At 40.7% G+C, this 122,887-nt stretch overlaps 1 protein-coding gene across 1 annotated transcript; it reads right to left on the bottom strand.

Moving 5' to 3' along the window:
* Positions 1–58,974: 58,974 nt before the first annotated feature.
* On the bottom strand, positions 58,975–121,084 carry HUNK (hormonally up-regulated Neu-associated kinase). The gene is made up of 10 exons (XM_083361822.1): positions 120,426–121,084; positions 96,178–96,470; positions 86,560–86,615; positions 84,190–84,325; positions 82,467–82,594; positions 76,174–76,303; positions 68,528–68,696; positions 63,969–64,049; positions 61,006–61,183; positions 58,975–60,631 (listed from the first exon to the last, which is right to left on the bottom strand). The coding sequence occupies exons 1-10, from the start codon at positions 120,696–120,698 to the stop codon at positions 59,976–59,978; spliced, it is 2,100 nt and encodes a 699-aa protein (XP_083217948.1). The 5' UTR covers positions 120,699–121,084; the 3' UTR covers positions 58,975–59,975.
* Between the last annotated feature and the right edge of the window lie 1,803 nt (positions 121,085–122,887).

Raw genomic sequence — 122,887 nt, 5'->3', positions numbered from 1 at the left:
AGGAGGTTTCATTCTGTTTCTCTTTTTTGAGAAGTCTGCTTAATGAGAATGTTTAAATCAGTTGTGTATAGTTTGAAGCACAGTTCTCTAAAAATGAGTTTTGGGTGAAGCTTGTCTAATGTACATGATTTTTGCAATTAGTTCTCTTAAATAGTGCTTCTTTTGTGTGATGTCATTTTTTGACCAGGATAATCACTTTGCAAACTGAGGTTATTTTTAATGTGTATGATTGTATATCGAAAAACATATTTTTATTTTAGGCAAATAGGAAAATGTGAATATATATTTTCATTCTTATCCTAATTAACAATGTGTAAATGTCTCTAGAGTCGGAAACGACTAGCACGCGTGTGCGGGGGAACCTTTACCTTTACTTTTTTTTAAATGTCTCCATAAATTGGAATGAAAGCATACAGATCAGAATGAAAGCTACATACAATTCCAATATATTTTATAGAAGTATGGATGTCTGTGTCTTGGCAAGTTGGGAGACCTTAACAAATTTTGTCTTAGTTCTTAAACTACCAAGGTCTTAAAGCTCTTAAACTACCAAGACCTGGTTAGAACTTGGTGGGAATCTTCAGAGAATGTCAATGCTGTAGGATAAGCTGGGATTTTTTAAAAGAAAAGAAAGCAATGGCAATCATTTCTATACAAGAGAGCTACATCAGTCTTTCCATGAAGTTTTCATGAGTTGAAATAGAACAGAACTGAATAGAAAGAAATTCTATCTTATGAGTATCTGTAAATAGAAGTGGTATAAGTAGCCTTGCTACAAAGAAAACAAAATTCCAGTTTTCATCTTTGTATCTGCCACTGTGAATGGACAACTGTATAGATTTCAGTGAAAATTTTTGTAAGAGATGGAAAATCAGATGCTTGGAATTCACAAGTATCTCAAAGTTCCAATTGATTAAATGTGGCTTGGTGATTGATAATATGACTTGTATGCTATTATATGAGCAATATAATGCTGTATAATGTTTTGGTATAAGATTATTTAAGGACATTCCCATGCTATTTTCTGTATCTCATTCATGCCATGTATTGTGCAAAACTGAGCAACTGACCTGAGCTAAGATAAAAATTTGACAGGTGGTAAATTCCTCATAATGAAAGGCTTGCAAACCATTCCATGTATTTTAGTGATCCCATTTCCCCCATTCTAAGTCATTGCTGGTGGTTGGTATGAATATTATGCATAACTAAGAATATGCTTCCTCTTATTAATAGTATGGCATTAAATTGTTCCATGCAGCTGTTATTAGACAAAATTAAAATCTCATTCTAAATAAATGATGCATTACAAGAAACATTGCAATGCTATGCAGTAACGTTATGCATTTTTTCCCCACATTTTCTGTTCTGTAGCTTAGTTAAAACGATACAATTCTAAGAATAAAAAAGCATCAGGAAACACATATGAAAGACAGCACATGGTAAAGCAGGGAGCTATGAAGAAACCTAAGATGTCACATGTGTAATGAGAGCCAAGCGAGCAGAACATATTATGAGCAAAAAATAAATAAATAAATGAATGAATCCAAAATGTTATAAAAGCGGTTACTTGAAAGGAAATGTTACCTAAAGGAAATGTTCCCTATATTTGCCCTCGGACATCCTGGGTATTAGCCTACTCGCATCTATTAATACAATTTCAGACGGTCATATCATGTATTGGCTGAGTATCATCTGCTCTTGACTATCCTATGGCAGACAAGGCACACAAAAGTAATTGGCCTTTGGCAGTCAGAAAATGTAATGGTTTTATTCCAAAATCACAGTTGCCATTTATGAGAATGAATGTTCCCCATCCCTTGTTTTTTTTTCTTCAAATGCATGACTGATATTTCAGGTTTTTTTTTTGTTTTTGAATAAAACGCAGCTCTGCTTTATGTCCGGTTTGTGGTCACAGTGGGAATCACTCACTGCAAGAGCAAACATGTTATCCTTGGGGGGGGGGCGGGGAGAGAGAGAGAGAGAGAGAGAGAGAGAGAGAGAGAGAGCAATGTGGCTTCCTCTGTCTTCTTTCATTTGTGAGGAAAATGAAAAGAGGATTGAAATGGCAGATTTTGAGAGTCATTTTTGTAATGGGGAAAATGCACCACTGTTTACTGTGCACCCTGGGCTGCAGTTTAACTAAGCTGTTTTGCTACTAGACAAAAGTTCAATAAGTGTTAAGATTGCCATTTTCAGTCACTTAAATTTTCCATGCTTTTTTTTTATAAATGAATAGTTGGACCGCTCCCACAAGTAACATTTCAAGCCAAATAGATGAAGTTTTAAAGAAGAACATTGAAATCCAGCTTAGTAACGAAAGCCTTGTCAAAAACCTACAGAATAGTAATTGATGGCGAACAAACCGTCAGCTTATTTAATCCTACTTTTTTTGAAAACATTTTAAAATTGCATTTAATTCACTGCACTCATTACAAATAAAAGGCAATGTTCTTTCAAGCTTAAAATATTGCTTGCATAATCATGATGCATTACTGGAAGAGGTGGAAAAAAATGGAAGAAGAAAAAGGGTTTTCACAAAAATTTCCCTTTAAGATCTGAAATCTCATATGCTACAATGGAAAGATGGTGCAGAGTTAGAAGATTCTGTATTTTGATCCATAGCAGGTTGTCCATATACCGAAGGCTTGATAGAGTGGATATTTTTCCATTAAAATGATGAATAAATGTTTAAAGATCCTTAAGGATTTTGATAAATTAATATATTGTTTACATCTGTAAATGTATTAAACTGATTTCTCCAAAGAGTTCCATATATTTTTCTGACTTAATTTTGCATAAGAATTGCTTATAGAAAGACCCATAAAATATTCCTTAAAATAATAAGCCATTATTAGTAAAAAACAAAAAAAACATCTACTGTTACGGTTAGAAGAATATTTTAGTGCCTTTACTTTTTTTCTAAAAGACATTAAGGGTAGAGTCTCCTTTGGCCTCGGGGATCAGCTGCGCCAGAGAGAGGCTAATCTCCAGCTCCTAACCCTGAATGTCTCTCTGGATGGGCACCTGGCGCTTTCTTGTAGAATAGATGTTACTCTGATGAGCTACAGTACCTTATGCTGGACAGCAAGTAGGGTCCCATATTCTGTGTCAGCTTCCAAGTCAACTTGAAAGGCAGCACCATGTAAAGTGAATTACGGTGATATAGCTGATAAATTGGAGGGTCCACCATTTATGCCCTGGACCAAAAAAAGGCGTAATGAAGCTCTTCTGGCTGTGCTCCTACCTGCTATTCCAGCAGTGGATGAAAGTCAAGGAGAGTCCCCTGATTGAGCAACAGTGCCTCCAGAAGAAATGCTACTTCATCAAGAGCTCTTGATATAACTCCAGCTTGCTGGGATTCAGCAACATAGGCAGTTCTCAACTTGTGATCACAACTGAACCCAAAATTTATGTGGCTAAGTGAGACAACTGTAAAGTGAATTTTGCTGCATTTTACAACCTTCCTTGCCATAGTTTTTAAGTGAATCACTGCAGTTCTTAAATTAGCAACACAGTTGTTAAGTGAATCTGGCTTCTCCATTGACTTTGCTTGTCAGAAGGTCACATGACCCCAGGACACTGCAAATGTCATAAATATGAGTCAATTGTCAAGTGTCTGAATTTTGATCATGCCACCATGGGGATGCTGCAATGGTTGTAAGTATGAAAAATGGTCATAAGTCATTTTTTTTCAATGCCGTTGTTACTTCATTTACTGTCACTAAATGAACTATTGTAAATTGAGGACTACTTGTATACTGTTTCACTCCATCCTAGTCCCTCACAGTCTCCAGCCTGTGTGACTAGACTGGAGTTATTTATTTTTATTGCTTTATTTACAAGGGTTATAAGTCATTCCAGTTCAAACTGACTCTAAGTGGATTGTGATTTAAAGCTGGATACCATTAGCATATTGTTTGAACTGTACATATAGAAAAGAATGAAACCATTGTAGGAACCTGCATCATCCAATTCTCTCTCAAAAGGATACCATAATCAATGGATGCAGCTAAAAGTTCTATTGAGATAAGAAGTGTGCTAGCTCTATCATGTCCCATTATGTCATCCACCTGAGTGACCAGCATATCCCCCATCCCAGGCCCAGGCTGAAAAGGAACCAGATAATCTGCCTCATGCAGTATCTTCTCTAGTTGACGTTTACACATTACAACGTGAGGTACCTATACTAATGCCTCCAATGACTCTTTGCCCTTAATGTGTACCAGCAAGTCATGGAATCTTAAGGTAATCCAGTCTAAAATGAATGCCGGAACCCAAAGAATAAGAAAACTTTAAATTTTATTTTTCTCTACAAAAGTAGAAGTTACAATGTATTATGATGTTATACTTCTATTAAGGCAATGTCTTTTCCTGAGAAATTACTTCCTATAAGTAATTTCCCCAGGGGGAGAGCCTTCTCTGTGGGCGCGCCGACCCTCTGGAATGAACTGCCTCCGGAGCTGCGGATGGCCCCTGACCTTTGATCCTTCCGCCATGACCTGAAGACATGGTTGTTCCAACAAGCGGGCCTGGACTGATCATGGTTTTTTAAATTTGGTTTTTATCGGCTTAAATTATCCTTTATTTCTTTATTTATTGTTTAATTCTTTTTTAATCTTTGTATTCTATGTTTTTTTAATTTTTTATTGTTGTGAGCCACCCTGAGTTCTTAGGGAGAAGGGCGGCATATAAATTTAATAAATAATAATAATATCATAAAAATGCATTATGACTCACAGGTAGAATCCGTCCAAAATAGAATCTTTTAAAGCATTCTAGAAAAGAAAGTCGCAAACTTATTTACAAAATTATTTGGCAACAAAGCGGTTTTCAGAGTTATTTCCTAAAGCCAAAATAAAGAATATATATTGGTTATGAATGTTTCATACATTTATTTATTAAAATTCTGCTTCCAATTTAATGTTCTTGAACTGAACCTTCTACTGTTTAGCAAACAAAGTGATGTAAAATATTAAAATCATGAACAAATAACATGTGAAATGTTTTATTTTAGTAGACAGTGTGATTTTCTTAAGAATTCCAGTTTCAAAAATCAAGAGGAGCTTTCTGGTATTTAACTGGGAACAGAGGAGCAGTGGAAAAGGAATTTCCTGAACTAATATTCACCTTTGGGAAGGTGTGAGTCATTGGACAATTGTTAGGAAAAGTCTTTTCTTCCATTATCCGGTATGGAATTATTTGGAATGAGAAATATTATCAGTGACATGAAATACAGCAATAACAGCATCTGCTAATAAAACCAGGCCAAATAATACAATGGCTATTAAAATATTTATTATATGCTGCAATAGGTGGGGAATTTTTTTTAAATAAAAAGTTCTCATACTAAAAAGACTTGGTGTGCATGTCTGACATGCTGAATTGCAAGATCCACAACCAAAGGAATAAAGCTTCTCTTTGGGTCTCCTGCCCACCAGCGGATATTGGTGGGAACTTGTAGTAGTAAAACTGTGTCCATACGAAATAAAGCTAGTCCCTGAATAAAGACAAGTATGATCAAAGAGAACTGAGACTTTTTTCATAGTTTTATTTCTCTTTAGCTAATGATCAATCCGATCTTCCCAAATCTGGCAATCTGGATATACTTAGGAGATAGTTTTGTATGACCTTGTCATCTCCTGATTGGATTACAATACAGCAATTTGCTCTATATGGAATCACCCTTGAAGACCACCTGACAGCTTCAGCTGATTCAGAATGCTGCAACCTGCATACTCACTGGCCAGTCTCAGTCCTGTCATATTACTTCACTCCTGCTGGAACTTCACAGGTTGGAACTGTATTTCTGGGTGTAATTCAAGTTGATGGCCTCTACTTTTAAAGTCCTATATGATGCAGAACTTGGAGATCTAAGAGACTTCTTGCCCAGTTGGCCAGACACCTACATCTACTAAGGGTCCCTAACTACCAGGAGCTGTGGCAAGAGGAGGCTCATCCTCAAATGTTCTTGATGGCAGGTCCCCTCCTATGGAACAGCTTGTCTCTGAGGTGAGGATGGCCCTTACCTCTGTGGCCATTCCAGAAGCAATATATATATTTTTTGGAAGACTTATTGTAGAGCCATAAAAATCCATATGCATGTTTTTCTTGTTTATTAACATTAGTTATTATAATTTTATTACTGGAATTTTTTAAATGTAATTTTGTTTTATCATTATTTTAATATCTGTAAACTTTCTCTTTCAATTTGTGGGTGGTTTCTTTCAATTCATTTTATTAGTATGAGGAACCATAAAGTGCTGTGGCATTTTTTTGACTGCACCTTCGCTCATAGCTTCTGCATCTCAGTCCAAAAAAGCTCTATGACAAAAATACATTCACGATTTTTCCTTGCATTTGAATGGAAGGGTGGGAAGCAGTGAGGCTGGAAAGGTGACTGCACAATGAAGGATAAGATGTATGTTCCTCAGCTACTGCGTAACCACGAGGAAAGAAGCAGCCTCACACACCATTTATAAGAATGTCACTGAAAAATAAGCACAGACATTAATGACTGAAAAGAAAAAGTTTATGGCTTCTTATTTTTTCTGCCATCTCCTCTCTCCCCACCCCCCCAAAAATTTGGATTTTTCTTCCAACACACACTGGACTACAGTGTCTAACTTGTTTATATGTCCTTAGCATTTGTCAGGGAAGAAATACAATGATTATGTATTTGGTTTAGAAACCTTTTTGAGAAGACATTTCCATCTTAAAAGGTGAAACATAGTAATTGCAGTACATGCAAGCATACATAAATGCTAATAAAAGAGAATATTTGTAAGGGTTGACATGAAGGGTCCTTCGTGCTCTCTGAGCTTGCTTGTTTTCTTGCAGACGTTTCATTACCCAAACTAGGTAACATCATCAGTGTTAGTAAGGAGTGCAGTTTGCTGTCAGTTTATATTCTAGTGCAGGGGTGTCAAACTCAATTTCATTGAGGGCCACATCAGCATTGCGGTTGCCCTCAAGGGGCCGGGTGGGTGTGGCCTGGGTAGGCGTGGCTAGAGAGCGTATGGCCTACTGGGTGGGCATGGCCAGCTCTACATCGTTTGCATCAAGGGTGCCTATGGGGGCCTGGGCAGGAGTGGGAGAGATCTGAGGGTCTATGGCAGAAGGAGGGTCTCTGGGCCAGGGCCAAGGCAGTGGGGGCCGTTCCCTCACTGTTTCCAGGATGGCTTTGCGGGCTACATGAAACCACTTCACGGGCCGTATCTGGCCCCCGGGCCTTGTGTTTGACATGTCTGTTCTAGTGGCTTGCCTGTCAGTGGTGGGGGGGGCTGTCTTATAGATTCTTTGGTTGGGCTGTTTGCTTTTGGCTTCTTTGGCAGAACGTATCCACAAATACCAACTAACAGTCAGAAGACATGCTGAAAATTCTTGAATTTCACAACATATAGGCAGATTTAACCATAGTTTCAATTGGGAAAATGTGACTATCCTAGAGCAACCCAAGTCCAAAAACGCCAGGGAATTTCTAGAAGCCTGGCACTCTGACAAATCAGCCATCAATAGATACATAGGCATTAACAACATCTGTAGACTAGGCAAAAGGAACACTCACCCAGCCCAAAAAGGAACAAAAAGACCCATGCACCTCTCCACCATCAATCTGCACCCAGATCAGCACAGATTAGGTTACCATCAGGTTACCATCAGACCAACAATCAAGTAAACAATACCCCAATCAAGAAACTGCTAAAGAAGCCAACAGCAAATCCAATCAAACAATCTCTAAGATATTAATTGAAGTATGAGAAATGGTTATAAGTCACTTTACACATGACCTTTGCACTTTGGAACGGTCACAAAACTGAATGGTTCTAGGGTGAGGATTATCTGTATTGATTAGTAACTCAAGGTTAAAAGGACCAAGGACTCTGAGCCAGTCTGAAAACAATTCAGATCTTCATTCTGGTAGTATCACTCTATTTGCCACCATAATAAATAAGATTCTTTTAAAATGGTGTGGATTTCCTCTCCCACCAGCCTTCCTCATTCCTGAGGCTTGACGAAAAGGTAGCATATTATCTTTCCCCTAGGAAGAGTTCTGTTTTTGTTTTTTCTTTTTGCATACAACCAGACACACAAAACATGAAGCAAAAGGCTAGATGATAAAGATTTCTTTTATTTCCCTTTTTGTAGGGAACAGAGGTGAACTGGTTTCTATTACTGTATAATCTGTAGCAGTTTGGGGTGGGGCCTTGCTTTCAGCACTGTAAGGTCAGCAGATTTGAAAGCAGTCATAAATCAAACTGCTTTTGAGGGTTTGGGGAGTAGAACTAGTGTCAGTGTCAGCTTCCTATACAGAGCAGAAAAACAGTTTGGCCGTAACTGGTACAATGGGATTATGGTTAGTGTCTACTTAGGACTGTGATTAGAACAGATTAACAGGAAATGGCACAAACTGGCGGATTTAAGGAGACCTAGGTATTAAGGGAAACTTTTTTGTCCTCCAGTTGGTCTGAGCTGAATGTAATCAAGCTGTGATAGCTCTGGAAATTTTCACAACCTGATTGGAAAACATCTGGTAGATGATCTGGCCGTTTCCTAATTTAATGGATCTCAGAAGAAAAGATAATGTTTTTCTATCATCTTAAATTCCTTTGAAGCTTTTTTAAAAAATGATTGATATTCTTGTCTGATGTAAAATTCCTCACAAAGATTGGTACATAACAGGTTTGGAATTTCATGTTATTAAATAGAAGACAGCAATATTTTATAAGTTTTATAGGTTAGGTATATTTCTTGATTATATTCAGTGTCTTCATTTTTTAAAAATTTTTTAGTACCACACAGATAATTTGTGTGTTTTTTCCTTTGTGTGTAATTTAATCATTATCAATTCTGATTAACTAAAGCTCACCAGGCAGTTATGGTTATTTAACATGCCCATTTGCCATAATATGTAGCCTAAACATTTGCCTTTTTTCATTACTCCTTTGACATAATAGTTTGAACTCTAACTAACACAGTTAACGATGCATTTCTGTTTTGCGTAGAATTAATGGCCTAGTCTTTGGGTTAGCAGGTTGTTCGAAATTGCATGCTATCAATATAATCCTACTCATTTACTCAGAAATACTGTTTATTGTTACATAAAGGAATCAAGCAGAGAAGATGGTCAATTGGAATCAGTAAGACTTGTTATGTTGCGGGTTCTTCGCACAGGAAAGAAGCCGAGGCAAGTGAGTTCACAAAGCTCATGGTTTATTGCTTGCAGGATATGAACTGAGAATTGGGCTGCAGCTTGTAGCAATTTATAGCCAGGTCTTTAGATGGCAGCCAATGGGTTTAAAGCAACCCCTGCTGCCTAGGGGCAGCCAATAGCAGCACTGGAGATCTGGAGTCTGGGTTGCTGGAGAGCCGTTAGCTGCTCCAGCTTACCACGTGATGCTACAATTGAGCCCAATACAACACCCCTCCCCTCTTAGATCAGACAAACTTCATAGCAATAATTGGCAACCAATACAAATACAAGACTTAACTTCATAGCAACTGAATGAATAGGCTTTCATTGGTAATACACTTGACAGTTAACATCATAGTTCTAGTATTGTTCAGTACAGTGACAAGTTACAGTACAGACAACATTATAGTTCCTTTATTTTACAACATAATCAACGAGATAAGAAGGAGGCTTGCGTGCCCTTGTGGAACGCCTCGGGGTTCCAGTCACTTTGTGGTCTACCAGCTTACCCAGTGGGCTAGGTAGACCATTGTCCTTTGATGCACCTGAGTCAAAGGAATTAGATGGTCTCTAGCTGGCCTCTCCAGGTTGGCCCACCTCAGAGTCAGACTGGTCAGCAAAGTAGGCACAGCGGTTGTTGAAGTCTGGTTGGCTTGCTCCTTCAGGGGATCCATGTTGCACTTCTGGACTCCCTTCCTCTATGCCCAGTTCCTCATTGCTTATGAAAGAAGCATCTTGAGAGCCCCTGTAAGGGCTGGCTTGGCTGCAAGTTTGGGGACTTTGGGAGGGACTTATGATGCAGTCCTCACTTAGTGGCCATTCTGGAAACCGTTTTCTGAGTTGATCAATGTGGCGTCTGACAACTCGCCCTCCCTCCAGCCCCCTTTGTAAGACAGGGGACCAGATGATTTGGTAATTTTACCAGGAACCCACAGATTCCCATGTCCATAGTTTCTGGCCCATACCCAATCGCCCATTTGCAGCCCTCTAGGTGGTTTTGGTCGAGAGGCTTATGCTGTCATTCTATCTGGATGCAACCTGTCCAGTTTAGTGATCAGTCGCCTCCCCCAACGCAGTTCTGCAGGACTTTTGCCTGTAGCAGTGCAGGGTGTAGAATGCTGGCAGAGTAGAAAATCTGCCAATCTGTGATGCCAGTCACCTGTTACAATGCGCTTGAGTGATTCCTTCATTGTCCTCACCATACGTTCAGCTTGACCATTAGTGGACAGGTGAAAGGGGGCAGACATTGCATATCTGATAAGAATTGCTCTTAAGAAGGCCTGAAATTCAGCAGCAGTGAATTGGGCCCTATTGACTGAAACTAATGGGTAGCAAAAAGTTTTCTCAGCACCTAGATGGTCCTAGCAGTAGTCATGTTAGCCACTGGAAATACTTCCAGCCATTTGGAGTGGCTGTCCACCACTATGAGGAAGAGCTGTCCCTGAAAGGGCCCAGCGTAGTCTATGTGAATTCTAGACCAGGGAGTGTGCGTCTCCTCCCACCTGTGAACTGGAGGCTGTGGCATTTCAGGCCTAGTTTGCTGGCATGTATAACAACCATGGACTTGTGCCTCAATGTCCTTGTCAAGGCCAGGCCACCAAAGGTAGCTTCTTGCTAAAGCTTTCATTCTGACAATGCCTGGATGGCCTTTATATAATGACTGTAAGACCCTGTCTCTCAGGGAAGAGGGAATTATGACTCTGTTTCACCATAAAATGCACCCCTTGTAAGCTGATAACTCATGCCTTCTGACAAAGTAACTCTGAAACTCAGAGCCTGGGCTTTTATCTAACCACCCTGTATATACCCATGAGATTACTCTACTGAGTGTTCTATCTGTAGCTGTTTCTGCAGCTATGTCCCCAGCATGAAGGGGAAATTCAGGCAGGTCCTGTATTGACAGAATTCTGGCCACAGTGGGCGGGTCTGGTTCCATTAGTGGCAGTGGGAGTCTGCTGAGGCCATCAGCATGGCCCATTTCTTTACCAGGTTTGTGAACCAATTTAAAAGTGTATGCAGATAAGAAAATAGACCATCTCAGCATTCTTGGGGAAAGTATGTGGGGGGTTTGCTTGTGTGTTGTGAAAAGTCCCAGCAGAGGTTTGTGGTCTGTAAAGACCGTGAAGTCCCTGCCATATAAATAGTCATGGAATTTTTTTTATTCCAGCAACAATGGCTAGGGCCTCTTTGTCAATTTGAGCATAGTTACACTCAGCAGAGGACAGTGTCCTTGAATAAAATGCTATAGGGACCTGTGTTCCATTCTTTTCTAAATGACTCAACACTGCCCCCACTCCGTATGGAGATGCATCACATGCTAAACAGACTGGTTTAGACTCTCTAAAATGGGTTACAGTGGATTTAACTGACAACAGTGCCTTTAAGTCCTGGAAGCTTTTTTCATGAATGCTGGTCCATTTCCAGGGAGCTTTCTTATCTAACAGCTTATGAAGAGGCTCTGCTAATGTAGCCTTGTTAGGCAGAAAGGCATGGTAGAAGTTGAGGAGACCCAAGAATGCTTGTAGCTCTCCTTTGGATTTAAGACTGGGAGCCATTTTAATGACCTTCACTTTGGATTCAGCAGGATGAATACCGTTAGCATCAATTTGAAATCCCAGAAACTCTGTTGAAGGGACCCCAATATTATATTTGCTCTTTTTTAATTTGTGGCCTGCTTCATGAAGCCTCTGTAGGACAGCCCTGAGCCTGCTGGCTAATACTTCTGTAGATTCCCCAGCAATAAGAACATCATCAAAATAGGGGCAGACGCCCTGAATACCTTTAAGTGTGCGTTCCATGATCCCCTGGAAAATGCCTGGGGCCACGCTGACTCTGAATTGTAAATGCTTAACTTTGAAAGCCCCCCTGTGAGTCATGATTGTCTGAGCCACGGCTGTGGCCTCATCAACCAGCAATTGCTGATAGGCCTGTGCTAAATCTAATTTAGCAAAAATAGTACCCCCTTGCAAGGAAGCTAAAATATGGTTGACCACTGGGACAGGGTAAGCGTGTTGCTTAAGGACTTTATTAATTGTACATTTATAGTCTGCACATATCCTAATTTCCCCGTTGGCCTTAAGTGGGGTGACTATAGGAGTTTCCCACTCCCCACCATCAACTGGTTGTAAAACACCCTGTTCTACAAGCTTGTCTATTTCTGAGTCAATTTTATGTTTGAGGGCAAAAGGGACTCTTCATGGCTTAACCCTAATGGGGACTACGTTGGGGTCTAGGTTGAATGAGATATGTGTATGTGTATGTTCCAAGGGCAGAATCAAAAACGTCTGCAAAGTCCTCGCAAACTGTTGAAAGGTTTGCAGCTTGTGTCCGATTGATGCCAGTTATCTGAATGCCTAAGGCATCAAACCAATCGAGTCCCACATGACTCATTCTCTGCCCCCCTACTACTATGACATCCAGGTGCCCATAAAACCCCTTAAATTTTACAGCCAAAGTGGCTTCTCCCTTAATTTTGACTTGGGAATTTTGAAAGTCAGTTAAGATTATGTCTGAGGGCCTCTAGCTTGGCCCATTTGTTACTGCACCTGCACACAAAATTGAAGGTGTCCTGGGAAATAATGGAGACAGCAGAGCCAGAGTCCAATGCCATTTTACAAGGGACTCCTTGTAGCTCTACCTGCAGTTTGAGTTTAGGTTTGAGGGGGCATTGAGCCCCTGTGCGGCATACACTTCTACGGCTTCTATGGAACCCCACACTTAATGGACCCTGGGCCCTAGTACCTCTCCTGGTCAGATCTTCCGACTGGTGTTTGGGTAGCCAGTCCCTCTGGCGAGCTCTGCAAACCATTGCAATGTGGCCTGTTTTACCACAGGCCCTGCACGTGGCTGACTGGAATATGCAATCGGTGTGAAAATGGTTGCCGCCGCACCCTTTACATCTAGGTAAGAGAACTTCCTTGTAAGTGTTCTCTTGCTGTTTGCTGCTGCGATGCTGCGTGTTGGTTTGCTTGTGAAGCTTGTTGACTTCGGGATCTTCCTCCTCTGAAGATTCCTCTGAGCATTTGGCGTCCTCATGGTGGACCGTTTTTTCATGTTTCGTCGATTTGGTGGGCTGGACTGTTTGGACTGCACCCCCAGGGGCCTTGTCTGCCATAACTTCATCTTGAGCTTCTGAGAATGTTAAGTTCGGTCTGGCAAAAAGTCTTCGTTGGAACGTTTGGTTCTGCAGGCTGCAGACGAGCTGGTCTCGCAGTCGCTCCTCAAGGTTTGAAAATTTACAGAAGCATGTGGCCTGCCTCAAGGCTGTGATAAATTCTGATGCTGTTTCGCCAGGTTGCTGCACTCACTGATCAAACGTGAAGCGCCAGGCAATTTCTGACATCTTTGGCTGAAAATGTTCTCCCAGCTTCTTCTTGAGGTTCGCGTAGGAAATCGACTCTAGTGGTGTCAGAGCGAAGAGGTTTTAGGCCAGGTTGAAGGTGGCTGGGTTGCACATGCAGAGCAGCGTGGCGGCCTTCAGTCCATCTTCTGATATTTGGTTTTCCCGGAGGTAGTTTTCTACCTGGGACAAGTAGGAAGGCCATCCCTCTGGGTGCTTGACGTTGAATTCATGAAGTCTTCTGACCTTCGGCATTCGGTCTTCGGCTGGTTCCTGTGGTTTTCGATCCTGCTTCCCAAGGCCCAGGGAATTGAGCACGTGGTTGCTAGCGTGGCCTGCTAGCTGACCGTAGGGGGGGATGCCTTTTCCCTCCAGGCATGGACTGCCTCTCCCCTAGTGGACTTCAGCTGTTTTTGGGAAGCAGGATCCCATCCTCATCACCAGTGTTATGTCGCGGGTTCTTCACACAGGAAAGAAGACGAGGCAAGTGAGTTCAGCAAAGCTCATGGTTTATTGCTTGCAGGATCTGAACTGAGAATTGGGCTGCAGCTTGCAGCAATTTATAGCCAGGCCCTTAGACGGCAGCCAATGGGTTTAAAGCAACCATTGCCGCCTAGGGGCAGCCAATAGCAGCACCGGAGACCTGGAGTCTGGGTTGCTGGAGAGCCGTTAGCTGCTCCAGCTTACCACGTGATGCTACAATTGAGCCCAATACATAACACGACTGGTATAGAGTATACCACAATTTAACTCCTCAGTTTGGTAGTTATTTTCAATAACTTTATTTCATTAATAAATGAATATGACATGTCTAAAAATAATTTCTAGCCTCATTCTTTGAGGATGCCAATAAATGTGTCTAGGTCCTCTTGGTGTCATTGAATAGTAGACCACTAATATAAAAATTCCCAGTTAACTTAGAGGAATCATTTTAAAATATTGGTGTTAGAAATGGTCCTCAGAAATGTTGCATCCATACGCTTATGAAACTGAGAAGGTACACATAAACATAAGACTTGAGAAAGAAAATAAATTGCAGGACAGATGGTTTTGAAAATTTTGATGAGTTTATGGATTAACCAGGCCATAAGAAATTATATCACTGCAATTTGTTAGTGTTAGGTTGTTATTTATTATCACTGAACAGTGTTCTCTTTTAGCTATGAAATGCCAAATGCTTAAATATGTAGAAACCAAGTTGTCCTCCTCCAGCTGGTCCCATTTCAAGTGCCAGATGCGTTATCTCATTTATTTCAGACCTGCCAAAGGATATTAATGTGCCACATTATACTTCTCATGTTGTCAGTGAATTTTGATTAAGTCTTATTATGGGGTTATTAATCTGCTTGTCTGAAACTAATCTCTGTGTTCCACATTAGCATTGTGATCTTGGCAGCCTAGCACATGGAAGCAAGAGCACATCACTCTCAAACCTTTCTCTCTGTAAGGCTTTGTAGTTGTGGTTTTTCTCCTAACACAACTGCTGAAGATTAGATGCATGCTACTGGATGCAGCTTAATATCCACTCTGCTCAAAACAGTAGCGTGGACCAGAGATGCATCATTGTCAACCAAGAGCTACTTAGGGTCCTACAGTTGTCATCTCTCTCTATCTACGTTTGTTTATTGCATGGAACATTTTGCATCATTGAAAAAACCCAACAGACAACCTGTTTTATTACTAATATTCTTGATGGTACTTAGAATGAAAACATACAAAACAAATAAGAACCGATATTGGCTGCCTACAAAACTCTTCTATCTCTAGATGAATTTTGAGCAGGAATGTCTGAATGCGTCTCAGAGCCACATCCCACAATGATGGATTTCCACCAGAAGTATTTGACATTGTCCAAATGACTAAGCAGTGTTGCACTGCCACAAGCTCTGTTCCCTTTGTATCTCCGTGCGATAGCGCGACACACAAAAGACTGGTGTTTGTGTTATGATGGTGTACAGGCACTCCTCTACTTACAACCATTGGTTTAATGACCATTCAAAGTTGCATTTGTTGAGCCTCTGTCATTTTTCTGTGGTTCCCCTCACTTGTGGGTTGCAATGCATTTTTCATCTCTTAAATAGCTTTGCAATTTATGAACATACTGACTGCTTCCTGTTGTCATTAGACACACAAGATTTTCTTCTTTAGTGTGGAAGGCAGGAAATTGCTGCTTTTCTATGAATCCAACATTTTATTTTTTATTTATTTATTTATTTTTATTTTAATCCCATTTATATCCCACCCTTCTCCGAAGACTCAGGGCAGCTTACAATCTAAAGCACAAATCAAATGTGCTTAGCAATAGCCTTCATTCTATGTATATGCCTGCTTATTAGGGCTTTCGGGGGGCCCCAAGTGGCATTATTACAAAGTCAGCTTAATTGCCCCCAACAATCTGGGTCCTCGTTTTACCTACCTCGGAAGGATGGAAGGCTGAGTCAACCTTGAGCCTGGTGGGACTCGAACCTGCACTAATTGCAGGCAGCTGGTGTTACTTAAGGAGGCATTAGCCCACTGCTCCACCAAGGCTCCATCTCACAGGGTTGCTGTCATGAGAAAAATAAGAGAAAGTATCCTTGCTGTCCTTGTGGAATCCTGCTCTTCCAAAGTTTGGTTGGTATCCACTCTATTTTAATTATTGGATTATAAGTTAAAGCACTCCCATTTTTTAGGCTTTGAGGTTCTTGGCTTTCCCTCTGCTGCTTTTATCTCTGCTTCTTTGGATCTGATTTCTATTATTGTAATTTTGTTGCATATGTTTATAGTCTGTACCATAGCCCACCCTGGAAGTTCTTACAAGCAAATGGAGGAATATAAAACTTTTAAATATATGATATTTATACTTCAGTTTTCTGAAAGAAGCAACCATATAAAGGAAAGAATTTCAGAGAGAGGGTGACCACAGTGACAAATGACACAGAAATTCCACTGAAATGTGCTTTTTTGCTCACTGAGAAGAATGGCTGAGAGAAGGAAAAGAAGTTGGTGATCATAATTGTGCAATCAGATTTTCTCACTGGTAAGGTATGTCTGGACTACCCAGAAGCAACATGTGGCTTTAAAGGTACAGTTAAAAAAAACGCTTGGTAAACTCTTCCAAATCTTAATAATATCAAACTCTGACAGACTGTGACAATTTTGCATGTCAGAGAGCAACCCTGAAGAATATTTTAAATGCTTATTTTCAATGTTGAAACATTTAATTATAACCCAAAGAATTAGATCATTTTTAGCCAGAGTTAGAAATTCTGATGTATTTTGGTTTTTCTGCCCTAAAATATAACCTTGGGGTAATACCTCATATTTATACTGGGATTGATGACTTCAGTTTATGCATATCTGTTTTGGAAGTAAAACCATTATTTTGTTTTTATAGCTAGGCAATTTCTAGGCATGTTAGCAAATGAATTAACAATGCTTAAGATTTAAGGTATTAAAGTTTGAATGGTTAAGCAGCTCTTTTGTTCCATCATGCTGTTAATCTATACATATAAGGCATAAACCAGTCTCTTGTGGTTGATTAGATCCTGTTTGGTGTCCAAATGGTGTTTATAGAGCTTATGCAGAACCCCTCCTTCTTCAGGCTAGCATTTTTCTCTCTCCCATCCTCTGGATTTACACTCAAGTGAGCACTGCAGCTGTAAGAACAGTTGCCCTGATTGCCTTCATAAACAATCCTATTTTTTTTCTTACTAAGCTCTGCAAAATGTCAGAATAACAGTGACAGAGTTGGAAGGGACTTTGAGGTCTTCTAGTCTAACCCTCTCCTCAAGCAGGAACACTACAGTATATCATTTTGGACAAATGGCTGTCCAATCTCTTCTTAAAAACCACCAGTGATATTTGATTTCATGATCTCAGAATATATACATAAGTATTGAAGAGCAGTAAGTGGGAGTTTTATATTTACAATTAGTTCCACCATTTTTACTTAAAAACTGGGGGGTTTTTTAGTGTTACTGTAGCGGGGCTGGCTGAAAGGCTTTGCGGGAGCCTGCCCAGGGAGAGGGATGCTTGGACAGCTGTTGCCGGTTTGGGGCGTGGATCGGGCGAAAGGAAAGAAAAAGGAGGAAAGAAAGGGGTGGTGGTGGTTATTGTAGCTGTTGTTGGAGAGAGACCAGGTGAAGTCGAAGAGGGATTTGAGGTTTTAGCTGATCCCTTTCTGTGAAGGAGAGAGAAGGAGAGAGTGGGAGAGAGTGAGAAGGTGGAATTTTACTGTTTTCTTTGCAGGGGGGATATCCCGAGCAGAGGCAAGAGAGAGAGTGAGGAGAAAGAAAGTTGCTGGGGTTGCTAAATTCAGATTTTAACAATAAAGGAAATGGGGGAGGGGTTTTGACACCGTCAAGACCTGAGACTGTGAGCGATGACAGAAGAGAAGGAAAGGCTGGTTGTTACTGCTTTGGAGACTAGCGGCCATCTGAACTTTGATTATTGTTACTTGTGCAAGTTATAGACATTGTGGGGAGTTGCAGGGCGAGCTGTTAACACAGAATGCTGGCTACCTTTGTTTGTGTTCCTATCGCTGCCTGGAGCCGAGGTTTTCCCCACCCCACTTGTTTCCAAGTGATCGCTGTAAAATCATTGACTATTGCTGCTATCACTGCCTAGGGTTGTTAAACACTGTCACACATTGACTATTGGGACTAGGAGCTGGTCATCTTTGTTCCTGAAAGCCCCCCTTTTATGATGAGAGTCTGCCACCTCCTCACTTCACGTGAGCTTCTGCTACAAAAGACACTTTACTAACATTTTGAGAGCGCAGCTGCAGAGTGCGATGAAGGGGAGTGGGGCTGGGAGGGCCTAGGCTTTGGCGGCCTCTGAGGGGGTAATGCTACATAACTAATATATTTTACATTCTAGAAAAATATACATATTGCTAACTGCCCGTGTAATTCTTTCTTCACAGTCAAAAAGCATTAGAACATCCAAGCAAGAAATTGTCTAAATTTTATATAGCTGTTACAACAGTCCTGAGCTGCTGTAAGTTCAGGTGAAGTAAATACCTCCATTTACCAAATACATTGTGCCTCTAGTACAGAGGTGTCAAATTGCCAGCCCACGGGCCAGACGCATCACGTAGAAGCTGCGCCCAAACAGTCCCGATACATTGCACGACATGAGTTTGACATGTCTGCTCTAGTACATTTGCTCACTATCTTGATGCTCTGCTGGGCTATGTTACTGTTACATTAATATAACATCTCCAAGTTTAAGTGAGCCATCAATGACCTCTCTATTCATGCTATTCCAATATTTCAAGCATCTAGCCAATCTTATACTGAAAAGTTGAGAGGTTTAACCTAGTTAGTATGTGGATTTGAGAGCACTCTAAATCTCAGGATTTATCTATTCATTAGAAAATTTATATGGCTGCCCACTCACTCTCAGTGACTCTGGATAGGTTTACAAAAAATAAGAATTGCTAAAGCAACATCTACATATAAACCATTTCTGTACTGTTGTCAAGAAAATAATAATAATAATAATAATAATAATAATAATAATAATAATAATAATAATAATAAGAAGAAGAAGAAGAAGAAGAAGAAGAAGAAGAAGAAGTTGGAAGGGACCTTGGAGGTCATCTAGTCCAACCTCCCTCTAAGTCAGGAAACCCTATACCATTTCAGACAAATGGCTGTCCAGTCTCTTCTTAAAAACTTCCAGTGTTGGAGCATTCACCACTTCTGGAGGCAGGTTGTTTCACTGGTTAATTGTTCTAACTGTCAGGAAGTTTCTCCTTAGTTCTAGGTTGCTTCTCTCCTTGACTAGTTTCCATCCATTGCCTCTTGTCCTGCTTTCAGGTGCTTTGGAGAATAGCTTGGCTCCCTCTTCTTTGTGGCAGCCCCTGAGATATTGGAACACTGCTATCATGTCACCCCTCACCCTTCTCTTCGTTAAACTACACATACCCAATTCCAGCAACCGTTCCCTATATGTTTTAGCCTCCAGTCCTCCGATCATCTTTGTTGCTCTTCTCTGTACCCTTTCTAGAGTCTCGACATCTTTTTTACATCGTGGTGACCAAAACTGGATGCAGTATTCCAGGTGTGGCCTTACCAAGGCATTGTAAAGTGGTATTAGTACTTCACGTGATCTTGATTCTATTCCTCTGTTAATGCAGCCTAGCACAGTGTTGGCTTTTTTTCTGTTAAGTGAGACATTTGTTAAGTGAATTTTGTCCCATTTTACAACCTTTCTTGCCACAGTTGTTAAATGAATCACTGCAGTTGATAAGTTAGTAACACGATTAAGTGAATCTGTCTTCCCCATTGACCTTGCTTGTCAGAAGGTCTCAAAAGGGGATTATGTGACCTTAAGACATAGTAGCAGTCATAGATAGGAACCATTTGCCAAGTGTCTGAATTTTAATCACATGATCGTGGGGATACTGCAAAGGTCATAAGTGTTTTTCACACTTATGACCTTTGCAGTATCCCCACGATCATGTGATTAAAGTAAGTCACATTTTTCAGTGCTGTTGTAACTTTGAACAGTCACTAAATGAACTGTTTTAAGGCAAGGACTACCTGTATGAATCAGTAAACATGGCACTGCAACCCTGCATGCTCTAACTTGGTAGTATGGGTAGTCCTTAACTTACAATTATTCATTTAGTGACTAATAACCATTGCAGCATCCACACGGTCCCATGATCAAAATCTGGGCACTTAGCAACTAGCATGTATTTACAATGGTTGCCATGGCTCTGGAACATATATGCTCACCATTTTCCTTCCCAGCTGGCTCTGGACAATCCAAGTCAGCAGAAGCAGGATTCGCCTAAGATTGGATTGATTCACTTAACAACCATGGCAAAAAAAGGTCATAAAATCAGGTGCAACTCCCATAACAACAGCTTTGCTTACCAATGGAAATTCTGGTTCCCAGCGGTGATGGTAAGTCAAGGGCTACCTGTAATTTACTTTTACATAATAATGTAAAGAACTGGGCTGTGTTTTTCTCCCCAGATGAGATCCATTCCTGTGTCCTCATACACTGTCATGGGATGCAGTAGGATGTTCTGATTTAATCACGAGCATTTATAGAGCATGGCTATGTTAAAAAGTTATGATTACCTATTTTCATGTCCTCAGCCTACTTTCCCATGGTCTGGCCTTCAAGAACTTTAAGCCAACAGACAGACCACACTGAAATTGTGAGATAATGTGTTCCTTTCCAATTAGAAGCATATCTGTCAAGAAGATATTTCCAAGGCGCTTCCTGCATCTTTTCCCCATGGGCCCTAATCACAGCCATTAGGTATTTATGTTAGTCTCTCGGGGAAGCTAGAAATGAAACAGTTAGCTTGTCTTTGGTTTAATTGAATTTGTATCTCTTTATTTTTTCAAGCCTGCCCATTTTCATTTCCTGAACCATAAGCACATAAAGCTCATTTGATTTCTACATGCAGAAAATCTCTTTAAAAGGTAAAGGTAAAGGTTCCCCCGCACATGCGTGCTAGTCGTTTCTGACTCTAGGGGCCGGTGCTCATCTCCGTTTCAAAGCCGAAGAGCCAGCGCTTGTCCGAGGACGTCTCCGTGGTCATGTGGCCGGCATGACTAGACGCCAAAGGCGCACGGAACGCTGTTACCTTCCCACCGTAGTGGTCCCTATTTTTCTACTTGCATTTTTACGTGTTTTCGAACTGCTAGGTTGGCAGAAGGTGGGACGAGCAACAGGCGCTCACTCTGTTACGCGGCCCTCGGGATTCGACCTGCCAAACTGCCGACCTTCTGATCGACAAGCTCAGCGTCCTAACCCACTGAGCCACCGCCTCCCTTGAAAATCTCTTAGGGAGCATTAAAACCATTTCAGCCCCTCCTTGGAAACCCAAAGGCTGGATGTAACAGCTGAACTGAAACTGGAGCTGGACATATACCCTATGTTTGGAGTGCCAGAGGAATCTTCATATTTCTATAAGTTTGGCTTGTTATTGCGCCTAACCGCCAAAATTGTGTTTTAATTGTTTTATTTTTTTTAATCCCATTTATATCCCGCCCTTCTCCGAAGACTCAGGCGGCTTACACTCTAAGCACAAATCAATGTGAGACGCCCAAAGTTTGCATGGAGTCAGACTGCACCTAAAGAGAACTGGATAAAAACAAATAAACAAATAATTTCCACTAGAGAACATTTATAGGTGGTCCTTGACTTACAACAGTTCATTTCATGACCGTTCAGTTATACTGCACCACTGAAAAAAGTGACTTAGGATCGTTTTTCACACTTCCGACTGTTGCAGCATCGCCATGGTCACGTGATTTACATTCAGATGCTTGGGAACTGACTCTCATTTATGACTGTTGCAGTCTCTCAGGGTCACGTCATCGCCTTTTGAGACCTTCTGACAAGCAAAGTCGATGAAGAAACCAGATTCAGTTTACAATTCTGTTACTAAATTAACAACTGCAGAGATTCACTTAAGAACTGCTGCAAGAAAGGTCGTAAAATGGAGCAAAATTCACTTAACAAATGTCTCACTTAGCAACAAAAAATTGTGGTCGTACATCGAGGACTACCCGCACACTTTTTCAGTAGTTTCCCAAGTACATTGGACTTGTCTATATAAATAAGATGGAAACAAACAAATGGTCAGAGGAGAGGCAGCTAAAATGTGAAAATTCCCTTCTAAAGAGATTGACTTCTAGTTTTCTAGGAACAGTACAAAAGTGGATTGCCATCGTTTCTGTGAGATTCCCACCCCACCCGCAGCTGCCTGGTCAAATAGATACAATTTCCTGTCCAAGAAATAACCAAGTCCAACCTTGCTTAACTTTTTGGCATTTATTGAAGTCAGCTGGGTGATGCCACCTCCATTAAGAAGTAAATTTTGCTTAGCTGTCTACAGCTCAAACTTTTTCCTAGGAGAGATAAATGCTTTTCTATTGCTGTAACTTTTTGAAAGCCAGTTAATCCACTTTAATTTGGAAACATTTATAATAGTAGCTATGTGGAAAACTCTAAGGATTAGTGTGCACATGTCTATTGAGGTAAAATCTCTCCAGTTAATCTGCTATGGCCTATTTGGCAAACGTTAGCCTTTGTGAGGTCTGGTAGATTGTGAACATTTCTGCGCTGGAAATTTCCAGAATTATCAGGCTACAAGTACTATATTATATCAATAATTAATAGTGAGTTTCTATCATCACAGAGATAGTTGGATGAAACTATAACCCATTGAGTTGAAGCAAAGTGAAAAAAGGGGGTAGGTGGAAAGAAGAATTCGCAATAGGAAGAGAACAACAGATTAATATAATCTAAAAAAATAGTAATTTAAACTTGTTCTAGGGACCATTAAGAAGAATTAAAGATTCAGCTTGAAAGACCCAGATTTTGGTTAATCATATTCTTAATTGTATTCTGCTATGAGACATAAAGGAACAACAACATCAGCAACTAAATAGAAATAAGATTTATAAATTGTATAAATCTGAATAAGAATTTTCAAAGCAATATTAGATTAGTGCTTCATATAAAAGCGATCCTAATAGCAATTTAGCACTTTAAAAGCATTATAAAAATAAAATTAATACTCAATCAATCATTAGCAAAAACAGCCAATATAATAAGAATTCTGCTCCCACACAGAAGTGGTCCAGAAGAATACAATGGCTGATGATATCAGGACAGAGCATACCACCACTTCCTCTAGTGTAGGTGGCACAACATCTTCATTCAAGGATGAATTAATCACCTTGATGATTGAGCTTAATTACATGGCACCTTCCAGGTGTTCTGAACTATTCAGGATGATCCTATATATTGTTGGCAATCTAACATTCCTGAATATCCTGACCATTTCCTTGGCATTCATAGGTTCAAATTCTTCCTAGATAATAAGAGTAAGTCCCTCCTTTGTTAGAGTAAGTCCCTCCCATAAGATTTGCCCAGCCAGAGTCCAACTCTGAAAGAATGCAAAGGACTTCATCCATGAAATGCCTGGAATTTAATTTATAACTTTAATATATTCCTTAAAGAATGGAAAAATAAATATATATTTGTTGCCCTTATCACTACTGCAATTTCCCTAACATGGACATATATGAGTGTACAGTTGGACTTTTTCCAATTGTGCTTCTGGCATCTCTATTGCCATTTCATTTCTCCATACTCTTCAGAGATCTACAGAAACCACCAGGATCACAGGATCCAACCTCCAATCTGGCAACAGCATCAAGCTTGTCACCAGTTCACAAAGAGGGTGTTACTTCTGATAGCAGTGGGGTGTTTAAGATGCTATAAATGTCTCCGGAACAACAGTAATTATTCTACACTGTGTGCCATGAAGTGATAGTTAGTGCCAAACCCAAAATTTGGTCATGATCTTAGAGTGATAAACCTTTCCCATTTCTTCCTATTAACTGAAGATGCCAGAGAGTGAATTTGAGATGATAAAGAGACATGGTTAGAATGCAGTATTGCAGGCTAATTCTGCCCACTGCCAGGAGTTCGATCCTGACTGGCTCAAAGTTGACTCAGTTATCCATCCTTCCAAGGTCGGTAAAATGAGGTCCCAGATTGTTGGGGGCAATATGCTGAGTCTAAGAGAGGGCTGTAAAGTACTCTGAATTTGTATATAAGTCTAAGTGCTAGTGCTATTGCTATGATTTGCATGAAATGATATGAACCATCCCTGAGCTACAGTCCCCGGACCAATAGATCCTTTAAAAAAAATGTTTTTGGACATAAGGAGTTGGAGGCAATCTATGTGGTCTGTGGCTTTATGGTAAGCTATCTTGAGGCAACCAAAATGAAATGGGAAACAAAAGTATATTCCCATGCTCATTTATTCCAATTTTTTTTATTTTAATTCCATTTATATCCCACCCTTCTCCGAAGACTCAGGGCGGCTTACAAGCTTAGCAGTAGCCTTCATTCTATGTATATGCCTGCTTATTAGGGCTTTCATACACCCCCCAAGCAGCATTATTACAAAGTCAGCTTAATTGCCCCCAACAAACTGGGTCCTCATTTTACCTACCTCGGAAGGATGGAAGGCTGAGTCAACCTTGAGCCTGGTGGGATGCGAACCTGCACTAATTGCAGGCAGCTGGTGTTACTTAAGGAGGCATTAGCCCACTGCTCCACCCAGCTGCTTTTCAGATGATGAGGTACAAAGTGTTCTCAACAGGGAGGGATTGCTGTGGGTGCTAGGTTTAAATCTTTGTTCATATTGAGAAAGAGCGAATGTACACATAGTCCTCATTTAGTGACTATTTGAAGTTACAATGGCTCTGAAAAGTGACTTATGACCATTTTTCACAGTCCATTTTATGACTTATTGCAGCATCCCCATGGTCACATGATTTACATTCAGATGCTTGACAACTGGTTCACATTTATGCCAGTTCCAGTGTCCCAGGGTCATGTGAATGACCTTTTGCGAACTTCTGATCAGCAAAGTCAATGGGGAAACCAATTCACTTAACAGCCATGTTACTAATTTAAGAACTGCAGTGATTCACTTGACAAATGTGGCAAGACAAGTTGTAAAATGGGGCAAAACTCCATTGTGATCATAAGTCAAGGGCTACCTGTACAGTCTATGAAATACACTTACAAGCAAGCATGCAGAGAAAATTCTGATTCTGCCACTTTGTGCTCCCTTCCTCCGCTGGTATTTAAAATTTAAATTCTGATTGTGGAAATAAAAGCAGATTTCAGAACATTACTCATCAAGAAGGAATAACTTACTTTTTGCCTTTTTCAATATGGTAAATGGGGCAGCAAAGTGCATGTTGATATTACTACATCAAAATCACAATCAGATTTCTTGCTAATAGCAACAGGTATTCTACACAGGGTTCTTTGCACAGTAAGGTAAAAAAAAAGTTGAGATAGTGTCTGTATGGTATGACTGAAGCTTTGTCTGTTTTTTATGTGCAGTGCAAAGGGAGGCGACGATGCATTCTTGGGTATAGAATCTCCCTCCTAGTTTCAGGATTTCATTTAATCAGTTTTACTGATGGAAGTATATTATTTAAACATATTTCTTGCCAAGGCAAACTATAGAGATCTTAGTAATATTTTATTCCAATTCTATATTAAGCCATAAACATTTTGGGGCTGTTGGATGTCCTTTCCCCTTTATATGTTTTTTGTTCTCTCAGAACTATTTTTATACAGTAGTGAATACACACACATAACGCACGCACACACAGAGAGTGATACAGAGGCATGCCTAGCACAGTCAAAGAAAGAAGTATCAAGCTCCTTCCTGTAAATTCATAAGCAGATCTCCAGCAGCTTTTTTTTTGTAACTATAGCACGCTCAACCAGAGTGTCACGTCTCAATCGTAAGATGCAATCCCCATTGGCTTAATGCCAGCTAAATAAAGAACAAATCCTTTCTGCAAATAACAGTCTAAGACCAGCACTTAAATGAGAGCGAGCTAAATGCCAGCTTAAAATGTGAGAAAATAAATACGTATGCTATCACGTATCTGGTTTGGTGTCCCCTCCCCCTCCCGCCTGGTCTCCCATGGGATCTGTGAGCAGAAGAAAGCAAATCATTGCAATTCAGCCTTCATGGAAGGATACAGAGCCTCTTGTCTGGTCTGCTGGACACTTGAGGGGGGTCAGAATGTGGAAAATAGCAATCCAAAGACAGCATATTTAATGGCCCAAAACGGCTGCACAAATGGTTCGCCAACAAATTAAATGCAATCCATCAGCAACAATTCTGGCTAGCTAGATTTGGACAGGTTTCTGTTTTGTAGTGCAATAGGAATAAAAAGCTTACTGGGCTGTGGATCACCAGTGCAGTGCAAACTTAGTTTATGGACAAGAGCTTTCTGCCAGTACAATTTTTAATAGCAGCCATTCTGATTCTTCCACATGTGTCTTCAAATGAAGCTGGTGTTTTTCCTGATGTGCCAGAAGAATGTTAACTCTTAGTGAGCCAGTTGGAAGTAATGAACAGCATTACAGCTCACTTTGTCCTCAGCTGATGGAATTGGTGTACGTCAGTATCTGCCTAGGGGAAACTGCAAAACTCCAGTGATGTTTTGGAATTTATCCATTATGACTCATTCAGGGCAAGAAGAGGGAAACAGATATTTTCATGAATGAAATAAATATGAAGACTGTTCTTAGTCTCATTCCATCTCAGATATTCTCTCTCTGTGTGTGTATGTGATTGGATGTGTGTGACACATACGGTTAGCAAATCTGCAGTGATTTTTCTGTTTTTCAGTTATTTTCAGCTATAAATCTCCAAGCTAAAGAGTTTTAGGGCCATTGCTTTTTTTCCCCTCCCAGAATTCAAGGTTTCTAAAATAAAATAATAATAAAAAAATGATTCCCACACCAGGGGCATCAAGATGGCTAGCAGTTTATCTTAGAGTTGGATTAGATCAGGGGTGTCAAACTCAATTTCATTGAGGGCCGCATCAGCATTGCAGTTGCCCTCAAGGGGCTGGGTGGGCGTGGCCTGGGTGGGCGTGGCTAGAGTGCGTATGGCCTACTGGGTGGGCATGGCCAGCTCTACATCGTTCGCATCAAGGGTGCCTATGGGGGCCTGGGCAGGAGTGGGACAGATCTGAGGGTCTCTGGCAGAAGGAGGGTCTCTGGGCCACGGCCAAGGCAGTGGGGGCCGTTCCCTCACTGTTTCCAGGATGGCTTTGTGGGCCACATGAAACCACTTCGCGGGCCGTATCTGGCCCCCGGGCCTTGTGTTTGACATGTCTGGATTAGATTGTGCCAGTAGCAAAACATGGTATATTTTGCTTTATTAATTCAATTATTTATTTCAATAGGATTCTAGACAGTGGGTTGCAGTAAGTATTTAATGTAGCATTTTATGAATTTATAAAACAAAAAAAAATAAAGAAAAAAGCAAAACACAGTTAAATAGCAGAACATGCAAGGAAAAAGCAAAGAATCAATCAACAGAAACCTTTAAATGGCATGGGAGAATTCTAAAAAGAGCCTCACCTGGTGCTGAAAGATATTGAATTCTATAACAAATAGGAAGAGAATGCCTAAGTATGAATGTCACCATTAAGAAGGTCTTTTCCCTGATCGCCACATTAATGGGACCCCAGAGAATATCCTCTGGAGAAGAACTTAACAAGCAGACAGACAGGATGGTGTTTAAAGTAAGTTAAGAGAGATCAGAGACTGGTACATGTTTTTAAAGCTGCTCAGCATTCAATTAGCAGTTAGTGTAATTAAGGCCATTGTGATTAGGGTTTCCAGACATCCCCACAAGAGGGAATGTCTTCCATCCAACAGACATAGACTTAAAATCAAATAAGGTAAAAAGGTAAAGGTAAAGGTTCCCCCGCACATGCGTGCTAGTCATTTCCAACTCTAGGGGCCGGTGCTCATCTCCGTTTCAAAGCCGAAGAGCCAGTGTTTGTCCGAGGACGTCTCCGTGGTCATGTGGCCAGCATGACTAGACACCAAAGGCGCACAGAACGCTGTTACCTTCCCACCGTAGTGGTCCCTATTTTTCTACTTGCATTTTTATGTGCTTTCGAACTGCTAGGTTGGCAGAAGCTGGGACGAGTAACAGGCGCTCACACTGTTACGCGGCACTTGGGATTCAACCTTCCAAACTGCCGACCTTCTGATTGACAAGCTCAGCGTCCTAACCCACTGAGCCACTGCGTCCCTTAAAATCAAATAGCGTCTAGCTTTTTGAATGTTTTAGTTTAAAAAACAACTTTGAACTGTATTCACAATAGTACTTATTGAAACTTTCATGTATTATGAACTTGTAAAGTTTATGCTTATTTCTTTCCCTCATCTCTGAAACCCTCACAGCCTAGATCTACCTCATTTGACTTATTTCCTGATTGCAGCAATTGGCTTCAATCCAGCCCTCTCGAATCTATGAACACTGTAAATCATGGGTTTCTATAGTGCAGGGGTCTTCAAACTTGGCTCTTTTATGACTTGTGGACTTCAACCCCCAGAATTCTTCAGCCAGACGCGCTGGCTGAGGAATTCTGGGAGTTGAAATCTGCAAGTCATAAAAGGGCCAAGTTTGAAGACCCCTGCTATAGTGCAATGAGAAAAGTGCACTGTTAATTATATATTATCACTAGAATATGTTTTTTTTTAAAAATAAAGATTTGTTGGGATATTTTTGTGATCAAAAAATAAGTTTTTTTGATGCTGGAAAAAGTAATCTTGCTAACGTGGGATTTTTGTTTGTTTTTTGTTTTGCATTTTTTGATGTAATTTTTGGGACAGATACCAAGAAAGTTAAGCATTTGTCCTCCTTTCCAATTGTCCATGTCCTCCTTTACTTGTTCAGATATTTAGTATCCCTAACTGTGATACACTCCTTATGTCCTAACTAGCTGAATTTGCCAGATGCTTTTAAACATCTTAAAGCAATTCCACACAGTCCCTTGATATTCGAAATATGAAGAGCGCATGAAGTATAACTAAATTGTAAAAGCAGTAAAGAGATTCCTAGAATGGATGTCCCATGAGTTTTCACTGATGAGGCATTAGTCGATCATCATAAATTATTAACAAGCCATCAAAGTAATATACTTTAATATTAATAAATATAATATACTCGGAGGAGCAATGAAAGCAGATAGGAGGCCATCTTGACCTAAAAATACGTTGTGCTTGAATGAAGGATGCAGATGCATAACCAATCACCCGAAGAGACAACGGTAAATGTACAAATATCCATATATATATATATATATATGGATATTTGTACATTTACCTCAGAAACATATATATATATATATATGTTTTCTGAGGTTTTCGCGGGTGTTTGTATGTGGATCTTTGGTCATTCGGGTTTTTTCCCGCGTAGAATTGAAGGTGTAGGAGCAACGTTTCGACGGAATCCCATCCATCATCCTCAGGCTGGTGGCTTCAGCTTCCTTCTTGTGGAAGAAGGAAGCTGAAGCCACCAGCCTGAGGATGACGGATGGGATTCCGGATGGGATTCCGTCGAAACGTCACACCTACACACATATATATATATATATATATATATATATATATATATATATATATATATATATATATATATATATTCTCTTCTTTTGACTCTGTTTATAATGTGTTTTTGATTATGGAAGTAGATTTATTTTGTAAGTGGTAAGTAGATTGACAGTATGCACATATTTAATCTTCAAGGAATTATTCCCTATGTTTCTATTTATATGGGAAAGATCTTCCATGGGGCAGACTCAGAGAGTGAAGAAATAGAAACAGAAAGCAGAATGCATGGCCTAGAAGCTGTAGGCCAGAAGAGTCACCAAAACATCACCTATGAAATATAGTGCACAATAGGACTACTAGTTTGTAACAATTGAGCAAGGGAAGGCCATTGGATCTCCTGTCATTCTTAAGCTAAAAATGGAAACGCTGCTCTTATCTGATCTGACTTTAGACTCTGAAGAACTGTTTCGTGCACTGATGAGGAAGGAAAGATTTTGGCTGCCCGCTCTAGAAAAATGAAATGCTAGTGCCAAATTTATAGGGGTGTGTGTGTGTTGGGAATAATTGCTACAGCCCACTCTCTCCCTTTGATCCTGCGGTGGACTTGTGGGTTCTTAAGAGGTACAGAAAACATTGATTTGACTTGACTCTTTACAAACAAGTTGAGCCCCAAGCAAACTCTAGTAGTCTGATGTATTAGCTCAGGATTATCCTTTTTTATTTTTACATTCTTTTCAAAGCTTTTATCTTTCAGGCTTTTCTTGCTCCCCATGGCTGATGAATAAGCTGGAGAAGATTTTTTTTCCTGCTGCTGTTGCTTGCAGTTGTACTCTTCTTGCAAGTTGGGATTTTAATAACTCTCTCATCATAGTTTCGTACTGAACAGCCACAGATATCTTCATCTACAGCTATGCTGTCTACAGGAAGTGAGAAGAAGGCCCCATAAAATAGAAAAACAAATGAGCCGTGGTGGTGCAGTGGTTAGAATGCAGTACTGCAGACTACTTCTGCTGACTGCCAGCTTTTGGCAGTTCGATTCTCACTGACTCAAGGTTGACTCAGCCTTCCATCCTTCCCAGGATGGTAAAATGAGGGTCCAGATTGTTGGGGGGCAATAGGCTGACTCTGTAAACTGCTTAGAGAAGGCTGTAAAGCACTGTGGAGCTGCATATAAGTCTAAGTGCTATTGCTATTGCTATAAGAGTCAGAAGTGAAAAGCTCAAGGTTGTCCCACGGTCTGAACATTGAGCACATTTTGATGCTGTTTCACTCCTATTGCCACCCTTAGTTCCTGGCCTGAACCAAGCTCACAGAGACAATTTCTTGTAGTAATAGCGAAGGATCAATATTTCTAAAACCTTTTATTCAGATTGCCCTTTTTGCAGAAAGCATCTTACATCAAATATGTTATGTCGTTGGAAAAGTATAATTAAGTTCTCAGTGAAATGTAACCGAGCATACGTCATCAATGCCATCAACATTTTTAATATTATTTTAAACTATATTTTTAATGGTTTTATTATAAACTGCCTAGTCACTAAGGTGAGATGAGCGATGTAGACATTTTAAATAAATAGTCTTAAATTTGCTTTTAGGCAACACATTTTCTTGGATCAGTCCGATGCCTACTTCCTTTAAAAGCCCTAAAACTAGTGGCCAGTGCATTTGCTATGATTTTCATCCTGCTGCTAAGTGAATGCTTTCCACTCATAGTAGCAAGCAGAATGGATAATGAGGGACAGTAAGTCAGGAAAAAGGGCAATATAATGACTGACTCCAAGTTTTCAAAGGGAGGTGCACCAATTTTGGTGAAGATTTAGCAATCCAAATTGAGCAGAAATGCACAGCACAGTCTAAAATACAATGAAACATTTTTCAGCTGTTAAACCAGATGCTGCCAACGTAAAAAGGATTAGATTTGTTTCCTCTGTACACCCATTATCTCAAATTGGCTTCTTTTTGATGAAAAGAATGGCAGCTCCTAGGCTTTTAAAAAGCATTGTACTAATGGTTTGTCACTATGTCATTCCAAATCTCATTTCATGATAAAAGTCTAACCCCCCAAAAATCAGTATGACAGTTCTCTTTTTTGCATTGTTTTTAATTTTGTATATTATTTTTTGGCAAGTAAACAATTCTCAGAGGGCTTGTACTTAATATTAAACATCTCTATCGCTATCTCTATCTAATGTTCTATCTCTCTATCTCTATCTTTATCTCTAAGATCTCAGCTAAGAACTAATTCCTAGCTCCATATCCAGTCTGTGTTTTTGTCAAAAAGTTTGCAGTCTTTTAAAGCAGTGTATTCTGGAGGCTCTCCAGATCCTAAACATTTCTGTGATGTTAATTACTTTCAAAAGCTATTAGTTTTGCAGACATTTTGGTTCAATGCCAAGTGGTGTCTCTAGTTAAGTTGTTGTGTGTTCTGTTTTATATCAATTAATTGGTATTGTCCTTGTCTCAAGTCATGAAACTCCAGGCGTGTATTTGCCTTGACTGCATTCTGTTCAGGGTACACCAACTTTTGAAAGGTTCAGGTCAGGACCTTCTATACAAGGATCATGGGACCTGGCTATATTTCTCTTGTGCATCTTGATCCAGAGGAAGACATGTCAAAGTTTTTAATAGTAAAAGGTTTAGTAGTAAAAGGTTTTAGGTTTAAGGCAATATGTAGCATAAAGTAGACTGTTCAACAGTACCTGAAAAAATATATGTGGCAATCTGGCATTTCATAACATTTCCCCTAGATATCAGTAAAAGTCTCACACAGGACTAGTGGTTTGCTATAGCATTTGCCTGTTTATATTTTAACATTTTAACCCAGCATCCAGTACCAAAATAAAGGTAAAGGTAAAGGTTCCCCTGCACATGCGTGCTAGTCGTTTCCGACTCTAGGGGCCGGTGCTCATCTCCGTTTCAAAGCCGAAGAGCCAGCGCTTGTCCGAGGACGTCTCCGTGGTTATGTGGCCGGCATGACTAGATGCCAAAGGTGCACGGAACGCTGCTACCTTCCCACCGTAGTGGTCCCTATTTTTCTACTTGCATTTTTATGTGTTTTCGAACTGCTAGGTTGGCAGAAGCTGGGACGAGTAACAGGCGCTCACTCTGTTATGCGGCACTCGGGATTTGACCCGCCAAACTGCCGACCTTCTGATCGACAAGCTTATATTGATTTTTCAATTTCACATTGGGTCTGCAACATGGAACAAGGTTTTCAACCCCAAAGAGCCCCAAATCTCTCAGAGTTTACGATATAAAACTTAGACTTTGTAACAAATACTGGCTCAAAATGTACATAAATTTTGGCATAAGTTTAGTGGAGATACAACATGTTAGATCTTGTAGTTGGAAACTGAGCTATGCTCAGCCTCAGAATCCTATTTATTTATGTAAGTGTTTGCTTGTTTATTTGATTTGTATAGTCATCCATCTTACACAGCATATCCCTGGGTGGCTCATAAGCAATAGAAAAACAATAAAGGCAGTCAAAAACATAAAAGCCACTAAAGAACCTCCCACTGCCCTGAAACATAACATATCTCTGGACATTCAGAAAAAAATAGAGCTTTAGGGTCTCAGCCTCATACTACCCCAAGGCTTTTAGGGAAAACCAGTTCTTCTCAAATTTTTGGAAGGCTAAGAGAATAAAGTCCTGCTGAATCTCAAGAAGAAGGATGTTGCAAAAGGCAGGGACCATTACTGTACTGAGAAATTGCTGTCCAATAAGTAGTAAGCATGCTTTTCTGCTCTTATTGCCAAACATTTAGTCCTAATAAAGACTCTTACCTATACTCAGTCAGTTTTACTCTTTATTTTTCACCAGTGGTACTCGAGTCATTTCTTGTATCCTTTCATCTCCTTCAGCATCTTGGTAAACTATGGCATCCACCATCACCAATTCAAATTTTCTAACATGCATTTTAGCCCTTTTTTGTTCATAGTTAAACTTACAATTCCCAACATGTCTTTTATCAATCCCATTCCATAACATCAGGCCACTTTAGCTACTACAGTAAATTTTCTCCCTTTCTCTAACTTCCTAAACACACAACATAACTACTTTTCTTTTATTTCATTAATTTAATGAAACTAATATACATTCCACTTATAATATAACCCAGTTCTTAGTCTTGCATATATTATGGCAGATAACAAACAAGGGTATTCAACAAATGTGAAAATGCGTTAAGATCTTTAAATATGTGTTGTGAAATATTTCATAGATTATAGCACAATACCTGGTACTCTGAGACAAATTCCCATGTATTGAGACTCAATCCAAAGAAATTGTGCATCGGATTGAAGCCTCATTGGGACAGAGTTTCAGAATTAACACTTTCAGAGTGAGCCTCTCCAGACATTCTTCATCCTACCTTCTATTTCATTTCTGTCTAGGAATTTTTTTCCAGTCAGATATTGGGAAGTAGAACCATAAAACAATGGGATGAGGTAACTGTTTCCAGGGGGAAGGATCTGTAATGAGCTAGTGCCACATCTGGCAGAGGAAACCTTCTTCAACTTTTTATTTTGACAACTATGGCAGCAAAATAAATTGCTTTTCCAGATGGAGGAATATTATATCCATAGCTCTATAGAACGTTTGATGATGTCTCCGTTCATAGGAAGTGGAATTAATCCACAGGAGTCTTTTCCTTTACCCCATTCATTGGTTCTCTCTCTCTCTCTCTCTCTCTCTCTCTCTCTCTCTCTCTCTCTCTCTCTCTCTCTTTTTCTGGAACCTTCACTCCATTCACTTACATGGGGTGAGGGAAAAGAGGCTGCAATATGAAAAGAAAAGCAGAGGTACATGTGGTGTTATGTTTGTGACAAATACTGTAAACGTGAGGCCTCTTCAAGCTTGGATGTGTCTATCTATCTTCAACAAAGTCTAAATAGTAATACTGTACGATAAAAGAGAGAATGACTACATATCATGGAGAACAATATTCTATTTAATCTAATTTAGATTAAAATCATTTTTTCCTGACCCCACTTCCCTCTTGTTCTTAACCCATCCTACAGTCTGAAAAAAATGGTGCAGCCCTTTTTAGACACAGAGAGCCAGTCTACCTTTTGTGGCCCTTACTCTCCCTCCCACAAAGCTTAAGGCCTTTTGGATCTTCTGGGGTGACTGGGAACTAAAATTCAGAAAAACGTAAAGAAAAACAAAGGGGTGGGTGGGCATCATTTGTTCCCTTTTAGGAGAGCTAGGTGTTAGAAGCTAGATGTTTCTAAAAGTTCTACAATCTTTGGGGCTTTCGTTTTGCCTCTTAACTCCTTCAAAAGCAGAAAGAAAGGGGGAAATTGGAAAAGATCAAGCCGCTCTAATGATGTTCTAAAGCTTCTTGGCCAGGGCCGCTGAGCCCCTCCTAGGAAGGGCACAAGAAAAAGAGAGAGGAAGGGCTGCCCCCTTCAAAATACAGGGTTTTTATTGGCTGAGGCAGCCTCCCAATTGTAATAAGTGACTCAGTTATTTAGCATCTCAGAGACACAAGCGACATAGGAAATATTATTGCTATGTGCACTGCATATGTCTTTATTAGCCAGCCATGGAAAATAAGATGATCCCTGAAGTCTGTTCCACAGCCAGAGGCATTCATAGTAATTCTTCCAACTATATGGAATATATTAATATTCTCCAAATGGATGTATAGGGACTGCACTTTCCTTTTGGCTAACTAAAATTCTGGAAATTATAGGTTAACACATCTAGAAGCCTTCCAAAAATTAGGAATTGTTGCAAGATTCTTCATTATTACATGCAAACTTAGTTAACCATGTACAGTTAAATTAAATCTTTTTGGATCTTAATATTCTGGATATTTTACTTGAAGCTGTGAAGCTGGTTCTAGCCCTTTTTCCTTAATTAGGTGTTTTTGTCTCAGAAGATCATCTTTATTTTCTTTGGCTTTCTTTGATTCAGTGGACCTAATAGTTTTCATTATAGAAAGCACTGTGTTTTAGTTGCTGTGAAACAAGTACTCAAGACATGAGCCTCACTAAGATGCCTTTCAAGAATGAACAGCCTAATACAGCCATGGACAGAACTGGTTGTAGAACCCAACCAGATAAATGACAAATTTCTGCTTGCTTGTCTCCTAACAAGATGGTGAGAGGATTTTGACTTTTCTCTTGTTGTCTGACTGTTTACAGTGAGACAAATTATAGCGCTAGTAAACCTCAAGTAAGAGCCAGCAGCATTATGTAATCCATCTGTCAACTTCAATTTGGGTCATCAAATAGAGCAAAGAAATTCATTGAAGACAACTGTAAAAATGCTTGAAATATTATTATGCTTTTATGCACATACGAATCACCATTTTGTGGTGTGTGAGACATGACTGAAGGATGATTTTATTCCAGGCCTGTACCCGTATTTCCCATCTAATGATTTAGTTTTGGAAGAAAAAATTCTCTTTACTAGACTTTATGTAATGTCTGTGGAGATCTTATTAGAAGCTTCATCAGTTCTGATGGTGGGGGGATAGGTACTGACAATTGAGACTGGATGGTGGGGGTATGGAAGATTATATTTCTTTGCAGTCATCTGCATTAAACCCCCCCCCATCCTATCAGAATATATCCTTCCATTCCCCCATCCTCAGAACTGATGAAGCTTCTTGGATGAGGAGCAAAATATTTTCTTCTTCTTCTTCCTCAAGGAAAAAAAACAGTCCAGTTGCCTTTTGAAAAAGTACCTTTGAGAATTGATGCAATGTTGATTGTATGAAACCATAGTTTGGCAAAATATGTTTGATAAAAAAGGAAAACTATCTGTAAAATGCCTTTAATGTCTTATGCTCTTTTGGAGATGCATTTCCAACTGCATACAAAAGGCTAGTGTGTGTTGTGACATTTAGAATATCAAGAGATATACATTATGTACTTATTTTATCTTGCCATTAATATATTTTATATCCAGAGGTAATTTCTGGGTGCTTCTCTTACTTTGGTAGCTTTAAGAAAGAACCTACCAAGACAATGCTCAAACAATTTTGATGTTAAAGCATGCATTTTAGTACTATTGTGATAAGGGCACGTTTCCATATTTGAAAGTATATGAACGCAGCTTCCTGGCCCTCTGTCGCAAAGAAAATATATTGAAGCACAGTTATATACCAAACTACACTTACAAAAGCCTTATTTAGAAGTTATTTTTCTTTATTTATTCCTGTTCTATTAAGATGGAGGCATTATTTCTTAACTGGGATTTATATAACAATACTTTTAAAATATGTGCAATGTCAACTCTACAAATGAGCATAGCTGTAGTCATTTTCATTCTTATTCTAGGTCGCCACATAGAACGGAGGGAGGTGGGTTGCCCAGGTGCTTTGTTAGTCAAAATAATCTTTTGCCCCGTGGGAACCAAGGTCAGTGGCTGCTCCTGAGACTAGGGACTGGATGTTGCATAAAAAGCCCATATTGGGGAATGTAGTTGCTTGCATACTTTTATGGGTGGGACATTTAACTTTATGTTGGGGAATTGTTACTTGTGTATCCAGACTTGGTTTCACTCTGGACTGTGTAGATATTTTGTAACTAATGAACATGTTCCTTGAGGAATTTGCAAGCCTCGGAGTTCTGCTTTCTTCATCTCTGTCTATCGGAACCATAACATTAAACCAATTCACGTAAAACTTCATTTTCTCAGGGTGCTGGGCCACGACCGCCTACCCATTTACTTTTGGGAGAGTGGTAAAGACTTGGCGAAGATTTGAAATGGAGGAGAAGTATTGTGTAGTGGGTTCTCAACCGCATGGCAATATGACAGACAAAGGGTTCAGCATGGCAGCTCTTTATTAGTGGAAGTACTGAACAGAACAATAGGGTTACCTGTGCCCCTTATATACCTGGCCAGGTCTGCTTGTGGTCAATCCCTTTATCTGGTTTTCCCACCGCGCACTAGACAGCCAATCCCATCACAGTACAGCACCACCTGATGGTATCAGTGAGCCGCTGCTTATGTTCATTCATCCCCGTACATAACACCCCTTTCCCCATAATAACAAACAATAAACAATATTTCCTGAACACATATTTCACTGGTGATGATTAGACACGTCGAGTCCTTCCTTATGTCCTTACATAGTCCTCCAAATAGGCAGGTGGCCTATGAGCCCTGGGTTGCTCCCCATCCTGGACAGCCGTGTCATGAGTTGAGTCCTGGCTCTGGGGCTTAATGACCACATTGTCATGGTGAGCCAGGGCCTGTTGTTCCTGTTGTTGTTCAGCCCTGCCCACTCTCTCTGGTATCAGTTCAGTGTCCGTGAGATCCTCCTCCATTCCAGAACCCATTGTTTTTGGTTGAGTGGGCCAGTCGACCTGTGACTTTTCAGGAGCCTGCTTCCTGATTTGGTCTATATGTTGTCTGACCTGACGGCCCCCCTCAACCTCTACAATGCAAGACAAGGGCCTCGTTCTGTCAATCACCACCCCCTGAATCCACACATTTCCCGGCCCATAGTTTCTGACCCAAACCAGATTGCCAGTGTGTAGTTTCCTGGTGGGTATGGGTTGTTCCGTCTCTGCAGCCACTTTGTCAGGGTGGAGTCTGTCCAACTTAGTCATGAGCTGTCTGCCCCAATGCAGTTCTGTAGGACTCTTACCAGTGGTTGTACACGGTGTGGTGTGTTGTGCAAGAAGGAATTGGGCCAACCTTTGGTGCCAGTCTCCACTGATGATGCATCTTAATGAGACCTTGGTTGTCCTCACCATACGTTCTGCTTGCCCATTGGACGATGGGTGGTAGGGTGCGGAGGTGACGTGTCTAATCAAGTTGGCCCTCGTGAAACCCTGGAAATCAGCAGATGTGAATTGCAGGCCATTATCTGAAACTATCACATCAGGCAGGCCATGCATAGCAAAGAGTCCCCTGAGCACCTGGACCATCTTGGCTGTGGTCATGCTAGTAACTGGTACTACCTCCAGCCATTTGGAGTAGCTGTCAACTACCACTAGGAAAATTTGACCTTGAAAAGGGCCAGCATAATCAATGTGGACTCTAGACCACGGTTTGTGTGTCTCCTCCCACTTGGTCACTCTTATTTGGTATTGATAGGAAGTGAGAGGTCGGGCCCTCATACCCTGCTTTGCAGGATTCCACAGATCTTGGTACTTTCTCTTCTTATGTTTAACATCTACATGAAGCCTCTGGATAAGATCATCTGCCACTATGGACTGCGATACCAACAATATGCTGATGATGCCCAGCTATATGTCTCAGCCCAGTTAAGTGATGCTGTGACCTACCTCTCACAGTGTTTGTGGAGTCTATTAAGGGCTGAATGGGGAGCAACAGGCTGAAACTGAACCATGGCATGATAGAATGGCTCTGCGTTTGGGGATCTTTGGTTCATAAAGAATTGCCATCTTTGGTCTTGGATGGGTTTGGCACTGCCCCAGACAGACAAAATGTGTAATGTGGGGTTCCTCCTGGACTCCCAACTCCTGCTCAAGGAGCAGGTGGAAGTCTTGCCCAGGAGGGCCTTTGAATAACTGTGGCTGGTGCACCAGTCATGCCCTTTTCTGGACCAAAAATCCCTGTTCACAGTCACTCACGCACTAGTCCAGGGGTAGGCAACCTCGGCTCTTTTATGACTCATGGACTTCAACTCCCAGAATTCCTGAGTCAGCATAGCTGACTCAGGAATTCTGGGAGTTGAAATCCATGAGTCATAAAAGAGCCGAGGTTGCCTACCCCTGCCCTAGTCACTTCCCATCTTAACTATTACAATGTAGTCTACATAGACTTGCCCTTGAAAAGTATCTGGAGGCTCCAATTGGTTCAAAATGCAGCACCACACATGGTTTTGTGCGGATCCTGATGTGCACAAGTGTCATGTCTCCTGTGGGAGCTGCATTGGTTGCCAATTTGCTTCTGGGTACAATTCAAGATGATAGTTGTCACATTTAAAGCCCTGCATGATTTGGGGGGGGGGCGTTATTTGGAGGACTGTTTTCTCCCAGGTGCATCTACTTGACCTACCAGAGCAGGGAGGCAAGGAATGCTGCAGATCCCTTCTTCTAAGAGGTACATCTGGCAGAACCCAGAAGGGCCTTCACCGTGTGGAACATCATCCCCACAGAAATACGTAAGATTGGCCCCCACCTTTGCAAGGCCCTGAAGGTTTTGCCAATAGACCTGAGGAACCCAGAGTGGGATGGAGTCCATCAAGTGGCTTATTAGTTGTCACCAGGGGATGGGGTTGTTGCTTTTTATTGTTTATATTGTGTATTTATTTTTGTAAACTGGCCAGAGTCACTGAGATAGAGTTGGGCAGCCGTACAAATGTTCATAGACAGACAGACAGACAGACAGTATTGAATGAGCTGGGCCCTCATTGTTTACTGTGGGAAGAAGTGTGCCAAATGTTGCTGTTTCCTTTAGATGCCTGTCAAACAGACCCATAAGAGGCATTCCAGAAGGTATGTGTTTGACCTCAAAGAGGCCTGCCAAACAAGATTTTTTGGGCTTCATTAGTTTGTATATTTCTGATGCAGCTCAGGAAACATTGTTCTCTTTAGAATGAGTTTTTCTCTTTATATTAATAGAGATATTTTAACAGCTTACATGTATCTTTTTTATTGTACGCCAAAGCTTGAGTGCATTTTAATGGAAGTAATGGGGAAATTGCCCAGCATGAAAACATTCTATTCTGGATCAGTTAATGTGGCAAGAAAAGCCCTAGAGAAATAGAGAAAATTTGTTAAATTAAAGAGAGAAAATATTTTGTGTATGTGCATTTGTGTGTAAATTCTGTGGCTTGAAAGAAGTCACCAGTGAAAAGAAAAATTGGCTCTAAGACCTGTTTCAAACAGATTTTCTTTTAATGATTTGGGAAAGGAAGCAGGAATGGGTTGATGAAATTTGCAGATGATACAACATTTGGAGAGATTGCTAATTCAGAAATGGATTAGAATTTATGCAGAAGGAATGAAACGGAACCTTTTCAACTGGAGTAAAAAAAGAAGAAGATAGTACTACTAACCATATGCTATGCATCTGGAGACAAAGAATGATGTATGTGTATAGGAGGGAGGGTTAATTTAAAAATCTTACTGTTCTTTCCAATAGTGTTGAATCAAACATAGTAAAGAATACTCCCGTGTGCTTGGGAGTAAACGAAATAAAACCCTTGTTTCCAGGTTTTGAAGGACTACTTGTGAGAAAAGAGGCGTTCAGTGAGCCCTTTTCCTTGAACAGATTATTTCTTCCTCAGCACTCTCCTCACTGTTGTTCATTTGATTCTCCCTCGGAGCCCAATCGATGCTGCATTCCAAACAGCTGCTCTTTCTCCTTGTTCACCTACTCCAAGGAATTCACTGAACAGACATCATCATTTACTTTACTTTACTTTTACTTTTATTAAATTTGTATACCACCCTTCTCCCAAAGGACTCAGGGCGGTGAACAGGGCATATATAAATAACAAATACAAAAATTAAAAAGGAATTAAACCAGTGCCCAGTTAAAAAATACAATAACAATAAAAGACCCATTAAAAACCCTAACGTTCCCCATCAGGCCAGACCAGCTAGTTCAAATAAGTGGGTCTTCAGACCGCACCGGAAGGAGCGAAGGTCCGATGCCATCCGGAGCTCAACCGGCAGTTGGTTCCGTAACGCCGGAGTGCCCACAGAGAAGGCCCTCCCCCTGGGGGCCACCAGTCGACATTCCCTGACCGGAGGCACCCTGAGGAGGCCCTCTCTGTGGGAACGCACAGGGCGGAGGGGAGTTGATGCCGGCAGCAGGTGGTCCTCGAGGTACCCCGGACCCATGCCATGTAAGCTGAAGTCCTTCATTTATAGGGAGAAGAAGAGCAAATCCAGGGGACTCCAGAGATTGGCCACTGGGCTTGCAATGGAGATACGTTTTGACCCCTCGTTGCTAACTTCTGATAACTTTTCCATTTCTGAATGAAGTGAATTCAAATTCTGCATCAGGAAACCCTGCAGGACAGAAACAAGAGGAATATAAACTGGAGCATAATTACTAAGACCAGGACTGGTTTCATGTAGTTCTGGAATCTCTAGGTGACGGGGAAAAAAACCCCTGATCTTTGTGTCATAAGGAGAGGGAGAAAGGATGTGTAATGAAGTTTGTTTGCATAACAAACTATGTGGGTGTATGTGTGTGAAGGTGTACTGTATATGGCCTTTTAGTTGTTTATGTATGATGGCATTCTAAATGCTGAGCATCAAAGCTGGAGGGTTCCCCATGTTTCATATCACATCATAATTGCAAAGTTTTGCAAAGTTTTTCCCTTGCACCTTCTACTGGATACACTTCTCTCAATCATATAGTGCTGGCTGCAAACCAACCCTGGTACTTTACACATACCAAACGGTCCAGGTTGCTTTGCAACCTTGGGAAACAGCTTTCCTTTCTAGTCACTCCTTTTTGAATGAAGCAGGTTTTAATTGTGTTTTTAAACCCATGTTTAACTCTCAGTTCGCTAAAACAAATTGCCCTCTGGACTGTTATGCCTTAGGCTACACAGGTAACAGTGCATTTCTAAATGATAAAATACAAGATTGCACCATCAACGACCAGTCATGGAGGATAAAAAGTTTGCAGACAGGCACAGATCATTCAAGAGCCATTGGGTAACGTGAAGGGAAACACACTCCTTTTTACATTACCAGAGATAACTAATCTCGTATTATCTATGTGATCCCTACCCAGGACTTCAGCTTGTTAGAGGTATTTCTTTGTTTCATTTCAGCATTTACCTCTTGAAGACGTAAACAATAGAAGAATGGGGCAATGTAGGCAGTTAAGTCTCAAAATGATGAATGTTGTTGATGCATCATGTTGATACATAGGTGATACTTACAGTATCTACTGAAATTCTAACTAGCTTCCAATATGGGAGGTATATGTGGCATGGGAAACTTTCTTTCAGCAATGAGTTTTGCTAGCAATGAGACAGTGGTTGCATTAGTACAGCCGTTCCCAACCTTTTCTATACCCCGTACCACTAGAACGTTTCTGATATATTCTTGCACCCCTTGCAAAAGTAATACTGGTTTATGCATATACACTATAATTCTGAAACTTCTAAACCTACGTTTTCGCACCCCCTGGAATACCGTCTTGCACCCCTGGTTGGGAACCCCTGCATTAGTAGGATTAACAGAGTGCCAGGAATCATTCTATGTATTAATTCCTGGATTTGTAACAGAGAAATAGCAAAGACCTCTTCTTCTGCAATTGTTTGTTACAGCATATTCTCTGGTCTGGGCAGGCTTGTGATCACAGTTTCAGTGTCATTGGATTACATTAGCCTGCATTTTGCCATTTTAATGTCAATTCTTCCAGTATGGATGCATCATTTTACAGTCTTCAGTGCTAGGTTTTATTTTTAATCACCCCAAGTAATTTATGAGAGCCAGTTTGGTTTAGTGGTTAAGCACCAAGCTAGAAACTGGGGGACCATAAGTTCTAGTCCTGTCTTAGGCATGAAGCCAACTGGGTGATCTTGGACCACTCATACACACTCAATCCTAGGAAGAAAGCAATGGCAAACCACTTCTGAAAAACGTTACCAAGAACAATGTAGGAACTTGTCCAGGCAGGAAAAATACAAAAAACCTGATTTAAAGGCATGCACACGTGTGTGCGCATGCACGTGCGCGCGCACACACACGCACACACAAAATTTATGGTTGTCAGAAAATATTGTCACCTTGCTCTATATTTTCATGGAATATTCTCCCATTCTCATCAACAACTATAACTTTGGAAGAACTTCATTATTTCAATCCCTTATAGTGAGAACCCAACTATATGTACATGTGGAAGACCAGTGAGAACCAATTTGGATTAGTAAAGAGGGACAATACAAAGAAGGCAATCATATCTAACCAATAGCTTACTGTGTTTGCAAGAGGAAAAGTGAGGTGATTATGAGGTGTTTCATATTATGGGCTTTATTTTTAACTCCATTTCCTTTTACTGTAGGCCCATCGCATAGTCCTTTCTATTCCCATCAAAATCAGCTTTTATTTTCCACACACCTTTTAATCTAACTGATCCATGTTTTCTTTTACTACATTCTTTGCAACTGAATTTTTCTCTATATATGTAATATGCATTTGTTACATAAATAAATGGAAAAAAATTCTTTCACCCTAAGTTTTTGCAGCAATCACCTTTTTATATTCCATTCCATTGTAATGTAAGGAAAATGAAGGTGAAGAAGCTTTGCTGTTGTGGAATAGCCTCCCCATATAATTAATATTTTCATTGTTCCTTTTAATATTTCAGAAGCTGTTTAAGATGAAATTCTTCTGAAGCATGATTACTAAATTGCTTATTATCACTTTGTTTACTTTGTTTTGAATTTACTCAAATTGAGGTTACTTGTGTTATTAAATTTTGGAAATTTAAAAATATAGTTTTATGACTTTATTTACTTTTCATTATTATTATTATTATTATTATTATTATTATTATTATTATTATTATTATTATTATTATTATTATTATTAAAATCATGTGAAAAAGAAAGTACACCCTCTTTGAGCTCCGTGGTTTTATGCATCATGACACAGTAAAAATAATCAGGTCCTTAGCGGTTAGCTTTATTTTTGTAAAATAAATAACATGGTGTAATATGTCACATGTTGTTGTTCCTCTGAGGTTGCATTTACCATATCTACTATTAAGAACTGCTGACGACCAGCTGATTTTTGCCATGTTCTGATAGGTAAAACCATAGAACTCAAAGAGGGTGTACTTTCTTTTTCACAACTGTACCTTAATATTTTTGCAATTTTGACTAGTAATTATTTGTTTTCAATGTTATTTGTATTTACTATTGACATTTTTACCAGTAATGGATGTTTCCTGTTAACTATTTTGTAAATCATCGTAAGCCTATATTGATTTGGGAATAAATCAGTATAATAAATAAATATTTTTTCTCATCCAGAGATGCTTTCACTTCATCATTTCACCATTCATTTTCATATTTCCTATTAGCATTTTCCATTTACTTCTGGGGCACTTGGTAATATATTTCTTTTCTCTCCATCCCAAGCAGTTTCTATATCTTCTTTCTTTAAATCTATTTTCCATTCAGTCTATTGGAAGCTTCAGTTAACTTCTAATACTTTTTCACACAGATTCATATTTTCTCCTGATGCAATCGTTCTATTTTCACTCTAGTTTCTTTTACATCTTTTTTTTTAAAAAAATATTTTCTCTTCAACACTCCTGACACTATTTAATAATGGTTCTGTCCTGCATTCAGAATCTCTTATCATCTATATATCCTTCACTAATTCTCTGTCTTCATCATAGATAATATAATCAAACATGTTTAGACTTACTTTCCTTTCCTTGCCAGGTGTATCCAGAAGAGCCGTGGTGGTGCAATGGTTAGAACACAGTATTGCAGGCTAACTCATTGCAGCTCGTTCCAGGAGTTTGATTCTGACAGATTCAAGATTGATTCAGCCTTCCATCCTTCCGAGATCACCAAAATGAGGACCCAGATTGTTGGGGGCAATATGCTGACTCTGTAAAACACTTAGAGAGGGCTGTAAAACACTATGAAGTGGTATATAAGTCTAAGTGCTATTGTTATCCATGGATAGTCTTATGTTCAGACCATCTATTTAAAAAATATACAATTTCCTAATCAGATGTTCACCATTCTTTCATCACCTTCATTAATTTTTGTTATGTTCTTCTTTTACCTAGTTTCAAACACATAATCTATCTTCTTTTCTTTAATTTCTCTACCTAATCGATGTATCTTACATTTACTCTTTTTTAAATCTCAAGCTTGTTATCTTATGCTGTTTATCATCTACTCTTTTTACATTTCAAGTTTCAATATTCCACATGCCATGATGGATTTACAGATATTGACTATCATCCAACATGGCTTTGGCCAATAAAGACTTTTGCGTAATATTTTCAGGAGGCATAAAAATGGTAAAACATGGTATTAGTCTCAGTTGTACCCGTGCTATATGCAACATTCCTTGCCCAAAGTAAGTACTGTGCAATGCTGCTGGCTGGTTTTGTCACATTTTAATCAATATGCTGCAATTTGCAAACGATTCTCATGCTATTCTATTCAAGACAGGATCTCTGAACACTAATTTGCAAATCACCCTGCTATAGCACATATCCAATCAAAATGGAGGTACATGTTATTTACTGATATGTAAAATATTAAATAGTCCTGTTGCTAAGTTATGGATTATTTTCTCATCACAGCAGTGAATATGAATGCTGATTCTGTGTATAATATAGCAGTTTGTGTCATGCTGAGTGACAGCAACAGTAGCATTATCTGCCTCTGATTCATAAAAAGCTCATTTAATTTCTGTAGTTTTGTTCAGCAGGGGGTCCAGCATTATGCAATGCTATGCAATGCCATTTATATACTGTATATATATAAAATCCCATGTGCTATTTTTATCTATGCATAAAATGTAAAAATACATAAAATAAACATGCATGAAATCCCATTTAAAAGACAACACTTCCCACATTAGTCCGCTAAACTGATGCTTTACTGTGTTCACATTCAGGCAGGGTCTGTCTGACAGGACTGAGTTCATTCAAAAGATTTTCTAGAGCAGGGGTGTCAAACTCAATTTCATGGAGGGCCGCATCAGCATTGCGGTTGCCCTCAGGGGGCTGGGTGGGTGTGGCCTGGGTGGGTGTGGCCTACCAGGTGGGTGTGGCTAGAGTGCGCATGGCCTACTGGGTGGGCGTGGCCAGCTCTACATCGTTCGCATCAAGGGTGCCTATGGGGGCCTGGGCAGGAGTGGGACAGATCTGGGGGTCTCTGGCAGAAGGAGGGTCTCTGGGCCAGGGCCAAGGCAGTGGGGGCCGTTCCCTCACTGTTTCCAGGATGGCTTCGCGGGCCGCATGAAACCACTTCACGGGCCGGATCTGGCCCCCGGGCCTTGTGTTTGACATGTCTGTTCTAGAGGCTTATAATTTGTCAGACCACCTACTCAGTGAGATCCAGGAAGCCATGCCTGCATATCTCTATTAACCAGAATCCACTGTAGCAGCCTGTCTCTACTAAATGTTTAAGCTGTTGGGTTCAGAGGGCATTGCTTAGATAGATACTTAGAAGGGAGGCAACTGATCTGAAAAGGAAAAAATAATGCTTCTTTTCCCAACTAAATTTAGCCTTACAAGAAGAAGGTGGCTTTGCAATAAGGTGGGTGGATTCGCCCACTGTTTTATTATGACTGCAAAAGGTGAGATAAGAAAAGGTCAGTGGCAGGAGATTATTTCAGAGTTGGAAGAAATCTTAAGTCTTTCTATTAGTGCATTGTTTAGTATAGTACCAATGGCAAAAACAAAAGTATCAATGGCTAAGAGATGTAATTGTGATTATTAAGAATGGTTTTGGTTGCCACATCTTAAAAAAGGATGTTACACTAACAAAATGTACAGAAACAAGAAATAGTCATAAAGAGACCGCAGCAATATTTGAAGAGTTGAGATTACATTATTTTCGCTTTTAAGTTTAGAAAAGCCACAATAAAGGTATTGTGTAAAATTATGTAAAATGCATATCTATTTTTCTTTCAAAATGCTAACGTGGAAGATTCAGAATAAATAAAGACAGCCTTGTGATGTCACCACATAATCAAAGTGGGGTATTTGTTACTAGAAGACATTACTGGAAAGGATTTGCACAACCCTGAAAAGGGGATTAAAAACCGTCACAAGGAGTAAGGCTAACAACAGTTGTTAGTCAGAAATCCCCCCCCCGCCCACCACCTCTGAATTTCATTAAGGAACATCTGCAGTTACTATTTTCTTTGTACTTTTCTTGTGAGACTATCTTTGTGGAAAACTAACTACAAAGTTCTAGAGCCTTTATGAGTCTAAACCACGGACAAACTGATACAGTCTGGAGACCAGGGTTTTCTCTAACCCATGAAAATATCAGCAAGTTTGTAAAGCAGCCTCACTTTGATGCCTTTGAGATTATAAATCCCATAAGGCTTTTGGAAGGAACCATTTTGCAGAAAGTTATATTAACCAAGAACAACCAATTAGTTCAAAATACAAAAAATTACCTGAGTGTCAGGGCTGGGCTCCAGTTTATTCTCTGTGTTGATATTTATAACATTTCTATTTTTGCCACAGTTTGAGCAAAACTTTAACTCCATTTCCTATTCGCCCACTTATTATGTATTTCCTTCCACGTTAGTGGCCATCTTAATCACAACAGCACAATGGCTGCTACATGTAGTAAGCTGATTAGTGGCTAGCTTTGTGATAGAGAAACCATTTCAACAAGCTCAACTTTTACTACTATACACTCCATTATAATTATACATGGTTTTCACCAACTGCATAACTCAATTTCATGATATTATGTGCTTGTGATCTGGAGCTCACACTTTCAGCTAATTGTTGCTCACTCCAAGCAAATGCATAGGTGAAGACAGAATTCCCACTCACTTTCTGTTTCAAATTGCCCACCTGCTCCATGTCCTTCAGTTACCAATCCTCTATGACAGGCATGTCAAACTGCCGGCCCACAGGCCAGATGCGTCACACCGAAACCGCACCCACCCCATTGCCTTTGAGATTATAAATCCCATAAGGCTTTTGGAAGGAACCATGTTGCAGAAAGTTATATTAACCAAGAACAACCAATTAGTTCAAAATACAAAAAATTACCTGAGTGTCAGGGCTGGGCTCCAGTTTATTCTCTGTGTTGATATTTATAACATTTCTATTTTTGCCACAGATTGAGCAAAACTTTAACTCCATTTCCTATTCGCCCACTTATTATGTATTTCCTTCCACGTTGTTGTTGTTAGTTGCGAAGTCGTGTCCGACCCATCGCGACCCTATGGACAATGTTCCTCCAGGCTTTCCTGTCCTTCCACGTTAGTGGCCATCTTAATCACAACAGCACAATGGCTGCTACATGTAGTAAGCTGATTAGTGGCTAGCTTTGTGATAGAGAAACCATTACAACAAGCTCAACTTTTACTACTATACACTCCATTATAATTATACATGGTTTTCACCAACTGCATAACTCAACTTCATGATATTATGTGCTTGTGATCTGGAGCTCACACTTTCAGCTAATTGTTGCTCACTCCAAGCAAATGCATAGGTGAAGACAGAATTCCCACTCACTTTCTGTTTCAAATTGCCCACCTGCTCCATGTCCTTCAGCTACCAATCCTCTATGACAGGCATGTCAAACTGCCGGCCCACAGGCCGGATGCGTCACACCGAAACTGCACCCACCCCATTGCCGGCAATGGGGAAAAAGTCCGGATATGTCACGTGATGTCACGAGTTTGACATGCCTGCTCTATGAAGTACAGGACTTACCTCTTTCTTCATGAAAAATGGGTAAAGTTTTAGGACTCTCCTCCCCAAGTCCATGCATTTGTCCACATGGAACTGATTATATTTGTCTAGCAGCTTGCACAACATTCCTTACAGTACTGTAGGCCACTATAGAATAGTTGAATGGGAAGACTGATTTTTGAAATTAGTAACAAATGCATGAAAAAGCTTCAACTTCCTTCTGTTCATCATTGTGCGAGATCAGATATATATATATATATATAACATGAATGAATGAATGAATGAATGAATGAATGAATGAATGAATGCATATGTGTTCTAGTGGCAGGGATTCTTAGGAAGCAACTGGTAAGCAAAATTATATATAATGAAATATTCGTGTAACAATACTTCAATATTAGACCAGCAACACTTTATTCATTCTGATATTACACATATTTATAATGCATTTTACAAAAGCTACCATAATCTCATTGCAGGAAGGCGCTTCTGTTTACATTCTTGCTCTGTTGAATTGTAATGTTTTACAAATGGGAAATGCAGCCTGCTTTGTTCATGGAAAAGGCCTGTAAGGTGGAAAGTATGGTCCTCACTTAACGGCAATAATTGGGACCAGAATTTACATTGCTAGGCGTTGTGGTTATAAAGCAGACATCACATGACATTTCTTAGTGACAACAATCCCAGGAGTCCCTATTACTGTTTGTAGTGTATGCCTTTAAAGCATACATGGAAATGTCAGCACAGCAGGGGGCTGGACAGCTCCAGGCTATAACCGCTTTGGCGGGAAAGCCTGAATAGAGCGAGTCATTGACAGCTCCAGGGCATGGTCAGCTCTGGCGGGAAGCCAGGGTTTAAATCCATTGGCCACCTGCACTGGCGGGAAGCCCAGGTTTAAATCTATTGATCACCATTCACCTGGGCAGGTATAAAGAGACGCCAGGTAACCACTTTGCTCCAGCTTCATTTCTGACTCAATAAAGAAATACTACACAGCTTGGCAAAGATTTCAGCGTATTTGAAAGATCAATCGCAACAGAGATATACTGTGGAGTGGAAGAGATGGATAGATTATATTCAGAATAAATATGGGACTAAAAAGTTTCACTTAGCATTTGAATAAGTAGCGGATTTATATGATGTATAATTAGCTCGTAGTTATTTTATTAAGAGTTAAAGTGCGATAGAATTTAATATCTTATTGTTGTTTGCATATTTTAGATTATGTTTGTTTGTATTTTTATACCCTGTATTTAGCTCTGGGAAGTCGGGGAGGGGGGAGGGGAGGGGAGAGTTGGGGAGGTTTGGGGAGAGGGGAGGGGGAGGGGAGGGGTTTTGTATTCCAAAATGTACTGTAAAACTTTTCAATAAAAAAAAGAAATACTACACAGCTCAAGTGTCTGTCTCTCCATTCAACCACGCGACATTGCACTGGCGACGAAGGCGGGATTCTGCACCGGACAACGCTAGCCGCGGATGGAATCCAATTGGCAGCCCCGGACCAAGATGCAGGACGACCGAGACGGTGGAATGGCACAACTGGGTCAGTATCCCCTTTTCTTTTTTTTTTTATTGAAAAGTTTTAACATACAATTTTTCCTTTAAAAATCCCCCCTCCCCCTCCCTTCTCCCTCCCCCCCTACCTCTCCCCCCTCCCCCCTCCCCTCCCCCGACTTCCCAGAGCTAAATACAAGGTATATATATATAAAAAACAATCATAAACAACCATATACTAACAACCATAAACTCTAAAATCCATCACTCTCTAGCTTATATAGGATAAAACAAACCTTAGTGATATTAAATATATATAAAAAAACTAAAATAGAAAAAGAAAAAGATCTTTACTCAAATAAATTTTCTTAATCCCAGTCCTTATTCATATTAATTTCAAAAAAAAAAAAGGGAAAAGAAGAAAAAAACTTTCACCTGCTATTTGCATTCTCCCACCTTTCTCTAATTTCCAAACAAATTCTCACTTACGTACCAAAAACGCTTATCTCTGTTAATCTTAATAATCTCCATCCAAACTAAACTATAATCTAAAATAGTTCTTGCGTGAATCACGCCAAATGTCTCACAGTTCCAAATCATCCTTAAGTTCAAATAAGTTCAAATAAAAAGAGTATATATATAAAAAAATGTTTTTGCAATCTCTAAAACAACTTGTTATTAATTAGGAGCTTACATACCCACTCTTAGTTCAACACATACTTTAAGTCCATAACCCTAATATACTTTTCTAGCAAACAAATAACATCAATCTTAAATTGTATAAAATATAAAAAAAGAAAAAAAAACTTTCTTTCTCCTCTATAATAATTTTACTCCATTGACATTCTAATCTAAAAATTTAATCAGCAATCTTAACGCCCCAAAACTTTTGGAGCACCTCTGTCATGACCCCCAAAACTTCTTTAGACCGCTCTCCTCCTACATCTTCATTGTAGGCACACTTTGAAGATTCCATAACTTTCCGCTGGTCTTGCTCTTGCTCTCGTCTCGCTCTTCTTAGGGCGGCACGCGTCATCTTCTGGCCTCCTGCAGCAACCGATGAGACTGTAGCTTGATCCCCTCCAACACCATTGTCCTCTGTCTGTCTGTCTGCAACATCTTGAAACTTTCCCACACCGTGTCCTTTTGCAACTTCCAAAAATGATAGGGGGGTTGCTTTTAACACATTACTATAAAAATCACTTGCCTGAGCCACAGTAACCAAACGATGTCTTTTACCTTCGTACGTTGTCACCAACCCAACTGGAATCTCCCATCTGAACTTAATATCACGTTTCTTAAGTTCCTGTACTAGAAATGTGAAATCTTTCCTTCTCCTTAGGATCTTCGGAGGAATCTCTTTTAAAACCAAAACTTCTTGCTCAGCCACTACCAAATTAGTATCATAAGCAGCTTGAATGACTTCATCTCTAATTACTCTCTTTGTAAAATAGACCACCACATCTCTGGGTAACTTCCTCTGTCTTGCAATCCATGAATTTACACGAAAAACTTTGTCCATATTTCCCTCAATTTCAGATGCTGACTGGCCCAGTACCCCTTCCAGAGCCTCAGAAATCAGCTGCTTTAAATCTTCTTTACCATTCTCCTTTAAAACCCTAATTCTAATATCATTCTGCATCTGATTATACTGAACAAGGCTCAATTCTTCATCCATTTTATCCCTTATATTTTCATTTTCTAATACCTTTGCTTCTAATATAGAGTTCTTTTGACTGAGATCCTCCACTTGTATATCCAGCTGTAGCACACATTTAGCTACGGATTCAACCTTAGACAAGATGTCCATCCTCATTGCTCTCAGCTTCTCTTCCATCTTCTTCTCCAATTTCTCCAATTTCTCCTCCATTTTCTCCTCCAATTTCTCCTCCAGCTTTTTCAACTTTTCATCCATCATATCAGACATCAGTTGTGCGTGCTTTCCAAGAGCGTCTTGTAAATCCTTAAGCGTCAATACCGGGAGAGATGCAGAAGGAAGCAAAGCTTGCAGTGAGGTCTCTTGCACCAGGGAAGGCCCCGCATTCCGAAGAGCTTTAGAAGTTTTAGCCGCCATCTTCCCCCACTTTCACTTATTATGCACTTTCACTTTAAAACTATAAAATCCATTGAGCTAGAGAGTAAAAATAAAGAGTCCTCTTCACCTTGACCTCCTGTACCGCTCTGCCTGCATCTTGATAATCAAAAGTATTTCCTTTTGGCAGGGGTGGTTGCTAACGCCTGGCTCTGCTCCAAGAATCCCAGAGCAGAGGCGCTGCGCAGCTCGGAGCAACCCAGGCTTCGGGGGGGCTCATCCTTCAGCCGCCCAAGCTCTCAGCTCAGGCAGCCCCGGAGAGCTCAACCCCTACCTGGGGCCTCACCCCCTCCTCTTCTCCCGAGGAGGGGGCTTCAAATCCATCTAAACAGCTGATCAGCGCTGTTTACGATGGAAAAACACAGCTGCGGAGTGGGCAGCCCGAAAACGGCTGCCTTTCGACGTCGCGTCGCCACCGGAAGTCCCCCTTTTCAATAGCAACCGCCCAGAGGAGTGGGAAGCCTTCGTAGGGCAGCTCGAGTGCTACCTACAGGCAAACGGGGTGAAAGATGACCGGCAGAGAGCGGCGGCGCTTCTCTGCAGCTGCGGCATGGAAACATACCAGCTGGTGGTCGGTCTCTGCGCTCCCGACGACATCCACTCCGTCGGGTACGAGTTGCTGGCAAAACTGACTGAGCACTTCAAGCCCGAGACGTCCGAGATCGCCTGGCGGTATCGTTTCGAGAAGCGGGACCAGCGGCCGGGTGAGTCCGCCAATACATGGAAGCCCTGAGGCAGGCAGCTCGCCTCTATAATTTTGAAAATTTAGAGATCCGGCTGCGGGATCGGATCGTCTGCGGGTTGAGGGACAGGAAGCTGCGCCAGAAAATTTTTGCAAAGCAGAAGCTGACCCTGAGGGATGTCCAAGAGGAATTCCTAGCCTGGGACGTGGCCGAGGAGTCCGACGCGAGGAAAGGCGGATCCATCCACCAGTTGAGCGGTTGCAGTGATGCAGACGGGGCAGAGTTGGAAGTGGATGCCATCCACCGACAACAGCGACCCATCACCTCCAACCGAGACAACGTGAGGGAGCCGAGACCAGCCGCGGTGGACGCAAGAGGCCAGGAGTGCAGGTGCGGAGCGAACGGGCCCCGGTCTACCCAACTCCACGGCTACAACGTGAATCGGCTCCGGTCTACCCAGCATTGCGGTTGCGGCCCCCGGTCTACCCAGCACAGCGGCTGCGGACAACCCCGGTCTACCTAGTGTTCCGGCTGCGGTGTGAACAGCTCCCGGTCTACCCGTTGCGCCAGCTGTGGAGGACAGCATCCCCGGTCTACCTGTCGTTTCAAGTCAGCGAAGAGTCGGGCATGCGGGAAAACCGGGCACATCGCGGCGGTCTGCAGGAGCAAGCAGCGGGATAGCCTACACGAGGTGGAGGAAGAGTTCCAGTTCGCTACAGGTATCGGGGAGCGGTTGCCGGGACTGACGGTCAGCCACATGGTGGGACAGCCAGACGTTTTTCTAACAGGGGCCCCTGCGGCACTAACCCTGAAAATAAAACTGAGGGTGAAGCTGCAAGGGGTCCCCTGCACGATGGAGCTGGACTCAGGGTCAGCCGTGTCCATCATCTCCGCCAGAACGTTTAAGGAGATTTGCAAGCAGAGCGGCCAACGGGTTCCCTTGAGGCCATCCAGACTGACCCTCTCTGATTTTCAAAATTCACCCATTAACGTCCGGGGGGAGGCGTTGGTGAGGGTTCAGTACAAGGGGTTCGAGGGCAAATTAAGTGTACTGGTTGTCGAGGGCCAGTGGTCCAGCCTCGTGGGGTTAGGGTGGTTCAACGCGCTGGGCATCGGAATCACGGGGATTCACCAGACGCGGAGCTGCCTTTCCCTTGAAGCCGTCTGCAAGGATTTTGCGGACGTGTTCGATGGGCAGCTGGGAAGGTACACAGGTTCCCCAATCTCATTTAAGTTAGACCCCCAGGTGCAACCCATAAGAATGAAGGCTAGGAGGGTTCCGTTCACGATAAAACATAAGATAGAGCGGGAATTGGATAAGCTGGTAGACCAGGGGGTGCTAACGCCAGTCGATGGAGCGGAATGGGAAACCCCCATTGTAACGCCGCTGAAGGTAAACGGCGAAATTAGAATTTGCGCCGACGATAAGGGGACCATTAACCGAGCTTTGAGTGCCCATTCCTACCCGGTCCCCGTGGTCAGCAGCATCCTGGCATCCCTGCAAGGCGGGTCGGTGTTCGCTAAACTGGATCTTGCCCAAGCTTATCAGCAGCTGCCGGTAGACCCAGGGGCTGCTAGAGCACAAACAATCATCACAAACAAGGGGGCGTTCCGGGTACACCGGTTGCAGTTTGGGGTAAGCGTGGCTCCTGGAATATTCCAGGAGGTGATGGAAAGGACCCTCAAGGGAATACCAGGGCTTTGCCCTTATTTCAATGACGTCCTGATCGCAGCCAGCTCCGAAGATGTCCTGGCAGGCCGTTTGAAGGCAGTACTCGAGAGGTTCAGGGGTGCAGGGTTGAAGCTCAAAAGGGAGAAATGCAAGATTGGGGTAACAGAGACAGAGTTCCTAGGGTTCAGGATCGATGCTCAAGGCATCCACCCATCTGCATCCAAAGTCAGGGCAATCAAAGAAGCCCCTACACCCCAAAACAAGTCTGAGTTGCAGGCATTCCTGAGCCTCCTCAATTTTTATCACACATTCCTGCCACACAAGGCCACAATTGCTGAACAAGCAAGCATCCTGGGACTGGACTGACAAACACGCTAACGCATTCAAAACACTGAAGAACCTGTTAGCAGGCAATGCCACAGTCACCCACTTCAGGGAGGACCAGCCAATCTGCATTGCTTGCGATGCATCCCCTTATGGGATTGGGGCAGTTCTCAGCCATTTAAGGGAGGATGGAACTCAGACCCCCATTGCCTACTACTCCAGGACCCTGTCAGCTGCAGAGCGGAACTATGCCCAGATAGACAAGGAGACACTGGCAGTGGTTGCAGGGGTAAAGAAATTTCATGACTACCTTTATGGTAGGGAATTTCTAATTTATACAGACCATAAGCCATTATTAGGGTTATTTACAACAGAGAAGCAGACACCACAGATCCTGTCACCCCGGATGTTACGCTGGTCCATATTCCTGTCTGCATACTCATGCAAACTGGTACACAGGCCGGGCAAAGAGATGGGGCACGCCGATGGCCTCAGCAGACTTCCCCTAAGGGACACTGAGCCAGACCCAGCACCGGCTGTCCAAATACTGGCAATACAGGAACTGCCAGAATGCCCCCTCAACGCAAGGGACATAGCCACAGAGACCCCCAAGGACAAGGTTCTGAGCAGGGTACAATAATGGGTGAGCAGTGGGTGGCAGGACAAATCACCAGGGCAAGAGTTCATTGCTTACTTCTCCAGAAGGCATGAGCTGTCCACACACAAAGGATGCCTCTTGTGGGGAAGTAGAGTCATCATTCCCACGAGGCTCAGAGAAAGAGTCCTCCAGTCATTACACGAAGGCCACCCAGGGATAGTAAGAATGAAGGCCCTGGCAAGGAGCTACCTGTGGTGGCCAGGGTTGGACAAGGAGATAGAAGAACTAGTAGCGGGGTGTTACACATGCCAGAGGACACGGCCAGAACAACCACATGCACCAGTCCACAAGTGGGAGGAAACACACTCACCATGGTCCAGGGTGCATATAGACTATGCAGGCCCATTCCAAGGTCACACATTTCTGGTAGCAGTAGACAGCCATTCCAAATGGCTGGAGGTGGTGCCTGTGGGCAACGTGACCTCAGCAGGAACCATTCAAGCATTGAGGGGGATGTTTGCTACACATGGGTTGCCTGATGTAATCGTGTCGGATAATGGAACACAATTTACCTCCTCGGATTTCCAGGTGTTCCTGAGGACCTTGGGGATTAGGCACGCCACCTCGACTCCCTTCCACCCTGCCAGTAACGGATTGGCAGAACGATTCGTGCGGACAACAAAGGATGCTCTCAAGCGCATAGTACAGGGGAATTGGAAGCAAAGACTAGCCACATTTCTCCTACACCAACATGCAACACCCTGCACCACCACAGGCAAAAGTCCAGCAGAACTCAGATGGGGCAGACGCCTCATAACAACATTAGACAGGCTTCACCCAGACAGGGTAGCAGCAGACGCTGGGACCCCCAACATCAAAACAAGCTTCAAAACAGGAGACCCCATCTAGGCTAGGAACTATAGCACAGGTCACCCATGGGTACCAGGGGAGATATTAGAGCAAACAGGACCCCTTTTCTACAGAGTAAGGGTGGACTCCTTTGGAAAAGGCACCTGGATCAGCTGAGGAAAAGGGCTCCTGAAAGGGTTATAGAGGACACACTGGGGGTGGAGGAGGAAGAGCCAACACAAACGCAAACACCCAGGAGGGTTACCAGAGGGGCACAGTGGCAACCCCACCCCAGGCAGGAGACAGACAGAGAAACCAGGCAGTCACCAGAATCCAGCAGAACACAAAACACGGGCACTGCAACACACACACACACACACAATCCACCACAACATTCACAACAAGGAAGAGAGCCTAGATATAGCACCACACCACCAGGTGAACCAGTCCCAAGAAGATCAAGCAGGCCACACAAGGCTCCAAGCTACCTCGCGGACTATGTGCGTTCTTAGGGGGGTGGAGTAGCAACCAAGGGATAACATTGTAAACTCTTGTATATGTAAGATTTGTGTATAGTGTAAATAAGTGTATATAGTTATGGAGACAGAATGAAAGAGGGTAATTCCTCACTATGGGGGAAGGGGTGTAGTGTATGCCTTTAAAGCATACACGGAAATGTCAGCACAGCAGGGGGCTGGACAGCTCCAGGCTATAACCGCTTTGGCGGGAAAGCCTGAATAGAGCGAGTCGTTGACAGCCCCAGGGCATGGTCAGCTCTGGCGGGAAGCCAGGGTTTAAATCCATTGGCCACCTGCACTGGCAGGAAGCCCAGGTTTAAATCTATTGGTCACCATTCACCTGGGCAGGTATAAAGAGATGCCAGGTAACCCCTTTGCTCCAGCTTCATTTCTGACTCAATAAAGAAATACTACACAGCTCAAGTGTCCGTCTCTCCGTTCAACCATGCAACATTGCACTGTTCTTAAACAAAAAATGTGGATCACTAAGTGAGGACCTCATGTGACTGTGAATTGCAACGTCCTACTGGCTTCTCACAAGCAAAGTTGAAGCTGGAAGTTTCAAGTCCCAGGTGGCTCAGAAGCAGCTGGGGTGATGGGTGAGTTCTCTCTAGAGCAAGGCGGGGCAGGGGGCACTGCAATGGGTGTGTGCAGGTTGGGGAGCAGTTACTGTGGTACCATGCAAGACTGTGTGGGCTGTAAGGGCTCAGTGTGGTGCTGCTCAAGTGCCTGTGAGCTAGAGGGATGCTGCGGCGTGTGCGAGTGCGTGTGTATGCTGGAGAGAGGGTGTTGAGGCAAAGCTCCTTGGGAGAAAAAGCAGAAAGAGTGACTTGCAATCTTCCCTGCCGGCTTCCTCATTAACTTTGCTTGTGGGAAGCTGGCAGGGCTGTAATCATCTTGCCCAATAAAGTTGCCCAGATAATGGAGACTAGATGAGGAAAGCAAAGAATATTGGTATTTCTCTTGATTTTATTACTAGCCCTACTGAACTTTGCTATACATGATGGAGGACAAAATATGTGGCTTGGACATACGGAAACTTTTTTTCTGAAATATTTCCAACCCTGGCCCTGACCAAAAGTGGTTCATTGAAGTACAGCTTCCTTTTATTCTGTTCTTTCTTGAGAACATGAAAAGCAGATTTAATTGTAATTTTAGTAAATTCAGATTTCAGGAGGAGGAGGAGGCAGTAGTAGTAGATTTGTTCGCTGCCTTGAGTTGTTTATAAAAAAAGATAATAAAGGTGGAATATAAATAAACAAACAAAATCCTAGATGGTATGTGTGGACACAAAAGGTGGAAAGAAAGTGTATTCATCGGAGGGAAATATTCCAATGCTCAGAAAAGTTGCCAATCGGGGACAGGACTGAAATTTTTCTCAGCTACTACTTGGTTCATTATAGGGAATTTTCTCCATACAGACTAACATCTAATCATCGAAGTTTCCCTTTGTGATGAGTAATTATCAAAGTTTCCCTTTGTGGTCACTTATCGGCCATTTAAGCAAGCTGATCCCAGCGACTGGGCTTGCAGCTGGATACAGTGCTATGATAGTAATTATGGAGATCTTCCTTTACAAGGGAGTATCATTTTGCTCCTGCATACCACCACCTTTGGAATAAAAAATGAGCCGGAGTGCTTTCATCTTGATGTGCTCGTCCATATGAGAACTTCACTCACTTAAAAGAACACTATGGCTCTAGATGCTTGCCCAGTCTTGAAGCTAAATAAGCTGATTTCTTCCGGAAGCTGTTGGCCTTTCTTAACATGTCAGAAAGATCAAGTATCAGAATAAATACTTAGTTCTGATTTGTCAGATATTATCATCCCTGTATGGTGCATGCTAAAAGAGGGAAAGCACACATTATTAGTGATAATCTGCTGTTGTGCCAGGCTAATTTTATTATGATCAACAATTCAGCCAAATATTTGCACAGAAGCCTATTTCTCATGTTGACATTTTTTAAAACTGTGAAATAAAAAGAAATGCAAAATACAGAAAATATTTGCTTTTCACAAAAGTTAATCCTTCCGATTTATGATATTGTTGATTTTTTTTATGCTCAACTAAATTTCCAATAATTACTTGTGTAAATGGCTAGCTGATATGTTCATGGTTCACATCCTCTTAATACAGTGCAAAGTCTTCCAGCAACACTTTCAAGTATATTTAACACTGTTTTACTAAAACGGAAATTACATAGCTTTTCTATGGACAGTTTCACCAAAATAGTACAACTATACAAAAAAGAGAAGCCTTTTTAAAAGTATGGCTAGTCTCGTGATGAAAATAAAATCTGAAAACAGATTTCCTTACTTTAAGATGATTTTATCTCTGTTCAGTAGCATCTCTTTGCAAATCAACCTTTTCTTTAGAAAAAAATACAGATTTTAAGTGATGTAATACTTAAGATACAGTAAAAATTGCTTTTTTCCCCTATGTTTTATTCTGTGTAACTTTGTGCTTTTATTCCAAGTTCTTTTTGCTACATTTCTTTTTTCTCCTGGATGTACCTAAGAAGACAAATTTGTCTGAAAAATAGGGGGAAAAGGTACATTTTTTTTCTTCCTCTCCATGATGTGAATAACACTGGTGTCAGAAAAGCACAAATTCAGAATCACAGCTTCAGAAGTAAAAGTAGCATTCTAGCCAATTAATACTTCAACATTTAATCATGTTGTTAACCTGGAGTGTTCTTGTTTACATATATTTATATATATATGTAATATAAGAATACAGCCAAACACTACCTATGTGAGATTATGTAGGTTTTAAAAAGCACTTTACATCACTTAACATACTTGTCTTTTTGTTAACTGCATGAGCAAATGCCACGATAGTTGGGCTTTCGATTATCTTATTAGATACAATGACAAACTGTACAGAAAAAGAAGTGAATGTAAGTTTCGATGGAAGGGTTTCCAAAATCAGCACTAAATAATTTGAGGTTTTTAAAATGGCTCAGCACTGGCCATTTATAGGATCTGTGATACTGAATGAAATTTGTGTGGGGCTCATTTGCTGCAACTGAGGCATTCTTGCTTCCAGAGACTTTTCTGTGGGAGATCCCACTGACTGATTCCGTTTCCTCATCATCTGTCCAATGCCCATCATGGGGAATCGGCCTCTACTTTTCACACAATTAGGGCTCCCCAAAGGATTCAGCTGCGTCGGAGAGACAGCTTCCTCTTTGAAAGAGCTGCTTTTTTCATCATAGGTAAATGAAAGTTGAGTGGGCTGCCCTGGACTTTTAGTGGGACTGGGAGAAGTGCCCCCAGGCTGGAAGAGGGGAGAGAGTGTTCTTTCACTGGAACTTCTTCGGCCAAAATTTACTGGCGAGCTAAGCATTTGATACTGATGAGATGGAGAGACTTGGTCTATCTGGTCCTCTCGATCACCAGTTTCAAAAGAATGTACAATGTTCAGAATCAAAGGAGAATCCAAATTCTGACTGCCAGGACTTGAGGGCTCTTGTTGAGGTGAATCTTGCCGTTTCCCAAGTCTTGGGGTTCTTGGAACTGGTTGCTGAATTTCAAGGTATTCCAGAGAGTAGGAGGTGACACAGCCCACCTTGCCCGTTGCTCCTTCATGGAAAGGATTCAAATTACTAGGAGAATCTATGATGTAATGCAGAAAGCATCAAATGAAAAACAACTAGGGGAGATTAGTTTTTTTTAACCGCCCTCCCCTCACAGAATGCAAGCTTTAATTGAAAGCTTGCTTAATAAGGGTGAGAAAAAAGCTTTATGGAAGGACTTGGGGCCGGACAATATTAAAACCCAATTCCTGAATATGAAAATATAATACCACAACAAAAATTCAATTTACAATGTGCCACTACTCCTTTGTGCATACTTCTGACTAAAGAAGTGACAAGGGTGTAACTATTTGGGGACTGAGGGCACACCTGAACTTTGAACAGAGTACAAATAGTTACCCTTCAAATAGTAAAAGGCCCATTAGTCTGGGAAATGCTACGACCAAGACATACCTCTTTCAGGCAGTCCTCCATGACTTGCTCTTCGATCACTTAGCAAAGACTTTTTGTTTTGCATCTGTGTTGTAAGGAAGGAGGAAGGCTCTTTGTATGTTGGTGGACTTTTCTCAGATTTCTTCAGAAATGGATGAGTAAGGTCATCTTTTGCTTCTTGTTCCTTGGGTTTTTTGTCCTTCAAATTTAAAGCACACATAAAAATGGTTTGCACAGGCACTTCAGAAGGATTAAAAAATTTTGAAAGCAACATCCAGAGTTTGAAAAGTTGCAGGTCAATGGTGATAAATATATTATGTCTGTAGCTTTCTTGATCACAGCAAAATTATTTTAGGAACCTTTCAAAGCCTCAATTAGAAAGAATATTTTTCATTTGCAGGAACTGACTATATTTATTTATTTTAAAACATGTTAAAGTTATCTAAACATTTCTAAATAGCCCACAACAAATGAGAGTGGCAAAATTTACAAAAACAAAAATAAAACAGAGAAATTATAACTAATTAGAACAGCAAGTACAGTACTTACTGAAGATCCTCTTAAAATTGTCTTTTAGATATATTTCTCAAAAAACTCAGTTTTCTCCATTATTTTGGTCATTTAACTTTTACTGTACTAATAATGGTACCATTTAATGCATAGAGTTTCATATTCATATGAAAATATATATAAATTGAATTGTTTTTTAAAATAAATATATATAGTGTTTGATTTTAGGAATTTTTATTGGAATATGCATTTTGGGAAAGCTTTTCTTGGTTTTGCTCATGAATTGTCCATAGTAAAACAAAATTATAAACAAAAACAATTTTTATGAACCTCTTTCAGATTTCCCCCTTTTTCAAGTTTGCCAAGAAAATATGTTCACCATATTTCTAAGTGATATGGACCAGTTTCCTGCTCATGCAGAAATCTACTAAACCAGCCTAGAGACATAGTTTTGCAACCTGTTAGGAAAACTCCAGCGGAGGAAGTCCACTCCAGATCAAAGTAGATTGTTCTCCCACTTAATAGCTTTAATCATCAGGAAATTCTCCCTATATTTAAGCCTTTTCATATCAATAATTTGCTCCCTATCCTATCTTTAGTTTCAACATAGATTCATTACTTCGTGCATGTGATATATGTTTTGAAGTATTTGTAGACTGCTATTATGTCTTCTCTTGGGTTTTTTTTTAACAACCTGCATATGCACATATGAGAAGTATTTCTCAACAAGCAGAGTATTTTGAATGGGAAACGGCTGTCCAAATAGTTTGGTGCCAAACACAGACTGTTAAAAGCAGACAATACTGCTCTGAATTGGTTGAACCAGTGCAGCTGCCACTGCAATGGAGTCACATGATCCCATTATTAAGGAGTTGGTAATTTCTAGAAAAACGTATTTTCAAATACTTTTGAAAAGCTGCCCTGCAGAGAACAGGTTTCAGAAATAATATTGAAAGTGGTAAATAGACCTTCGGCAGTATTATTAACAGTATTTTACATTGCACCTTTCAATAGCATTGCTTAGAGAGGGCTATAAAGCGCTATGAAGCAGAATATAAGTCTACATGCTATTGCACACTTATAATCTTTATCTAATCCATCCTCACGATCAATTTGTGATATGGGTCGATTCCTTTCACACATGGGAAAAGATAGATAATGGCTCACCCAGGAAGTCCTTTAAGCCAGTGAGTACTACTGAAAAGGGTTTCCCTTTGCATTTTCTGCAATTTTTGATTTTATGGCAAGGTATTGCAGTACCCTACATGCCTCCATCTCCATGGTAATACATAGATGCACTTTCAAGCATCTCTTTATGGTTCAGAATAGCTGTTCACAAATCACAACAGGGTGTCTATAAATGCAAGTTAAAAGGACATTTTGTGTGTAATGGTTGAAGAATACTTTTCAAAATAAATGGAAGAACTTTAGGACCCTAAAAGCCGCTAGTTAGTACGCACTAATAACAAAATTGGCACTGAAGCAGGATATGACATACAATGGAAACTTTTTTTTCCAGGAACAAGGATTCAATCCTTTTATGAACAAAATACTTTTTTTTATTTTGTTATGTTGTTCTATTAATTCTAATTTTTTTTCAATACCTAGGCTGTGCTGTTATTTTTTGTTTTGTTTTATGGCAAGGACAATTATGTGCAGAAAAAGGTAAAGGAACAATGTCTAATTGCCTGAGTATTTAAAACAATTTTGGCAACTTCGCAATATTATTAGGTCTATTGCAGCAATCTGAAATCTATTCTCTCTGCAAGTGCTGGGAGCTGCAATTTAATGGCAATAGCCAGATTAAGGTAGGAGAGAGAGCTAGGAAAAGAAGGGCAGATTCTACTAAATTCCTCTCCTCAGGAAAAATGAAGGAGAAAGAGAAGTGCACTTCTGGATTGTTGCCAGAGAGAAACTATGTTCGTTCCTAATGTATACAGAAGCTTAGACTAACTTTTAGGTGGCATATCGTATTTTAAAAATATATTTTATCAATGAAGGGCTGCTTTTTACTTGCATCAATATAGTTCAAAATTACACACAGATATTTTAAAAGCTGACTACTTACTCATTATTTCCCAGGGTTTCTTTCATCAGTTGTCACTTTACTGCCCTCTAACATTGTGTGTCACTGAATTGTTATTGGACTATTTTGGAATAAATATCCTCCCTGTAAATCTTGATAATAACCACTATTCTGCATACAGTGGAAGAAAAAGTGGCTAGAGATATAGTGGATATAGATGATTGATATTACATAATATGACATTTTTGGGAGCAAAACATTTTATAAATCTCATTCATTCAACAGTTATGGCTATCAATTAAAAACAACTCTTACAAACTCACTAAACATCTGGGAATGGATTTATTTTTGTACTCTTTGTTAAATCAAAAGTCTATTGGTTTACAGAAATAACCAGTGGGAAGTCCAAATACTATTTGGCTCCAAATGACTAAAGTAAAAGATTTACCTCATAGGAATCCTTGTTGGACTTGTATTTTTCTAACCGACAAAATTGGTTAGTGCACAAATTATCAGAAGCTTCAGTTTTCTACAAAGATGAAAAAGGAAGACAAAGATGAACTGTAACTTTAGGAAAAATATATTTACACATTTAATATATATTACTTTCATTCTATGCATCACTTTGTTAAATTAGCCCAATATTGGCTTTTTTAAATTCAGAAATTGCTACAAATCAATAACTAAATATATCATTTTACTAATATATCATTTTACTAATATATCATTTTACTAATATAATAACTAAATATATCATTTTACACATTACTAATTAATAATAACTATATATTAGTATAAATAACTATATTATTAAATATATTATGTAATAATATATATTACTATGTATTATTAAATATATTACTATATGAGTTAACACATAACATTTATTATTTCCCCATTCACATATATATATATATATATATATATATATATATATATATATATATATATATATATATATATATATATATATATATATATCTCATATATAAATTTAATAAAATAAAATAAAATAAATAAATATAAACTAGACAATGGAATTAAGCTGGAAAGCAAGTACAGCATAGTATTTCAAAAACTGAGTTTGGACAATTCCCTTGATATTTAAATTAAAAAGCCTCAAAATCATCCCAATATGATTAACGGGAATTATTCTCAAGGGCAGAGAGGTTATAACAAATTTCCTTATTAATGGTCTCATATCTTATGTTTCATAAAAATAAATCTAATAAATCAAAAGCCAATTCAAAGGCCAAGAAGTTGGCAGTATTTCTCCAACTAATTGACTAGACCAAAGGTTCCCAACCTTTTGGGCACCAGGGACTGGTTATGTAGAGAGGTTTTTTCCACGGACTGGAGGGGGCGTGGTTTTGTGTGCTGCCTGCATCCCGCGGATGGGGCTTTCCTTGTTTGTGTGGACAGGTTGCTGGCATGCCATGCGGTCCAGTACTGGTCCATGGACCAGGGATTGGGGACCCCTGGACTAGACGAGTCTTTTAGCCATTTTTGATAGACTAAAATATGATATGCCCCATTATTACAAAAAAATCCCCTACAAAATCTAAATGACTTATATTTTGCTTTTTAAAAGTACTTGATTCGGGTAGTTAATATAATGTGATGTATATTATTATATTAGAGAAAAATCTTTGTGATTGCTAAGCAAAGACATCCACATAAAAGCACATAATCAATCAATCATATACTAATAAGATATTCACTGTAACAGAGACATATCATTTTCTGTAACACAGAGACATATCATTTAAGAATCAAATATTGATTTATTGCAATGGAAATTTATTCAGATGTAAGATATACAGTACAGTGATTTTATTTTATAGGAAAATAGCCTTAAAAGATAAGTACTATTCCTTCTAACACTGAAGTCAAATGATGTTCTAACAGAAATAAAAGCAAATGATAGTAGGGATTCTACACGACAGGATTTAATTATCTGTTTTCATCAATGATAATAGTAATAATAAACCCAAGGATTAAAATGGCAAATTGACTAGAGAAATAAACACAAAAAGAGAAGCAGAAAAGGGAGAAGATTTGGGCTGAACTATCCTGGAAGAGACCAAGTCAAAAAGCATTTGTGATAGATGTGATAGTGACATGCTGCCATATGCTGCAAGGAAAATTCCATCTACTACACTTGAGTTTTTAACACAATAAATCAAGTATTTGTCACACTATGGAATTTCCCCAATAATCATACAGAAAGGGAATGGAAAGAATGGAACTGTACCTGTACTGGAGGTACTGGAGGGCAAATGAAAAAAGATTTGTTGCATGAGGTCAGAGGTGAGAATTGTTTTGTTTAAATGGATTAGACTAAGGAAGCAAGGGCAAGCATCAGCCATGAACTGCTCTATGTTTCTTATTTTTTTTCTTATTTTTTATTTTTATTTTATTTTATTAAAAAGTTAATACAAACTCCAAAAATTAAAAAAAAACAAAGAAATGACCCAAAACAAACAAGACATTTAAAAAGTGCATTATGAAAACTAGCACATACTGTATAGACATATTATCCCCCTAGTTAAATACTGTTTAATACATTAGGTAAAGGTAAAGGTAATGCGTGCTAGTCGTTTCCAACTCTAGGGGCCGGTGCTCATCTCCGTTTCAAAGCCGAAGAGCCAGCGCTTGTCTGAGGACGTCTCCGTGGTCATGTGGCCGGCATGACTAGACGCCAAAGGCGCACGGAACGCTGTTACCTTCCCACCGGAGTGGTCCCTATTTTTCTACTTGTATTTTTACGTGCTTTCGAACTGCTAGGTTGGCAGAAGCTGGGACGAGTAACAGGCGCTCACTCTGTAACACGGCACTCGGGATTCGACCCGCCAAACTGCCGACCTTCTGATCGACCAGCTCAGCGTCCTAACCCACTGAGCCACCGCGTAGTACAATATTAATTTCCCGCGTCTTTGTGAAACTGGCTCAATTTTTTTAAAACTACTACATCTATTTGCAAATTATTGATCTGTTGTCTGTAAACTATATCAATGACAAAATAGTTAACAAGAAGAACAATAATCAATCAGAAGCATAAGAATGTTTCTTATTTTTCAATGCCATTTAAAAATAGTATGTTAAAAAAAATCAATAGGCTGGCCCAGCCTTTTCCAAGAATGGGTCCCATTGTTTTACCGCTTCTATTAAAACAAAATTGCAGATTTTTTTTCTGCTTACTGAAGGTGAAGTTTACAGGTAGTTCTCAACTTACAGCAGTTCATTTAGTGACTGTTTGAAGTTGCAACAGCACTGAAAAAGTGAGTTTTTCACTTACAATTGTTGTTGCATCCCCATGATCACATGATCAAAATTCAGATGCTTGGCAACTGACTCATATTTATGACAGTTGCAGTGTCCTGGGGTCATGTGATCACTTTTTGTTACCTTGTGCCCAGCAAAGTCAATGGGGAAGCCAGATTCACTAAAACAACCGTGTTACTAACTTAACAATTACAGTGATTTACTTAACAACTGTGACAAGAAAGGACATAAAATGGAAGAAAATTCATTAAACATCTGTCTCACTTAGTAACAAAAGGTTTGGGCCCCATTGTGGTCTAAGTCGAGGACTACTTGTTTAAACCCATACAGTAAATAGCTATGTGGATATAAAAAGCACTAAACTCAGACTTATCTCGAAATAAATCACCCCAAGACTGGACTTTGAAAAAAAAAAGTTTATTCTGACTTATTTTTACTTCAGACAATTGTATAGTGTTTGAAAAATATGAATATTCTTTTCTCATATAGAAGATTTATCTCACATCTTCTAAAGCCACCTAAGTCATTGTTAGACAAATTAATAATTACATTAAAATAAACAGAGTTTCCAAAGAAACACATTTAGGATTGTGAAAAATTTGTTTTTAAGAAAATTTATTAAAATTATAGGCAGCAATTCTGTTCACCTAACTTTTTTTATATTACATAAATTATTTTTAGTTCCAAAGTCACAAAAAGCATGGCATACAGAGAAAAAATATCTATGTTCCTCACAATCTAATAAGTTATTAATTGATTCACTGTGCTGCTCAAATCTATTTATTTCCCGACTGGATTAAATTGTTTGAAAATATACATGTGATAAGCAGGGACGTGGTGGCTCAGTGGGTTAGGATGCTGAGCTTGTCGATCAGAAGGTCGGCAGTTTGGTGGGTCAAATCCCAAGTGCCGCGAAACAGAGTGAGCGCCTGTTATTCGTCCCAGCTTCTGCCAACCTAGCAGTTCGAAAGCACGTAGAAATGCAAGTAGAAAAATAGGGACCACTACGGTGGGAAGGTAACAGTGTTCTGTGCGCCTTTGGCGTCTACTCACGCCGGCCACATGACCACGGAGACGTCCTTGGACAAGCACTGGTTCTTCGGCTTTGAAACGGAGATGAGCACCGGCCCCTAGAGTTGGAAACAACTAGCACGCATGTGCGGGGGAACTTAAGCAGGTAGAATCAAAGTAGCTCTATTTCAACTGATGTCTACTAGTTTACCCCAATAGACTACAGCTTCACTGGATCCTGCTATAGCTTCACTGTTCCCTGTAACTTGAAAAAAACAAACTAGCCCTTTCTAAGGTAAATTTCTTTGCCATAATAAAGAACAATGAAATGTTGGCATAGTGGAATAGACCCGTGGAAAAAGGCTTTTATGTACAGAGAAAGCTTTCACTAGAGGCTTCGAAACAAAAGTAGTTTTTGCCCAAGGATATTCTTAATTATTCAAATCAGCTATGTTTTTTTTCCTCCCAGATATTCCATTCCATTCCCCAATGGCCATTTTCCTTACAAGAGATGCTCAGCAATCTATGATCAGTGAAAATGTCCAGTTTTAAAGGCTGTTAAAGTTCTTCATATTTTGAGGTGGTTCAGATCCCCCCCACAGTTGTAGTGTTTCTGATGCATATTGTACTTATTTCTTAATATCTCCATTTTGGCTACTGTCATTCTATTCAACTTTGTAGTGTTCAACTATCATCCAAAATTATACTTACTTTTGTTCCTCCGGTATAGCGCTCTAGCTTCTTATGAAGTAGAATGTAGATGGCAAGCATGTGGCAAGCTCTATTTGAAAGAATAGTGTTGATCACATCACTATTCTTATAGCCAAGCTTTTCTGTCATGTACAGCAGCACGCTTTGGCTTATGTCTTCTAGATGAATTCTGCAAGAAAGATTTAACAATAATATAGGTAGTCCTCAACTTACAATAGGTCACTTAACAACTGTTTGAAGTTATGCCGGATCCCCCAAAAGCTACTTATGACCTAGTCCTGAAGGTATGGCTGCTGCAGTCCCCATGTTCATTCATCCACAGGGACACTGCAGTGCCCAGGCTTATTTTCCTCTTTCCCCACTTGGTACCTGCAAGCATTTCCCTCTCCCAATGACTTCCCACTGGCCTTATCCCTCTGCACATGGCCACATGATAAAGCAATTGATCCCAGCACTCTGGAAAGCCTCGCAGCTTTTCAAAAGGTGAGGAGGAGGGTATTTGGCCTGTTGGGGTGGGAATCAGGCTTAAGCTTGGGGGAACCCATTGGCAGTGGGGAAATGCCTGTGAGGATCCAAGGGAAGAGGAAGCAGAAGAAACGTAGACCTGGGCCTGTTCTAGGACCTAGGTCTCCACCCCTTAGGCACCCCATGCTCTATTTAATAAACTGCACATTTGTTTAACAATTCACTGGGAAGAGCAGGGATATCGGGATCGTTAAGTGAAATGCTTCACTTAACAGCCATTGTGAAATGCAACCATTGCGGTCCTATCTCGAGGAAACAGCTGTAGACCATCTTCAAGGTTCTCAGGAGAAAGATGGCAATCCTAAAGGCTACAGCATTCTTGCAAATCACCATGTTAATTAATATGATTAAAAGATCTAATCGAGCTAATAATTTTGTTCAGACTACGTTAAAAGAGAAATCTACAAATTGTTAATACGTTTTTAAAGAAGAAATTTGTAACTTAAAATGTATCTATGTGGTAGATATGCACAACCCAGTTTGTGGAGGGTTGTCCACATTTTAAAAGAATCATTTATTTAGTTACTTGGAGGGGAAAGGGAGCATTAATTAGGTACTTCTCTACATTTTCAAAGATTGATCGATTGACTGAAACACTGATTGACCATTAATCATGTATATAACTTCCACTTCTATTGTAGAATTTTGAGTTTACAGCTTTTCAGACTCCATGCATGGTCCACGGTCAGAATGTAGGTGTATAGAAAAGAGTCTTCTCCACAAGCGTGTCTTCTGTTAAAGGATGGTGAAATAAAGCCAGTGGGCACAGCCTTGCTCTCCACCTCAAGAAACTCTTTATTATTTAAGAACAGTAGTTATGTCAGGACCCACCCCAATCCACGTCTTAGGAAAACAAAAACTCTTGGAGTCAGTTCTAGTCCAAAAGGAATCTTTACTAGGACATGCTTGATTGTGGGAATACAAGACAGGACTTAGTATTGTTTTACTGCTAGTAACAATACTGCTTAGTATTGTTTTACTGCTAAGCTTGTAAGCCGCCCTGAGTCTTCGGAGAAGGGCGGGATATAAATGGAATTAAAATAAAATAAAATAAATAAATAAATAAATTGTTTTACAAATTGAAATTTTATAAAGGGTACCCGGTTCAACCCCCCTTCCCTCAACCCCATTTGGTCAGCCCCCATCCTTCTACTTTGTGCCATCCCTTTCGTGGGGAAAAAAGGAACTTTGAATCTTTATGGTTATTGCTTTCTTCCTCTCCAGAATTAAAAGAAGACACAAGCCAGATGCCTTCTTCTCTAACCCTGTTCCCCCCAGTTCAAAAGGTTCCCTTGGCCTTTGAAATAACCTAAGGCAGGCTGAATCCACATATGCTCCTCCTTCCTCTGGAGATGGCAGAATCCATGGGGGGGCATAATGTTTTAAACATACATTTATGAATGTGATATAAATGGATTCTGACAAGTTAATTGTGTGACAGGGAATGGAACAATTGATTAAATGGATTCTAAAATTTGGTGTCTTCTAGATATGGACTGACATTCCCCTAAATTTCTTACCATCTGTCTAGGAATTCTAGAATTGCTAGTTCAGAGAGTACCCTTTGTGAAAGGCTAGAACAGAACTTTGGCTATAAGAATAGTTGCAAATGAATTCAATTCACTGAACATCACCATCCAGTGCAGGACTCTTAAAACTGCTTATTTTCTGTTTCAGATTATTTTGGCAACATTATTCCCAACAGGTAGTAGACAAGTTACATGTGACTTCTATATAAATATATTCAAAGCAATCCAATTAAGATGAATATTTTTTTTCAAGTTTTAAATCTGAGTGACAATTCAGTGGCAAGAAATTAAGAACTTTTTAAATTCTCCTATTAAAATTAAGCAAATTAGAAGTGCTTGACTTTGGCTGAATCAAGGACTACACGTGTAAATTCTGATTACAAAAGATTTCTCATTCTTATTACTTCTGCTCCAAGTTATACAGATGTGATGAAAAATGTCCATTGTCATTGCTACGTGTCTGTATTTTATTGCCTTTAAAAAAAGGTTATTGTTTTTTTTGAAGCGTACAACTAAAGATCAGTAATTAGTTATTTTCAGAAGTGTACTTGGTAATAACAATTTATAAAAAAATATGTGTAATTTATGCCATTATAGTTTCTCTGTACTGATTTAAAATATTAGCAAAACTAGTGAAATTCCCCAAGCAGTAATTTACATTGTATTTATGCTTTGTTTTCTGCCAGAAATAATATCCAAAAATAAAAGATAATTGAAAGCACAAGTAAATATAATTGAATATAATTGAAAACTGATAGCATCTACCTAGACTCAGGTGAAAAGTGACAGGGTTTGTGTAGAATATCTCCTGAGCCAACAAGGAGAATGCACAGAAGTGGTACTGAGAGTAGTCAGGTTTTACACAGCAACCACACTGATACACTGAGATGTGTAAAAAGGAAAAAAACTTTACTTTTAGGAGTAGCACAAGTCAAGAATGAACAGTCCAGGTCATACACGGGTACAAAGAAGATATCAACAGTTCAAGAGTTAATTAATTTTAATTTAATTTAATTTATTAAATTTATATACCGCCCTTTCCCGAAGGACTCAAGGCGGTTTACAGGGTATTTAAAATCAAACAGTACAAAATACAAAAGTTAAAAAACAATTAAAAAAATTAAATTATCCCTTAAATAAAAACCCGAGTTAAAAATTCTCAGCCTGGGCCGGAGAGCTCAAAGAGCCAGGTCTTCAGGTCCCGGCAGAATGAACGAAGGTCAGGGGCGGTCCTAAGCTCCACGGGCAGCTGGTTCCAGAGGGCAGGCACGCCCACAGAGAAGGCCCTCCCCCTGGGTGTTATCCGCCGGCAATCTTTTACCAGCGGCACCCTGAGAAGACCCTCCCTGTGTGAGCGGACTGGACGAAGGAAACTTGATGCTGGCAGGAGGTGTTCCCTCAAATATCCCGGACCCAAGCCATTTAGGGCTTTATAGGTTATCACCAGCACCTTGAATCTCACCCGAAGGGCAACCGGAAGCCAATGCAGCTCGCGGAGTAGAGGTGTTACATGGGAGTATCGGGAGGCCCCCATCACAACTTGCGCGGCCGCATTCTGCACCAGTTGAAGCCTCCGGGTGGTCCTCAAGGGCAGCCCCATGTAGAGAGTGTTGCAGTAGTCTAAACGGGAGGTCACGAGCGCATGAGTGACTGTGCGTAGGGCATCTCGGTCCACCTTGTATCCAATACAAAGTCGTCTTACCAGTCCAAAAGTCAAAAACACAGTTCTTCCGGTTTAGCAAACAGTAGCAAAACCACAATCAACAATAATTAGCAAGCAATGTAACAGAGTAACTAACACAGAGAGAGGCTATGTCTCTAGCTCCCTCTTATGGCCGTTGAAAGAACACAGCGTTGGCCAATCATTACACATTTAAAGGGATACAATACATTACAAATCATGGCTTATATATTGCCAACCCAACCAGTTAGGCTATAATCATATGACTAACAAAAAGGCTGCTTAATTAAGGAAAAAAATTCCAACATTTTCTCTATGGTAGGGATTTCCAAAGCCTGCAAACAACCACCATGAGGTTTTCCATAATGTCAATGAATTTGTTCCTGATGTTGGCCAAATTAAAAAACAAGATTGCTGCTATAAGGGTCAATGTAATTGTCACGTAGCCTGATGCCAAGCCATATGTCGTTGATAGCACTTTAAATTGTATACAGAATCAAATTCATAGATATTAACAAGAGAGGTCATTTGCTCACTGTAACTAACCATTGTCAACATTCTGGCTGAGGCACCTGAATTAACAGAAACTCCAAACACTTTTCAAATCTTCACATAAACAATGTTACGTTAGTCCAAATAGGAACCAACTAAAGTGTGGGTTCCAACCACCACATTTGCTTAATGACTGCTTAATGACTGCTGCAAAGCAATGTGGTAAAATCAGGCCAGTCATGTGATGACCCACTTAACAATTGGCACGACTTACAACTGTAATTCCGGGCTCAATTACAATAATAAGTTGAGGACTACCTATACATATTACAGCACTTGCCCCCCCCCCCACAAAAGGAGTACTGAAAACTAATTGGAAATTATTCATTGTAGGATTCAAAGAATTTTTTTTATTAAAGCAAGTTTTCATCATTGCTTCTTTTAGACATGAAGAATCAAACTTTATTAAAAGTGACAGGTTTCACAACTTCAACAATCTTCCACATATCCTAAGATTCTACAGCAGGGATCTTCAAACTTGGCTCTTTTATGACTTGTGGACTTCAACTCCCAGAAATCCTCAGCCAGGCAAGCTGGCTGAGGAATTCTAGTTGAAGTCCACAAGTCATACAAGCGCCACATTTGAAGAACCCTGTTCTCCAGAATGAAAAACATCAGCAAAAGTAGCACATTTGATATTAAGTTCCAAAGAAATAGACCAAAGATCATAGTAAAAGATCGACTGTTTCAATCTGCCTGAAAATTAATTCTTGATTTGTTCAGATTTGGGATCAAATTATAGAGGGTAAATTAAACAAATATTTGCATTTTTAAAAATGCAAACAGCTGATAATTATAGAAATTACAGCAGATAAAAACAGGGAAAATATTAATTTCTTCCCTGCTTGCCAATGTCGTGAAAATTAATTGTTGTGTCCTATTATTTGTATTGGAAGAAATGAAAATTTACACTTGCATGCTCAACCAGTACCCTTGGATATTGATTTCAAAAGAAAAGGGGGAGTCTTTATAATCATGAAGTTATTAGAATGCATTATAAGTATTTGGCTGGCTGTCTTGTACTGGAAATAGAGTTTTAGATCAGGGCTTTTCAACCAGTGGTACAGGTACCACCTGTGGTACATTGGCACCTGGCAGGTGGTATGTGACCATCCTAAAAAAGTGGTAGCAGGGGAGGGGAATGAGCTGAACTGGTGGCAGCACCGCACAAGCCTGAGCGAGACACAGCTGGAGCTGCAGGGCTGTCAGGGCTCAGCAGAAGTGCCAGGATCAGCGCCAGGCTTCAGCTGGAGCTCAGCACTGATGCTGGCACTTCTGAGCCCAGAAGAAGTGCCGATCAGCTGGAATGTTGTAGCATCTCCAGGGTCTTGTGATTTACATTCAGATGCTTGGCAACTGATTCATATTTATGACGGTCACAGTGTCCCAGAGTCATGTGAACTAACCAAAACCTGCTGCAACCACCCAGCAGACCGGGGGAATAAAAAACAAACACCCCCCCACCCCCACCCCCCACTGCCAATCCTCAACAGAAATGCTCACAACAATGAAAATCTCAGACAGGAGGAAGAGCGCAGCCAGGCGGGCAGGCAGGTGTCTTGCTCGGCTGTGGCTTGGGGGGCACTTTTTTCAGTGCCATTGTAGCTTCGAACAGTCACTAAGCGAACTGTCATAAGTCAAGGACTATCTGTACTTCATCACTTTTTCCCTTTTTTTTTTTGGTCAAGTTTTTGGCACCTTGCTAGGCAACTGGTGGCACTCAGATGTTGCCATATCCTAAAAGTGGTACAATGGGTGAAAAGGTTGAAAAGCCCTGTTTTAGATTACAATCCTACATATTTTTTACGGGACTAAGCATTTCCCTATTTAACTATATTCTGAGTAAGCCTTTATATAACTTTATATAACTGTAGTGTTGGTTTGATCGGGCCCATTCTTTCTTATATTCACTAAATTGACAGTTTTACAGTATAATGTATCCAGCTCAGAGATTCTACCTGCAATTATAAAACTCCCTTTCATAAGAGATTATCGGGCACTTTACACTGACTCGTCAGTTTTAGATTTTACTAAGCCCCCAGTTATGTTTCAGGGTTTGGTTTCGTTTCACTTTATTGCTTTTGTGGCTGCTACTGTATTCTATGCTTGATTTGAATAAAAAAGCTTTTTAAAAGCTTCTTCTTGAAAATATCATTGAATCATAATTCTCCAAATCAATTCACATGTATAACTTCATAAAATGTGACTTTGATGACAAATTATGCTCTGCCCATTCAATGCCCTACCTGAAACCCTGCAATTTTCCTAACTGGATGTGATTTTTAAAATGCATATATGATCCATCTGTGTAGCATTCCAAGCAGGTTTCTAACTTTTTCCACCTCCAAGAGATAAAGAGTTTTTGCATTAAAAAAAATATGTAATATCTTCAGTGCTTTAGGGAACAGTAATGGTTGGATAAGGTTTTATTTCGTTTTCTGCCACACAAATCTGTCGTTTCTTTTTCTTGCAGTTCATTTACTGTAGCATATTTTCTTCATTCTTGCTGCCTAGCAGCAGAATATAAATGTAATGTTTGTATCCATCATATAAAATCTAAACTAGATGTTTAGAAAGGAACCAGCCTCCCTGCTGTATTAATATCCACCCATGTGTTACATAACCGTCATTACCATAGTAACTAGCATTTCACAACTATTAAGGCTTTTTATCCTAAACACACACCCCACCACCACCTTTATTTAGGTTGGGAAGGCTGAACCTCCACAGCAAAGCTGTGAAAAAGCAATGTGGCAAGTCCAAAGATCCATCAGTGATTTTGGAACTAATCTGAGCAACCCTAAAACAGATCACAGAATGACCATTTGCACCATACTTTGTCCTCTCAAGGAACTTGTGAAGACTGAGCAGAATGAAACTCAAGAGTAGGAAGCAGCAAAGCAGTCAAGTTGAAGGAGTGTGGAGAACTTGAGAAAGTCTCCAGGTCAATTCTCCCTGAAGTTATCAACCCAGAAGATTATGCTCTCTGCGTTTAGACTTTTTTCTCTCTTAAATGCTGAGGTAATAGTAGTGACAGAGCATTTTGATTACTAGAACCATTTGGTATAAAGAAGCGAAAAATTTATTATTTTGTAACTTTGTTCTTCTTTACCACTACGATTCCCCCCCTCCCCCACGCACGAGAATTTTCAAGCTTGTAAATTACCAAAGGAATTGAGAAGTGAGTGCAGAGAATGTGGTTATCATGAGGTCTTATGCCACTTCTGGATGGTTGCAGAGAAATTAAGAAAGAAACGCCGCCTCCAATCCAGTTTTCTGATCAGAGGCACCTCAGTGTCTTTGGTAGAATTTTATCATGCTGGCAGAATACCTAGCACATTCTGTCTTTTGTGCATTACCTGTTTGGATATGTGACATTATTCAGTGCTTTCCCATTCTCACTAAGCCAACGATTTGCTAATGCTTGTTGGATGTTTGGTCTCTTTGCAGGATCCGGTTCTAGCAGAATTTTTAAGAAGTTTACAGCTGCTGCAAAGACATTGAAAACAAAGAGAGGGGGGGGAGGAAGCGTTATTTTCTTTGTGGCTATATTTATTCTTTTGAAGTCAAATAAGGTATTTTAGAATTGCAGTTTTTCTCTCAAAATCTGAAATACAATATCCTTGCTGCATTTACACGTTGCTTTTATACGTTAAAAGAGTAAGCTGGTAAGCTAAGGAATACAGTAGTGGAAAAGATAACTTGACTTGTGGGGTAAAATACTCTCCCCCACAAATAAGATAGATAATTCAATCTTGATAAACAGTTGTATTTTAAATAACGATTGTGACCAGCCTTGAATTATAAATTGCAATGGCTATATTCCAGACTGCATTACACAATGATTCTTATATTCAAGGTTTCTTGAATACTTCAAAGTGGTTAAGTTTACACCCAATTTTAATTCATGGTTTATAAAAAGATGGTGCAAGATTGACTCAATACATCAAGGCAAAACCAAACCAATAACTTTATTGTTTACTGTAACATATGAGTTCAAGTCTTCCGTGTTAGTGTGGTTAATAAATACTGCTATGGCAGGATTTGGACTGATTGCCTTATCAATGCCTAATTATCCACTTTTTATGCTAAGGTTTTTAAATATAGATTTAAATCTGAAATACTACATTCTATATTTTTAACAAATAATAAGAATACTAGCGGTAAGAATATCATTATGTTTGACAATGACATTCCTTTTGACTTAATTGCATTTAAGTTGTTGGAGATTCAGTGAAACTAATATTTTATTTAAATATATTGTACCATTTAGGTATGAAGCAATTAAATATATCAACTGAATCTTAAGATTTAATATTTTTACATGTTCATATTCTATCTCAGTCACATGTGAATTCTCTTTTAGACAAAGAAAATGAACTTGCAATAAAAAAACTTATTGTTCAGCATCAGAAGGACAAATATATGCTTTCAGCTATTCAGTATTGATTAGTATAGATCACGGGTGTCAAACTCGTGACATCACATGACGTGTCATGACGTATCGTGACTTTTTCCCCATTGCCAGCAATGGGGTGGGCACAGTTTTGGCATGACGCATTCAGCCCACGGGCCGGCAGTTTGATACCCCTGGTATAGATCAACCATGGATAACTGCAATGAATTTCCTTTCAAAGAAGAAAAAAACTGAAGAAAACATACAAATATTTACATACATTTGTGTGTGTGTGTGTTTGTGTGTGTGTGTGAGTAAATATTTGTATGTTTTCTTCAGTTTTTCCCTTCTTTTATAAATTTACATGAATTTTCCATGTTGTCAGGAAATTAATAACTTTGATTTATTTACTTTTTTTAACTGATATTTTTACCTCTATCATCTTTCCTTTGGAATCTCAAAACACCACTCAAAGCAGCATAATATAACCTTCCCTCCCCTTGAGATAGCTTGGGCATTTTTTCCAAAGTAACCAATGAGCTTCCATGGCTAAGGGTGGATTTAAACTTGGGTCTCCCAGGCCGTCACCTTAAACACACTTCCACATTAGCTCCTTTAAAAGAAATAAATTTGTGTTATTATATTGTTTTTTAAAAGTTAAACTCTACGGTACTCATTCTGATGATTTAGAAAACCAGAACAGCAGTCTCGAAAGGACTTTGTATCTCTCTTCACTTTTTAAAAAAATCTATTCAGTATCTACCCAGTAGAAGAAATTCTAAGGTTTTTATTTTTAATTTCAGGGAGATAAATTTGTTGTCTGCACAATCCTAATAATTTCAATGGATAGTCAGCAATAAATTAATTAATTGCACTTGCAATTATGTGAATGGCCCACCTGGTCCATTAACAGATGACTAGAGGAAACATCTGAACTCTGTGCCAAAATAATACTGGATAAGCTTCAGGGTAAAATGCTTGTTAAACATTCTTACATTATTCTGCTCTTAAGAATACCAGCCCAACTAAAAGGAACAAAACTGTATCTATTTCTGCATTTCACATGTCTGAATAAGGTGGACTAATCTGCAGAATTTGTGTACTCTTATCTGTAACAAAAAGACATCAAATTTATCTCTAAAAGGATATCATTCATAGGCAGACTGTCACCCATCCTCTCACAACTGTACAAAGGGATTCGATTAATCACTATCCTAGCAAACAACGATGTCAAAGCTTTTCCACATGAAATCAGGAAAAGGAAATATGTGCTCATGTTCCACAATAGATCAAGGACAAAGAAGAGAAAGGATTCTGTCCAATAAATCAGGATTAGATACTATCTGGGCAATATTACATCTGTTTTGAACATCCTGCAGGAATCATTATTTTTGCTGACCTGGATATTATCCAGTTTATGTCACATATGATGCAAAGGGATATTTACATAAAGAATTTGCAAATAATCATTTTTTTATTTTGTGTGTATTTGGTGCATGGGAATTTTAACAATTCTTCTGATGCTTTTCCACCAATAAAACACCAGAGCTTTCAAACCAGAATCCACAACAGCACTTTATTCCCCACAACAACATTATGATACTAGGAAGTTAAGCAATAGCTATCCATTTCAAGTGGTACAGATGGTAGTTTGAACACAGCTACAATCTCAGAAGAATCAAATGGGGCAGTCCGTAATCAAGCGATCTGGAGCTTAGTCAACACTGAGCAACTTTCTAACATAGGGGTTTCAAACGGCCAGCCGGCGGCCCGGATGCATCATGGCGAAACTGCGCCCACCCCATTGCTGGCAATGGAAAAAAAGTTGTGATACTTCGCGACAAGTCACATGACATTGCAAGTTTGACACCTCTGTTCTAACATACAGCAACTAAAGCACTTACAAATGTACCTTTATAATCCATGACTAAGTTGGTGACACAAAAAGAATAGAATCAGTCATAAATTGGACATTATGCAGAAAAGAACAATAACCTGCTAACAATGATGTTTTTCCCTCTTCTTCCTCGCCCTTTTCTCAGGAACTAAATATCTCACACCATATAAAAGTTATTCCTTCAACTAAACCTTGAATATTATGTTACTGCCTAATCCCCCCCATCCTCTTCTATCCTTTTCCCCCCCTCAAACTATAGGACTATGCATTTCCTCACTAATGATTTATATAGTGTCTTTTAGTATCACCCAGCCATTGTTGTGACTATAAATCTTATCTTAATTACTGTTATATCAAGCCAGCAATAGTTGGATGAATCCTAAGATGCTAAAAAAACACTGGAGGGAAATTGGTCTAATTTTAATACTGGTCTAACTTGTTAACACCCCTTCTATTTCTATCTAATTTTCTCTAAGATGCATTACAATTCTGTTAAATTATGTACAAACATTTATTATATATAAATAATCAACACTTACAAATGCCAACAACAATTAAGTCAACTGTGAAACAGACATATGAGCCATATACACTAACATGCTACTGTTCCTTGTTAATACAGTACAAGTAGCTAATTTGTAAGAATACATCGATGGTAGAAACATCTTCAATTGTACCAATGTCAAACAGGAAAGAAGGACAGTCCAAAATAAGTTGGAAATACAGCAAAACTAAACTCTGGTGGCCTATCAAACAATCTTTTGGACCCATTCACAATCCTTCATTTTCCTGTTGTAGATGAGAGACATCTGAAGCTCAACAGTCAAAAATAAGAAATAAATATTTGAACAGGAAAATGTTTGAGATTACAGCCAATGTCTTCAAAGTTAAAATCCAGCCAATTGAAAATAAGTAACAGAACGGTTATATTTTTAAAAATAACTTTTAAGGTGATAATTCTAGACTGTCTTAGCCAAGAATAAATCCACTTAATACAATAAGACCTACTACTGTGAAGCATATACATCAATTAACTGTAACATAACCAACTAAAATATTATTAATTTGACTTTGTTGTTTCTGCATTCTGTGTCTCTTAAAAACATATAATACTGGCACATGTTTTCAAATAGCAAACAGCTTTCAAAAAGTGACTGGTTATCTGAAATTGTTTATTTCACACTAAAGATAAGCAGTCCACAACTCATGGACAGCATGAAGCTCCTCAGTCCCCATATGGTCCCTTGAATACTTTAAAATCATACTGGTGAGATTTGGTACATGCTATTTCTAGCCGTTTATAATTGTTCCAACCATCTCACAAATAAAATCCCATGGACATTACATTATAATCACTTAAAGGATAGTTTTAAATTAATATTGATGTGTGCTGTTATGCCGTTGTTTTTTTGCCTTTGAGTCAGTACTGACCCCTGGCAATTGTTGGAATAGGTTCCTGTAGTTTTAATAGCAAAATTTCAGAAATGTTTTGCCATTGCCTATTTCATAGGGCTGAGAGAGAATAGCTGGCCCAAGGGCAACAACCTGGCTTTGCTTTGTGCCTAAGGAAGGACTAGAACTCATAATCTCCTGGTTTCTTGCCTGATACTGTAACCATCACACCAAACTAGCTCTCGGTAATATTATGCACCATGCCATATATCTGCTCTCTCTGGAAAACACATAGCTAATATTGTCAGAACTACTGTATATGGACAGAATCGCAACAGTTTAAGTAGCGTAACACTGAAATAATTTAAATTGCTATGCTAATATTTACAATTTGTTAACTTGTCAAAACTGCCTGCTCTTTTAATGCTTGACTTTTTTTCTTCATTGGGGGGGTTTATGATTTTTTTTATATTAAGGGTCACCTTGAACGTTGAGATGGATGCCAAGTAAATTAGATAATATTAATTACTTTTCATGACAATGATACTGTTCTTATAAAACATAACAAATATTTCCCCTGCAAATACTAAACAAGCAAAAATGAAAGTTTCTATTTACTTCTTTTGGCCACAGAAAACATCTAGTACACATGACCATTTGAAACATTGGGTCGGTTGAATTACATTTAATTCCACACAGGAACAAAACAGGATAATACTACAGTGAAAATGTAAAAGAACAAAATATAAATGATTCATTAAAGAAACAGGTATGCAATTATATAGCACCAAATTGCCCATAATTGTCACTTCAAAAAAGAATTCCCAAACAAAATCTTTCCTTTTCTTTAGATGCAATCTTCTAACCTGACACTTAAAATAAATATGGGATCGGAAAGGCGGCATTTTGTATCTAAAGTCAACAAAGGAATTGCCCAGGATTTCAGTAGGATTTGGCTGACAGTTTCAGTATGATGGGGGTTTGCACATAAGATGACTGTGAACTGGAAGTATGAATATAAATCAGCTAGTACTACTGACTGTCTCTGGGAAATCTTTTGAACAAAATATCAAGAAAACTGTTCGAAAGAAACAGTGACAGTTTGAAGAGGGAGTCTTTGTTCTCCTTAGTTAAATATTCAACTGTTTAAATATTTAGTAATGTGGAAACCAAATTTAATCGCAGATATATTACTTTTATTTATTATCTTTAAATGTATATGAAAACTAAAGAAAGAAAATTTCTACAAGGCTTGGTTTACCACAGAAAAAGCCCAAATAATATTTTCATACCTCTATGGTGCTTTGGGATAAATTATTTTTAGATATAAAGCTGGAACAAGTCCCACTGAGATCAGCAGAATTTACTCTTGGGCAGCCTGTTCTTTAATATACTAATAAAAAAAATACCTGAAGTGCTCACCTGCACTGGAGCAAATTCTTTAGCAAATTCATTAGCAATTTGTGTACATTCTTGTCCACAAGAAATTAACACTGTGGCCTACCTTTAATTATGAGCCTAGGTAGTCCTGGTTCAGCAACCATTCAAAATTACAATGGTGCTGAATGAGAAGACTTACGACTGGTCCTCGTAGTTGTAACTGTGGCAGCATTCATGTGATCATAATTTAAGTGCTTGGCAACTGGCTTGCAATTACGATACCACAGCATTCCACAGTTACATGATCAACATTTGTGACCTTTGATGCAAGCTTCCGATAAACAAAGTCAATGTGAAAGCCAGCAGGAGGTCGCAAATGGTGATCATGTGATATTGTGCCCAACAACCATGTGGGATTCACCTAAAAATGGCAACTGGGACTACTATTGTAAGTCATCAGCATAACCATGTGACTATGTTCTTTATGACCACATAGCGATGGAGTTTCCAATCCCGAGTACTGTTATTAACTAAGGACTACCTGTAATAGGAGCTTAAAAAAATCAGCAATACTTAAGTACATTTACCTGTAGAAAGCTGAGTAGGATATGGATTCATTTCTTTGTCTATCATCTTCTGGTACAAAGCTCTCAGACTGAATGGCTCAACAGTAAATGGCAGTGTCCCAGTCAACATTGCATACATATTCACACCACTGCAAAAGAAGAGTGGTGGGGGAAAAGAAGGCAAGCAATAAGTTATACTGAAAATGAAACAAAACATGCAAAGAAGAGATTATATTTAGTGGCAAGCAGCTATCACGTATGGAGTATAAAATAACATGTTAGGACATTCTTGGTGTATTTAACCACAACAATCTTCTGTGATTGGTAACAACTCTTAAAGTCATCCTAAGATCCTATTAACTGGAAATCAATGCCTGACCCTGAAAACATACAGATGTAAAGCAGACATTCAGTCCCTGATTTATGATCATTTCCAATATGAATTATAACATGGCTTTCACCTGGATTGAAAAAAACCCGAATCTGCTAGGTGACTATAGTGCATTCAGAAAGTATTCAGACCGCTTTCACTAATCAATTTTGTTATTATGCTGCAGCTGATTCCAAAGTTGTTGAAATTCATTTTTTTCTAATTAATCTACACTGTATCTATAATGACAAAATGAAAACATTTTGAAAACAATAGGGTGTATATGCAGCCATTGAAACTTCAAAATTGGGTTGTAAGTAGCTCTGGGAGGTCTGTGGTAATTTTGAATGGTTATTAAACGACTGGTTGTTAAGCAAGGATCACCTGCACATTTGTAACTGAAGATTTATCTCCGTAATATTAAATCACTTTTCTCTAATTTTCTTCAACAAATACTTTTTGTGCTTTTGTAACAGTGCCTTATAGGGACGCGGTGGCTCAGTGGGTTAGGACGCTGAGCTTGTCGATCAGAAGGTCGGCAGTTTGGTGGGTTGAATCCCAAGTGCCGCGTAACAGAGTGAGTGCCTGTTACTTGTCCAGCTTCTGCCAACCTAGCAGTTCGAAAGCATGTAAAAATGCAAGTAGAAAAATAGGGACCACTACGGTGGGAAGGTAACAGTGTTCCGTGCGCCTTTGGCATCTAGTCATGCCGGCCACATGACCACGGAGACGTCCTCGGACAAGCGCTGGCTCTTCGGCTTTGAAACGGAGATGAGCACTGGCCCCTAGAGTTGGAAACGACTAGCACGCATGTGCGGGGGAACCTTTACCTTTACCTTTTAGAGAACTTTAATATTAGGAGAGAGTGGAAATGGCAAGGCCCATAAGTGATAGGATAAGAATGCGGTGCCATATCAGGCATATGTCTAGGTGCCAAAATTCTTTTGTGTTCTTTATTTTTGCTCTAGGTTTGGAAGGAAGCTTTCTTCTTTGTTTTAAAATTATATTAGGGCTATTTTAGGGCTTACCCTCCAGCTTGTATGTTTTCCATATCAAAATGGTGGGAGACAGTGCTGGCTCTTGGCAACTGTGGCTGGAGCTCAAGGGCCACAGCAAGGGGAGATAGGACACCCTTGGAGCTTCAGTTTATCTAATTCTGACTTAAGAGATGGATTGCAGTAGTCTATGTTTAGATGACAGAACAAAACAGAAAAACTATGTCAATGCTAGCAAATACAATCAGATATCCATTTTCAAAGTGGAATATTTTGTAAAAATGTTCAACTTTAAATGTAACTTCTTTATTTTTGCCAGTGTAAATGATAAACATGATAGGGAGACAGAATATGCTACTTTTAAACTACATTAACTCACATGGACCAAACATCTATTTTGGGACCATATTTCTTCCTTGCAAGAAGTTCTGGTGCTGCATAAGCAGGACTGCCGCACTGGGTGCTGAATGGATCAGTGTAGCCAAGGAGACTTGCACAATTGCTCAAACCAAAGTCTGTGAGGAAAAACAAAGAATAGACATTTAAATTCTGCATTGGAAAGACTGTCATCTCTAAATGGTTATCATTTATTACCATCATATGTTCTTTTTCTTTTTATAAATCTCGTTTAAGTTAAAGCAGAAACTTTCCTCAACTGGCACTCTTAAGACATAATGGATCACAATTACCATCATTTCTAGCTAGCATGTAGTCCATCTATAGTGCTATCTATAGAGCACCTGGCTGTGTGTAAAGGTAAGTTACAGAGTTGTAAACTGAATGCTGCTTACTTAAAATTATACAAGAAATGTAAATAATGTTCCAAGAGCAGATAAACATAACTTCCTGGGGAATAATTCTGGTTTTCTTGCATCTGTGAAACAGTAACAGTGCACCCTATTCTGCTAAGACCTATCCATATATCAGCAAGCTTTTTACATACTGATCCACCTTGGAAAGGGACAAAGGAGTTAAGTACACCATTGGATATGAATAGTTTAAGATTCTTAAATGGAACCTCATAGGAATTGCATCCATGTGCACATAAAACACTCGGCTGAAAGATATAACACACACAACAGGGCTAAATAGAAAAAAGGCACATTTAATCACAAGCAAGAACACTAATAGAAGCTGAGATAGGCAGTATTGTTTCTTTTAAACTGTGATTTACTTGAATATACTCAAGTAGCCTACACTTTTTAATTAAATGATTGTTTATGATTTCAAATCAAAACCTTTCCATTAAAAGGTACTATTGCCAAACCAATATTAATATTTCCTTTGAAAATAACTGTCATCCTCATTTTAAGATTGGTCATTTGTTAACAAAGGATATTGATAGCTGTTGCTCTTGGATACATCATAACCTGCTGTATTTGAGGCTATCAGAGTTGAATAAAACCACATAGAACCAAAATTTCTATGGTACGTTCTTATTATCTATGGCAGGCATGTCAAACTCGCGATGTCACGTGATGTCGCACAACGTACTGTATTGTGACTTTTCCCCCATTGCCGGCAATGGGGTGGGCGTGGTTTCAACATGACATATCTGGCCTGTGGGCCAGCAGTTTGACATCCCTGTTCTATGGTATGTTCTATGGAAGTGTTTCTCAGCCTTGGCAACTTTCAGATGCGTGGACTTCAACTCCCAGAATTCCCCAGCCAGCATGGGGAACACAGTCTAAAATGAAGAAATGTTTAGGCAACTAAAGCAAATGTAAAATAGCTATATTCTAGTTTTGTTCTATATATAATGTTTGGCAGTGACTGCATATAGAAGCCAGTTTTATATGTTCTGGAGTAATCAAACAGCTCATTATAGGAACAAAAGCTACCAGATGTTAATACAACTTTAAAATATTTCTGCTCTCACCTAGGCTTTAAACTACGTTGTTGGTTAGCTGATGGTAATGTGTATTTTTCAATACACTTGTGAATGCTGTTTCTTACATATAAATTGGCGCCTTTTCTCGAATTGGCACCTTTTCTCAATGCTATTTTGTCAAACTTTCACCTCATAAGTGCCCTTAAACTGTGTGAGACAAAGCTTTGTTTTACAGATTTTCTGGCCCACTTAAGAGATAGTAATGCCTCTGTTTTTAACTCACATGCCTCTATTTTATTCACATACACTGTTGCAACAAAATGAGTTGACTTGGCAGAATTAAATCCCTAAGCAGATGCTTTTATAAGGGGAATAATTTCCTTTTAATGCCCACAACTAACATTAATGGGAGTTTTATATGGATAGTAATAAAATACGAGCCATTTATGACTTCTGCAAAAGGTGTACGATCAATGAAAAAAACACTGCGGTTTTGGAGACAGAGGTACAGTCAAGAAATCATTGGGTTTTCTCAAGGTACTTGTTATTTTAATTTTGCAGACAAATGTATTGATTGCACACTAAAGTTTGCCTCACACTATGTGAACAAATATCCCATTTGACTGCAGCATCAAAAAGGTCTTCTTAAATTCTAAGTCACTTAAAATAGGAAGCCAAATGGCAAGGGAGGATGTTTATTCTACTTCTCCAAACATTCAACATGCTTTAGACGAAAGGCTTCACAAAGTATGTATTTTTAAATTTACTATATTTTCTCTCTTTGTGAAGAAACACCTGAATTACACATATAATCAAATACTAAAAGTTTAATATTTTTAAAACCCAGGTGTTGTGTTAATTTATGACAAAAATGTTGAGTAGTGACTGAAAACTACAATTACTACAAGACTTTCATACCAATAAGCTTGATATTGTTGTCTTCATCTAGCAAAAGGTTTTCTATCTTCAGATCTCTGCAATATATAAAGATATTAAATGAGATTTTAAACAACTGAGCTTTCAATATTTTCAAATTTCAAAAAAGATATCTGATTACCTTTTTGTACAAATTGGTATAATTCTTGTTTTTATAAAAATATGAAGTAAAATACATTTGGGAATATTTTCGTAATAATGAATAAATAGTTCTGTTATTTTGAAGTTGATGCAAACAGCACTTGCGGCACAATTCATTAGGGTATTCTTCCATTTTATTTCATCTATCCTATGCTAATGCCATTAAAAACAAACATGTATAGTAACTTAACAAACAATGCAGTAAGTTTATATCATTTCTATAAAAAAATTATAAACAAGCTAATTCAGCTTTAACATAAATCTTCAAAATGTCAGTTATGAATCAAATATCCTGTTATTCTATATCTCTATTAAGAGTGACCAGTGTGAGACGCAAGGCTTCGTGTGGTTCCGCAAGCATTTCTTCTACATCTTCTAGTGCCTCTCGGCCCCTTGCCCTATGTTAGAGGCATATTCCATTAATTTGCATTGCTACCTCCTCACTGTATCTTTTGTTTTCCATCAAAATGCAACAAAAAGATGGCCAATATCTGCTTTTGCTTAAATATATGAACTGCTATAATGAAAAGGTGTGAATGAAAAGGTTCAGAAGAAAAGCTAACTTTGGATATATATATATTTTTAAAAAGTCAGTATTCAAGACCCCTGACATGAATCCAATTCTAGCAGCTGTATTGCTCTAAAATAAAAGTAGCAGTGTGATACTTCAAGGAATAAGAAATAGATACCATGAAACAAATCTAAGATGCTTCAAATACCTATACCAGACATGTCGAACACAAGGCCCGGGGCCCGGATCCGGCCCACGAAGTGGTTTTGTGCGGCCCCCGAAGCCATCCTGGAAACAGTGAGGGAACGGCCCCCACTGCCTTGGCCCTGGCCCAGAGACCCTCCTTCTGCCAGAGACCCCCAGATCTGTCCCACTCCTGCCCAGGCCCCCATAGGCACCATTGATGCCAATGATGTAGAGCTGGCCATGCCCACCCAGTAGGCCATATGCATTCCAGCTGCGCCCACCCAGTAGGCCATGCCCACCCTGGCCATACCCACCTGGCCCCCCTGAGGGCAATCACAATGCTGATGCGGCCCTCAATGAAATTGAGTTTGACACCCTTGACCTATACTAAAAGCTGCCATCTTAATTGTTTTTATTATTGTTTAACTGTTTCTGTGGAATTTACATTTAGAACATGGTCAATGTATTCAATATGCTTCATTAGAGATTTTACATTCAACACAACTGTCATTGGATGGGATAATTACTTGGATTAGAATAGACAGGAAGTGAAAATGTCCTTTTTCTTAGACCAGAACACCAGATAGGTTTTCGGTAAACTGAAAAATGCCTTTTGAAGTTGTTTGAATAGAGAGAAAAGCACAAATGCCAGCAGGATTATTATTTTTTTCTCCAAAGGCAAATAGCAAATACGAAGGAGCAATTATCTCAGGATGGCAGGACAGGAAAGAGATCATTCTCCTTGTTTGTCATAATGAAATAAAATAAAGGAAGTGTTACTTAGTCTAAATAGATTCCTAATATGGTAATATGTTTAATAACTACCTTGCAACAGTCACAAGAACTTTTTTACAGTAAATTGCATAGCACAGTCAGTTGGATGGAACAATTCCAGTAATTCAGATAGTTCCCAATAAAAATTTACAGCAAATCATGATACATATTTATTACTGAAAATGATAAAGCCCAGGAAATGCTTCTGAAGGAAGACCTTACTTAAATAAAGCTCTAGGAACCAAATGTTGCAAGCCACATTAATACCTACTATTGCCTTTAAACACAATGGAAACAATGCAACATACTTTTTCATATATCACATCCAGAATATATACACCTATGCATTAATTACATTTATGTATCTAAAATAATGTATACCTCAAGAAGTATGTTGAACTGCTAAGCATGATAGTATGGTAAAACCTGAATGAAAATAAACTAATGAGGTATAAGACAAATATACTGGAAAGCTTGTTGGGGAACATTTTAACATTTTTAGTACTAAATCAAAGATAGTAGGACAATCTTTGTTTGGTTCGAATTGACGAGGACTCAGAGTGGTTAACACTGAACGAGTTTATTGAATACACAAAGTCAACTGTCAACTGTCAAATGTTGCAACCCTTTTATAGAGAAAGCGTTTGAACTGTAACCAATACAAGCAGTCTGTTTTCCCGCTCCTTGGTTGTGGCGTCCAATGATTGCACCTTATTTTCCCGCTTTAAACCTTGCAAAGCTGCACTGTGTTTGCAATCTCTTCCATGGCTTATTGCTAACTATTTACATACACAACACCCCTTACCCCCCAGTTGGTGTCATTTCTTTACAAAATCCATTAGGTATTTTGGTGGCCTATGTATTCTGGACGGGTATCTGTTACCTTGGCTATTAGGGACCCTTCTTCCTGGTTGACTGCTTGGCTGCTGGTTACTATGCTGGTTACTACTAGACCTGGGCTCTGGGTTACTGGCTTCAGATGTACTGCCTTGTGTATTAGGTTGTGTTTGGGATTCAGTGGTCACTGGCCTACTTCGCAGGGGTATTTCCCAATCAATTGGACTGAATTGTTGTTGTTGGGCATCAGGGAATGTGTCATCTTGCCCAACCTCTACACCGCTTTCTGGCCTAATGTTGTCTGTACTGTTTCCCCTTACTGAGCTTTGGTCCCCCTCAGCAGGCACACACCCACTAGATCTTTTCCTCAGCTGGTCTATGTGTCTTTTACAGATCCTATTCCCTTCCCCCTCAATGATGTATGATAGGGGACCTAAGATTTCAGTTACCACCCCTGGAATCCATTTGTCCCCTTGGGCGTAGTTCCTGGCCCAAATCAAGTCCCCCACTTCAAATGTTCTGTTAGGAATGTCTAATTCAATGTTTGGTTGGAGTCTGTCCGGGTGTAGTCTGTCCAACTTGGTCAAAATTTTCCTGCCCCACCTCATTTCAGCTGGACTTTTCCCTGTAGCCGAACAAGGGGTTGTGTGCTGAGCCAACAAGAACTCAGCTAGTCTCTGATGCCAGTCACCTCGAATGATTCTTTTAAGCGCGTCCTTCGTGGTCCTCACATTCCTTTCAGCCAATCCGTTGGTGGAGGGGTGGAAGGGTGCAGAAGTCTTATGCTTAATCGAGTTGGCCTTGAGGAAATCCTGAAATTCAATAGATGTGAATTGTGGCCCGTTATCAGACACTATTAAATCCGGCAACCCATGAGTGGCAAAGAGGCCCCTTAATGCCTGTATTGTTCTGCCTGCCGTTACTGAACTGACCGGTACTACTTCTAGCCATCTAGAGTAGCTGTCGACCACTACAAGGAACGTTAACCCCTGGAAAGGTCCAGCGAAGTCAATATGAATCCTGGACCAAGGATTCCTAGCTAGCTCCCATTTATGTGTGCGGATGTGTTGTTGTTCAGGCCTGGAACGTTGGCACAGATGGCAATTGGCAACGCATTCCTCAATGTCGTGGTCCAATCCTGGCCACCACAAGTGACTCCTAGCCAGGGCCTTCATCCTTACTATTCCGGGGTGTCCCTCATGCAATTCAAATAGAATAGCTGATTTGTGGATTTCTGGAATTACTACACGAGTTCCCCAGAGTAAGCAACCCATATGAACTGATAGTTCATCTTTCCTTCTGAAAAATGGACTGTATTTTACGTCCGGGTTGGCGTTGGGCCAACCGCTCATGACCCAGGCCATTACTCTCCTTAAGATGAGGTCCTTATTGGTTGCCTCAGCTGTGTCTTTAGCAGTTAGGGGCAGATCAGGAATATCTTGTAGGGACATTACTTGTCCCACTGGGGCAGGGTCCTCCTCTGTTGTGCTAAGGGGCAATCTGCTAAGAGCGTCTGCGTGACCCATGTCCTTACCTGGTCGGTATTGGAGGGAAAATGAATATGCTGAGAGGAAAATGGACCATCTCAGCATCCTGGGAGACATTATTTGGGGAGTCTGTTTATCTGTGGTAAACAGTCCCAGCAGGGGTTTGTGGTCTGTCAGTATTGTAAAGTTCCTGCCATACAGGTAGTCGTGGAACTTTTTAACTCCTGCCACTATGGCTAAAGCTTCCCGGTCTATTTGAGCATAGTTCCGCTCTGCCTTGGTTAGTGTGCGGGAGTAGTAAGCAATGGGTCTTTGCATTCCCTGGGTGTCTAAATGGCTGATTACTGCCCCAACGCCATAAGGCGAAGCATCGCACGCCAGGTAGATTGGTCTGTTTTCTATAAAGTGGGTTACAGTTGAGCTACTGGAAAGGATGTCTTTTAAGGTCTGGAAACTCGCTTTGTGCTTGTCTTGCCAATGCCAAGGGGTCTTCTTATCTAAAAGCCTGTGCAGTGGTTCTGCAATGGCAGCCTTATGTGGCACAAAAGTGTGATAAAAATTTACCAAGCCTAGGAAGGCCTGTAGCTCAGCCTTGTTCCTTGGTTCAGGAGCCCCTTTTATTGCTTTAATTTTTTCAGGGGTGGGGTGGACTCCGCTTTTGTCAATCCTGAACCCCAAAAAATCAGTGGATTTAACCCCTATGCTACATTTTTCCTTTTTTAATTTTAATCCAGCCTTTCTAAATCTACCCAGTACCTGTTCCAGCCGCTCTACTAACATTCCTTCATCTTTTCCAGCTATTAGGACATCATCAAAGTAAGGGCATACTCCAGGTATGCCCTTTAAGGTCCTCTCCATCACTTCTTGGAAGATGCCTGGAGCTGCTGCAATTCCAAATTGCAGTCTGTGGACTCGGAACGCCCCCTTGTGGGTAACAATTGTCTGTGCCTCTGCAGCCTCTTTGGAAACAGTCAACTGTAAGTACGCATGCGCCAAGTCGAGCTTGGCGAAGATGTCGGCGTCCTGGATCGTGGCGAGGACCTGCTTCACCGTCGGGACCGGGTAAGCATGCTTTTTCATTCCAATGTTGAGGGTCGCCTTGTAGTCGGCGCAGATTCTCACATCCCCATTGGGTTTGAGGGGTGTGACAATCGGCGTCTCCCACAAACCGCCCTCAACAGGTTCTAAAACTCCGAGGCCTACAAGCCGGTCGAGCTCGGCCTCGATTTTTTCTTTTAAGGCAAAAGGTACCCTCCGGGCCTTTAGCCTGATTGGATTTACTGAGGGGTCTAGGTTAAAATTAATGGGGGGCCCTTTGTACTTGCCAAGAGATCCATCGAATACGTCTGCAAATTCTTTGCAGACGGATTCGAGGGTCTTATTTCTAATCACTGAATTTATTCCCCCTATCCAAATTCCCAGGGCAGGAAACCAATTAAGCCCTATTAAGCTGGTCCTATTCCCCTCCGTAACTATCAGATCTAAGACCCCCTTAAACCCCTTAAAGTTTACTCTAAGGCTGGTCTTTCCTTTTACGATTATTGGACTTTTTTGGAAGTCCATTAATTGAATATTTGTTGGACTAAGTGGAATTCTTTTTCCGCTTAGTTGTTCAATTTTCTCAAGGGTTTCAGTGGAAATTATCGACACTGAAGCCCCTGAGTCGATTTCCATTCTGCAAGGGACCCCTTGCAGAAGGACTGTGATTTTTAATTTTCCGTCCGGAAAATTGTGCCCCCTTCCCCGCCGTCTCCGATTGACTCGGGCCACCTCCCTTAGGTTTGGAAATTTCACCCGGGTTCTAGGGGTCTCCTTGCCACTAGCATTGGGGGTTACCTTACCCTCTGGCCACACATCGACTTCGTTCAGACGGGAGTCCCGAACGCGGTTTCTGCAGATGGCCTGGATGTGGCCGGTCTTGCCGCAAGCCCTGCACTTGGCGGTGCGGAATCGGCAGGAAGCGCGGGGATGGTTGCCGCCGCAGCTGCCACATCGGTTCTGGGTGTCGTTGTCGCGCGGTCTGGTTGCGGTGTCCCACCACGGTCGTTGTGCCCCGGTCGGTGGTCTTTGCGGTGTTGCGGGTTGTTGCCGGCGGCCAGGTTCAGGCCCCTCGCTTCTGAGTTGTCTTGGTGCCATCTTTCCGAATCGCCTGGAGACTTCGGCGATCTCTTCCTCCCACTGCTGATCCACCTCCCCGCAGTCCACATAGCCCCCTATGGTTAATTTCGGGTGCTGCCGCCATGCTACTGCGGGGGGGGTCGCGATACCCGGTTGACTCATACGTTAGGAGTTCGTCGAGCACTTCCTGTAAATCGCCGGTAGGTTTGGCGATTATTCTATTTTGTAATTGTTCATCACGTAAGCCCAGCACGACTCTGTCCCGAATTCTAATTTCTAAATTATCGTATTTGCAACGTACTGCGGCTTCCCTGACGGCAGCGACGAATTTCTGTATGGACTCCCCCGGTCTCTGATTTCTCTTCTCGAAGATGCGCCGCCAAAAGAGTTCGGACCTTCGGGGAGTAAAGTGAACCTTTAGTTTTGCGAGGAGGTCGGCATAGGGCACGCTGGAGACTGGTTGTGGCTGGCACAGCCCGACAGCAACTCTGTAGACCGGTGTGCCGCAAATTGTCAAAAGTGCCGCCGCTTTTTTTCGGTCGTCAGTGATTCCGTTCACTAACAGGAATCCTTCGACCTGACCGATGTATTCTTCCCAATCTTCGGGGAAGTTAGGGTCGAATTCCTTCAGTGACCCGATTTGCGCCATTCGGAGAATTTTTTTCCTATTCTGCCGCGGCCGCTCGGTTGACTGTGACTCGCTCTGAATTTGCCGCCTTCACGACAATTCTTCCTAATCTCTGGTCTTCTGTCAATCCCACCTTCGTCGCCAGTTGTTTGGTTCGAATTGACGAGGACTCAGAGTGGTTAACACTGAACGAGTTTATTGAATACACAAAGTCAACTGTCAACTGTCAAATGTTGCAACCCTTTTATAGAGAAAGCGTTTGAACTGTAACCAATACAAGCAGTCTGTTTTCCCGCTCCTTGGTTGTGGCGTCCAATGATTGCACCTTATTTTCCCGCTTTAAACCTTGCAAAGCTGCACTGTGTTTGCAATCTCTTCCATGGCTTATTGCTAACTATTTACATACACAACAATCTTTCTAATAAAAATTATTTCAGAAAGATGAAAATAATGTATGAGAGATTCATATTAAATTTTATTCTATACTGTAGAAATTTCTATAAATGAAGAGTATCTTATTAATAGATAAGCAAAGTTAAGCTGCTAGTTTCAAAAGTAATTTGATTATTTGTGATCAAACTAATATCAGATTTTAGCAACCACATCAATACGTTTTCTCATTATCTTTCCCTAATCTGGTGATTCAGGTCTTCCAATGATGCACTCATCACCACTTTAACAGAGTCCCTCCATCTTGCTGTTGGTTGTCCTTTTCTTCACTTTTTTCCTCCACTTTTCCTAGCAATGGAGCCTTCTCCCAGAGAGCAAGTACAATAATTTCATCCATGATGATCCATTTGTGTATTTCTTGTCTATCCACAGTATTCTCAAGAAACTTCAAAATCATAGTTTGAAAGCCTGAGTGCTCTATTTATCCCACATCTTCAAAATCACATGGAGACAAGATGTTCAGGGATCCCCATATTCTAAATACATTCCACAGCTTGACATGATTGAAACAATGGGTTTTTTTTATAATCAATGAAGCACAGACTGACTTTTTCTGGGCATTCCTTGGCTTTCCCAATTATCCAGCATACATCAGCAATATCTCATGCTTCTTGCCTTTTATAAAGCTACCTTGAACACTGGCTTCTCCATCTCTATATAGGGAATCACCTGCATTGGATGACTCTAAGCACTACTTCATATGTATGTAAAATTAAAAGATACTGTAAGATATCAAGTTCTTTCTTTAGTCTCCTTGGTTAGGCATCAAAATAAATCATGATAAATGTATCATGCTCATCTTTGGGCTGGTGCTCTATGTGCATACAAGTAGTCTTCAGTTACTGACTGGCAACTCCGTCACTAAGCAATGAAGCTGCAAAATGAAATGTCATGTGACTGTCAGTTTTGATTGTTGTTGTTGTTGTTGTCAAGTGAATCACCTGCAGATGTTAAGCGTGATGTCACATGACCACAACCTGTGACCTCGTGCCAGCTTCCCCATTGACTTGGCTTGTCAAAAGTCAGCTGTGAAGTTCAGAAATTATATCCATGAGAAACTGTGACAATAGTAAATGGGCTAAACAGTTGCTGAACGAACGGTCAGTAAATTAGGATCACTTGTACTTACGATGTTACTGCCAGAGATCACTTCATGATCTTCCATATCCAACTCAAGTCTTAACAAGCAAAAGACTGTTCTCTATTATATATTGTCCTATTTCTCAAAATCTGCTAGTTATCTGAATAATTGAGAAGATAATATGTACCCAGCTTCTCAGTTAAAGAAACAGTGGAAAACCGATACACAGGAAGCAGTCTTTGCCATTGGAACATTATTAAATTCCTTTCCTTGATGTTTTGACAGTAATTACACTGAGTACCTGTAGTTTTAAAATTACTTTAAAAGTTGTCGAGAATTTTCTGTGAGATGCAAAAGCAAAACTTCATTCTAAGTCTCCATCATTCCATAGAAAGGCTAATTCATATTAGTCTGCTTTACATTCAACACTAAAATAGAATTTAACGTTATATGCTATCTAACAGAAACATGGTGAGTATACTATATCATAAACCATTTTCATTATGGCTTGCTCTGATGAATAATTCAACTCACTGCACCATAGCTGTGAAATATTAATCCTGACCCTTCTACCTCCAGAAGACTGTGGAAATGAGGTGAAGTTATCTATTAGGCAGTTACAGCCTTCAACGGATAGCTTGTAGACTGAAGTTTCATTTCAGAGACATTGGGAAAATGGGAGCTTTTTTCTATTCAGACACAACATAGTGGGAAAGAACCAACCCAGAACTAAGGAGAAATTTCCTGACAAAACAATTAATCAGTGGAATGACTTGCTTCCAGAAGTTGTGATTGCTCCAACACTGGTGATTTTTTAAAAAGAGATTGGACAACCATTTGTCTGAAATGGTATAGACTAGAGTTTCCTGCTTGAGAAGAGGGTTGGACTAGAAGACCTCCAAGATCCCTTCCACCTCTGTTATTTTGTTATTCTGTGGGACCTTGCTGAGAAAAAAAAGAAATCTGCAAATCTTATTGCAATTATTTTCCCCATTTCTAGAATTACTTTTTAAAAATAACAAACCCTCAGATGAGTATAAGGCATTCCAGATTAGGTAAACCAGATTAAAAAGAAAAAGAATAAAATTTTCTGTGGCAAAAGAAAAAAAAATCTGATTTATACAATAATGTATTTTTCTTTATAAATTTCCTCATCTCATTGAATTTTACCATAGTCACCAATAATAGGAGGTGAAGGAGATAGGGAGAGGTTAAAAAATAGCTATGCTGGGTTGGAATTCTGAGAATTGCAATCCCAACAGATATGGAGGACATCAGCATGTGGAAGGCTAATAACAAGTGGGGAAAAAATTCTTTTTACCATGGATACGGATGGTAATAGGTTTGCATTATTCCAAAAATATGAAACAGGTAATGTTCACCTTACCTGTGAACAACCCCTGCCCGATGTAGATGCTCAACTGCTAATATAAGCTGTCTGATATATTTGCGTGCTTCATGTTCTTCCAACCTCTTCTTCTCATAGATTTTGTGCATTAAGTTGCCTCCTGGGCATAGTTCCATGACAAGGTAGTAACTATTTTCAGTTTCCAAGATATCCAGCAGTTGAGCAATGTTAGGATGACGAATCATTTGCTGGATCTGGCCTTCCCGTCTCAGGTTCTTGGTCACATAGGTGTCCTTTTTGGCTCTTTTTTTATCAATAACCTTCACTGCCACCTAGTAAGAAACAAAAAATTGACATTTTTAAAAAACTTTTAACTTATGGCATTTTCTTCATTTACAATAGAAAAATTCACTTGAAAACGTCATATTTAAATGTATTTTTAATTCTAATGTCCATCCCATCCTCACATTATAAAATTAAACCTCTATGACAAAAGCACAAGTTTTTAAATGAGTCGTTTTGTGTATTTCTAAATACAATCTCCATTTTCTTTTTTCCTTCTTGGAAATTATCCAGAGTTGTATTCAAGTATTACATGAGGGATCCATTTATACAAACTTATAGTAATTTGTTTAGACAAAAATAAATCGGTTTACGGAAAATATGCTTGCATATGTATACCAGAAATGGCCATCATTTATGTATTATTTAGAAATGATATTATTAGATAAATATGCCTGGGAAGCAGCTAATTATATTATAATAAATGGTAATTCCAACAGGCAAGCACCTGCCACATAACACTCCAGACTTAGATAAGTATAGATAAGAAAGGTAAAAAAAGTGGATAATGGATGTTGCACTTCCTGGAGACAGGAGAAGATAAGATAAGGTAAGGTAAGATAAGTAAGAGAAAGAACTGGAGAAAATAAGAAAATAGAAAGATTTGCAAATAGAAAGACTAACACAAAAATACTGCTTAGATATATACATACAGCATATTTCACCAATACATTAGAACATCCCAGGTTTTTGAGAAGAACTTGATGCATATGAAGGTCAACACCAGCTAAAGAACTGACAGCTATGACTTTACAGTGTTGTGAACAGATAACAGCAATCGGCACTGAGAAAGTCACCATCAGACAATTACAAAAAGCAGCTTTATTTGGAACAGTAGTACCTTTAACTCCATCAAACAACACCTGCCTAACTCAGTTTGCTGGGAAGGACTCAACAAGAGGATAAAAATGCCAAATCCAGTCTAAACTGAATGCAATGAAATTTCACTTTAATGTATGCCGATTAGTGTACATTCAAAGTGACAATAAACTTATTATTCTATTATTCTAAACATTATGCAACCAACCATAATATTCATAATTGTTACATGATTATGTGTGAGAGTCTGTTTGGTGTAACAGCTAAGGCACCCAGGCTAGAAACTGGGAGATAGTGAGTTCTAGTCCTGCCTTAAGCACAAAAACAGATGGGTGACCTTAGGTTAGTCATTTTCTCTCAGCCCAAGAAAGGAAGCAATGCAAACCACTTCTGAAAAGTCTTGCTAAAAAAACTGCAAGGACTAATCAAAGCAGTCTCCAAGAATTGGCATGACTGAAGGAGAAAATATGTATATTATTATATGTATAATACGTACCACAAGCAAGAACATACCAGGATTCTCACTGCTACTCTTTGGACAAAGGCACTATCTGAAGCCTCTTCAAAACTCATATCAGCTTATTGTAGAGCTGCAATAAACTAATATAGCATTGCTAAGACCTCTATCATTATGGCCAGCTTGAATAAGAATGGCACAATTGACATACCAGATTATTGAGCGTAAACGAACACGCTGCTGCTGCAGCCACCACTTAAGTATCCAGGTTCAAAGTAGAATAAGAAGCACTCCAAAGCATAAACCTTCTTGGAATAAACTAGTGATAAAGCAACAGGACAGAGGACAGAAATTAATTTATCTTTAACTTCAATAGCAGTAATCTTATTTACGATAAATGAGACCTGGCATGAGGCCCATTACTATCTTTATATAAATTGCTTCAACCAGCGACTAGCATTCTGATTATTTCCTTTCTAAGAAAGAAGTTGCCAAAATAATGAAAGTAATAAAATTAACCTACATCAGAAAGTAATTCTGGTAAACTACTTCTGAGATAAAATATAAGTTGCTAATGTCGGTGCAGTTTGACCTTATCTTCCAACCAGTGTCCTAAGGTTTGGAATGAATGATGGATCTCTGCAGATCAAGAGTGAAAAATTGTGCGTGGATTAGATGGGGGAGCGGGAGGGGGGAGAACATTACAGAGAGAAAGGCAATGAGCTGGTCCTCCGCCAAGACCTAAAGAACAGAGCAATACAATATTGCAATCAGCTTCACTTTCAATCAAAAGATCAAAGTAATGTTCTGTGAGGGAGATGGGCAGCTATAAAATTTTGATAAAAATAAATGCAGATAAAAGATCTTTAACAATGTAATTGTACAACATGCGTATGTTGAATATTGTTTCCACAAGCTAATTTTTGTGATTTTACAAATGGTTTGAAGGAAAATCAGAACTTCTATGCATGTATTAAACAGAAGACGGATTCAGGTAACTAATTATATTAAAACTCAAGAGAGCTATTTAAACATGCAGTAGCTCTATCACAGAAAAAAGAGTTTAAAGCAGTTCCACGTGGTTATTTATCATGTAAATCCATCCTGCCTTAACCAAGTAACTGGCCTTGCATATGCTTTTGAAGTTGAGCATTATACATTTAAGAAGAAATGTATTGCTGAAACCAATTTGATTTATGCATCCTGGAAAGCTGTGCCTTGTTGGCAGAAGGTGGAAGTAAAGTTGTAGGAAGAACCAGAAAGAATACAGGAAGAAAAACATATTATTTGAAAAGATTTGTGAATCATTTCATCCCAAAACTTAATAGTCTCAACTTTATTAAATGATTTAGATGCAAATTTTAAAAAATTACCCTCTCTTAACTTGGTCTCCTCCAGACCCCAAATTCTAAACGCTAAAGTCTCCTAAACAATTGGAAGCAATCTGGGACCCCAGGTTGAGAGAGATGTTTTACAGATGGTGGGCAGATATGATCGTTTATAGCTGAATATCTATCAAACAGCAGATCATCTTATTTGCATTAAATAAAGTTTTTAAAATTATTTTAAGTAAAAGGTGATGTTGGCAATATTTTCTAAGAAACATGTTTAAATCACATTCAACAATTTCTTTTAACCAGAAACATGGCATGTTGTTCACTGAATATTGTAGTCTTGGAAAATTCTGATTTTTCTGTTTCATTTTTCACAACTAGTTCAGCTACATATAATTTTTATGTGGCATAGCCTATGTTCAGGTAATTAAGCTCTCAAATTATATGCTGTAAATACTGTAACTTATTTTTAAAGAGGGAAGGTCATCTTAGTTTGTTTATGAATATGGTAACAGAAATTGTTGATTGTTTTTGTCTACTGTTCTTTTACAGGATTGTCTTACATTAAGGATCTATGTTTCTTTCAATTAAATACATCACTTTCCCTTCATTTTTCCCTTTACTTTAAACAGAGGACAATCCTTTGAATTAAAATGGCTACTGTGAGGTACACAAGAAATGTACATGTTGTAATTTTCCATTTCTGTTAAAGGAATAGGCATACAGAGGCACTTAGCGAAGATACATTTAGGAAAGGAGATATAATAAGCTGAAGGAATAGAGAAGAATTATATACTGACTTAAAGGATACTTTTAGAATAGTGCACACTACTGTAGAATAACATATAGCTTATGAATTCATTTTATATAGGCTTATTCCTTATAAAAACTGCTTAGTATTTTAAAATATAACTAAAAACCAAAGTGCAGCCATGTTTAACTGAAGCATGAACTCCGTTACACACATAGCTTCTAGATGCAAATCAGGCATTCTTATAGAAAAACAAGGGAAAAAATAAATCTTTTATAATTGCAATTATCCAATTTGGTAACAGTTCACCTTGTAGATAAGGCTATACCAAGAGTCAGCAGGAGGTTACAAATCATGTCATAGAAAAGGGAGTGAAGATAAGACAGGAACAAAAGGGGCATTTGATCTGATAATTGGAACTCTGGTAATTGTAATGGTTGCTAGGCATTCAGAAAGCATGTGACCAGGTGGGCCTATCAACTGGGCTCACTTTGGAAGGATGTGGTGTGATGTACGGGACAGGGTATAAAAACCTACGCAAAAACTGATTCAAGTGTGGACTCTGGGATTTGCCATTACCAAGAGTTCCGCCGCTTTTGCAAAATCTTTAATAAAACTTGTTTTGTTTTCCAACATCTTGGAGCTGAATTTTTATTCTTCATACTACCAAATATTATTAAGTATCTCAGTTGTAAGGAAAGTCAAAGCAAATGTGTTTCAGTAAGGTTAGTTCTGCATGTAGGTTTGTTTTTCCCTCTGTAAGTTTTATAAATGGCACAAGGATGGTTTTCTAGATGTCCAACTTAACATCTTTCATGGAGTAGATCTTTCAAACATGTGGTTGTGTCTTATTAATATTTTGACCATAACTATCAACTGCTATGTATACATAATGGTTCTTTCTTCTGTATCAAAAGATAGAAATTAAAAGTACCACTTTTGTTAGTAAGGAGGAATGCATACAGCTAATTAATTTTCCTCACCATTTGTAATAAAGTTCAGCAGCAATAGCACTTAGATTTATATACCGCTTCACAGTGCTTTACAGCCCTCTCTAAGCAGTTTACAGAGTCAGCCTATTGCCCCAGACAATCTGGCTCCTCATTTTACTGACCTCGGAAGCATGAAAGGCTGAGTCAACCTTGAGCTGCTTAGAATTGAACTCCTGGAATGAGCAGTGAGTTAGCCTGTAGTACTGCATTCTAACCACTGCACCACCACAGTTCTTCAAATGGGTAGATGAAAGCAATCCTGAAGTAAAAGAGCTTGTCTTATTTAGTTTAGTTTATTTTTTATTTATTTTTATTTTAATTCCATTTATATCCCGCCCTTCTCCGAAGACTCAGGGCGGCTTACAAGCTTAGCAGTAGCCTTCATTCTATGTATATGCCTGCTTATTAGGGCTTTCACATACACCCCAAGTGGCATTATTACAAAGTCAGCTTAATTGCCCCCAACAATCTGGGTCCTCATTTTACCTACCTCGGAAGGATGGAAGGCTGAGTCAACCTTGAGCCTGGTGGGATGCGAACCTGCACTAATTGCAGGCAGCTGGTGTTACTTAAGGAGGCATTAGCCCACTGCTCCACCAAGGCTCTTGTTCCTTATGCTGTCGGAACTGCCTTTTCCTTATATTCATTATGCCTAAATTATTTTCAGTTCCAATAAAAAATTCAAGTCATGGTGTTTGTAAAATAGTTTGTTGGTGGGAAACAAAACACTGGTTTCTGTAATTACACTGAGAAAAAGACTTTAAAAAGGAAGCACATGTTTGTTCACTGCAAATTACACTGACGTACAAATTATTGGAAGTAGATCATTTTACAAAACGTTCTGTGCGTCTAAAAGTTTATTCAGAACTTTTCCTGAAAAAGTCTTGATCTTCTTGTTAAAATATATTTTAATACACATCAATAAAAACAAGTGACTTTTACAAATATTACAACACGTTATATCCCGGGATAGTTTGAAGCTGGAGGATTACAAAACACTAGCTTGCCATTGTGACAGAAGCAGTGAGTACAATATTGCAGCCGCAGATTGAAATTCAAGTGTGGAAAGTATTTATGGGGGAAATGCTTTAATGTCACTCTAAGTATGGAATAGCACGAAACATAACAGAATCTCTCCATGGTATGAAGAAAACTAGTGACTTTTCCAGAAACTTTTTTCTGAAGAATGGTGCCAAAACATGTCTTATTAATGCTGAGCTCCAAACCTGTAAGTCTAAAAAACCCACAAGCGTCTTTAATCATTGGAACTATCACAAGTAATGCAATGAAAGGAAGAGAACCATAATCCATAGGAAAAAGCAGATGGCACGAATGTAGTCTGCATCTGGAAGACAGTTATTGCTTTCCACCTTGTTGAAAGTAGACTTTTAAAAAAGCAACATAAACTATTATTGGTTTGTGCTTAAATTGTAAGCCGCCCTGAGTCTTCGGAGAAAGGCGGGATATAAATGGGATTAAAATAAATAAAATAATAAATATTATTCATATCACTATCTGTTTCATCCTTGGGAGTACTTCAACCCTGGCTAGATTAAACAAGACTACTGAAATATGACTGATAGGGAGCTAAATGGATATGCAGATCGCCCTTGACTTGTTCAGTGTCTGTTTAACTTATGACAGTTCTAAACTAATTGGGGTTACAACTGGTTCTCAGAGTTCTAGTCATCCCAGCACTCCCGTGGTCACATGATCACATTCTGGACAAATGGCAGCTGGATTTATATATAAATTTTATTTATTCAATTTATATGCCGCCCATCTCCCCAACGAGGCGGCTTTGGGCTCGCCCTTATGATTGGTTGCAGTGCCCCAAGATCATGCAATTGTCATTTGCCACCTTCCCTACCAGCTTCCCCAGAAAGTCAATGGGGAATCTGGCAAGGAAAGTTGCAAGTTGCTGGAATAAGGCGTACCCACCTGCACACCCTCCTCCAGCCCCTGTAGAAAGCCATGAAGTGTGGTAAATATACTCGGTCTGTACAAATCTTCCAAGAAAAAACAGATGATTACTTAACAAAGATGGTACAGAACTTATTCAAAGTATTCAATCTTTTAAAATTCTTTTGTATGCATTACCTCATGCTCTGCTAAAGGTAAAGGTTCCCCCGCACATGCGTGCTAGTCGTTTCCGACTCTAGGGGCCGGTGCTCATCTCCGTTTCAAAGCCAAAGAGCCAGCGCTTGTCCGAGGACGTCTCCGTGGTCATGTGGCCGGCATGACTAGACGCCAAAGGCGCACGGAGCGCTGTTACCTTCCCACCGTAGTGGTCCCTATTTTTCTACTTGCATTTTTACGTGCTTTCGAACTGCTAGGTTGGCAGAAGCTGGGACAAGTAACAGGCGCTCACTCTGCTACGCGGCACTCGGGATTCAACCCGCCAAACTGCCGACCTTCTGATCGACAAGCTCAGCATCCTAACCCACTGAGCCACTGCGTCAAAGCTTAATTCTTATTCTTTTTTGTACATCTATACTACACTCTTGAAACATTACATCTATCACAAGTTTAACACAAAATATTTTACAAAATAAAATAAGTTATTTCACAGCTATTCCACTTCCTTCCACCCCACATTGGCTGAAAGGTTCTGTCTTTCTCATATTTAACAAGATGGCGGACGTGCTTGACTGAGCTCCGCGAGCTCCAGTTACTAGGCGTCCCTTGGAGCCCCTCAGGAGCCTTTAGGCTCTCTGGGATGGGGATTGGGGGTTTATAGTTATAGGCACTGGGGCAGTTAGGAGGTTGACGAAACTGGCAGTGATCCGTTTGAACTCCTACTTGTCGACCTGTCTGTCTGCTGGCCCTGCTCTTTTCCATCCGTCGCCTTTTCCACCCGTTCGCCTTTTGCTGCTTGCCTTCTGCTGCTTGCCTTCTTCGGACCGTCTTCAGCTGTTCGTGGCCGACTCCGGCATTCCCTGCTGTTCCGGACCGTCTTGGGCTGCCTCGGCGTTCTCGGGCTGTTCCCAGTTGGCGAGGAGGACGCCTGTGGGTTCGTTCTGGCGTCGGTGACGTGGGCGTCGGCCTCGGCGCTGGCGTCGGCGGTTTCTCGGGTCGCGCTCGGCGACGGCGTTTCCTGCTTCCCCGGGCCATTTCGGGCCGCCTTCGACGTTCTCGGGCTGCCTTCGGTCGGCGAGGGAGACGCCTGTGGGTCCGGTTTGGCGGCGGCGATGGCGGCGACGGCGTTGGTGGCGGCGGTCCTTTGGGCCGCACTCGGCGGCGGTGATGACCCGCATCCGGTAACGACAGCGACAGCAGCAGTGGTGTGTTTTGGCCGTTTTCAGCGACCAGCACCAAGCGGTGACATTTCCGGGGCCTTCTGGCCCGAGCGGCAACATCTGGTCTGTTTTCGGGCCGCTTCGGCGGCACCGGCGCTTTCGGGCCTATTCGGGCCATTTGCGGAGGCCGGTGGTTGGCTGCGCTGTTTTCTGGGCTTTTGGCCCCTCTCGCCGGCGGTGGCGTTTCCATCTTGCCCCAGGCCGCATCAGGCTGCTTTTGGTGACGTCGTCGTCCTCGGGCCGTTTCGGCGGCGGAGAGGGCGACTGCGAGTTATCCCAGCGGCGATGATGTTTTCTGTGCTGCCTCGGACCGCTTGTGTCGGCGACGGCGACTTCGGGCCGTTTCAGCGGCGGAGAAGACGACCACGGGTTACTTCAATGGAGCAACGGCGACAGGTGGTCCTTGCACCGCTTTTGGACCGTTTCAGCGGCGGTGATGACGCTTTCAGACCACCTTTACTATCTTGGCCTGCCTACCCTTCTGCCTTGAACACATACATCTACTAACTCTCTGCCTACCCCCCCTCTCCCCTTTGGATTTGGTCGGTTCTGGGTACCAGCCACGGTGGGAGAGTGGCTTGGTTTTACATCTGCAGCCCCATAGAGGTGGGAGCTCTATGGGGCATGCCTACCCAGAGTATATCTTGGACCACCCCCAGGAACAGAGTTGCAACCCGCCGTGAGAGGGCGGGGGGTGGCCTGTTTACCGGGGCACCCAACTGAGTGACAGTGCAGTTGGGTGTGGATCCAGATATTTCTTTTCCCGGCCTTCGATCCTCCTATGGACATGACCACCTTTGGGACTGCCTATCCTGGACTTGTTGGACCAATATGCGACAATACACCTGCACGGACTTGCTCGCCCTCAGGGGTGCCCCCCTCTACTGGGTGCGACCCGCCTCTTTAAATACTCTTAACCTCGATGAAGGGCCCGAGCCCTGGGACCCTGAGAGATGGCTGGGCAGGGGCAGGGGCCGTCAACGCAAATTTAATAGGAGGCCCCTGATTACTTTTTTATCGAAATGTTTTATGGGGTTGGGGAGAGGGGCGGGAGATGGGGGTTGTCTGGCTATGGGGGGTTGCCAATCAACCATGGCTCAGGCCAGACTTGGGTCTGACCGCGCGGGGGGAGAACGGGGTGTGGTTGTCTCCGGGGCTCATGAGCGGGTCGTGGGATTACCAATTCCCACAATGGGGAATGGCAGCAGGTGGATAGACAGGGGGCCGTATCGTTACCAGGAGGGCCGTCTCCGCTATTTGCAAGCGGTGAGGCGCTCCGACCCTCTGCTTCTTCCCCGAGGTTCCGGGAGCGAGGATGTGCAGCCTCCTGAGCTCCGGCTGGTGTACCTGAATGCCAGGTCCATGGTTAACAAAGCTCCCCTCGTTAGGGATTTAGTTGAGGGTGAGCATGCGGACCTGGCTTGCATCACGGAGACTTGGTTGGCCCCAGAGGGTGGGGTCCCTTTGGTTGACCTTTGCCCACCAGGCTTCCGGGTGCTACACCGGCCACGAGCTCAAGGTAGGGGTGGGGGTGTGGCGGTGATCATTAGGGAGATCTTATGTCCGCGGGAGACCACCGTTCTTCAGATAGTCGGGTGTGAGTCTCTCTTTGTGAGATTTGGTTCTGGGGCGCAGTTGGGCTTGCTGCTGGTGTACATTTCACCTAGTCGCACAGCGGCAGCCCTGCCCGAGCTGCTCGATATCCTCTAGGGGTTGGTGGTTGAGTTCCCCAAACTTATAGTTTTGGGAGACTTCAATCTACCATCCCTGGGAGGCTCATCTGAGCTAGCTTGGGAGTTCATGGCTTCCATGACGGCCATGGACCTGACGCAAGTAATTTCTGAACCAACTCATGAGGGAGGCCACACCCTTGACCTGATTTTTTTATCTGGACGGTGGTTGGATGATCTTGGTGGGGGCTCTCCATTTATTATGCCCCTGTCATGGACCGATCATCATCTCCTGCGGATGGTCTTCCATCTTGCCACCCCCCGCCGTGGGGGTACGGAGCCAATTAGATGGTACCGCCCCAGACGCTTAATGGATCCTGATAGATTCCAAGCGGCGCTGGGGTCCCCACCTGCCTCCATTGCTCACAACTTGGCGGATGCCTTAGTGGAAGCCTGGGAAAGGGCAGCCACTGAGGCACTTGACCGGGTTGTACCCTTGCGGCCCCTGACCCGGTGCAGATCCCAGCGAGCTCCATGGTTCTCCGCGGAGTTCCGGGAGATGAAGCGTTGGAAACGGGGCCTAGAGAGCTGCTGGAGGTTCAGCCGATCTGAATCCGACCGGTTGCGGTTAAGAACCTACATTAGGTCTTATCTCGCAGCGATGAGGGCGGCGAGGTGTAATTACTTCTCTACCCTCATCGCGTCCGCAGATAATCGCCCGGCCGCCCTGTTTAGGGTGACTCGCTCCCTTCTTAATCAGGAGGTGAGGGAGGATCCCTTGCAGGGTCGTGCCAAGGAATTTAGTCAACATCTGTCGGATAAAATCGCTCAGATTCGGACCGGTTTGGACTCCAGCTGGGCAGAGTCTGGTGATCAGGACACGGGCGGTCCTGTCAATGTTATCTGGGAGGAGTTTGATTCTGTGACCCCTGATGAAGTGGACAGGATTATGGAGAGGCTGAGCTCCACCACATGTTTATTGGATCCGTGCCCTTCTTGGCTGGTTTATGCAGCTAGGGAGAGGACACGAGGCTGGCTCCAGGCGGTTATATCTGCTTCTTTGAGTGAGGGTTATTTCCCCACCGTCTTGAAGGAGGCGGTGGTGAGACCTCTCCTCAAGAAGCCTGCCTTGGACCCAGCTGTATTGAACAACTTTCGTCCAGTCTCCAACCTTCGCTTTCTTGCGAAAGTTGTTGAGAGTGTGGTGGCGCATCAGCTCCCTCTGGTCCTGGATGAAGTGGATTATCTGGACCCTTACCAATCGGGTTTCAGGCCCGGGTACAGCACGGAGATGGCATTGGTCGCTCTGGTGAATGATCTCTGGAGGGCTCGGGATAGGGGATATTCCTCTGTCCTAGTCCTATTAGACCTCTCGGCGGCTTTCGATACCATCGACCATGGTATCCTGCTGCGGCGTCTCAGGGGATTGGGAGTGGGAGGCACAGTTTTTCAGTGGTTCTCCTCCTATCTCCTGGGACGCTCGCAGTCAGTGTTGGCAGGGGGGCAGAGGTCGACCCCTAGGACTCTCGCTTGTGGAGTTCCTCAGGGATCGATCCTCTCGCCTCTCCTGTTCAACATCTACATGAAACCGCTGGGTGAGATCATTCGTGGTTTTGGAGTTGGGTATCATCAATATGCCGATGATACCCAACTTTTCATTTCGACCCCAAACCACCCCAGTGATGCCCTCGCTGTGATGTCCCGTTGCCTGGAGGCGGTTCGGGTCTGGATGGGGAGGAACAGACTTCAACTCAACCCTGACAAGACTGAGTGGCTGTACATTCCGGCATCCCGGGACATTCAAAATGTTCCATCGCTTTCTATGGGGGGTGAGCTTTTACCCCCTGTGGATAGGGCTCGCAACTTGGGAGTCCTCCTAGATTCACGACTTACTCTGGAAGATCATATAGTGGCCGTGACTAGGGGGGCTTTTGCCCAGGTTCGCCTGGTGCGCCAGTTGCGGCCCTATCAGGACCGGGATGCCCTGTGTACGGTCACTCATGCGCTCGTGACCTCTCGCCTAGACTATTGTAATGTTCTCTACATGGGGCTTCCCTTGAAGACTACTCGGAGGCTCCAACTGGTACAGAATGCGGCCGTGAGAGTTGTCTTGGGAGTTTCCCGGTACTCCCATGTTACACCTTTGCTCCGCGAGCTACATTGGTTACCAGTTGTCTTCCGGGTAAGGTTCAAGGTCTTGGCTATGATCTTTAAGTCCTTACATGGCATGGGTCCGGGATACCTCGAGGACCACCTGCTGCCGGCGTCAACTCCCCTCCACCCTGTGCGTGCCCACAGAGAGGGCCTCCTCAGGGTGCCTCCGGTCAGGGAATGTCGACTGGTGGCCCCCAGGGGGAGGGCCTTCTCAGTGGGTGCTCCGGCATTATGGAACCAACTGCTGGTTGAGCTCCGGACGGCATCGGACCTTCGATCCTTCCGTCGCGGGTTGAAGACCCATTTATTTGAATTAGCTGGTCTGGCCTGATAGGGGTATATGGGTTTTTTAATTGGTTTTTATTATTTTATCATTGTTGTATTTTAATTGGGCATTGGTTTAATTTTCTTTTAATTTTTGTACTGCTATTTATATATGCCCTGTGAACCGCCCTGAGTCCCTTAGGGAGAAGGGCGGTATAGAAATCTCAATAAAATAAAATAAAATAAATAAATAAAACACTCAAGTTTTCAGCCAATCATATTTCATTACTGGGAAGAGTAATAAAAATTAGCAGCTGATGAATAGGCCTCTGTATATTTCATTTCCCATTCAACAGCAATGTGACAGAAACTACTAAACACAGAGTGAATGGGCAGGCAGGATGGAAAAATATTTATGTACTTATTCTTCAGAATTATACCTTCCTACGTACTGTGGTTACATGTAGAGTTAAGAAGCAGAGAATTGTTTTAAATACACCAAAGGTTTATAAGAACTTTGCTTATGATGAGAACTACAGAACTGCTGGATAAGTTGAACCCAAAATTAAGAATGTTCTGCTTCAGTAGAAACCTCCTCCTTAAAAAAAAAAAGTAGAACAAGTGTGCTACTGTTTCCAATGCACAATGGTTGAGCATGCAGATGTTGCTCTTTAAGTCTTTATTGCATATTCAGAAAATTAGGGGTGTATTTTTTTTTCTTACACCAAGTAGCTGTAAGCTTTGAATTAATAAGTAACTTTTCATTTTAATGGATCTAAAGGAAAGAGAAAATACATAGATTCTGAGTTAGACATTTCATTTTCAATTTAAGGGAAGAAACATTCATATTTGAGCCTATCTGAATTACAGAATGGATTTCTGACTTATATGAAAATAAATGCCTCTTTCCTCATCTGAAGGAACAAATTTACCTGGTGACCAGACTGCCCATCAGCATTAAGCAAGGTCTGGAGCAAATGTTCTGACTTTCTTTTTTAATGATACGTAAAATCTGCAAACACAATAACATTGACTAACAAGTAGTTCTGTATAGAAAGCTACAAAAATGTGGGAGAAATAAGGAAGCAAAGATGCAATATAATCTTTTACAGAATTACTCATTTAAACTAGGAAATTTCTATTTAAAATCTATATTATGACTAATGTTTAAACAAAGTTATATTGCAGTCTGTTTGATTCTGGGCTAGAAGGATATAGAAAACAGGCTTCTTTATCTTCTTCAACAAATTATAGCTTAGCACAAACATGTACCAGTCCAACATTTTTGTTTGGTGTAATTATCCTCAGTAAGTTTAGGATAGTGTACTTATTGAGCAAGAGAAAAAAGTTACATGAAATAGGGATACCAGATTTCCATTTATATATTTCATATCTATATACTTCTAAAACTCTTACGTCTGCTTGATTATTGAGCAAAATGATGCATCACAGGGCAATAATTTTTGAATCAATATATCTCATGTGGACTAACTCACAGAATGCATCCAAAATCCAAGATCCATGACTCTATGGAACTGAAATTTGGCAAAGTTGTGGCCACTTTAGTGCTGCCACACTGAACTGCGGTCACATGACTGCCATTCCCAAAACTCCCTGCCAGTTTCCTGCAATGAAAAAAATCAATGGGGAAGCCTGCAGGAGGTAAAATTTGTTCCCACTCCAACTGCTTTTCTGCCCACCAGTGATTATTCTGTTTCTGTTTAGGTAACAAAATATCTCTGAAGCAATGACCCAATCCCAGCATGAGTTGTCTAGTACAGGGCTTTTCAACCTTTTCACCCCTTGTACCACTTTTAGGATATGGCAACATCCGAGTACCACCAGTCGCCTAGCAAGGTGTCAAAAACCTGATGACCAAAAAAAAAAAGAAAAAGGAAAAGGAAAAAAGTGATGAAGTACAGGTAGTCCTCAACTTACAACAGTTCGCTTAGTGACTGTTCGAAGTTACAATGGTACTGAAAAAAGTGCCCACCAAGCCACAGCTGAGCAAGACACCTGCCTGCCTGCCCAGCGGCACTCTTCCTCCTGTCTGAGGTTTTCATTGTTGTGAGCATTTCTGTTGAGGATTGGCAGCTGGAGTGGGGTGGGGTGGGTGTTTGGTTTTTATTTTCCCCCTCTGTTGGGTGGTTGCACAAGGTTTTGGTCACTTCACATGACCCTGGGACTGTGACCGTCATAAATATGAATCAGTTGCCAAACATCTGAATGTAAATCACAAGACCCTGGGGATGCTACAATATTCCAGCTGATTGGCACTTCTTCTGGGCTCAGCAGAAGCGCTGGGATGAGCGCCGAGCTCCAGCTGGAGCCTGGCGCTGATCCTGGCACTTCCACTGAACCCTGACAGCCCTGCAGCTCCAGCCATCTCTCGCTCAGGCTTGTGCGGTGCTGCCACCGGTTCAGCTCATTCCCCTCCCGTGCTACCACTTTTCTAGGATGGTCGTGTACCACCTGCCAGGTGCCAATGTACCACAGGTGGTACCCGTACCACTGGTTGAAAAGCCCTGGTCTAGTATATAAATAAAGCTTCTCCATTTCTGAGTTGTTTGGAAGAAAACAACTGTTTGCTGTTTTGCAAACCACAGTTCTTTTAACCAGTAGAGGGTTTACTAAGAAAAAAAGTACAAAATTCGAAGTCTCATACTGATCTGAAGCAATTTATAGTACAGTCATTATTTCTGAATGGGGACCTAACAGGAAATTTAGATCCAATTTATGCTGGCTAATGAAGAGATTATCAGTAAATATGGTAATCTATTGCAGCTGTCCCCAACCTTTCTGGTGGGGCGGGGAAGGTTGTGTGCACATGTGCACAGCTCCATTTGCACAAATGGGAGGTAGATATGCCTGATGCTCTAAAAAATGGAGCTTCATGTGCTGGTGAGCACGGGTGCCCACTGCTTGTGCAATTGAACTTGCATGTGTGCCTGCTGCTCACAGATGTGGAACTGTGCGTGCGCATGCACTCACCCGCCACTTATGTGGCCCAGTTCTAGACTGCGGCATGGGAGTTGGGGACCCCTCATCTATCGCAACTACCTTAACTTGGTTACACTTATATTGTCATAGAAACACGCCACTCATTAAATAAAACATATTATAAATACCTCTGAAATGACAAATGTAGAAGAATGTAGTAGCAGATGTGATAAATATTACATTTAGGCAATCTTTTTACCATGGCAACTTCAAGCAAGTAAGAAAAGCATAAATTCATTTTCCTGCATATGTAATCTTACATTTCCCTATGTAAATGTAAATAATTGTTAATCTTTTACTTAATCCTATTCTTGGATCAACCATACAATTTAGCTAAAATAATTTATAGTAATGAAATATATGAAGTCCACTGAAACACATACATACATGATAATTCTACATCTGCAAAGAAGATCGGAAACTGCATTATTCTTTGTATACCACATTTATAAATAACCAAAGATAAAAGCAAGACATTAATGCTCGAAAGAAATAAACTTGTTTAGGGTAGTATGCAGTTTTTAAAAAGTTTATGGAAGATGATCAGCCACCAACAAATCCAAAAAGATGTACTACTCAGCTGTTTTTAGAACGCTGTTATTTCTTTCATTATGAATTTGTGGAAGATTAACAAGAATTTACAGCTTTCAGCAATGCTTGCTCTTCCTACATAAGCCACCCCTGCATTTCCAAGATTCTACAATACACAGCGTAGCAGCTGTTTGCATTAAAAAAATAATAATATAAAAAAGACCTTTCTATAAAAAGATCCTTCTAATATTAGCTATTCTGTGTTTATAGTATAACCTGGTTATCTTTAGCAGTTATAAGGGAATGTATTTCAAAATCTGATTTGATACCAAAAAGCAAATAATTCATTTTTTAAAAAAAATGCAGTAGCCTTAATGAAATGTATCCTTCAATAGCTGAAATTAAAGAATTCAAAGTGTTGGCTGAAATGTATAATTCTTTAATCACAGGATCCAATTCTACAAATAGTAAGTAATTCTAGCCATTTTGTCATGCAACAATGGTATTTTTTCACTGTCATTCCATTACTAGATTAGGTGGAATACTAATTTTATAAGTACCAATGTAAAAAAAATCAGACTAACAGCTGGGACTGACCAACCTGCTTTTCTTGACGTGCATTATATATGCAACTGATATAAAAAGGGGAAGGGCTTTGATTATATATTCATAGCCACCGTCTTGATTTTTAAATACTCCTGGGAAGGAATTTTTTTAAAAAATTAACACTATTTTAAAATAGCAAAATCCATTAAAGAAACTTTTCACATTAGTCAAAGAAAGCAATGATATATTTGACAAAATTAAAGAAATATGAAATTGGTTTTAGAAAAAGCTAGTCATGCAGTTGGAAAAGATTAAAAAACTAGATGATTTTAATTAAATTTTTATTTATAATTGCTAAATTGAAATGCCATTAATCTTATACTTTAAGAATGATTACCATAAAGATAAATGAAGGATTTGGTATACTTAGGAACACAAATTAAAATGTGAACAGAATTTAGGAAAGTACAATCTGAATTTCACAGTCACATTGATTTACAATTAACCATTAATCCATACACAATCCAAAACAAAGATGCTGAACACTCATTGAGAAATGCCATCCAGTCTACTTTGGATTAGCTAACAGTTTTGAAAAGCCCAATTGGACCTAATTTGATTTTTCTCAGATTCTAAAGTAGGATCAACACCTACGTTTTATTATTTTCAGTCCATGAAATACAGGGGAAAAAATTATGTAAAATTGCTTGGAACAAATTTATCAGACTGGCTGGCCCAGGATAACTCTCTAAAAACAGAAGGTAGCAAAACTAGACTTCGTTGGAGAACCTGCAAAAGAAAATGGGCCAGACATAGACAAGAGCTGTAGAGAAGAAAAATTCCAGGAAAAAAAAAATCCCCCAATCAATGCCTATGAGAGAGGCAGTTTCAAATATTGCCAACTGTTCCATTCTGAGCCTCCCTTTCTTCTCCTCCCCAGTTGAGTATCTAGAGCGGGCCTATTATAGAAGCTATAAGTTTTATAAGATTTCTCCAGCTTGTTATTCTTTCCAATCCAGTGTAATATTGGAAAGAAATTGTGTAAAGCGGCTTTGGACTCAACAATCTGTTAGCAGGATACCTCTCTGAAAATAAGAGAGCAGGATTAAAGTTGGTTTAGGACAGACATGTCAAACACAAGGCCCGGGGGCCAGATCCGGCCCGCAAAGTGGGTTCATGCGGCCCGCAAAGCCATCCTGGAAACAGTGAGGGAACGGCCCCCACTGCCTTGGCCCTGGCCCAGAGACCCTCCTCCTGCCAGTGACCCTCAGATCTGTCCCACTCCTGCCCAGACCCCCATAGGCACCTTTGATGCGAACGATGTAGAGCTGGCCATGCCCACCCAGTAGGCCATATGCACTCTAGCCACACCCACCCAGTAGGCCACACCCACCCTGGCCATACCCACCCGGCCCCCTGAGGGCAACCGCAATGCTGATGCGGCCCTCAATGAAATTGAGTTTGACACCCCTGGTTTAGGACCTGGGTGTCAAACTCGTGACGTCACCGGCAATGGGGTGGGCGCAGTTTTGGCGTGATGCTTCCGGATCACGGGCCGGCAGTTTGACACGCCTGGTCTAGGAGAAGATGGCAAAAGAAATATGAATTGAAAATTGATCCCATCAAGCTGCTACCTGTACAGAAAAAAACCCAGGAACAAAAATTTCCTCAGTGATCCCCTATGGGAGAGACAGTGGTGAGCACCTGGAGCACTGATGACAATTTGATTCTAAGCCCTGCTTGGTCATGGACTACAGAGAGAAATGCTCGCCAGGCATTCTGACCTTCTCAGAGCACACAGAGGGGTAATGGTGATGGGGAATAGAAGAATAGAATGATATGAATGCAAGATGAGGAGAAAAGAAATACATATGTATTATGTGTTATTTCAATACGCAAAAGAGCATACAGATTCTTTCCACGGCAACTACTGAAGCTAGAATTGTGGAAAAAAATCAAGAAGCCATTCTCTACGTACTTTCCCCAATCTGTTAGCAGCTACGTAATAATAATTCAAAGATTTGGTTCCATTCACTGTGTCTCTGTATTGGCAGAAACTAAAATGTCTTATCAGATGCATCAAAAGGAAAAGATTCAAGATACAGGGGTTGACAGTGAAAAAGTTTACAAACCTAGTCCTCAGTTAATCATCTCAAATATAATTAGGGCAACCACATTAGGGTTACAAAAATGCAACCTCCGAATCTCTTTGCTGATGTCCAGGTTTTTGCAGCCCAGTTCTGATCACCCTAGCATAATTTCTTTTGCCCAGTTACAAGTCCCTGAGAAATTCAGAAAAAAAAATGAAGAGTGGTGCTGAATTGGACAGCTTATCCTGGTCCCAACATATTCTGTACATGCTAAGTTTCGATGCTTGCATAAGTGAAGCACGACGTAATTAGGATTACCAGATCAGGCTGCACAAATCTGAGCAACCATTGAGTGGCATACTTTCCACAAGGGTAGCACCAAGTTCTAACATAGCCTTCTATTTCCATATCATGCTCTAAAGATTTTTTCCTAACAACTGGAACATCTTTTAAATTAATGTCTTAAACCAGACACAAGGCCCGGGGGCCAGATCCGGCCTGCAAAGTGGTTTCATGTGGCCCGCGAAGCCATCCTGGAAACAGTGAGGGAACGTTCCCCACTGCCTTGGCCCTGGCCCAGAGACCCTCCTTCTGTCAGAGACCCCCAGATCTGTCCCACTCCTGCCCAGGCCCCCATAGGCACCCTTCATGCGAATGTTGTAGAGCTGGCCACGCCCACCCAGTAGGCCACACCCACTCTAGCCATGCCCATCCAGTAGGCCACGCCCACCCTGGCCATACCTACCCGGCCCCTTGAGGGCAACCACAATGCTGATGCGGCCCTCAATGAAATTGAGTTTGACACCCCTGGCTTAAACTGATAAGAACCCACAGGTAACACTGTAGCACAAGTGTTAAATATTTATAACCTTAATATTTTTCAATTATATTTTTATTCCTTTCTAATGCCTAAGACATTGCATTCATTTGTTTAATTTACTTTTTACAATTTTCTTGGTAACAAGTGTTATGATCTAACATTTGGAAGCAGAAAACCAACATGGTGGATGAATGAGAGATCTATCTAATCAGTAGATAACCCAAAATTAAGTGAAATAGCAAATACCTCAGAAGTCAATAGATAAAATCAAAATGATCTTGCAATAACAATTGATAGGAACCAAGCATAAGCTAGCAGTATGATGTGGAAATACAATTACAGTTTCAAAACAAGTATTGTTATCAAATAATGTATAGAAATCAGCCCACTTTATCCTGTTTCAATTTCAGTTGTTTATTGTATCATAGACCAGCAGAGTCCTCTGTGAACATGAATGTGTGTATGTTGTGTGTATTTCTATTTTAGTAGATGATAAAAAGCTTTAAGACAGAATCAAAATACATATATAAAACAACCTAACATCTGTGAGATTCATAATGCAGCCTACATTTAATTATAATGTAAGCACTAAAATTATATTAAATATGGTAACATCTAAAATTACAACAAGGTGGTAATGTCTAAAATATAAATAATATAGTTACACAGAGTGAATTGCAGAAGATTAGTCCATCAGGGTCCAATGGATCTTCCATGCTGCTGCACAAGACTTAGCTATATGAGCTGTAGCAAAAAATAATTTATTTATGACAAGCATCTGGGCATAGGCTGAATCTGGGCAACCAGAATATCTAATTAGAGGTAGGAATCTACCGCTAGTATTTTCCCTAGATCTGCTTGCCACTCTGTATCTTCTGTCCCTTGCTTCAGGGTTTGTTTTGCCTGATCTTATTCTGCTCGACAACTGAAGAAGGAGTAGTCTACATTTAAAAGATTAGATTCAAAAGCCTTGACCCATGTGGACTGAAAATTGTCCTTAAAAATTAATGATAGAAATTAAGCTTCAAAACTGTATAGAATCATACTCGGCTCAACTTTTATCACTCCTATCTCCAGTTGCATTTGAGACCCAGAGAAGTATCTGGAGAGCTGCTGTAATTAATTTAGACTGTATTCTCTTCCAAGGAGGTAAAACAAGAAGCAGGAGGGCCAACCAGAGTCCCATGGAGAGACTGGGCTAGTAGCTTAGTCCAAAAATATTTAAATATGGCTAGAACATAATATCCTCCCTTTGGATCATAAAAGCTTGAGGATTGCATTGGAAGATCTTTCTCCAGTAGCAGCAGCATATACACAGTGGGCTTTCCTTGATCCAGTGGCATGCATGACTATCCTAAATACTTAAAGCAAGTCACTTGTTCTATTTCACTGTCATTAATGCTCCAGAGATGGAGCTTCGGTCTTTTGGCAAAAGCCATACTTTTGGTTTTCTGATTTATCATTGTTGCAGTACAGATCAAAGTTCTCAGAGCTCTTTTAAGACATACTGGTGTTCTGGAAAGAATTATACCCTAATTCTTTGCTGCAATCCCTGGTTTGGCAGGATGGAAGTTGTTTAGACATCTCACATACCATTGATATAAACTTTGAAAAGTGGGGAGATAGAGATGAATGTGCTTAGCCCATCGAAAATAAGAGAAAAGATGATGAACATCTCAAAGCAGCTCATGTAGAAGAGCAAGACTAGCTTGCTATGATACTCAAGTAACAGATGTGGAATAATGTATAAATTACACAAAAGCAAAATTCCAACAGAACATTAGGAAAAAAACTTTCTTACTGCAAGATCAATCAATGGTATGCTTTCCTTCACTGGATCTATTCAAGCAGCCATTTGCTGAAGATCCTTTACTCTGAATTCTTGCACTGAGCAGAGAACTCAATGCCCAAATGATCCCTTCCAACTCTAAAATCTTATGCACAGTTAGTTTAGATTAAGCTCCATTGAGCACATGGTGTTTTTAGAAAATATGCACAGGCTCATGTTTCTTTAGAGCAATTGTAGGAAATACAGTATCCACCAAGTAACTATTTTTCTTTGTTAAATAGAAAATAGAAAACTAAATCAGATTCTGCACATTTACTGTGGTACATGTGACTTAATTTGTACACTAACACTGCCTTCTAGAATCATCAAACCATTGTTGTGCCAAAATACATGCAGACTTTTCATTACTTCAGGAATATATTAGAGCTATGCCACCCTGATTTAAGGTTTCAGTGTTCCAGACTACTACTTTAAGAGCTTAAAACTAATTACTCAGTATAACAGGCAGAGGACAGATATAGTATAATCAAAGTATCTGGCCCCCACAAATTACCAATGGATTTCAAAACTATGTCTAAAGCATTGTGATAACCTGATTGGATGTAAAGTGGCCTTGCCCACTTTTTTCCAGACATAGACTAGAAGTATGTAAAGCCTGAACTTAATATGTCATTGATTATGGCCTAAATATTAATTCAAAGAAACTAGATTAATCCTGAAAAATTATTAACAATGAAATGTTAGATAGGTGCTTGGCTTTAAAAAATAAAGTCCTCTTCAAATTAACCTAACAAGAAAATTACTTGCTACTGACTTTTTCAACTTCCCTGTTAGCCTAATTCCAGAACTATAAGGAAGATCAGGAAGTTGAAAATCATGCAGAATAAGGCAATAGTAATCCAATTCCAGATTATTGTCAAGAAAACTACACCAAATAAGGCATAACAGTTATTTGGTACTATAGTTATTACTTTTCCAACAATAGGTAACAAAAATAACTTACAAAATGTTTTACAGTTTCTATCACCAAATCACTTATCTCAGTTGTCTGGAACAGTCCTACTCTTTATGAAGAGTTTCCTCAGTAACTTCATTTACACAGTAATCTGTATATTTAACAAGCTCAAAAAGTTACAAAACTACAAGTGAGTCTCCAATAGACAAAAGGCAAAGAACAAACGGTTTCAGATTATTAAATATATTTTATTATATTGAAGTTCAGACTTAAGGTGACTTATTGTAGTGATCTAGAACATGAAGAGGTGGGTATACTCAGATGAATGGCTCCTTACACTAACAATCAAAATACACTATGTAACTATTCTGACTTTTTTTTTCCTGGTAATAAAAATTAAAAGAATGGGAAAACTTCAAAGCAATTACAAATGAGCAATTTTGCCCTGCAAAATTATGAGTATGGGGCAGAAAGGCAGCAAAATAAAAGCTTCTCTGGGACCACCCTAATTAATTCTATTGCAATAAACTAGAGTCCTCAAACTAGATATTCTGGAAATGCATTGAACAATAATCCAATCAACAAGAACAGCAGTTATGCATGTTGTCTTCCAATAAATTTCAAAGAAACAAGTTGAGGAAGGCTGTAATAGCCTATCACAACTTTGATTATTCCATGTTTTTTTATCACTGAACACCAGTAAATTCACGAAGTCTTAACTATTATGTACGCAGGCCTAGAATTATATCTCTTGTGTCTTGTATGGTTTTGGGTGCTTCCAGACAAGATTTTTTTCCCATAATTTAAACTGCTTAATTTGCCAGGTTTTGGGGAGGGGTGGACAAGAGATGACTGGAGAAGCATCAGAAGACAGGATGGGTACCTATTCTTTGGGACCAGTGGAAGATATCTGGAGGCATCCTTTGTCTTCTGTTCCCTAATATTGACATATCACTCCCTCTTTCCATCCTTGCTTCATTTAAAATGTTTCAGATGATGTTTACAAGTCAGGCTTTGATTTGCATCCACCCTGCCTCAAACAGAGAACTCCTAAGCGTCCACGGAGAAATTAGAAGGGCTTCAACAGAGAAGGCTTCTAGCTCTGCCAATTCAAATACATTGTAGACTTTTTTTTTAATAAAAAAATAATAATTAATCAAAGAAAGAAAAATAAACAAGTAGCGGAGAAACACGGGAGGGTTACAAAGAAAAGATTATGACATCTGGACCTTCTGTAAAATATTGGGAACAATGCAAGGATTGTGTGGAAACATAGCCTTCCACTTGTAACCATTCCTGTTCACACGGCTTCCTTTGACCTTTTTTTTTCTTTCTTTCTTTCTCTTCCCTCAAAGGGGCTTTTCCCATGGAATGGCATCACCGATACTACAAACCAGGGGTCTTCAAACTTGGCCCTTTTATGACTTGTGGACTTCAACTCTCAGCTTTGCTGGCTGAGGAATTCTGGGAGTTGAAGTCCACAAGTCATAAAAGGGCCAAGTTTGAAGACCCCTGCTACAAACCAACGACCACTGCGCAGCAACAACTCTTCTTTCTTGAACTGGGGGTCTGAAGCTGGAAAACATCGGGTGAGCCCTAACTGCATCAACTGCCGATTGCCCCGAAGCCTTGTTTAAGGAGCAACGAGGCAGAATAGCCGGCTGGTGCAAGTTATCTTTCGACTGGAAGCGCCAGACGCCCTTCGTTCCGTCTGGAAGCCCCTGGACAATTGTGAAGTGGGGGGAAAAAACAAAAAAACGGGAACGTCTGGGGCAGGGGTAGGCAACCTCGGCTCTTTTATGACTCATGGACTTCAACTCCCAGAATTCCTGAGCCAGCCAAGCTGGCTCAGGAATTCTGGGAGTTGAAGTCCATGAGTCATAAAAGAGCCGAGGTTGCCTACCCCTGGTCTGGGGAGAGAGAGAGAAAGCAGCGAACAGCGGCCCTTGCAGGCGGATTAGGAAGCGGAGCTTGGGCAGCGGCGTCGGGGTGGGAAGGAGCGGCTGAAAGCGACTCGCTAGAGGGGGCTTAGGAAAACGGGCCTTTTCACGGGCTACTTGGAAGAGAGAGGAAAAAAGACCCAACTCAGTCCGTGGAAAGGGCGGCGCTTACAAAAGGCTCGGAGCCGGGCGATGCCTTAACTCAGAGGTCTTCAAACTCGGCCCTTTTATGACTTGTGGACTTCAACTCCCAGAATTCCTCAGCCAGCGTGCCTGGCTGAGGAATTCTGGGAGTTGAAGTCCACAAGTCATAAAAGGGCCGAGTTTGAAGACCCCTGCCTTAACTAGACGGCGGCCCCGTCCTCTCCCCGAACGGGAGTAGGAGAAGCGGCCGCGCTAGAGGCTCATAATGTCTGCGTTGAGACGGGGGGGGGGTCGCCGCCTGATAAAGAAAGGCTGCCCGGGGTTCTTTGGCGGGAAATTGCCCAGGCGAAGAAGAAACGGAAAGCGTCGCCCCGGTTTTAAGAAGCTTACCTTTTCTCCGGTCACAACGTGCAACCCTTCTCGCACTTTGGCGAAGGAGCCTTCTCCCAACTTCCGGCCGATCAGGTAGCTGCCCACCCGTTTGGTGTGCTGGAATTCTCGGATGCGCTCCCGGGAAGCCGAAGCGTTGACCCAGGCGGCCAAGAAGGTCCCTTCCGGACTGAGGGGAGGCGTGGTGGGTTCGTCGCCGCCGCCGCCGCCGCCGCCGCCGAAGCTCGCCGCCGTGGGCTCACTCAAAAGCCCGTCGCCAGCAGCTGCCGGCATCCTGATCTCGCTGCAATCGCCGCGTCCCGGAGCAAAAAGCACGCGCCTCCTCCCCTTGGCCCCTTCCCGCAACTTGCACTCCTCGGCTAAACGGCGGCGGCGGCGGCGGCGAGGAACTCCTCCGCAAAGCCGCCGCTCTCCGCCGCTGTTGCTGCCGCCGCCGCCGCTTCAAGCCTGCAGCACCCGCTCGCCAATATGATCGGCACCTGGGAGTCCACGTGGGGAGTTGAACGACGGACCGGAGCGCTTCGCTTCTTATAAGTCAAAAACGAACTAAGGGTCCGGGGGGGGGGTCGAGGGAGCGAGAAATCGGTTTCTCCGGGCGGCCACAGGCTGGCTTTGTCGAGGTTCCAGGGCGACCGCCGAGCTCCGGGCTCGGCACAGCTACAACGCCGAGGCTTTCTCCTCCTCCTCCTCCTCCTCACGTTGAAGAGGGAAGCCGAGCCAGCTCCCGCAGATCAATTGTCTCCAGCCTCCTTGGAAGCCGGTTGGCTGCCGCTTCCTCATTGGATCTGTCCATCACTTGTCCCCTCCCTCTCGCATCGTGCCTGGCTAGCTAGCTGCCTCTCTCTCTCTCTCTCTCTCTCTCTTTCTCTCTCTCTCTCTCTCTCTCTCTCTCTCTCTCTCTCTCTCTCTCTCTCTCTCCTGGCGCCGCTCTTGGGGCTCCTTTCCCCTCCAGCTGGCGAGGGAGGGAGGGAGGGGGGAATGGGGAGCGAGGACTTCATTCAGGCTGGATTTGCCCTAATGTAACCCGATCGATCGATCGATCGGTTAGGGACAGACGCAGGAAAAGAAATAACGTGAAAATCGACGACGACCGAGATCTTGAAGTTCGGGTGACTCTTGCCCGTTATTCCCTGCCGTCCTTCCCCCCCCCCCCCACACCACTCCTCCCCCATTTCGCTTTATTTAGTGCATTTTGTCTCCGGTGCTAAAGCCAAGCCACATCACGAGGAAGCTCGTTTCTAGAGAACGTTAACACGAGTTACCTTAAATGCACGAAGATGCTGCGTGTTTCTATTATTAGGACACGCGAGCCGTCTCCTAGGCTCTTTGCATGTGTCTCTTGCCTGAGCAAAGCGTTTATTTTTCTCAAGATCTTTTGACAATGTTGACACCGACAATGTTGTTACGCTGCTTTCCCCCCCACCCCTTTTTTTGCACCTTTTGTGCTCAAAAGCACTTCGTTTTCACTGTTTTTTTTTCTGCCGGTGAAATGAGCTTGTTAGCTCAGATCGTGACAGCTCTGCCAATACAAGTATAATGCTTCCTACCTCCCTTTTCTGTGGATAAAGATTTGAAGCTGAAATGGCAGTTTCCCCTAGCAGCTGAAAGAAAAGCTCCACCTTTTCCTGTACATTATTTTGATTTGGAGCACTTGTCTCCGTTATCAACATCTTGTTTTATCTTAAACCTAGTTTAATAACTTCCTAATATAGCAACTATAGCGTTCTAGAGTACTCTGTTTGATCATACTTCTATACAAATAAAAATGGAGACTCTGAATAAATGCAGAACTCTCAGAACAATTTAATATCAGACAAAAAAATACAGAACATCTGTGGATCCAACAAATCTGCCTCCAGTTCAGTTATCATAAAGACTGAATCAAAAACATTACGGTTGCCACATAAAGATTGCTCCAAATACTTTCACATGTGGTAACTCTGTTATGAGGGCTTGTAAACATTTTTTTTCAGCATGAGCCAAACCAGAAAAAGGGGGGGCCTTTTGGGAGTTAGCAAGTGTAGAAATGTGAAAAGGCTATCATATGGTCTTTGATAAAGTAACTAGAATAAGGAAATTAGTCAGCTGAAAAGAAAGAGTGATTATCTATATTTCAATTGGGAGTCCATTCTAGGCATTGAACCATTCAAGATTGTTCAGTACTGACTGGTCAAAGAATGTATAACTACTATATTTTTTCTTCTGTTCCAATAGTTGGCCATCCTTTTCATGGCCTTGGAAAGCTGCCAAACTATCTGTTCTTTGCCAGATTCCTGTTTTGCTCCACCTCTTTGTCCATTGGCCTATTCCCTCTCTCTCTCTCTCATTGTGCTCCTGTCACTCCCCTCCTTCTACCAGGACTGCTTAAGAACATTAGGCCCATTTATCAATTCCTATTTGGGGGGGGGGGGCTGGACCTACTGAGATCTACAGATTCAACCTTTGGGCAAAACTTCCTGTTT

The sequence above is a fragment of the Vipera ursinii genome (assembly GCF_947247035.1).
Source record: "Vipera ursinii genome assembly, chromosome: 4".
Lineage (NCBI taxonomy): Eukaryota > Metazoa > Chordata > Lepidosauria > Squamata > Viperidae > Vipera > Vipera ursinii.
Note: the sequence above shows the minus strand (reverse complement) of the source record. Positions and strands in the feature narration are given on the sequence as shown.

What these genes read in the sequence shown, in the direction of transcription:
- HUNK (XM_083361822.1), bottom strand. Translation starts at nt 120,698, where the DNA reads ATGCCGGCAGCTGCTGGCGACGGGCTTTTGAGTGAGCCCACGGCGGCG. An exon ending in ACGTTGTGACCGGAGAAAAG is followed by an intron (nt 96,471 to 120,425) that starts GTAAGCTTCTTA and finishes GTTTCTTACTAG; the next exon opens with GTGGCAGTGAAGGTTATTGA. An exon ending in AAAATAGATGTTTGGTCCAT is followed by an intron (nt 82,595 to 84,189) that starts GTGAGTTAATGT and finishes CTTCTTTTGCAG; the next exon opens with TGGTGTGAATATGTATGCAA.